The sequence below is a fragment of the Macaca mulatta genome, chromosome 14, assembly GCF_049350105.2.
Source record: "Macaca mulatta isolate MMU2019108-1 chromosome 14, T2T-MMU8v2.0, whole genome shotgun sequence".
In the NCBI taxonomy this organism is placed as follows: domain Eukaryota; kingdom Metazoa; phylum Chordata; class Mammalia; order Primates; family Cercopithecidae; genus Macaca; species Macaca mulatta.
The window spans coordinates 1,239,533-1,361,428 of NC_133419.1; the positions used below are offsets into that span (position 1 = coordinate 1,239,533).

General features: G+C 60.6%; 2 protein-coding genes and 1 long non-coding RNA gene across 27 annotated transcripts; 2 read left to right on the plus strand and 1 right to left on the minus strand.

Annotated features, from left to right (window-relative positions):
• The first annotated feature begins 47,471 nt into the window (after positions 1-47,471).
• LOC114672162 (uncharacterized) lies at positions 47,472-49,476 on the plus strand. Its single transcript, XR_013403397.1, has 2 exons — positions 47,472-48,194; positions 48,575-49,476. It is a non-coding gene; the product is annotated as an uncharacterized LOC114672162 (long non-coding RNA).
• Positions 49,477-54,756: 5,280 nt separating this feature from the next.
• On the plus strand, positions 54,757-121,607 carry BRSK2 (BR serine/threonine kinase 2). Of its 25 annotated transcripts, none has more exons than XR_013403379.1 (22): positions 54,757-55,204; positions 95,760-95,854; positions 97,968-98,053; positions 100,246-100,386; positions 101,092-101,208; positions 101,642-101,675; positions 101,870-101,938; positions 102,021-102,167; positions 103,454-103,485; positions 103,785-103,949; positions 104,087-104,184; positions 104,272-104,422; positions 106,328-106,393; positions 108,289-108,349; positions 108,776-109,349; positions 109,917-109,965; positions 113,408-113,531; positions 115,230-115,410; positions 115,480-115,569; positions 115,837-115,931; positions 118,090-118,137; positions 119,377-121,607. XR_013403379.1 is itself a non-coding variant. In XM_077961645.1 (21 exons), exons 1-21 carry the CDS (start codon positions 55,114-55,116, stop codon positions 119,598-119,600), a joined length of 2,643 nt encoding a protein of 880 aa, XP_077817771.1. In that variant the 5' UTR covers positions 54,757-55,113; the 3' UTR covers positions 119,601-121,607. The 25 variants fall into 25 exon arrangements, 17 of the variants coding, with proteins under 17 accessions (XP_077817771.1, XP_077817773.1, XP_014968796.2 ...); XR_013403378.1 differs by having other exon boundaries at positions 119,864-121,607; XR_001439304.3 differs by having other exon boundaries at positions 109,142-109,349.
• On the minus strand, positions 90,491-92,494 carry LOC114672199 (uncharacterized). Its single transcript, XM_077961664.1, has 4 exons — positions 92,114-92,494; positions 91,921-91,996; positions 91,479-91,647; positions 90,491-90,829 (listed from the first exon to the last, which is right to left on the minus strand). Exons 1-4 carry the CDS (start codon positions 92,374-92,376, stop codon positions 90,621-90,623), a joined length of 717 nt encoding a protein of 238 aa, XP_077817790.1. The 5' UTR covers positions 92,377-92,494; the 3' UTR covers positions 90,491-90,620.
• Positions 121,608-121,896: the final 289 nt, after the last annotated feature.

A 121,896-nucleotide genomic window follows, 5' to 3' on the forward strand; every position in this document is an offset into this window, starting at 1 on the left:
AGAGATTCCATGTGTTCAAAACATGGGGAGATGCAAACTGACCTATCGTGTTAGTCGGTTCTTGCACTGCTATAAAGAAATACCTGAGACTGTGTAATTTATTTAAAAAAAAAAAAAAGACTTAATTGTAGGCTGTACAGGAAACATGGTGGTTTCTGCTTCTGGGGAGGCCTCAGGAAACGCACAATCATGGCGGAAGGCAAAGGGGGACCTGGCAGGTCAGGTCACGTGGCTGGAGCAGGAGCAAGAGAGGGGGTGGGGAGGTGCCACACACTTTTAAACAAGTAGATCTCACGAGAACTCACTATCATGACGACAGCTCCCAGTGGGGACAGTGCTAAACCGTGAGGAGCCACCCCCAAGGTCTAATCACCTCCCACCAGGCCCCACCTCCAGCACTGGGGATAACAATTTGACATGAGAGTTGGGTGGGGACACAGATCCGAACCATTACCACCTGTGAAAACAGAAGCCAGGTCAGTGGGCTGCAGAGAGAGGGTGGAGGGAGAGGGCAGGAGGAAGGTGAGTGGCTCTGGAGGCTTGTGTTGGGGGGGGTCTGTTCATTATCTCGATTGTGGTGATGCTTTTGGTGTCATTTGCAAAAGGCAAAATGTATCAACCGATAACACTTTAGATAAGTGCGGCTTGTATGCAACTCATACTTGAGCTAGCTGCTGAAAGAGAGATGTATATCCACAAAACACCACGCACAGGAGGCCGGGCGCGGTGGCTCACGCCTGTAATCCCAGCACTTTGGAAGGCCGAGGCGGGCGGATCACAAGGTCAGCAGATCGAGACCATGGTGAAACCCCGTCTCTACTAAAAATAGAAAAAATTAGCCAGGCGCAGTGGCGGGCGCCTGTAGTCCCAGCTACTCGGGAGGCTGAGGCCGGAGAATGGCGTGAACCCGGGAGGCGGAGCTTGCAGTGAGCCGAGATTGCGCCACTGCACTCCAGCCTGGGCGACAGAGCGAGACTCCGTCTCAAAAAAAAAAAAAAAAAAAAACAAAACAAAAAAAACACCACGCACAGGAAGATGCCCGCGTAGTTAAGGGACTGGGGCACAAACGTCAGCATTGAACCAGGGGCTGAGTTCTGCAGCCGGAGTGGAGCCCCACAGCGGGAAGCAAGCTGAATACACACAGAGACCATTAGGACCATGCAATGGCACGGTGGCCACAGCCGCCGAGAGCGCCAGACAGGGGCCAGCAGCGCAGCAGGAGCTACACCAAAGGGCTGCCCCGTCCAGGAGAAGTCTAGAAACCACAGCCAAGGACTGGCCCTGAATATCTCATTCTGGAAGCAATTCCAAGGGAAGCCCAGCCTTGGCGGCTCAGCAGAGGTGACTCAGAGCAGTGGTCCATCCTGCCATGCACAGACCAGCAGTCCTCCCTGGGCAGAGGAACTTCAGAATGCACCAAATTCATGCACTTGGTTCAAGCAGTTTCAGAAAGTTGCAGTCTGCTTGCTCTCTCTCCCAGGTGAGCTTTAGGCAAAGATGTTCTTTTGAGGTACCAGATATGTCCTCTCCTTGCTCCCAGTAAAGGTGGCTGAGAGCTGCTGCCAGACACTGAAGCCCTTGACCACGTGGGCACTGCTCATGGGACGTCCTCAGAATTGTCCCTAAAGGACGTCCCTGGAGAGCCACCAGGGAGCCTGTCCACCTCCTAGCTGGCTCGGCCAGCCCCAATTTCAGCACACAGGGTTCCTCCACCTCTCAGCTCTCATGAGTGATGCTGTTGTGAACATGCAACATGGGTATGCAAATATTTCCTTGAGACCCTGCCTTCAATGAGATGTCATTCCTTTTTATGGCCGGATAATACTCGGTTGTGTAGATTCAGCCCATGTTTCATCAGTTGATGGACATGTAGGTTAATTTCACATTGGGATATTATAAATAATGCTGCTAATTTTTGTGGACAGTTTTTTGGGGGACAGGTCTGTGGACAGGTTTTTATGTGGACACACTTTCAGTTCTTTTGGGCATATATGTAGGAGCGGAATTGCTGGGTCATGTGACAACTCCATGCGTAACCTTTGGAACAACTGCCTGACTCTGTTTTCCATGGTGTCCACACCATTTTACATTCCCTCCAGTGATGAATGAAGCTTCCAATTTCTCCAGTCCCCACCAACACTTGCTGTTTTCCAGTTTAAACAAAATTATTAACAGAGATTGTAGCCACCCTAGTGGGTGCATTTCCCTGAAGGCTAGTGATGTGCAGCATGTTTTTGTGTTGATCTGTCATCTGTGCATCTTCTTGGAAAAATGTGTATTCACATGCTTTGCCATTTTTTAATTGAGCTGTCCTTTCATTGTCAAGTTGTAATTGTTCTTTGTGTCATGTGACCCCCTTTATATACGCCAGATACAAGTCTCTTATAGACAAGTGATTTGCAAATATTTTCTCCCATTTTGCAGATTGTTTTTTGGTTTTCTTGATGATGTCCTTTGAAGCACGAATTTTTTTGATTTTGAGGAATTCAGTTTATCTTTTTCTTTTGTTTCTGTGCTTTTTGGATCATATCTAAGAAAACCAAGGTCACAAAGATTCACCCCTGTGTCTTCTCAGTGGTTTACAGTTTGAGTTCCTACGTCTAGGTCTTTAACTCGCTTTGAACTAATTGTTCTATGTGGTGTGAGGCACCTGTCTCTTCCTAGTGACGACTGCACTCCCCCTGTCCCCAAGAATGACTCCTGACTCCACTGCATACGAGTCCCTCTCCCCTACCTTCTGCCTAGAAAACTCCTATTCATCCCATCAAAACCCAGCCCTGGGTAGCTGCTGGGTTATGGCTTTTTTCACACTCCTCGGCAGCTTTAACTGCTGCCTGAGATGTGGGGTCAGGGCCAGTGCCCTGCAGGGCCTGTCATAGCCCTTCTCACCAGCACTGAGACTGGTCACCTCTGAGTCTGGTGGGCCCGGGGCCCCCACGCAGCTGCACACAAGTGTTGCTGCGTGACTGGTGATCATACAGTCGACTTTCGCGGTGACATTCATGCACCGGGGACTTCACAATTCCCCGGACTTGTCATGAGAGCTGCTCAGCCCCATGTTACAAATGGGGAAGCTGAGGCTGGGGGTTGAGTAACTTGCTGAGTTCACACAGTGAGTGGATGGCTGGATGAGTTCCTAAAACGAAGGTCGATTCTGCATGATGAAGCCAAATTGGAGCCCAAAATTCTCTCTTCCAGCCCCCAATAGCATATTATTGGTGCCCTGAAAGGCATATAAAAAGACCAGATGCCCAGGACAGGGGGCGGTGCCCGATAAAACAGCTGCATTAGAGAATGACTTTGCAACTCTGGAGGGAATCCACTGAAACCCAGCGCTCCTATAAATAGCAGCTCTTGCAAAGCAGCGGGTGTGATTTTTCGTGGTGGTGGCGAATTCAGAGATTCAGAAATCCAGAAATCCATGTTCCCGGAGAAGGGAGTGGGGTGGGGAGGGAGGTTGCAAACAATGCCATCTTCAGGAACAAAACTCCTGCGTAACGAAGCGCAGGTTTCTGTGTTTTCGTGGGAGTTCCCAGGCACCTTCGGGCAGGTGGCCCCAGGCGATGTTGTGTGTCTCTCCTGGCCGTGGACGAATGAATGGACGCCTGGGGTGACGCTGGGCCAGGGGCCTGGGGCTTGTGGGTGTCGGCTCCCATCTCTGGATTCTCCCCTGCTCTCCTCCCACCTCCTCAGCCCTTTCCCTCCTCCCACCTCCCTCCTACCTCCTCCCACCTCCCCCGCCCTCTCCCTCCTCCCACCTCCCCCGCCCTCTCCCTCCTCCCACCTCCCCCGCCCTCTCCCTCCTCCCACCTCCCCCACCTCCCACCTCCCCCCACCTCCCACCTCCCCCCACCTCCCACCTCCCACCTCCCCCGCCCTCTCCCACCCGCGTGCACCCCCCTCTCCGCGCTGCTCACCGCCCCCCATTCCCTAGAGGCCACTTGCTCCCCCGTCCTTGGCCCTGAGCCCCCAGTACCGCCCCGTGCCCGCCTCACTTCTCCCCTGGAGGCGCGTCCGTCCGGGAAACGGTCCTAAGGCCGGCCCCACTCGCTCCAGAGCCGCTGCAAATCCGTCATTCAGACGCGAAGACAAAGCGTCCCTGGCGCAGCCTGAGAAGCAGCGGGACGGCGGCGCGTTCCTGAGTTCCCGCCGCGCGGGCGCCTGGCGAGGGCTGGGGGCGAGCGGGGGGCGAGGGGGGCGCTGGGCTCACCCCAGGCCCGCAGGTGTCTCGGGACGGCCCGGGCTCCCCGCGCTCCCGGCGCTTACTCCGGAGCCTCCTCCTGTGCGAAACGCATCCGTGCCCCGGCGCCGGGACCCTGCAGGGCTGTGGGTTCGCGCTGCTGCTGATCCTGCATCTTCCCCCCACGGCCCCGCGTCCAGCCCGCCCCGCCCGCGGTGGGAGACGCGCCCTCCAGGTGCGGGGGAGACGCGCGGACAGCGGGATGGAGACGGTGAGACCCGCCTGACCCCGCCCCGCGCTCCAGCTTCTTCTCCAGGAAGAGGTTTCGCCGCTGTCCGGGGGTCCCCGTCCCTCCCCAGCCCGAACCCCCGAGCCACGGCCCCACCCCCGCCTGGCGCTCCGGGAACGCGCGGCCTCGGACCCCCCAGCCCCGCGCAGCCCCCTGTCCCGGGCTGGGGTCCCTCGGACGCCGCGAGGCTCGGCTCGGCGTGTTCATAAGTCCCCCCAGCTCCCCCGCAGCTTCGAGCCTCAGAAACGCGGGGCAGAGACGCGGAACGGAGCCGCCTGGCGCCGAGACTCCCCCGTGGCTGCGCCGCCTTCCCGGGGGCCCGAGGCGGGGGCGGGGGGCGCGCTCGCTTCTTCCCTCGCGGGGGTCTTCCCAGCCCCCGTTCCAAGCGCGCTTTTCATTCCGCGTCGTCTTATCTGACAAACGTTAAAAAGAGCGAGGATGGGAGGCCCCAAGTCCCGCCCGAGCCCCCGCGGGGCCGCCGCCCCCTGGAAGCCCCCGTGGCCACGTGGCGGCTCCGTGGAGGGCGCGGTCCTGTCCCCGGAGCCACCGCGGGGAGGGACGCCAGGGCCTGGGGGGCGCCTCCGGGGGACAGAGGCGGCCACACAGGGGCTCCCGGGACCCTCGCGAAATTCGGATTCACGGGGCAACCGGCCTCAGACCTCCTCCCTCCCTCCCTCAGCAGAGCGGTTCACCTGCCGGCCCGTGAGTCTCCTCTGCCGATCTCCCTTCTCCTGGTCTCTCTCTCTCTCTCTTCTTTGTCTCTCCGTCTCTCTCTCTCTCTTTTGTCTCTCTCTATTTCTGTGTCTCTGTACCTCTCTCTCTCATCTCTGCCTCTTTCTCTAATCACTCTTCTGTTTCTATCTCTGTCCCTATCTCTGCTTCTCTGTCTCTCTGCCTCTGTCTCTCATGCCTCATCTCTGTGCTCTGTCTCTCTGTTCTCTGTCTCTCTCTGTCTCTCATGCCTCATCTCTGTGCTCTGTCTCTCTGTTCTCTGTCTCTCTCTGTCTCTCATGCCTCATCTCTGTTCTCTGTCTCTCTGTTCTCTCTCTCTGTTCTCTGTCTCATCTCTGTTCTCTGTCTCTCTCTGTCTCTCATGCCTCATCTCTGTTCTCTGTCTCTCTGTTCTCTCTCTCTGTTCTCTGTCTCTCTCTGTTCTCTGCCTCATCTCTGTTCTCTGTCTCCGTTCTGTCTCTCTCTCTCCTCTGTCTCTCTGTCTCCCCTTCCCCTGGGCTTTCTCCCCTGGGCCTGGGTCCCTCCACCCCCTCACTTCTCGCGCTGCTCATCTCTGGCTCTGTTGTCCTTGCCGCGGCCTCCTCCCCAGCTCAGGCCGGCAGGAGGCCCATCTCCTGCACCCCTCCCCGTCCTCCATCCTTTCTGGTCCCCCATCTCCTCCACACCTCTGCATCCTCCATCTTCTGGTCCCCCAGAGACCCCCTTTCAGTTCTTCGCCCCTGTCTCAGTGTGATATGGCTTGGCTCTAGGTCCCCACCCAAATCTCACGTTGAATTGTAATCCCCATAATCCTCCCGTGTCAATCTCGGGGCCAGGTGGCCGTGACTGGATCGTGGGGGCGGGTCCCCCACGCTGTTCTCGTTATAAGGAGTGAGTCTTGCCGCCAGAGCTGATGGTTTTATAAGAAGCTTCTCCCTTCCCTCGCACGCATTCTCTGTCCTGCCGCCCTGTGAAGAGGTGCCTTCCGCGGCCATTGTAAGTTTCCTGAGGCCTTCCCAGCCTTGCAGAACTGCGAGTCAATTAAACCTCTTTTCTTTATAAATTACCCAGTCTCGGGTTTTCTTGATAGCAGCGTGAGAACGGGCTCGAACAAGGGGTGTCCCAGGCTGGAGGTTGTCCGAGTCCCGGAAGCGTCCCCAGCACCAAGACTCCCCGGTGATCGCTGGCCATGAGGCCCGCCGGGGTGGAGGGTCTGGGCCAAGGTGGATGGTTCTGGAGCTGCCCGGCCTCCAGCAGGAAACCTTCCTCTTCTGCACTTGAGTGTCTGCGGAAACTCCCATGACACTTACCGAAAGGAGGAACCTTCTCACTGTGCTGTGCCTGTGCCTGGGAGCAGCTTTGGCACTTCTCAGCCGCTCATCTGTCAGGGCATCCACTGGGACCCGGCACTGCTCCGAGGGTGGGGGATGCAGCTGATGAGATCATATGCATGCATCTGTGAGCGTAAGCATGTGCATGCGTAAGGATGTCACCTCCAGACTGCACGGATGTGGCGTGTGCGTGAGTGTGCGTGTGTGGGCACCATGAAATAAGATTTTGAAATCAATACCCTTGACATTAAGCAAATACCTTTGTAAACAACTTTCTGGTTGGAGAGGAAATGAAAACTTGTTTGCAAGCTGTTTAGAGAAGAAGGGCCTCTTGAGTTCTCCAAGCAAAACCTCCACGAAGTCGCCAAAGGGAGCTCCGAGGGCAACTTAAAGGCCTTGACTATAAAACAGGAAAGATAGAAAACAAGCCAGTTAGGCTGCAGTAAGGCAGCAAAACACACTCCAGGAAAGTGGAGGAAATGAATTATTGAAAGCAAAATAGAAAGTGATAAAATAGAAAAATTAAAAAGCAGACTTGCTCAATAAAACCCAAAGCTAGACTTGGAAAAGAATGAATTTGACCAAGGTAAATAGAAATGAATCAATAGAAAGACAAAACCGGCCAGGTGCAGTGGCTCAAGCCTGTCATCCCAGCACTTCGGGAGGCCAAGGCGGGTGGATCACTTGAGGTCAGGAGTTCGAGACCAGCCTCACCAACATGGCAAAACCCTGTCTCTACTAAAAATACAAAAATTAGCTGGGCATGGTGGCAGGCACCTGTAGTCCCAGCTACTCGGGAGGCTGAGGCAGGAGAATCACTTAAACCTGGGAGGTGGAGGGTGCAATGAGCCAAGATCATGCCATTGTGCTCCATCCTGGGCGACAGAGCAAGACTCCATCTCAAAAAAAGAGAGAGAGAGAGAGAGAGAGAGAAGGAACAACCATGGGAGAGGAAAGGGAGTAAGGATAGATTCTGAAGACGTTTGAAAATTCAGAGAGAAAGCTTCACACACATTGATACCGATACATTTGAAGACCTTGATGAAATGGATCATTTCTAAGGCAACATGGGGAAAACGGACTTCTTTAACTCGTTCATTCCTAGATATTTGGAGGCCTCTCCCAGGAGCCAGGCTGCTGAGACCGCAGGAGACAGACAGACAGGGACCCCTGCCTTTGAGGCGCTGACCTTCTCACAGGATCCAAGCGAGGCAGAAAACCACGATGAGCCACGACCAGGAAGACATAAGATGGTGCCCATACCCCCACCAGCAGCCGGGGGACCTGCAGAGCCAGCCCCGCAAACCTCCAAGAAGCAGGCTTGGTCTGTGTTACGTGAACACAGCGTCCAGGGACTGATGGACAGCTCCCACGGCCGTAGGGCCAGAGCTGGGCACGCCCAGGCCTTCTACTGTGGCCCACCCATGGACAGACATGACACACACAGAGGCAAACACGACACTTGCCCAGAAGTACACGCACACACACAGACACTGAGAGACATAAACACACATACACACTCACCTCGAAATATGACAAACACACACATCGAGACACACAGAGACGCGCTCAGCTAGAAATACACAGAGACACAAATGCATCTAGACACACACAGAGATGCACCTACATCCAGACACACAGATACACTCACCTAGAGATACACACAAACACACACACATCTAGAGACACACAGACGCACTCACCTAGAGATACACACAGACACAAACACATCTAGAGACACACAGACGCACTCACCTAGAGATACACATAGACATGAACACATGTAGACACACACACACGCTCACCTAGAGATACACAGACACAAACACATCCAGACACACACAGACACACTCACACACAGACACAAACACATCCAGACACACACAGACACTCACACACAGACACAAACACATCCAGACACACACACACACTCACCTAGAGATACACATAGACATGAACACATGTAGACACACACACACGCTCACCTAGAGATACACAGACACAAACACATCCAGACACACACAGACACACTCACACACAGACACAAACACATCCAGACACACACAGACACTCACACACAAACACAAACACATCCAGACACACACAGACACACTCACACACAGACACAAGCACATCCAGACACACACACACACTCACCTAGAGATACACACAGATACAACCACATCCAGACACACACAGAGACGCATACCTAGAAATACACACAGACACACCCACATCCAGACACACAGCCACACTCACCTAGAGATACACACAAACACAAACACATCTAGAGACACACAGACGCACTCACCTAGAGATACACATAGACATGAACACATGTAGACACACACACACGCTCACCTAGAGATACACAGACACACCTACATCCAGACACACACAGACACACTCACACACAGACACAAACACATCCAGACACACACACACACTCACCTAGAGATACACACAGACACAACCACATCCAGACACACACAGAGACGCACACCTAGAAATACACACAGACACACCCACATCCAGACACACAGACACACACTCACCTAGAGATACACACAGACACAAACACATCTAGAGACACACAGACGCACTCACCTAGAGATACACACAGACACAAACACATCTAGAGACACACAGACGCACTCACCTAGAGATACACATAGACATGAACACATGTAGACACACACACACGCTCACCTAGAGATACACAGACACACCTACATCCAGACACACACAGACACACTCACACACAGACACAAGCACATCCAGACACACACACACACTCACCTAGAGATACAGATACAACCACATCCAGACACACACAGACACACTCACACACAGACACAAGCACATCCAGACACACACAGACACACTCACACACAGACACAAGCACATCCAGACACACACACACACTCACCTAGAGATACACACAGATACAACCACATCCAGACACACACAGAGACGCACACCTAGAAATACACACAGACACACCCACATCCAGATACACAGCCACACTCACCTAGAGATACACACAGACACAAACACATCCAGACACACACAGAGACGCACACCTAGAAATAGACCCACATCCAGACACACACAGACACACACTCACCTAGAGATACACACAGACCCACATCCAGACACACACAGACACACACTCACCTAGAGATACACACAGACACACATCCAGACACACACAGACACACACTCACCTAGAGATACACACAGACACACATCCAGACACACACAGAGACACACACCTAGAAATACACACAGACACACATCCAGACACACACAGACACACACTCACCTAGAGATACACACAGACACACATCCAGACACACACAGAGACACACACCTAGAAATACACACAGACACACCCACATCCAGACACACACAGAGACAGAGTCACCTGGAAATATAGACACAAACACATCCAGACACACACAGACACCCACAGTAACACACACACACTGACACAGAAAAACACAGGTGCACACACACCCAGTGACACAGACACAGAGACGCAGACACACACACAAATGCACGGAGGCAGACCCCCAGTAATACACATAGACACAGCCAGTAACATACAGCTAGAAAAAAAATGGAAAAGAGAAAACCACAGGACAGTATCACACAAAAATATGGATGCAAACATTCTGTAAATTTCCATTTTATAGTTTTAATTTCACAAGCCACGCACAGACGACCAGCGACACAGATGGTGTCTAGATCCCCCATGGCTGTCCCATGGCCCAGCCCCTTCGCCTCCCCAGAGCTGACGCCGTCTGCCTGGTTTAGGTTGGGGTCTCTGCTGCTTATGGAAACGCACAGTGTGACCGCCGTCCGTATGGTTTAGGGTGGGATCTCTGTTACATACAGAAACACACAGTGTGACCGCCGTCTGCATGGTTTAGGGTGGGGTCTCTGTTACATACAGAAACACACAGTGTGACCGCCGTCTGCATGGTTTAGGGTGGGGTCTCTGTTACATACAGAAACACACAGTGTGACCGCCGTCCGTCTGGTTTAGGGTGGGGTCCTTGCTGCTTATGGAAACACACAGTGTGACCGCCGTCCGTCTGGTTTAGGGTGGGGTCTCTGTTACATACAGAAACACACAGTGTGACCGCCGTCCGTATGGTTTAGGGTGGGATCTCTGCTGCTTATGGAAACACACAGTGTGACCGCCGTCCGTATGGTTTAGGGTGGGGTCCTTGCTGCTTATGGAAACACACAGTGTGACCGCCGTCCGTCTGGTTTAGGGTGGGGTCTCTGTTACATACAGAAACACACAGTGTGACCGCCGTCCGTATGGTTTAGGGTGGGATCTCTGCTGCTTATGGAAACACACAGTGTGACCGCCGTCCGTATGGTTTAGGGTGGGGTCCTTGCTGCTTATGGAAACACACAGTGTGACCGCCGTCCGTCTGGTTTAGGGTGGGGTCTCTGTTACATACAGAAACACACAGTGTGACCGCCGTCCGTATGGTTTAGGGTGGGATCTCTGCTGCTTATGGAAACACACAGTGTGACCGCCGTCTGCATGGTTTAGGGTGGGATCTCTGCTGCTTATGGAAACACACAGTGTGACCACAGTCCACAAGGTTTAGGGTGGGATCTCTGCTGCTTATGGAAACACACAGTGTGACCGCCGTCCGTATGGTTTAGGGTGGGATCTCTGCTGCTTATGGAAACACACAGTGTGACCGCCGTCTGCATGGTTTAGGGTGGGATCTCTGCTGCTTATGGAAACACACAGTGTGACCGCCGTCCGTATGGTTTAGGGTGGGGTCCTTGCTGCTTATGGAAACACACAGTGTGACCGCCGTCCGTATGGTTTAGGGTGGGGTCTCTGCTGCTTATGGAAACACACAGTGTGACCGCCGTCCGTATGGTTTAGGGTGGGATCTCTGCTGCTTATGGAAACACACAGTGTGACCGCTGTCCGTATGGTTTAGGGTGGGATCTCTGCTGCTTATGGAAACACACAGTGTGACCGCCGTCTGCATGGTTTAGGGTGGGATCTCTGCTGCTTATGGAAACACACAGTGTGACCGCCGTCTGCATGGTTTAGGGTGGGATCTCTGCTGCTTATGGAAACACACAGTGTGACCACAGTCCACAAGGTTTAGGGTGGGATCTCTGCTGCTTATGGAAACACACAGTGTGACCGCCGTCCGTATGGTTTAGGGTGGGATCTCTGCTGCTTATGGAAACACACAGTGTGACCGCCGTCTGCATGGTTTAGGGTGGGGTCTCTGCTGCTTATGGAAACACACAGTGTGACTGCCGTCTGTCTGGTTTAGGGTGGGGTCTCTGTTACATACAGAAACACACTGTGTGACCGCTGTCCGTATGGTTTAGGGTGGGGTCTCTGCTGCTTATGGAAACACACAGTGTGACCGCCGTCTGCATGGTTTAGGGTGGGATCTCTGCTGCTTATGGAAACACACAGTGTGACCGCCGTCCGTATGGTTTAGGGTGGGATCTCTGCTGCTTATGGAAACACACAGTGTGACCGCCGTCCGTATGGTTTAGGGTGGGGTCCTTGCTGCTTATGGAAACACACAGTGTGACCGCCGTCCGTATGGTTTAGGGTGGGGTCTCTGCTGCTTATGGAAACACACAGTGTGACCGCCGTCCGAATGGTTTAGGGTGGGGTCTCTGTTACATACAGAAACACACAGTGTGACCGCCGTCCGTCTGGTTTAGGGTGGGATCTCTGCTGCTTATGGAAACACACAGTGTGACCGCCGTCCGTATGGTTTAGGGTGGGGTCTCTGTTGCTTATGGAAACACACAGTGTGACCGCCGTCCGTATGGTTTAGGGTGGGGTCTCTGCTGCTTATGGAAACACACAGTGTGACCGCCGTCCGTATGGTTTAGGGTGGGGTCTCTGTTGCTTATGGAAACACACAGTGTGACCGCCGTCCGTATGGTTTAGGGTGGGGTCTCTGCTGCTTATGGAAACACACAGTGTGACCGCCGTCCGTATGGTTTAGGGTGGGGTCCTTGCTGCTTATGGAAACACACAGTGTGACCGCCGTCCGTATGGTTTAGGGTGGGATCTCTGCTGCTTATGGAAACACACAGTGTGACCGCCGTCTGCATGGTTTAGGGTGGGATCTCTGCTGCTTATGGAAACACACAGTGTGACCACCGTCCGTATGGTTTAGGGTGGGGTCTCTGTTACATACAGAAACACACAGTGTGACCGCCGTCTGCATGGTTTAGGGTGGGGTCCTTGCTGCTTATGGAAACACACAGTGTGACCGCCGTCTGCATGGTTTAGGGTGGGGTCTCTGTTACATACAGAAACACACAGTGTGACCGCCGTCCGTCTGGTTTAGGGTGGGATCTCTGCTACTTATGGAAACACACAGTGTGACCGCCGTCCGTATGGTTTAGGGTGGGGTCCTTGCTGCTTATGGAAACACACAGTGTGACCGCCGTCCGTATGGTTTAGGGTGGGGTCTCTGTTGCTTATGGAAACACACAGTGTGACCGCCGTCCGTCTGGTTTAGGGTGGGGTCCTTGCTGCTTATGGAAACACACAGTGTGACCGCCGTCCGTATGGTTTAGGGTGGGGTCTTGCTGCTTATGGAAACACACAGTGTGACCGCCGTCTGTATGGTTTAGGGTGGGGTCTCTGCTGCTTATGGAAACACACAGTGTGACCGCCGTCCGTATGGTTTAGGGTGGGGTCTTGCTGCTTATGGAAACACACAGTGTGACCGCCGTCCGTATGGTTTAGGGTGGGATCTCTGTTGCTTATGGAAACACACAGTGTGACCGCCGTCCGTCTGGTTTAGGGTGGGGTCCTTGCTGCTTATGGAAACACACAGTGCTGCTTTCTTGCTCGCCTAAATAAAACACAGCAGACAGAAGCCAGCGAGGGATGGAAATAGCACCTCGTCATAGTCAGAAGCGAGTTTAGCTCAGCGTGCGAGGGCGTTCTGACATTAGGGATCTATTAATGCAGTTCAGTACACCCGGAGCTTGGGTGCAGTCTCAGGAAATCGGGACTGGAAAAGCACTTCCTGCATTCCATCCAGGGCATCCACTGAGACACACAGGGGCTGTCCTAGGTGTTCTAAAACCTCAGAGGCCTCCAGGAAACTCTGGAATAAGACGTGGGTGGGGATTTGCAGAGAATTGACATCCCTAACACCACCGAGTCTTCTGATCCCTAAACAGGGTCTATTTTTCCATTTCCAGTGACAATCTTTAATTTCTCTTGAAATGTCGTAATTTCCACTGCCGTGCTCTTCCACATCTTCTGTTAAATTTATTTATAGACACTTGATATTTTGGGTGCTATTATAAATAACAGCTTCCAAATTTGATTTTTAGTGGTTTGTTACTGATATGTAAATTTTTATATATTAATTTCTTTATTATGTTAAAATACACATAACATACAATTTACGGTATTAAACTTTTTTAAAAAATTTGAGACAGGGTGTCACTCTCTCCCAGGCTAAGTGCGGTGGTACAATCACAGCTCACTACAGCCTCCACCTCCTGGGCTCAAGCCATCCTCTGGCCTCAGCCTCCCAAGTAGCTGGGACCACAGGTGCAAACCACCACGCCCGGCTCATTTTTTCATGCTAAATATGTTTCAGTGTGTGGTTTGGCAGCACTGAGCACGTTCCCACTGCTTGATTTTTCCTGTGGGGTATTAAGTAGCTGGTTCGGGCTGCCTTAACAAAGCCCAACAGTTGGTCGGGCGCGGTGGCTCACGCCTGTAATCCCAGCACTTTGGGAGGCCGAGGCAGGCGGACCACTTGAGGTCAGGAGTTCAAGACCAGCCTGGCCAACATATAGTGAAAACCTGTCTGTACTAAAAAACACAAAAATTAGCTGGGCATGGTGGCACACGCCTGTAATCCCAGCTACTTGGGAAGCTGAGGCAGGAGAATCACTTGAACCTGGGAGGCGGAGGTTGCAGTGAGCCGAGATCAGACCACTGCATTCCAGCCTGAGTGACAGAGCAAGACTCCATCTCTAAAAAAAACAAAGCTTCACGGGCGGGCAGCGTGAACAGCAGACAGTTACTCTCACAGTCCTGGAGGCTGGAGCCCAAGATCAAGGTTTCTTCTTGGACCCGCACAGGGCTGGGTCCTTCTGAGGCCTCTCTCCTTGGCTTGTAGACAGTGTCCCCGTCACGCACAGCTCTGTCTTAAGTGTCCTCCTCCTACTAGGACACTGGTCATGATGGATTAGGACCCACCCTGATGGCTTCACTTTAACTTCATTACATCTGCAAGGCCCCATCTCCAAATAAGGTCACCTCTGAGGTCCGGGGTCAGGGCTGTAACATCCAAGTGCAGGGCAGGGGTCTCCTCTGAGGTCCCGGGGTCACGGCTGTAACGTCCGAGTGGAGGGCAGGGGTCTCCTCTGAGGTCCCGGGGTCACGGCTATAACGTCCGAGCGCAGGGCGGGGGTCTCCTCTGAGGTCCGGGGTCAGGGCTGTAACGTCCGAGTGCAGGGCGGGGGCCACAGTTCAGCCCGGGGACATGAGGTTCTTCTGCGTCCTCTACGCACCCAGCCACGTCCTGTGTGACGCCACCACCTTGCTTTCTTCTCTCATCTCTTCCTCCTGGCACTGAAATTCACCCCAGCACCGCACAGCGCAACACCAGGCCCCCAGCTTTGCTCCTGACGTCAGGGACGGCTGCTGTGACTCACCCACAGTCACACTGGGGATGTTTCCGGCTATTCCTGGTCTGCTAGGGTTTCTTGTTGTTTTTTTGAAAACCCATGAATGAATGTTGGATTTTATCAGAAGCGCTTCTGGTGTCTGGAGATGAGTGTGATTTTCTTCCTTCCTTTGCTAGCGTGCTGCATGCACGGATGCCATTGTACGGGCGGCTTGCTCACGGGGTCCTGGGTCGGCGACTCCTCAGGCACGGATTTTCCACCTTGCTGTGGGTGCCATCGCCTAACGACTGTCATCGCACTGCCTGGGACAGCTCACACTGGCACGGTCGGCAGTTCCCATCGGACGGCTCCTCCCTGGGCCAGGCTGGATGGCAGCGGCCCTCGGCAGGCGTCTTGCAAAATGCCATTTCAGGACGATTTGGAGAAGGAACATGAGTCCTGCCCCCGGCTGGAGCATGGCTTAACACCTTTCAGTCAGATTTTTTCTGAAGTGCCAGCATTAGATTTTGCAAAATTGTCAGCAGCTGCTCAGAAGAAAACCCCGGTGGTGTCAGTGGGCCACCGTTTTCAGAAATGCTGAAACGTGTCTAGGGAAAACCTTAAGACCCCTGAAGGAGGCATGAGTGGTCCCGAGCAGATGCACGCGGGGCCAAGCATCGGGCGAGGTCAGTGCAATGCCACAAAGGTCCCCATACCTTTTTTGCAGTTTTATGGAGTTAGACAGGTTGATAGCAAAGTTCTTACAGGAAAGCACTCTGGTAAGAAGAGCTGGGAACACACTAGCAGACAGAACCCTCTGAAACCTCAAAGCAGAAACTGTGGCTGGTGCAGGTGCAGACGCCCCAGGCGTGCAGACAGGAGACCCCAGGACACGAGTGGCTGCAGGTACAGACGCCCCAGGCGTGCAGACAGGAGACCCCAGGACACGGGTAGCTGCACAAGTCACAGAGGCAAGGCTGGAATTTTGAATAAATGGCGCTGGCTAATAACCTAGTAGCCATTTGGACAAAGACTTTGTTCTGCCTCTGCCACCCCTGAGACAGCAAGACCAGCCCCTGCTCCTCCTCCTCAGCCCACTCAATGTGAAGCCGACGCGGATGAGGGCATTGATGATGATCCACTTCACTTAGTGAATATATTTTATCTTCCTAATGAGTTTTTTAATAACATGTTCTTTTTTCCAGCTTACTTGATCGTAAGAATACAGTATGTAACATATATAACATACAAAATATCTGTTTATCAACTGTTTATGTTATTGGGAAGGCTTCTGGTCAACAATAAGCTACTGATAGTTAAGTTTTTGGGAATCAGGCCAGGCGCAGTGGCTCATGCCTGTAATCCCAGCACTTTTGGAGGCCAGGGCAGGAGGACCGCTTAAGCCCAGGAGTTCAAGACCAGCCGGGGCAATGTAAGGAGACCCCATCTCTACAAAACACCATTAGCCGGTGTGGTGGCGTGCACCTGTGGTCCCAGCTACTTGGGAGACTGAGGAGGAAGGATCCCTTGGGCCCAGGATTTCGAGGCTGCAGTGAGCTGAGATTGCACCATTATACTCCAGCCTGGGTGACAGAGTAAGACCCTGTCAAAAAAAAGTTCTGTGTGGGTTTTCTCTGTGCAAGCATCACTGCCCCTCAGCCTGCATTGTTCAAGGGTTAACCACACCCACCGAATGGATGAACGTAACCATATTGCAGAGGAATGACACAGTCACACTGAAGGAAGCCGAGAAGTAAAGGAACACCTGAAGTTACCGCGGGGACAGTGTTGACGGGACGCTGACAGTGAGGCTAAAGACAAGACACACTGTGCCCGGATGCCAGGCTCTGGGTGGTGGGTCTGTCCCTTGCAGGGATGCGCCAGCAAGTCTGGAGCCAGTTCACCCGCAGCTGGGACTAGACAAGCAGGTGAATGTGGGAAAGCCAGGTTTCTTCCGACAAGAGATGCAGCAGGTGAAGCGGTGGACAAGAACAGGCCCATGCTGCTGGGGTGGGCGAGGAGGGGCCCGTGTCGCTGGGGTGGGTGAGGACAGGGCGCGTGCTGCTGGGGTGGGTGAGGAAGGGCGCATGCCGCTGGGGTGGGTGAGGATGGATGTGTGCCCTGGGGTGGGTGAGGACGGGGCATGTGCCTTGGGGTGGGTGCGGACAGGGCGTATGCTGCTGGGGTTTGCGAGGACAGGGCCCATGCCACTGGGGTGTGTGCAGATGGATGTGTGCCCTGGGGTGGGTGAGGATGGGGCACGTGCCCTGGGGTGGATGAGGATGGGGCACGTGCCCTGTAGTAAGGATGGGGCACATGCCCTGGGGTGGGTGAGGAGGGGGCCCATGCCCCTGGGGTGTGCAAGGAGGGGCCCGTGGATGTGTGCTGGGGTGGGCGAGGATGAATGCGTGCCCTAGGGTGGGTGGCACCAGCATGAGCCCACGCCGTCGGTCTACACACATGTGGATGTGTTTGTGTGTGGGGGTTAGTACACAGGCATGCATCTTCTGGCTCTTTCTCCAAGAGGGCCTAGACACCAGGAGGCCCCAGTGCCAAAGGAAGCACAGGTTGCAGGTCTCAGTCCCCGACATCCCCTCCAGTGAGACAACCCTGCAGGCCTCGGGGTCTCGGCTGCTGCCAAGGCCGGGGCAGGGAAAGTCAGGCTGAGCCTGGAGCACTCACAGTCCCGGTACGTGAGGAAATGCATGAACGGGAGCAGGGCTTGTCGGGAGGGGACCTGGGAGTCAAGATGAAAGACCCCAGGGCTGGGTGACAGTTTACTGGATTGTAACCCTCAGAATAAAAAGCCGCGAGTCCACAGTGATGCACACAATTTGATGCGTGAAGAAGTCAGTGTACGTGGAGCTGCCCTTTCTCAGGTTGAAGAAGTTGCTCCCGGCCCTAGTGGGAGAATTTTTATCACAAGTGGGTGATGGGCTTTGTCCAGTGCCTTTCCGTGTCCACCAGGATGGAACAAACGTGACGTTCGTCCGTGGTTCTGTCAGTGTACAGCACGTCACTGATCACTTGCATGTGTGCCCAGAACCGGGGCGGCCACCCAGCCGATACACATGCAGGACCCGGCTTGGCCTCATGGGATGGCAGCTGTGTCTTGGTTTTCATTCGGTTCAGAAGGTGGGTACGGACTGGGCGCGGTGGCTCACGCCTGTCATCCCAGCACTTTGGGAGGCTGAGACAGGTGGATCACTTGAGGTCAGGAGTTTGAGACCAGCCTGGCCAAAACCACCCATCTCTACTAAAAATACAAACATTAGCTGGGTGCGGTGGCGGGCGCCTGTAATCCCAGCTACTCAGGAGGCTGAGACAGGAGAATTGCATGAACCTGGAAGGTGGAGGCTGTGGTGAGCCAAGATCGCACCACTGCACTCCAGCCTGGGTGACAGAGTGAGACTCCGTCTAAAAATAAACAAAACAAAACAAAACAAAACAAAGTAAAACAAAGTAAAATAAAGTAAAATAAAATAAAGTAAAATAAAGTAAACTAAAATAAAGTAAAGTAAAATAAAATAAAACAAAACAAAACAAAATAAAATATTCCTTCAGGTCCTGCATACGATGAAACTGCTGACTCAGCGGGCCCGGAGGACCCCACTGACACCCAGCCTCACAGCAAAGAGACAGTTCCTGGTTTTGAAATACATCTTTGCTGAGTTTTCCGTGCTCAACTGGCACCCCCTTTCTCTTCTGAGTTCCTGGCCTCCTCAGGGGTCTTGTGGCCTCTCCGGGGGTCTTGCGGCCTCCTCAGGGGTCTGGTTAACCCTCCTTAGTTATAGGAAGGGCCTCATTTGAGGAGATTCCCTGGAATAGGAGGGAGAAGCTTGCAGAGCAGGATTCATGAACAATCCGTGTAAGTGCGGGGACGATACCTGGCATGTTACACTCCAGATGCCGCTGTCAGGAGCATGGTCACAGTCACTCAGGTCTGTGGTTCACTTCCCACGCGGGGTCTTCAACCCCATCGACCCCCAGGGCCCCAGACTCTGTAAATGGAACCACCAGCCACCCATTGCTTTAGTAGAAAGAGAGCCAGGAATGATCGTGACTTTCCCCCACCCTCACCTCCACTTCCAAACAACGCTGGGGACCAAGCAGGGGTCCATGGCCCAGGCTCTGTGTTTCCGGCTAATGATTAGTTGGAAGTTCCTTTGGAATAAAACTCCAAGTCCTTGCCCCAGCCGGCAGGAGCGACGTTCTGCAAACCACACCCGCTTCCACGTCACCCTCCCTCAGTCTCCCAGGGCCCCTCTCTGGTCCTCAGACACTGGGGGTGGTGGAGGGACCAACCCCAGCCTCCTCTTCCCTACCCACCTCCTGAACGAAATGAAAAGCAAGACCCTGAAGTGAGCACAGGGGGCCAAGCTGGGTCCTGCATGTGGATCAGGCTGGGCGGCCGACCCCGGTCGTGGGTGTATGGACGCGGCCCCCTGTGGGGTGCTTGGGGAGGGCTGCATCCTTGCACCCGGGAGGGGAGATTAAATCACTCACAGAAAGCACTAGCTGGTGGCGAAGGACATGCTTTATCATATACGGCAAAGCCATGTGGGGACGGAGAACCCAAGGAAATCCCAGTTCCCCAGGGGAAGCGCGTCTGTCCAGCGTGTGGGGGAGGGGCATGTGGTCCTCAGGAAGGCCATGCAGGCCACCCACCCCAAGCTCTCCAGGGACGGCCTCTGCGTGCGGCCTCATGACCTTGTGACCTGGGTCTGGGCTCTCAGGAGCACCAGGCAGGCAGGGAGGGCACGCCCCGGAGAAGCCCTGCCTGTGGCCGAGTTGCCATTAGAATTTCAATGAGGGCCACTCAGCTTGAGGACAACAGACCGATGACTCCTGCCGCCCTGGAGGCCTGAGGCCCCACCTGCTCCGTCTGCTCAGGAGACACCAGTCTTGACTCAGCCTCTGTCCGTTTGTCCTCCCTGCCGGGCCTGGGAGCCCTGCGCTGTGGCTCCGCCCTGCAGGCCAGGGGGCTGGGTGGACATCCCTCAGGAAGAAAAGCCGCTGTCTGGAGCTGCCAGCCAGTGCTGGGGGGGCTTGGAGAGCCCGGGTTGTGGACTTCGGGGCTGCAGATGGCCCAGGCTCTGACCCAAATCCGGTGCTCTCCGGAGTGGGTCTGTGTGTCCCTCCACTGGGCCTCTGGACCGGAACCTTCCGGGGACTCGAGCGTCCCCCTGAGACGTCTCAGCCGACCCAGCCCCTCCTATGCGGCGGCCAGCCTGAGGTCTGGTGGGTAGATTTGCTCCTGCGCCATCTCAGGGCTGGTTCCCCGCGGAGGGAGGGGTGCCGTCTGTCAAGCCTCACTCGTTCCTGGCGAGGGCTCTGGTTTTCCAGCCACGTTACTGCATGGAGAGCAACGCACACAGACAAGGTCTCAGACGCTGCCTGCGCCCGCCCTGGTCCTGCTGGATGACTCCTCCCCCTTCTCAGGCCGTCAAAGCCCCCGACAGGGGACGATGGCCCTGGGGGACATGGTCCCTTTCCCCAGCCGTTCCCAGAGCACAGCTGGCTTCAGCCTGCATGCGGCCACGTCTTACGAGTCCAGCCCGAGTCCGTCCACTTCTGAGGGTCCTGCTGCCCTCCCCCACCTGCCCCATGCTCCGCAGAGCCCTGCAGAATGAGAGGGTCCTGGACCCGGCTCCTCTGCCTCGGAGAATCTGATGGCTGCAGGTCCAATCGGGGCTCTAGGAGAGGCCCTGGCACCCTGACCCCCGGCAGGCAGCGAGGCTGACCTGGGAGGGTGAGGCCACCCCTGCCCTGGCTCTGACAACTCTCTCTGTGCTGCTGCCCAACCCTCTCCCCATGCCTCCTCCGCTTCCCCCGGGGCTGGCACCTGGGAGCCTCCTCCGCTTCCCCCGGGGTTGGCACCTGGGAGCCTCCTCCGCTTCCCCCGGGGTTGGCACCTGGGAGCCGTGCTCTGGGACGACACTCCTTTTTGGCCCTGGGAATTTTTCCTCCCACATGGAGGCCCCCACAGCAGAGGACAACACCCAGCTAGGCCCACCTGACTGGTCAGGCTCAAACCCTCTGGTGCCCGCCCCACTGATAGGACCAGGTGCAAACCGGGCAGCGACACCCCAGACGTGTGGCCTTCATCAACTCCCCTGGGCTCCTCTCCCTCCAGCCCGCCCTTCTCTGCCCAGGAAACGGTTTTCTGAAGAGTTCTCCATTCTTGAGCCTTCCCACTGGGTGGAAGACAGTGGCCACAAGGCTGGAGCCGTAAGAGGCTGGGGAGGGTGGGGCCTGGGATCTCCTGCTCACGGGCTGTGTGACTGTGGGCACGAGACTTCATTTCCTGATTCATAAAGGTGGGGACACGATCAAAGCTACTCCTCGGACCTTTGTGAAGGTTAAATGAGTTAAACGTGGAGCACTCCTGACCCACGGTGAGGATCGTAAAATGCTGGCCACTGAAATTGTTCATTTTCCCCTCGGCATTGTGACAATATATCCCCAATGGCGTAGGATTTTAAGTGAATGTACCATCATCTGCTCAACAATTCTTTCACTGTGGACACTTGAGTGATTTCCAATCATGTTTACTCTCATTTTTTCTTTCTTTCTTTTTTTTTTTTTTTTTTTGAGATAGAGTCTTGCTCTGTTGCCCAGGCTGGAGTGCAGTGGCCCGATCTCAGCTCACTGCACTCTCTGCCTCCCTGGTTCAAGCCATTCTCCCAGCTCAGCCTCCCAAGTAGCTGGGACTACAGGTGCACGCCAACACACACAGCTAATTTTTTTTTAACTTATAGTGGATAAGGGGTTTCGCCATGTTGGCCAGGCTGGTCTCAAACTCCTGACCTCAGGTGATCCGCCCACCTCGGCCTCCCAAAGTGCTGGGATTACAGGTGTGAGCCACCGCACCCCAGCCAGTAACACTGACTCTTAGAGCACTCTAACATGGAAAGGAGAAAACAATTGTTTCTCCTTTGGGATTGTTTCCTTAAAATTTGGCCCAGAAATTATAATCCTGAGTCAAAGGGTGTTGATGTTCTCATTATCCTGGAAGAATCACCCTGACCTTGACTTTAGAAGGTTGAATTACCTCGGACTTGCGAACGGCAACAGGTGTCTCATAGAAGCTGGGCGGGTCCCTCGCGGAAGCTGGGCGGGTCCATCGCGGAAGCTGGGCCGGGTCTCTCCTAGAAGCTGGGCCTCACTGGATTCTGCAGATGTGTTTGTTTTCATTAGTATTTCTGTGTTTTACCGTTGTTCTGGGCTTACTAATTATGTTCTATTTAAATATTCTCTGTCTACTGATCTGCTACGAATGTAATTTGTAATTACCGGGAACACCCTCAGGGTGACATGAGGTCTGATCTCCAACCTCATGCCTCCCTGCCCCCTGAGAAGCAGCAGGTTGTTCCTGACGCCCCCGAAAGGTGGATGGTAAACACTCCGGCCTCCACCGTCTCCCCTCCCAGGCCTCACACCCGGCTCCCCCACTCCCACCCCCACCGACTCCCCTCCCAGGCCTCACACCTGGCCCCCCCACTCCCATCCCCACCCCCCCCGACTCCCCTCCCAGGCCTCACGCCTGGCCCCCACCCCTGCCAACTCCCCTCCCAGGCTTCACACCTGGCCCCCCACCCTTGCCGCTGCCCCTCCCAAGGCTCACACCTGGACCCCCCAATCCCAACTCTTGCCAGCTCCCCTCCCAGGGCTCACACCATTTTAAGTGAATGTCTGTCCCACCCCCTCTTGCCTGTCCCAGTGGCTCCTGGAACATGGAGCCCCTCTAGCAACTCCCTAATTTTCTTCTATTCGTAGCAAATTGTCTCAAAAAATGTGTCTACATGCCTCATCAAAGACCCCCCATCCAAGACCCCCCATCCAAGGCCCCCCTCTCCTCTAGTCCACTGTGTGAACATCACCTCTCTGCATCTCATGTGAGTCTGCAGCCTGCGGAGCCGGCTCCTCCTCTCCGTCCTTCTCACACTGAGGGGCCCCCAGAGAGGTCACCGTGGCCCAAATGTCTGTCCCCGGAAATTCTTCTGTGGAAACCTTCACTCCAAGGTGATGCTGTTGGGAGGAGAGGCCTTTGGGGGGGTCCGGCCATGAGGGTCAGACCATCCTCGTGGACGGCTTAGTACCCAGACAAAAGGGACCTCAGAGAGCACCCTCCATCACGTGTGGACATGGCCAGGAGGCGCTGGCTGTGAACCACAGTCTGCTGGGGCCGGTTGGACTCACAGCATCCAGAGCTGTGAGCCAAATGTCGGTCGCTTGAAGCCGCCACCTGGGGTGTTTTGCTGTGGCAGCCGGAGTGGCGGAGACTGGGGAGATCCTGGCCACAGAAGCGGCAGGGCCTGCCCCTCCAGTTCCTGTCTGAGCCATCACCACAGGTGCATCCTTCACCACCTGCCCGCTGCCCTGCTGGTCCGTTCTCTGCCTTCCAGACATAAACGTGAGTGGGAGGGCGGGGGTGGCCTGTGTGTGCCCGGCGCTGCTCCACACGAGCTCCCGGGTGTGCCAGTGAGCCGGATGCCCGCTGGGTTCCCACGGCAGCCTCTCTGTTCTTCTCCCTGATTGTAGAGACGTGACCCTTGCCTGCTGGCTACAGCTCAGGGAGGCGTGCTGTGTGTCCTTCGCGATGTGCGCTGGGGGCCGGCCCCTGACAGCTGGGGGCCGGTGCTGTGTGTCCTTCGTGGGTGTGCACTGGAGGCCGGTCCTGTGTGTCTGCTCCGTCGGCCCCCTCAGGTGGGTGGCTCAGGCGTCGCCGTGGTGGGAATGTTTACGCCACGGAAACCGGCCAGTGCCTCCAGCCAGGGTTTCGTTTCGCTGCTGAGTTGCTTGTTGCTGAATCAGCACAGCGCAGACTGGCCTTCCTCTTCCCTGCGCTGTTTTGTTATGGGATGTTTCTAACATACGGAAAAGCACAGAGAATGATGTGATAAGTACCATCGGCCCCTCCCAGCTCTAAGACTCCTTAGCATTTGGCTGTGTCTGTGCCGTGATTTTAAGTGGATTCAACCTGTCCAATCCACCCAAAGCGCCCGGGTGCCCTCTGGTGTCATCGCTCTCCCTCCTGGGGCCGATTCCGCATCTGGAGTGTCAGTCTAGGGCACGTTTGTAGACCTCACAGCACACGTGTGACCATCAACACTACACAGCATGGTTTTGTGTGGGGTTTTTTTGGTTTGTTTTGAGACATGGTCTTGCTCCATCACCCAGGCTGGAGTGCAGCGGCACGATCATGGCTCACTGCAGCCTTGACCTCCCAGGCTCAAACCATCCTCCCACCTCAGCCTCCTGAGTAGCTGGGACCACAGGCTCGTGCCACCACGCCCAGCTAATTTTTATTTTTTTATTTTTTTTTTAGAGACGGAGTCTCACTATGTTGTCCAGGCTGGTCTCGAACTCCTGGGCTCAAGCGATCCTCCCACCCGGGCCTCACAAAGTGCTGGGATTACAGGTGTGAGCCACCACAAACAGCCCTTCTCTTCCTTGCCTGGGTTAGGGACTCACTGAGAATAAGACAGGAGAAAAGGCGGATGTGATTTCAGAATAACAACTTTCTACCCAGCCCCAGCCCTGGCCGTCCACCCACGCTGCCCTGCTGTCACCACAGCACTCGGAGCTCCTGGAGCTTTGGCTACTTTATCTTTGTGGCCCTTTTCTGCCTGCTTATCAGCCCCCTTTCCCTGCCTCTGCAAACAATGCTGGCGAAATTTAGACAAGAGTTGCATTGTACACAGATATTACAGAGGCAAGGAATGATACTGTTATAACATTGACTCCAACATCCCATCCTCTCTCTCTCGCTCGCTCTCACTCTCTCTCGTTCTCTTGCCCTATGTCTCTCTCTCTCTGTCTCTCTCGTTCTCTGTCTCTCGCACGCACTCTCTGTCATTCTCTCGCTCTCTTTGTCTCTCTCACTCTTTGTCTCTCTCACTCTCTCTCTCTGTCTCTCTCTCACTCTCTCTTGTTCTCTCGCTCCCTCTTGTTCTCTCGTGCTTTCTGTCTCTCTCTCTCGTTCTCTCTCTCTTGCTCACTCTCTCACTGTCTCGTTCTCTCTGGCTCACTCTCGTTCTCTCTCTCTCTCATTCTTTCATTGTCTCTCTCGTTTCTCGTTCTCTCATTCTCTCGTTCTCTCTCGCTCTCTCTCTGTCTCTCACTCGCTGTCTCTGTCTCTCTGTCTCTCTCACTCTCTCTCTCTCTGTCTCTCTCTTACTCTTGTTCTCTCACTCTCGCTCTCTCTCTCTCACTCTCTCTCTTTCACTCTCGTTCTCTCTCGCTCACTCTCTCGTTCTCACTCTCGTTCTCTCACGCTCTTTCTCTCGTTCTCTCTCTCGCTCTCTTTCTCTTTCTGTCTCTTTCTCTCTCTCGCTCTCTCTGTCTCTCTCACTCTCTCTCCCTCACACTCTCACTCTCTCTCTCACTCTCTCTTTCTCTCTCTCTCGCTCACTCTGTCTCTCTCATTCTCTCTCACTCTCTCTCACACTCTCGCTCTCTCACTCTCTCTCTCTGTCTCTCTGTCTCTCTCTCTGGTCTTCTTTGAAGTCTTTCATTAAACTTTAGTAATTTTCTGCTCACAGATCTTAGATATAGTTTGTTAGGTTTATTCCTAAGTATTTTTTATTTTGGGGTTTGAGTTTTAACATCTGTTTTTGATGCCCATATAGAAAACTGCGAATGACTCTCGAATGTTGATTTCTATATTGGAGCATCTTGTTAAACTATTTTAATTCTCATAATTTGTGGATTGCAATATTTTTTGTAAGTAATCATTTCATCAATACATAGTTTAGTTTCTTTGTTTCCAATTTTTAATATCCATAGTTTCTTTTTAAATTTTTATTTATTTTTTTTTATTTATTATTTTTGAGATGGAGTCTCACTCTGTCCCCCAGACGGGAGTGCAGTGGCGTGATCTTGGCTCACTGCAAGCTCCGCCTCCCAGGTTCACGCTATTCTCCCGCCTCAGCCTCCCGAGTAGCTGGGACTACAGGTGCCTGCCAACATGCCCGGTTAAATTTTTTTTTTTTTTTGTATTTTTAGTAGAGATGGGGTTTCACCGTGTTAGCCAGGTTGGTCTCAATCTCCTGACCTCATGATCCACCTACCTCCCAAAGTGCTGGGATTACAGGCATGAGCCACTGCACCTGGCCTTATTTTATTTATTTTGAGACACAGTCTCATTCTGTCTACCATGCTGGAGTGCAGTGGTGCAATCTTGGCTCACTGCAACCTCCACCTCCCGGGTTCAAGCAATTCTCCTGCCTCACCCTCCCGAGTAACTGGGGCTACAGGCGCCCGCCACCAAGCCCAGCTGATTTTTGTATTTTTAGTAGAGACGTGGTTTTGCCATGTTGGCCAGGCTGGTCTCAAACTCCTGACCTCATGATCCACCTGCCTCGGCCTCCCAAAGTGCTGGGATTACAGGTGTGAGCCGCTGCACCCGGCCCATTGTTGCTTTTTCTTGTCTGGTTTTGAGTGGGTCCCCAAGTTCTTCGTAGGTTAGAGGCAGTGAGGATGAGTTGTCTCATTCCTGATTTTATTTAAAAATGTGTAATTGTGATGGTTGCTGTACTTTACTTTTTTTTTTTTGGCATATTCCTTTTGTAAAGTTAAAAAATTTATTTGATTCCTAGTTTGGTAAGAGTTTTATGTTAAAATACTGTTGGATTTTATCAAATATTTATCTGCATCTATTGACATTAACAGGTGGTTTTTCTTTTTTGCACTGTTTGTGCAGCAAATCACAAGGCTGGGCCGTGGAGTGACTGTCTCCTGGGAGACTCGGGTGGGTGAGCTGGTCATGGCTGAGCTCCACCCAACCCTCCGCACTCCTCAGTCTTCTGATTCCTTCTCCACTTCCTCATGGAACTCAACCGTTGGATCCGTAGGGAGCAAGGAGGTTGAGAGGCTTTCGGGAGACCTGGGACGGTGGGCTCTGGACGGGACAGGCAGGGGAGTTGCTGCCCAGCCCCTGCTTTGTGCAGCACCAGGCACAGGTTCAGAAGACGCTGCCACCACGCTTGGGGCTCCTGGATGCCACGGGCAGAGCCTGACCCAGAACCACTCAGGAAAGACATCCCAGGTGGTGTAGTCCAAGCTTCTCCTGCGCCGTGGGAGGAAAGCATATGAGGGTGGGGGTGTGCAGGGTGGTGACAAACAGGCCCAGCAAACGGGCCAGCACGGCCTATCCCTGGTCACTGGCCATGCCCCCCGATCACTGGCACGCCCACCCTGGTCACTGGCCATGCCCACCCTGGTCGCTGGCCATGCCCCCGGGTCACTGGCCACGCCCACCCTGGTCACTGGTCACGCCCCCGGTCACTGGCCACGCCCCTGGTCACTGGCCACGCCCACTCTGGTCACTGGCCACGCCCACCCTGCTGCAGAGTGAAGACTCCCACCAGGCCAGCCGGCTGCTGCCTCCCGGCGACGGCTCTCCCGTGAGGCCCACCCGCCATCCCCCCGCAAGGGGGAAACAGAGGCCCGGGAGTCGGCCAGGCGAACTGCTTTTCTAGGTCAACGCTGGTCCTCTCTTGCCATCCTGTAAATCAGATACTGAGTTTAAAAGCTGACCACAGAAAACCAAACATCGTATATTCTCACTGATATTTGGGAGCTAAGCTATGCGGAGGCAAAGGCGTAAGAATGATACAGTGGATTTTGGGGACTCGAGGGGAAGAGTGGGAGGGGCGAGGGATAAAAGACAACAAATATGGCACAGTGTGTACTGCTCAGGTGATGAGTGCACGAGGATCTCGCAAATCCGCAGTAAAGAACTCGCTCCTGGCCGGGCTGGTGGCTCACGCCTGTAATCCCAGCACTTTGGGAGGCCGAGGTGGGTGGATCACAAGGTCAGGAGATCGAGACCATCCTGGCTAACACGGTGAAACCCCATCTCTACTAAAAGTACAAAGCATTAGCCGGGCGTGGTGGCGGCGCCTGTAGTCCCAGCTACTCAGGAGGCCGAGGCAGGAGAATGGTGTGAACCCGGGAGGCGGAGCGTGCAGTCAGTGGAGATCGTGCCACTGCACTCCAGCCTGGGCTACAGAGCGAGACTCTGTCTTGGGAAAAAAAAAAGAACTCGCTCCTGTAACCAAATACCACGTGTACCCCAATAACTTATGGAAAAATAAAATAAATATACAAGTAAATAAATTAAATGCTGACCATGCCCCATGTAAAACAGCAGGGAAGGGCCCAGGGAGGGGAAGTGGGGGGAGAAAACGTGCGTGGCTGCCACAGCCCGCCGCCGCCTGTGCATGGCATGGTGTCCTTTCCATGGCTCCATAGCCACTGTGTTCTCAAAGGGGCTGAGCCGTCATTCGTTGTATTCTCTGGGGTTGTTCCAAAGTGCCGTCCACGGCCAGGCGTGGCAGCTCACGCTTGTAATCCCAGGACTTTGGGAGGCTGAGGTGGGAGGATCACCTGAGGTCAGAAGTTTGAGACCATCCTGGCCAACATGGCGAAACCTCATCTCTACTAAAAATACAAACGTGAGCCGGGCGTGGTGGCAGGTGGCTGTAATCCCAGCTACTCGGGAGACTGAGGCAGGAGAATCACCTGAATCCAGGAGGCGGAGGTTGCAGTGAGCCGAGATCACACCACTGCGCTCCAGTCTGGGCAACAGAGTGAGACTCCGTCTCAAAAAATAATAATAATAACAAAACAAAAAAGCAACAAAATGTCATCCATGAATGTTGGCTGCCAGGTGGTCTTGGGGAGACTCCAGGCTCAGCCTCCTCCCGCTGCTCTCGTGAAGGAGCCATCCTGACTCTCCCTGGCCACCTGAGCCCACTGCCCCAGCAGGTCTACTGCTCTGGGGGCACGAGGACCCCCAGGCCCATGGCCGTCCAGGTGTCCCCTTCAGAGGAAGCCTGTGTGTGACCTGAATACTCTGCACGAACTCAGCACCAGCAAAACCCAGACGTGCTGACGTGGGGAGCACAGGCTTAGCTGACGCATCATGGGGGCCGTGCTGTAGGGAACCGCCCTGGGCCTGTGTGTCTCAGCTCTGGGAGAACATCACACATGGACCTGGCCCACCTTGTGGGACTGCACCCCCCAGAGGCCTCGTCCTATCAACAGCTGTCACACATTGTCACTAAAGGAGCCTTCAACAGCCCATGATGTGGGTGACGTGGCCCAGGTAAAGCAAGGGAACCCATGGGTCTGAGCCCTTTCTCTCCCTTTCTTCTGTGGAATGGGACCCTGGGTTGCAGCTAATGCTTTGTGGAGGACTGTGACAGCTGCTCAGGCTCTGCCTGTGGTGTTGGCAGAAGCACCTTGGCCAGGGACAGAAGCTCACGTCTAGAGGAAGCGTCCATTCCAACCAGGACACATGGCTGCACCCCCTCCCCCACCGATGGAGGGGTCCAGTGGAACCAGCGTCCCCCTGTGACCAGCCTGTCCCCAGGGGAACAGTTTCAGGCCCACAGCTCTGGCTCTCTGCTGCTGGTTGCTGGACTTTTGGCCATGGTGGGGGGGGGCCACATCTGAGGTTGGGCACAGCTTCCATGCCTGCTGCTGTGGGCACTGCCCAGGAGCCACTAAGCAAGCCTGGGGTGACTGGTGGCATCCCCAAGACAAGCCTCATCCGTGGACACGCAATATCCCCACGCCCTGTGCCCCTCTGGAAAGGTTTGTCCAGACGCCTCTCCCCAATCTGCTTGTCATTAACCTTCCAAACGGACAGCTTCCAAGTCCTGGACCATCCGGCAAGCCGTGAGCCACATCCCCTGAAGAGGTCTGGCCTGTCCTCCTGTCCAGGCACAGGACACAGCCAGTGAGGCCGCCTCGAGCGCTGCTTGCTAGGACGATGTCACTGTCTTGCCTCCCTCCAGGGCCATCCCCAGATGAGGCTGCAGCATGCCCTGTCCACTCTCAGCTGGTGCCAGTGTTGTCTGGAACTGTCTGGACTTACCTGGAAACTGAGTGTGAGCGTAAGATTCCTCAGTCCACTGGTGGCTGGGAATTGCCCTGGAGGGCCACTGGTGCTTGTGGAGGGAGAAATGGCAATGCCGTGTGTGTAGGTGCTGTGGGCGTGGGTGCTGTGGGCCTGGGTGCCGTGGACGTGGGTACATGGCACAGATGGTTGGCCACCTGAATGAGTGGGAGGGGTGCAGTCCCAGGCTCTCCCAGAGACTGCCATAGCCTCCACCCCCAGTGACGGGGAGGGATGCTGAGAATGGCAAGTTTGATGCTTGGCGAATCTTGCACTGCTTAATTCATGGTCATCCGACACTTCTGTCTCTACGGAGGCCCAGTGGAAAGCCAGGAGCTGGATCTCCAAAGGATAATGGTTACTTTAAGAAGAGGGCATGATTTTTCTCCAAAACACTCGGGGGCTGAGCTGGGATTCTTCTGCAGGGTTTGTTGGAAGCTCCACGTGGCATCCCTGACACGGACCCGTCGTCACAATCTGATTTGCTGAGACACCCGTGCAGAGGTGCCTGATGGCGGCCTGGACCTGCCGCCGAGCCTTCTGCTGCTGCGGGCCCCTTCAAAACTGACAGCCTCCTAAGCTTCCATATGGTCAAAGTGGCTTCAATATGGTGCATGAGCTCTCCCGGGTCTGAAGAACAGTAACTTGGGGCAGGTCTCCTCCTCCTCCTCTTATTCTTCTTCTTCTTCTCCTCTCCTCCTCCTCCTCTTCCTCCTCCCCCCCTTCCCCCTCCCCTCCCCTCCTCCCCCTCCCCTCTTCCTCTTCCTCTTCCTCTTCTTCTCTCCTTCTCCTTCTCCTTCTGACAAGGTCTCACTCTGTTGCCCAGGCTGGAGTGTGGTGGTGCCATCACAGCTCACTGCAGCCTTGAACTCCTGAGCTCAAGCGATCCTCCTGCCTCGGCCTCTCAAAGTGCTAGGATTACAGGTGTGAACCACCATGCCTGGCTGGGGCACATATCTTCATATACCCCAGACCACAGGGTGTCTAGAAATGTCACTGAAATGGCAGAATCCTTAATTTTGTGGGGTGTGTCTCCTACTCTAGAGGCACAAATGGGCCTTACTAAGACAATGAGAGTCTTTTTTTTTTTTTTTTTTTTTTTTGAGACAGAGTCTCGCTCTGTCGCCCAGGCTGGAGTGCAGTGGAGTGATCTCGGCTCACTGCAAGCTCCGCCTCCTGGGTTCACGCCATTCTCCTGCCTCAGCCTCCCGAGTAGCTGGGACTACAGGCGCCCGCCACCACACCCGGCTAATTTTCTTGTATTTTTAGTAGAGACGGGGTTTCACCGTGTCAGCCAGGATGGTCTCAATCTCCTGACCTCGTGATCCACCCGTCTTGGCCTCCCAGAGTGCTGGGATTACAGGCGTGAGTCACCGCACCCGGCGACAATGAAGAGTCTTTACTACCTGCTGCCGCCAGGTCTGATCTCCATCACACCGTCAGTAGAGTGAACTGCACTTTGCCCCGTGGGATGGCCAGGACTGAGATGAGCCAGGGCCCTGAGGTCTATATTTTGACAAAGGGATGGACAATGGGCACAGCTCTAAAAACATGGGCTGGGGTGTATTGCTGTCCCTGCCAGGAAAAGCAGCCTTCCCCTGTGGCTCAGCGCTTGTGTGTGGAGGAAAACGTTGGTCAGGTGAGTTTCCTCATGGAAGCCATGGCCGGGTGTTCCCTTACCTGGATCACATCTGGAAGAGCAGCTGCAATTGGAGTCCCCACCCAGTTGTGTTTGCAGCCATCCACGGTCACTCTCCAAAATCCACCTCTGTCCTTCACAGGTCAAGGAGGTGAAGTAAAAGGATGTAATAAGAATCTGAGATACCAGCCGGGCACGGTAATCTCACACCTGTAATCCCAGCACTTTGGGAGGCTGAGGCGGGTGGATCACCTGAGCTTGGGCGTTTGAGACCAGCCTGGCCAATATGGCGAAACCCCATCTCTACTAAAAATACCAAAATTAGCCGGGCGTGGTGGCACATGCCTGCAGTCACAGCTACTCGGGAGGCTGAGGCAGGAGAATCATCTGAACCTGGGAGGTGGAGATTGCAGTGAGCTGAGATTGCGCCACTGCACTCTGGCCTAGGCGACAGAGTGAGACTCTGTCTCAAAAAAAAAAAAAAAAGGAATCCGGGATACTGTTGCCAGTATGTGCTGTAAATCTTCCTCCTAGACTTCTCTGAAGGAGTCTGCAGCCCTTTGGCAGCGTGGTTGCAGATGGAAGGAAGGAATCAGTTCGCCCTGGAGAATGGTTGGGCAGCACCTCTGAGCCAAGCATCCCACCTGCTCTGATTGGCCCACAATCATGGGGCCACTGGTATCTCAGAGCCCTTCTGTAAGGGGGTCCGGTCCCCCGGTGTTCTGTAAGGGGGTCCAGTCTCCCGGTGTTCTGTAAGGGGGTCCGGTCCCCCGGCGTTCGTCCGGTCCCCCGGCGTTCTGTAAGGAGGTCCGGTCCCCTGGCATTCAGGGGTTCTGAGCTGCTCAGTTCTGGGATTTGGGGAAAAGCCAGGATTCTCCACCATGCTGGCTGGTGCCATTTCTCTGTTCACCAGACCCACAGGGTTTGTCACTTACAGTGATTGCCATGGTCTAAATGTTTGTGTCCCCCTTGAGACATAGTTATTGAAACCTAATCACCAAGGTGATGGTGTGGGGAGGTAGGACCTTCAGGAGGCCATGGGGGCAGAGCCCTCATGAATAGATTGGTGCCCTTATGAAAGGGGCCTCCAGAGCCTTGTTTGCCCCGTGTAGGGGCACAGCCAGAAGTCACTGTCCGAGAGGAAACTGGCCTTCATCAAACACAGCTGGCACCTTGGTCTTGCACTTCCAGCCTCCAGGACTGTGAGACATGTTTCTGTCGTTTATAAGCCACCCAGTTCTTTAACGATATTTTTGTTATGGTGGCCCAAACAGAGACCAGTGAACACTCTGGCAGGCTACTTACATGTTTTAGTCCTGGGGACACTTCGATCAGTTAGACATTCCCAAAGTCCTATGGGGTGAAGGATGCAGGTGCTGCCCTGGCCCTGTCCCCCATTGAGACCAGGATACGCCATTGTGCTGGAGCTGCTACCTGGTTGCCAACACTGAGACAGCCTCTTTAATGAGAGCAACTTCCACCACCGTCTCGGTCCACAGAGCCTCCCAAGATGTGGTGCCCTCCACCAGCATATTGCCCATGCCTTTCTCTCCCAGGAGGCATTGCTGGGGTGGATGAACAGGACCATGGGATCAGTCCTCTAATGTTACCACGCCTGCACTTTTGTCTTCTTTCCTCTCTGTTGTACAGAGGAAGTTTTGACAGCTCACTTGGGTGGTGCGCAAGCTTCTGTCAAACAATGGGACAAACCGTGAGAGCCACTCCCAGCCACTGCTTCTGCACACTTCTCTGCTATGTGAGTCCTCGTTGGCAAATCTACCCTGATCTAACATTCTGTTACCTCCTTGGTGGTCCAACAGCCCGAGAGTCCATGGCCTCAGAGGCCCCTGGGTTTTTGCTGATGTAAATTGGCAAAAACTTGCATTCAGTGCGTATGTGGCTTGTCTTGGGTCTGACTGTGCATTCATCCCTCTGCACCCAACTCTAGTCATGGCTCTGGGAATAATGAGGGTCGGTGGGGGTGGATCTGAAGGGGGATTTGTCATCTTGCGAGGCTGTTTCCTCAGGTGAGGCCATCACAGATCTTTGGGTACAGTTTGACTCACCTCAGACTCTAAGGAAGGGTCAACTTCTGCTTACAGGGAGACTCAGGAAGGTCTAATGTTCAGGGGACTCAGAATCAGAGAAAGACACCCTCTCCAGTTCTCGAGGTCTCATTCTTTCCAAATAAATGCCTTAACTTTGACTTAAGAGATTTGGTAAGACACTGAATTATTCTTTAGTTATTATTCATTAGCCTGCAAGATCAAATTTGTGCTCTGCATTAAAAAAGAAAAAGTTGACTCTGCAGCTACATGAACAAAAAAATTTTTTAAGACAGTCATAGAAGGACTCTGGTTCTGTCTATACATTGAGCTGAGCACTTAAGGCCACAGCTTGTCATTTTCTTTGTCAGTTCCCCAGTATAGTCAGAAGCAGCCGCCCCAGGCCACATCCTCATATGCATGGTTTCTATCCCCATCCTAATGTCCTATTGCAAGCGCCCCCTGGTGTCTGAAACCCAGGCTTGTGATGGGCACTGCATTGCAGAGACCTCAAGGTGACAATTCTATCAGTGACAACGTTCATGGATTATCTGCATCCCGCTTCCCACTCCTCACGTGGTCATCACTGACATCAGATGAAACCTGGTCTGTCCAATTACTAAGCCCAGATTCCCATCTTCAAAGTTCCGCCTTCCTGGAAACGCTGCTGGTACCAGGAATGGTTGGTCAGGACCTCTGAAGTCACTCTAGGCACTTTGGGTAGAAGGAGATTCATTGCAGGGAATTTTAGACTTACACAAATGTTGAGAACTTTGGGGAAGGAAGGTTATTTCCGGAGATCTGGAAGTGCAGGGATAGAAGGGTGGCGTCCACTGCCCCCTGACCACTGTACCTCTGACACGGTTAGAAACCGCCCCAGTGATCCTAGCTGCCTGCAGCACCTCAGGGTGATTCTCAAACTGACTCCAGAAGCCAAGGTACACCTGCCGCCAGTGACTGCAGGGGCCTCTGCAGAACAGACGTTGATGAATGAAAAAAAGTGTGGTCTACCCGTAGCAGGGAATGTCATTCAGCCTTGAAAAGGAAGGAAATCCTGGCCAGGTGCGGTGGCTCATGCCTGTAATCTCAGCACTTTGGGAGGCCGAGGTGGGCAGATGACGAGGTCAGGAGATCGAGACCATCCTGGCTAACACGGTGAAACCCCATCTCTACTAAAAATAGAAAAAATTAGCCGGGTGTGGTGGCGGCACCTGTAGTCCCAGCTACTCGGGAGGCTGAGGCAGGAGAATGGCGGGAACCTGGGAGGCGGAGCTTGCAGTGAGCTAAGATCGCGCCACTGCACTCCAGCCTGGACCACAGGGCAAGACTCAGTCTCCAAAAAAAAAAAAAAAAAAAAAAAGGAAAGAAGGAAATCCTGCAGCTTATGCCTGTCATCCCAGCTCTTTGGGAGGCTGAGGCAGGAGCATGACTTGAGGCCAGGAGTTCGAGACCAGCATGAGCAACATAATGACACCCCGTCTCCACAATAAATAAACAAACAAATTTAAAAAATTCGCTGTAGTCCCCGCTACCTGGGAGACTGAAGCAGGAGGACAGCTTGAGCCCAGGAAGTCGAGGCTGCAGTGAGCTATGATCTCTCTTGTCTCGAAAAAAGAAAAAAAAAAAAAGGAAAGAAATTAATTCTCACACAGGCTACAAAATGGATGAACCTTGAGGACATTATGCTGAATCAAAGAAGCCACTCAGCAAAGGACAAACCCTTAAGGTTCCCCGTATACAAGGAACCCAGAGCAGTGAAATCCCCAGGGACAGGAAGTGGATGGTGGGTGCCAGGGGCTGGCGGAGTGGATGGGGAGTCGGTCTTTCATGGGACAGGGACAGCTTCGGTTTGGGAAGTTGAAGAAGTTCTGGAGATGATGACTGTGGTGACGGCTACACAGCAATGTGAATGTATCTAACGGCACTCAACTGTACACTTTAAAATTGCGTGCACTTATGATGGTAAATTTTCTGTTATGTGCATTCCACTGTAGTGAAAAAGAGTTAACTTCACCTGAAATGAATTCGTGTGGTAACCACTGGTTCTGTGTTAATAGCATGGATTTCGGTTGTTTCTACATAAAGTTGTAAAATATCTTTAATCCACATTGTAAAGGCAATACCATACGGGAAAGAAGCCAGACACAAGGGACGACAACGCACAGTCTGATTTCACTGTTGTGGAATCCAAGAGCCGGCCAAACGGGCCTGGGGTAATGGAAATCGGGGTCGCATTTGCCCATGGAGGGGAGGCTGGAGTGGGTGAGGGGGCTTCGGGGCTCGTGGCGACCACATTCCTGGTTCTCTCGAGGGGCGTTTTGGGCACGTTGGGGTGTGGCCCCCCCACCACAACTCATGCAATCGTATGCACTGAAAACCTTTGCATCTCACTGCCTCTGATGTTTTCCCTCTTGATTTAAGACAAACCCATGAACTAAATGTTGTCAATAAAGCCACACCTGACATCGGAAATCCTTTTTTTTTTTTTTTGAGATGGCGTCTCGCTCTGTCGCCCAGGCTGGAGTGCAGTGGCGCGATCTCGGCTCATTGCAAGCTCCGCCTCCCGGGTTCACGCCATTCTCCTGCCTCAGCCTCCCCAGTAGCTGGGACTACAGGCGCCCGCCACCACGCCTGGCTAATTTTTTGTATTTTTAGTAGAGACGAGGTTTCACCGTGTTAGCCAGGATGGTCTCGATCTCCTGACCTCGTGATCCACCCACCTCGGCCTCCCAAAGTGCTGAGATTACAGGCGTGAGCCACCGCGCCCGGCCTTGTCATTGGGAATCTTAACCCACTTCCTCCGGTAGACAACAAAACAAGAAGGAAAAAGACCAATAACTTGACAGGCGTTCTGGAGCCCGTGATAGACAGACTTGCTCCCAGAAACACCACCTGTGGAACCCCGCCCCCCACTTCTGGGCGTAAATGGAACACGGGAGCCCACGCCGTGTCGTGATCCACAGCACAGATGGCCACATGGTTGAAAAGTTGGCATTGGACAGTGTTCACTGGGCACCCCGGAACCCAGGAGTGGGAGTAACAGGAGATCCCCCCGCACTGGGAGATGGAGACCCCGCTCCCAGCCAGGCTGTGTGCGATGGGCACGTTCCAGCGCTTCTGATGCAGGGCAGGTGAGCCCCAGAGTGGAGCTCGACCCTTGGGGACCCTTGGCTTTGCCCAGGAAAGAACCCAAGGACGAGCAGGCAGAGAGCAGCTGCTCAGGGCAGTTTGCATCACGTTTAGACCCACTTGTAATTACATGCAGTTTAGAGAGCGGTTCATGCAGAAATTTCTAGGGAAGGGGTAGGAACTTCTGGGTCATCAGGTCGTTGCCGTGGAAAGGGTCGGCAAGGCTTGGGTGTTGCCACGGCAACGGTAAATTCACCTGGCACCGCAGAGGGCAGGTCTGACTGGAAAGCCGCTTTCACCCTGCCCTGTTTTACGTAGTCCTCAATCTGGCCCAGTGTCAGAGCCTGGCCTCTGGAGCCAAGTCCCCACCTCAGCTCCATGTGGCGCTCAGGGCTGCACTGGGTCCCCTGCTCGCCCACCCGCAACACCCCTTTCACCCTGCCCCAAACGCCCTGTGTTCTGTCGCCCCAAAGCCACCTGGAGCCTCCTCCACCCTGCTGGAAAGTGGCCTTGGGCCCTGGCAGGACTGGACGCAACCTCTTGCTGTAGGGCCGCCGTGCCCTGCGTCTGCCTCCCTGGCCAGGCCGGCCTCTGGGGCTGCCCTCCAGGCAAGCAGTGCCCGCCTCTCCGTCTCTCCTCCTGCAGCCACGGCCTAGATGCTGAGTGACCCTGAGCCCCATGCCTCTCACCTGTGACCTTGGGGACACCAGGCCCCAGCTCAGGGCTGTTTTGGTGAGTGGAATAATTCGGGCGAACGGGTTTTAGGAAACTCAGAGCTTGGTTCACACACAAATCATCGTTATTAACTTTGCGAATGGCGGAGGAGGTGCCGGGTCCCTGATGTCAACGGGGCTTACAGTCGAGTTGGGGAAGCAGCAGTGACCCACACGAAATCAATTCGACAGACCACGTAATTGCAACATAAATCACGCACGTGCGTCGGGGACGGGAGCTGGGCGAGCAGTCGCCTTCCTGCACCCACGGCCTCCACGTCCACCGGCTGGGCGCTGACGTGGGCTTCAGCGCAACCCAGGGGCCGCCCTCCCGGTGGGAGGTGGGGGTCACTGAGGAGCTCCTGGGCAAGCTCAGTGACTCAGCCCTCAGCGGAGCTGACACTCACTGGGCACGTGCAGCCCCTAGCAGTCCAGGGTGGACATGTGGCCCTGCAGGAGTCCTAGGGGCTTCCCAGAGGAGGGGAGGCCAGGCCCCCTGGCCAGACCTCAGAGGCGTGTGTGGGCACCTTCGTATGCCGGGGAGAAGAGGACGGCGGTGTGTGAGGGCACCTGTGTGTGTGCCAGGGAGGGCAGTGATGTGTGTGAGGGCATGTGTGTGTGCTGGGGAGGTCAGGGAAGGGAAGGGAAGGGAAGGGAAGGGAAGGGAAAGGAAAGGAGAGGAGGCGGTGTCCAGGGAAGGGCTGAATGGGGACCTACTGGCCAGTGGAGTGTGGACCCCAGGGTGGAGAGGACGGGGGAGCCAGGGCACAAGGTCCCAGCCTTCACCCAGGGAACTCAGCAGCAGATCAGGGAGGGGTGAACTGGCTGGAACTTCCCACATCTGCTGCTCTGGTCATTTCATGGAGGACCAGAAGGAGGCAGGAGGCGTCTCAGAGCCGCTGCAGTGAGAGGTTTCTCGGCTCAGGCCCCCGCTGTGTTACCAGGGTCTGGGCACTGCACCCTCTGTGGCTGTAGGAAGGGAGGCAATGGTGGAACGGGGTTGGGGTTGGGGACCCAGCAGTCCAGTGTGGGGTGGCCGGGTGGGTGAGGTGGGACCAGGTTCCAGGAGCTTCCTGCCTGGGGTCCCCAAAGCTATCAGGATGGGAGAAAGCTGGCTGTGCTCAGGACGGGGGTGGGAGACCTGTGGCGAGAAAGGGACTCAAGACAGCCCTGGAAGCAGGTGCGAGGGGAGCCCAGGCCAGCAGGAGATGGTGTTGGTGTGGCCCGTCATGCATTCCCAGAGTGGCCTCAGCGACCCTTCTGGTCCCACCTGCTCCTCCCAGCCCTACCACCTGGCAAGAGGTGGGCCCCCTGCCCCCATCAGCCCCATGGAGGAGCCGCATGTCACCCAAAGCCCAGTCCAGCTAAGTTCTCCAGGGACAAGCAACGAAAGGGAGGAAGAGAAGAAGGAGGAGGAGGAGGAAAAGGAGGAGGGGCGGTGGGGCCCATCCTGGCCGGGGGTCTCCCTTGGCCGCCCTGGGTGTGTGGGGAACTCTGCCAGGCAGGCACTGGGACTTGGTGGGGGGCCCCGACCTCCCATGACCTCTCGCCGCGCCCCCCCCGCCCACTGCCCTCCATGCGGGACGAGGGGTGCTGTAGCATCTTCAAGCCCACAGACACCCGGCAGGGTCCCCTCTGTGCCCAAAGTCCATCCTCCCGTTCGTTTAGGTGGCACAGACATGCGCAGCAGAGGTGGACTTGAATCTGTCCCCGGACCCACACCCAGGGTCCCAGGGCAGCCCATGGGGCAGCAGGGCTGTGCAGGCAGTCGGGAGAGGCCCTGGGTGCGTTAGAGGTGACCACGGGCATGCACCTGTGTCCATGGAAGGCACTGCCGGGGACTGGAGGGAGGCTGGCGGGGGCTGGTGGGGCTGGAGGGGGGGGGACAGCGACCCTCACATCCCCGGCCCCGGGCCCTGGCCTTGCTTGACAGCTGGACCCAGTCTGCCCTGGAGGGTTGTGAGCCTCTGAGGGTGGCCCTGGGCATTCTTACCCTCACTAGACAGCAGCACACCCAGGGCTGGGCAGCGGTGGGAAGGTGCTGAGGGTGCTCTCGCCTGCCCGGGCAGTCGGGGAAGTGGGGACCACAGTGCCACAGGGCTCTCCCAGGGCCTCTCTCGCAGGCCTGCAGACACCACCTCTCCCTGCATCCTCAGGGGGCTGTCCACCTGTGCAGAGGCTCCCCGGGAGGTAGTGGGGGGGAGTGTCCAAGTCTCCTCTTCTTACGGGGACCCCAGCAGACTGGAGCAGGGCCTGCCCTAAAGGCCTCATTTTAACAAAATTCCCCTTCGAAAGGCCCTACCTGCAAATGCAATCGCACGGAGGTCCTGGGGTTCAGGACTATGACGCATGAATCTGGGGGACACGATGTAGCCGATGCAGGATGGCATCAGTGACACCCGCCCGCCGTGCGGTTTGCCTGCATAGTTGGGGCTACCCCTGGCTCTGGTCGTCCTCCCGGGGGGCCCTGCTCTCAGCCTGAGCATTTGTCCCCTGTCCCCTATCACCCCAGCTGTGGTTTCCGTCCCAGAGGGTCCTGAGCAGGGAGACATAAAAGGCCAACGCCGACGCCAAGGAGCCAGTGATGGGGGCTGTTCCCCTCAGCAGGGGCCGGGACCACCGGGCTCACGGGGAGGAACCAGGTGGGGTGGGATCTTACCAAGAACACGTGGACGGACCTCGTGTGGGAAACGGGAGAGGGGAGGGGGCTTCAGACCAGAGACCCCAGAACACCCACGGAGGGGGCCGGGTGGGAGGAGTCATGGGGAGCCGGGGAGGGAGCAAGGGGAAGGGATGGTGGGGGGAGCTGGGGGCCCCGAGCCCGAGGGGAGGCCACGGGACACAGAGCAGGGAGCTCTGTGCACAGGGGCCAAGGGGGCCTCGGGCACCACGGGGGCCCTGGGAGCAGAGGTGCAGCAGGTGTGGGAGAGATGGAGGGAGTGGCCGACCTTGGCGACCTGCAGTGCCCTTAGCCTCCCCTCGGGTCAGGCTGGCCCATCAGGCTCTGCACCCCCCCTGCTGTGGCTCCACACTGGGATGGCGCCGGCTGAGGAACAGAGAAGGAGGACAGGCTCCCAGCCAGGGAGCGCCAGGGAAGGATGGAGGACTCAACCCTTTGAGGGCCAATGGGCCATGGAGGGAGTCTTCCCTGGCGTCACTGGGCTGGGGTGGGCCTTGCTCCTTCCCCTGTGGGAACGGGGCCCTCTAGGATCAGCCCCTCAGGGACCGCTGCCGCCCTGTCCCAGCCACTGCACTGAGGCCCAGCCACGGCCTCCCTCAGCAAAGGGGCCTCCAGGATTTTACATGGGGTCCCAGCGACTGCACCCAACCGTGGGAGGCTTCACCTTCAGGCGACCAGAAAAGAGTGACTAATCCTACCCTGAGCTCACCCTAATCCCAGGCTCCCCCATGGGGTTCCGGCTACAGGGACCTGAGCTCACCCTAATCCCAGGCTCCCCCATGGGGGTCCGGCTACTGGGAGTCTTTGTCCAAAACCTACCCTGAGCTCACCCTAATCCCAGGCTCCCCCATGGGGTCCGGCTACTGGGAGTCTCTGTTCAAATCCTACCCTGAGCTCACCCTAATCCCAGGCTCCCCATGGGGGTCCGGCTATAGGGAGTCTCTGTCCAAAAGTGCCTGGCTTCAGGGCTGCTGCAGAGCTGCCTTTGGGGTGGGGGTGACAGCCAGACCCCGTTCTCCTATAGGGAGGCAGGGACTTTTTGTGGGGCTCATTCACAGGAGGGGCTGGAGACCCAAGGGCCGCGGCTCTTTGGGATGGTAGATGAGACAAGGGTTTCTCCAGGAAGCCAGCACAACGCGCGCCGGAGGGCCACGCCCCCAGCCACAGATGGTCTCACACCAGAGACAGGTCAAGGTCAAGTGATGCAGCCGGGTACGGTGACGCCCGCCCGCAGTCCCAGCACTTTCAGAGGCCGAGGAGAGAGGATCGCTTGAGCCCAGGAGGTCAAGACCAGCCTGGGCAACATATGGAGACCTCATCTCTACGAAAAAAAAAAAACCCAAAATTTAAAAAGTTTAAAAAAATAGGCCGGGCGCGGTGGCTCAAGCCTGTAATCCCAGCACTTTGGGAGGCCGAGGCGGGCGGATCACAAGGTCAGGAGATCGAGACCACAGTGAAACCCCGTCTCTACTAAAAATACAAAAAATTAGCCGGGCGCGGTGGCGGGCGCCTGTAGTCCCAGCTACTCAGGAGGCTGAGGCAGGAGAATGGCGGGAACCTGGGAGGCGGAGCTTGCAGTGAGCCGAGATCGCGCCACTGCACTCCAGCCTGGGCAACAGCGTGAGACTCCGTCTCAAAAAAAATAAAAAATAAAAAAATAAAATAAATAATAATTAGCCAGGCGTGGTGTCATGCACCCGTGGTCCCAGCTGCTTGGGAGGCTGAGGTGGGAGGATGGCTTGAGCCCAGGAAGTCGAGGCTGCAGTGAGCTGAGACTGCACCACGGCACTGCAGCCTGGGTGACAGACAGACCCTGTCTCAGTAAAAGAAGATCAAATGACTAGTCCTGGTATTGAGGAGAACCAAGAGAAAAATCCCTTATGAAATGCAGATTTCGTGAAAACACTAACTTTACAAAACTGGAAATCTGCCAACTATTTAGGCATGAGGAATTGTCATGCAGGGTTGCCTAGCGATGGACAGGCACATTTCAAGAAATACGGGCTCAACCCATCGGGCCATACTATTTTACTTATTACTATTCAATGTAATTATGCGCTATCTTTCTCCTTGCATCCAAGGAAACTCCGCTGCTGTGTGGCGGGGCTGTGTGGCCCTGTTCTGGGAGTGAGAGAATGTTGGAGGTACTGCTCCTAAATCTGAAAAACAAATAATAGTAATGATAAAAAACAAATTGAAATCATAAATAAATGGTCTCATTACAGGCGAGGTGCAGGCTGCTGGGAAGGCGGGGCTGGGGCACCCCTACGGCCACGGTGGCCGTTCCCCGGCGGGGACCTCGCCATGATCTCTAGAGCCACAGTTCATTAAACAAGTAAATACAAAGACAGTCACACTAAAAATTCATGGAATATTAAGCCACAATTCGCCAGACTATAAACATCATTACGTCCTGATTTTCCTGTTATCAATCAGATGGGAGCTCCTCCTGATGCATTTTCTGCTCAATTGTTTTGGACACAGTTTCTTTTTTTTTTTTTTTGAGATGGAGTCTCGCTTTGTTGCCCAGGCTGGAGTGCAGTGGCCAGATCTCAGCTCACTGCAAGCTCCACCTCCCGGGTTCCCGCCATTCTCCTGCCTCAGCCTCCCAAGTAGCTGGGACTACAGGCGCCCGCCACCTCGCCCGGCTGGTTTTTTGTATTTTTTAGTAGAGACGGGGTTTCACCGTGTTAGCCAGGATGGTCTCAATCTCCTGACCTCATGATCTGCCTGTCTCAGCCTCCCAAAGTGCTGGGATTACAGGCTTGAGCCACCGCGCCCAGCCGGACACAGTTTCTTTCTACCTCACTTCTTCGTGGCTGTCTCAGGAAGGGACAGGAGGGAGGAGAGTGGCCTCCCGGGCTCCTGCGGCCTCTGCACGCCCTGCTTTGTCAGTAAGCGTGATGTCAGGCGTGGCCTCCCCACTTTCTTCCTTTGCAGGTGGGGCCCATTGTCCCTCCTCACTCTGCTCCCGTTAACTTCGGGGTGCACCATCATGATGCTGGTTGTGCGGACTCGGCCTATTCCTCTCAAGGAATGGGATTCATGCTCCAAAAGTATCTGGCCTGCGCCTGGGAGCCCCTCGAAGATGACACCCTCCTTCGTGCCCCTCCCACCCTGCACCCAGCACCAGCAGGAGGGAGCCTGGTGCAGCCCCCAGAAGTCCACGGAGGGGAAAGTAGGAAAAGTCCCACTTTTAAGAATGTGGCCCCCGTGCTTTTTCCAGCTTGTTTTTTTTTTTTTTTTTTTTTGAGACAGAGTCTTGCTCTGTCACCCAGGCTGGAGTGCAGTGGCCGGATCTCAGCTCACTGCAAGCTCCGCCTCCTGGGTTTACACCATTCTCCTGCCTCAGCCTCCCGAGTAGCTGGGACTACAGGCGCCCACCACCTCGCCCGGCTAGTTTTTTGTATTTTTTGGTAGAGACGGGGTTTCACCGGGTTAGCCAGGATGGTCTCGATCTCCTGACCTCGTGATCTGCCCATCTCGGCCTCCCAAAGTGTTGGGATTACAGGCTTGAGCCACCGCGCCTGGCCCTTTTTCCAGCTTGTTTAAGCATTTTAAACATCCTTCTGAAATACACATAAAATGTGCCACCTGTGACTCCTCAAGGATCTAGAACTAGAAATACTATTTGACCCAGCCATCCCATGACTGGGTATATACCCAAAGGATTATAAATCATGCTGCTATAAAGACACATGCACATGTATGTTTATCATGGCACTATTCACAATAGCAAACACTTGGAACCAACCCAAATGTCCATCAGTGACAGACTGGATTAAGAAAATGTGGCACATATACACCATGGAATACTATGCAGCCATAAAAAAGGATGAGTTCATGTCCTTTGTACATGGATGAAGCTGGAAACCATCATTCTCAGCAAACTATCGCAAGAATGGAAAACCAAACGCTGCATGTTCTCACTCATAGGTGGGAACTGAACGATGAGAACACTTGTACACAGGAAGGGGAACATCACACACTGGGGCCTGTGGTGGGGTGGGGGGAGGGGGGAGGGATAGCATTAAGAGAAATACGTAATGCAAATGACAAGTTAATGGGTGCAGCAAACCAACACGGCACATGTATACATACGTAACAAACCTACGCGTTGTCCACATATACCCTAGAACTTAAAGTATAATACCGAAAAAAAAAAGTGCCACCTGACACATTCTAAGCGTCTACAGTCTGGGAGCGTTCAGTACATTTGCACTGATAAGGTTTGGCTCTGTGTCCCCACCCAAATCTCAGGTCGAATTGTAACTCCCAGGGTTGGAGGTGGGGCCTGGTGGGAGGCGATTGGGTCTGGGGGACGATTCCTCACAAATGGTTTAGCGCCGTCCCTGGGTGCTGTCTGCCGACCCGGCCTGAGTTCTCTCTAGCTCTGGGTGTTAGTAAGGATGCAGCAGCTCCCGCTCACGCTCTTGCTGCTCCCTCCAGGTAAGACAAGCCTGCTTCCCCTCGCCTTCCGCCACAGCTGAAAGTCTCCTGAGGCCTCACCAGAAGTCAGGTAGGCACCAGCATCAGGCTTCCCCTGCAGCCTGAGGAACTGAGAGCCCGTTCAACCTCTTTTCTGTAGCAAGTACCCAGCCTCGGGTGATTCTTTATAGTGGTGCGAGAACGGACGAATACACGTCCCGCTGTGCCACCCTCCCCCCGCCCCCCACAGCCTGCTCTCGGGCTTTTTATACCCCCACCTCCTCCTTGCTCATGGCTGACGGATACCTAACAAGGCGGGGAGCTGCAGGGCCCACGCTTTTCCTGCTGGGTCATAGGCCGCGGGCCTTCATCCAAAGTCAGGTCTGAAGTTTCCCACGTTCCCAGCCATCTGACCGCTCCACTGCCTCCCACCCATGTACGAAGCCCCACCCAGGCTGGGCTGAGTCTCCTGGGGCCCCAGGATGGTGTGCCCACCTCTGAGTCCCTGGAAGGTCTTTCTGCGTCCTGTGACTGGGTCCTGCCTGCTGGGACTTGGGCCTCAGAGTCACCCAGGAACAAGGCACCCATCTTTCTCCAGCACAGCCTAATGAGAGGCAGACACAGACTCCGATCCCCCTCGCGCTCCTGTTTCCCTCCTCAGCACTTCTCCAGCTGCCCAAAGAGTGGGCAGGAACCATCACCCTTGGGCTATAGAGGCTGAGCCTCCCAACCCAAGCAGACAGAAGTTCTGGGAGCCACCTCAGCACCACCCAGCCAGAGTGGGCAGCGGGGACGGGCCACGGGGTGCTACGCATCTCAGCACCTGCTCCCAGCCCCTGCCACCCCCCTCACCTCTCCTTCCCCCACCCTGAGTCCAGGGGATAGGGTGGGGCCAGCCCAGCTGGGAAGAGAGTGGAGCTTTCACTTGGGGTGCCCCAGGGTGAGCCCGGGGTGTTGAGGGGGTGACACAGGTGGGCAGCTCTTGGCCCTCACAAAGGTTGTCATTTTCATAGCAGAGAGTAAGGCCTGCCAGACACAGCTCTGGAATCTGCTCTGGTCCCCTCGACAGTGTGGTCAATGCTCTGTGGGTGGCCAGTGACCCACCTGGTGAGCCCGGTGGACAGGACAGTGTCCTTGGGGATATGGGACCGGCGCCTCTGAGGCAGGGCCCGGCCTGAGGAGCCTCTGGGGCCTGCTGGGGTCCTTGGCCTCCGTCCACCGTGCACCTCCCATTCCCCCAAGCCTCTCCTCCCACACCCCTCCCTCCTCGCCTCTCAGGGACCCTGTGGCCCCTTCGTAGCACCCCAGCTTATGTGACCTCAGGTTACACAGGCAGCAGCCTGGGGGCACGTCTGGGCTCCTCTGTCAAATCATCAGGAGGACCTGGCGGGCCGCACATAGGCCGACGGTCCATGGAGCCACGGCCGGGACCGGAACAGAACCACTGGGGCCCAGCCCTAGATGCGAATTCAACAGCGAGGAGAGCTCTGACCTGGAGCAACAGCCCGAGGCCCCTGCTGCACTCGAGCTGTAGAGAGGGAGGCCATGAGCTCCGACAACACAGACAGAAGGCCGGGCGCGGTAGCTCACGCCTGGAATCCCAGCACTGTGGGAGGCCGTAGTGGGTGGATTGCCTGAGGTCGGTGGGTCACCTGAGGTCAGGAGTTCAAGACCATCCTGGCCACCATGACGAAACCCCGTCTCTACTAAAAACACAAAAGTTAGCCAAGCATGGTGGCAGACCCCTGTAATCCCAGCTACTTGGGAGGCTGAGGCAGGAGAATCACTTGAACCCAGGAGGCAGAGGTTGCAGAGAGCTGAGATCTCGCCACTGTATTCCAGCCTGGGTGACAGAGTGAGACTCTATCTCAAAAAAATAAAAAATAAAATAAAATAAACACAGATGGGAAAATGTACCCAGCCCCCAAAATACCACAATGAAACCGAAAGCCAAACAAGCTCGGAAAGAAACATTGCTACATGCACGCCACGGAGAATGCTAATATCTTCCATTTACAAAGGGCTCTTATAAACCAGCATTAAAAACCAGAAAGGACATGAACAACTCACAAAAGAAAAAGGCAAATGGCTACTCAATACGTGGGGAAATGCGGAACCTCAGCAGCGAATGAAAACGTGCAGAGTAAGGAGGGTCAGAGTGCGGCCACTGAGGGCCCACTAGGGCGGCTGGTTCACATCCACAGCTGACAAAGGAAGGAACCGGCGTGAGCCCACGGCTGTAAAATCAGTGCAACTCCCAGGGCTTCTTACTGCACCATCCCTCCGCGTCCCACTCCCCACCCTCTGGCCTGTCTTCTCACTGGCAAGCCCTCCTTGGGTGTCTGGTTCCTACGTGGGCAACACTTACCTCTGTGTGCTGGTGACCCGTGGAGCTTCCAGAACAATGTGTGCAGTGCGGAGCTGACCCCCCTGCCACCCCAACAGGGGCTACCTGGGCACTGCACTCCCCAGGCTTCCCTCCTCATCCCTCAGCAGGGGCATCGTGGGGGTGTGAGCACACATGCTCGGCAGGTGCTGGATCTGTGCTGGGCTTCTGAGCATCAGAGGCCCCAATGTGCCCCTCCAGGCTTCCTAGTCACCTCCATTGGGCACAGCAGGAAGCCCCCAGGCTGGGGCAGGGGCAGGAGTTCAGATGGAGACAGGCAGTTCAGCAGCCAAAGTCCCCATTGTAACAGGCGCTGCTTTCCACCAGTGTGTAGCACCTGGTGGTGGGGACACCCAGAGGGGCCTGGGTGGGAGACCCCCACACCTGCTCCCACCTGCTCACTGACCTCCTGCCTGTCCCTATGGGGGTCTCTAGCCACCTGTGTACAACAGAGGGGGAATCAGACTGTGGCCACCCTCTCTAGACCTGCACCCCGTTCCTTTCTGCAGCCGGACGGGCTGGCCAAGAGCAACCGATTGTGGAGGTAAGAGGCCGATAGCTGTCGGGCATGGAGCTGGTGGGCGTGGGGCTGGTGGGCATGGAGCTGGTGGGCGTGGGGCTGGTGGGCATGGAGCTGGTGGGCGTGGGGCTGGTGGGCGTGGGGCTGGCGGGGCCTGGGGCAAGCCTCTGGGAAGGGACTGCTGAGAGAGCAGCGGGGGGAGGACCAGAGGCGATGAAGGGAAGGCAGGACGGGGGTGGGGCGGGGCAGCAGCAACAGAGGCCCTAACCTGAGCCGCCCTGACCCCGCTCTCTGACCCCTGTCCAGGGACAGGTGCGTGCCAGACGTGAGCAGAGAAGACAGACGCAGGTGTGGCTGTGGGCAGGGCGGCCTCTCTAAGGTCCCCAGGAGTAGTGGGGGATCTGTTTGCAAGACAGAGTCATGGGAAGCCTGGGCCAGCCAGGCAGGTCCTGCCAGTGGGGAAGGAGGTGGCTGCTCCCACGGCTGGGCCAGAGGTGTCCCTGATGTCCGTAGATGGTGCTGGGAACCAAGAAAGCGGCTGCTCTTCCTCCTTCACACACGGATCGAGGTGAGGAGGACGGGACGGGTCAGGGATGGGGCGGGCGCAGGAAATCCAGCTCCCAGCTCCTGGGGGCCGTGAGCTTGTCCCGCAGCTCCGGGATGCTGCTCAGCGGGTCGCCTCGTCATTGGTCGTGCGCCTGCTCAGTCTGGGGCAGGGGCTGGGACAGCGTCTTTAATCCCTGCTGCGGGTGCGGGGATTAGGACAACGCGGAGTGAGTGAGTGAAGGGATGGCGCCCTGAGCTCTCAGCGCGGGGAGACCCACGCCTGGCCGAAGCGCCAGGAGCGCGCAGGGGTGGGGAATGGGGGAGCTGGGGGGAGGAGCTGGGGGGAGGAGCTGGGGGGGGAGCAGTTGGGGGGAGAGAAGGTTGATGACGTTAGTGGTTCAGTTCCGCAGCAGCCGGAGGCCGCGGACGTGAGACACCAGCTGACGCCCAGAGCCTCACAACCCCTGGACCCTGGACGCACATTCTCCCAGGGCCGGTGCCTGGAAACAAAGGCCACCCTCGCCAGCCGGAAACTTCTAGGCTGGCAATGGAGATGGAACATCCGATGACCCCCTCTGTATCCTCCTCTCCCCTGGGGTCCTCCAGGAAGACCTGCGTGGTCAATGACCCACTTTGTTTTGTTTTGTTTTTGAGATGGTGTCCTGTTGTGTCTCCCAGGCTGGGGTGCAGTGGTGCGACCTCGCTCCGGGGTTCCAGCGATTCTCCTGCCTCAGCCTCCCAAAGTGCTGGGATTAAGGCGTGAACCACGCACCAGGCCAATTTTTGTATTTTTAATGGAGACAGGGTTTCACCATGTTGGCCAGGCTGGTCTTGAACTCCTGACCTCAGGTGATCCACTTGCCTCAGCCTCCTACAGTGCTGAGATTACAGGCGTGAGCCACTGCACCCGGCTTCAATGACCCACTTGTCCACTGCCCTGCACTTACATCCTCAGGCAGCTGGAGCCACCTTCGGCAGGAAGCCCTCCCCCTACCACCCACTCACCCACAGGCGGGGCTTCCCCTTGGGTTGCCATTGACCTTGTGGTCGGCAGGGCACCCGGTGCTCCCAGGTGTGTCTCCCTGCGTGGCCCATGAGCTCTTCTGCGTGGTGCTCAGAAATGCTGCTGGGCAGTTTTACTGAAGTTTGTACATATATGATTCGATGAGTTTGGCAAACGACCCAGCCGTCAGGATGCTGTGAGAATTCCTACCACTCTGGACCTGCAGCCACCCCTCTGCCTTCTGTAGCTACAGTTTTGCCTTTTCTAGAATGTCATAGAAATAGAATCATATAGCACATGGCTTTCTGAGGCCGGATTCTTTCACTTGGCCTAATGTGTCTGAGATTCGCCCACATCTCGGCCACGCTCCCCGGCCCGCTCTGGTCACGGCTGAGTCGTGTTCCCCGTGTGGGTGCACCACAGCCTGTCTGTCCAGTCAGCACCCAAGGACAAAGGGTTCTTTCCACTTCTTGGGTGCTACAAATGAAGTGGCTATGAACATTTGCATGCAAGTTGTGTGTGGCTGTAAGTTTTCATTTTTCATGGGAAAATACCTGTAAGTGGCATTGTTGGATTGCACAGTAACGGTGTGTTTAATTTTATAAGAAACTGACAGACTGGTTTCCAAAGCATCATTTTGCACTCCCATCTGCAACGTCTGTGCGTTCCAGGTGCTGTGCATCTTCTAAATTTTAGTCATTCTTTTTTTTTGAGGCAGGGTCTCACTCTGTTGCCCAGGCTGGAGGGTAGTGGCTCTATGACAGCTCACTGCAGCCTCCATCTCTCCGGTTCAAGCAATTCTCCCACCTCAGCCTCCCAAGGAGCTGGGACTACCAGTGTGGAGTCCTGGTGGGTAGCCATGCCTGGCTATTTTATTTTTTATAGAGATAGTGTGTTAGGCTGTTCTTGTGTTGCTATAAATACCTGAGACTGGGTAGTTTATTTTAAAAAGAGGTTTAATTGGCTTATGGTTCTACAGGCTGTAAAGGAAGCATGGCATCAGCAGGCTGTAAAGGAAGCGTGGCATCAGGAAGCTTCCAATCATGGCGGAAGGCAAAGGGAGAGCAGGGGTCTCACACGGCAGAAGCAGGAGCAAGAGAGAATGGGAGGGGAGGCACCACACACTTAACCAGATCTCACAAATACTCACCATTACAAGGACAGCACCAAGCCACGAGGAATCCACCCCATGACCAAAACATCTCCCACCAGGCTCCATCTCTAACACTGAAGATTCCATTTCAACATGATGTCTGGGCGGGGACAAATATCCAAACTATATCAGATGGGGTCTTTTTTTTTTTTTTTTTTTTTTTTTTTTTTTGAGACAGAGTCTCGCTCTGTCGCCCAGGCCGGAGTGCAGTGGCACGATCTCGGCTCACTGTAAGCTCCACCTCCTGGGTTCATGCCATTCTCCTGCCTCAGCCTCCCGAGTAGCTGGGACTACAGGCGCCCGCCAACACGCCCAGCTAATTTTTTTGTATTTTTAGTAGAGATGGGATTTCACCCAGATGGGGTCTTGCTATGCTGCCCAGGCTGGTCTCAAATTCCTGGGCTCAAGCTGTCTTCCCGCTTTGGCCTTCCAAAGTGCTGGAAGTAGTAGCATGAGCCACCGCACTTCGCAGCTTGTCAATTTAAAAAAAAAAAATTAAAAGAAAATTTAAAAAATATAATTAAAATTAAACTGATTACTTAGACATTTTAAAGTCTCACTCAATATGTTGAGAGATACATAATAGTTTTCTGTGTACAGGTCTCATGCAAATTCTGTTAAATTTACCCCTAGTATTTTGTGGTTTTTAAATTCTCTTTTTAAGTGGTACTGTTTTCATAATTTCAATTTCTAACTGATTGTTAGTACACAAATAGAACTGACCTTTTTTTGGCTTTGTACCTTGTGGCTTTGGTAAACTTGCTTATTCATTTTAGTACCAGTTTGTAGCTTAGAATTTTCTGCAGACAATAATGTTATCTTCTTGTTTTGAGACAGAGTTTCGCTCTTGTTGCCCAGGCTGGAGTGCAATGGCACGATCTCAGCTAATTGCAACCTCTGCCTCGTGAGTTCAAGCGATTCTCCTGCCTGAGCCTCCTGAGTAGCTGGGATTACAGGTGCCCGTCACCAAGCCCAGCTAATTTTTGTATTTTTAGAAGAGACAGGGTTTCACCAGGTTGGCCAGGCTGGTCTCGAACTCCTGACCTCAGGTGATCTGCCCTCCTCGGCCTCCCAAAGTGCTGGGATTACAGACGTGAGCCACCGTGCCCGGCCATTAATGTCATCTTCTAATAAAGATCACCTAAAATTTCTTTTTCAACTGGTACAAATTTTGTTTTCCTTGCCTCATTACTTGGGCATGTCCTCTGGCACAACACTGAAATAAGCGGTGACAATGGACAACCGTGCCCTGTCCCTGACCCAAGGAAAAGCTTTCAGTTTCTCACCACTAAGCGTGACGTTAGCTGTGGGTTTTTGTAGTTTCCCTTTGTCAGGTTGGGAGTGCAGGAGTAGAACAGATTCGAATCTTCTCCTCCTGGTTTACTGAAAGCTTTTGTCGTGAATGAGTGTTGAATTTTGTAGAATGCTTTCCTCGTGTCTATGGAAATGACCGTGTGGTTTTTCGGTGTCAGTCTGCTAACAGTGAACGACAATTGATTTTGAAATGTTAAACTAACTTTGCATTCCTGGGTAAGCTCCACAAGGTCGTATGTGTCCTCTTTATATATTGCTGGAACTGATTTGACGTTTTGTTAAGGGATTTTTGCGTCTAGGCTCCTGAGTGGACTTTAATTTTCTTGTCATGTCCTCGTCTGGTTTTGGCACCACGGTGATGACGGCTTCACACAGAAGCTGGGAAGTGGCCCGTCTTCCTCTGTGTCCTGGAAGCGTCTATGTAGCAGGGTGCTTTTCCTCCATTAGTGTTTGGTGGGCTCCACTGGTGAGTCTTGGCCTGGACTTCTTTATGAGACTGGGCCCTTTCCTAACTCCGGCAACAGACCTTTGTGCTCAAGAGCCCTGGCTCCCTCGGGGCTCCTGCCCCCACCTTACACGTGACAGAGGGGGACCAAGGGCTGTGGCATCACTGTCCTGAGTGCCTCCTGGCTGGCCACACCCTGGCACACCCCCTCCTGGAGCACCCCAGCACCAGGCCCGCTGGACGGAAGGGCAGTTGTCCTGTTGACCCCCACGAAGATGGGGGCAGGGAGGGCACGGTGTGCCATCGATAAAGCGTTGAGTCTGGGGTTTTGTGCAGCACATTCAAGAGGGGACAGCAGGAGGGCCAAGGGAGGCTGGGAGGGCAATTTGAGGATGGGCACTCAGAGGCTGAAGGCTGAGTAGCCCCTAGTGCCTGGAGGACAGGCAGCGGGCCAGAAGAGAGGCCCCAGACTGAGCCCCAGAGGCCACCAATGGCACAGGTTGCTCAAACACAGACAGGGAAGAAAAGACCTCAGGGCTGCAGCAAGGGGTGGGAGAGGGATGCAAGCTGGCAAGGAAGTGGGAAGGAAGAAAGCAAGAATTTTGGCCACTGGAGCAGCCGGATGCAAATGGTCAATAGAGCAAAATGCTGCTGAGGACACCACAAAGCTGCGTCTGACTCTGCTGCAGGCTGGGAGGCCAGGTGACCGTGGCAGCAGAGAGAAGGCACCTCGGGCCAAGTGCCCCTGCCCTCTGGCTGTGGCCTGACGCCCTCTCCTGGTCTCCTGCACACCCTCGGCCTCTGTTGGCACCTGGACCAGACCACTCCCAGTCAGCCTCCAGCCAGATGTCACTGCTTGACAGTTTCTCCAGCTGGAGGTCCCAAACACTCTAAATTCGGCTAAAAATGCCTGCTGCCCCCCCACACAGCAGCAGCAGCCGGGGCGGGGGAGGGGGGCCCTCTGCCTCTGTCCCATGCTCTCAGCCCCCCTTCCCTGCCCCCACTGGCAGGGCCCTGACTGTTCACGCTCAGGGGCCCCAGGATTAGGCAGGGAGGACCCTTAGCCCACAGCAGTTGAAGGGGAGCAGGGCGGGGGCGTGCCGGCCGAGAGTGGACAGGCACTTTGGGGCCCACTGCCCTTCCCCAGTTGGAAATGCGGACAGCCCAAAGAGCAGGAGGGCGCACCGGGAAGGCCCTGCAGTTTCCTGAGCTCATACAGGCTTCCCAGGGTGGGGAGCGGGCCACGGTCAGCAACAGTGTGTGGCAGAGCCCGCAGGAGAAATGTTGTCGGCAGACCATACACGGGCAAGATCTGAGACCCCCACTCTGCAGGGTTCCGGGTCCCCCTCACATCTCCCCTCCCACCACCTTCTGCAGCACGGGCTTAAGGAAATATCAGTGCCTTTCTGCAAAGAAACAGAGGGTCCGTCCAGGTCTGGCTGCGTCTTCGGCTGCCTGTGTTTAGATCTCCAAAGGCTGCTCCCGGCAGCCCCTGCCCAGCTGCTCAACCTGAAAGAGGGGTCGGCAGCAAGGGCTGGGAGGCGCCAGGGCGCTGCGGCCAGACCCCAGGTGAGTTCCTTGACTCAGCGCCGCGCGGGTCACTGTGGCATAGCTGGGAAAACTGCCGCTTCTCCCTCGGGAGCGGAGGCAGAGGACCACGTCCTTCTTGGGGGTGCAAAATTACTGCTTGGACAACGCCTGCGTGCAGCAGCCCCACAGACTCCCATGCAGTCCCCCCGCCACGGGTGCAGCACCCCCGCCCCGCATGCAACTCCCGCCCCCTCCAGCGCAGCATGTCCCCCACTTGTGCAGCACCCCCAACGTGTGCAGCACCCCTGCTCCGAGTGCAGCACCCCTGCCCCGAGTACAGCACCTCTCCCCAGTACGGCACCCCCGCCCCGCATGCAACACTCGCCCCCCTCCAGCGCAGCATCCCCATCCCCCGCGCGTGCAGCACCCCCTTGAGGGGCAGGAAACTCTTTGGGACACCCGGGGTCACGCCCTGCAGGGTAAAACCCCAGTCCTGAGCAGCCATCTGCAACCCCTCGCCATAGGCCCACCGCCTGCTCCGTCCCGGGATGCGCCTTAAGGGCGGGTCGGGCGGCAGCGGGAGCTCTGCTGCCTGATGGGACCGGACGTGGCAGGCGGCTGGCGGGAAGCTCCCAGGTCCCGGCCTCGCCCTGGCCTCGCCTCGCCCCCTCGAGTCTCCCCGAGCGCTCGCAGCGGCAGGGCGGGGCGGAGAGGCGCTGATTGGCCGGCGCGGGCACCGCTTGCAGCCGCCGCCGCATCCCACTGTGTTCGTACAGGCTCGTGTCGGCTCGGCTCCGCTGCGCGGCCCGGCTCGGCTCGGCTCCCCTCAGCTCCGCTCGACTCGGCTGTTCGGCTCGGCTGTTCGGCTCGGCTACACGGCTCGGCTACGCGGCTCGGCTGTTCGGCTCGGCTACGCGGCTCGGCTGCGCGGCTCGGCTCTGTTCGGCTCGACTCGGCCGCTGGGCTCGGCTGTTCGGCTCGGCTACACGGCTCGTCTGCGCGGCTCGGCTCTGTTCGGCTCGACTCGGCCGCTGGGCTCGGCTGTTCGGCTCAGCTGCGCGGCTCGGCTCGGCTCGGCTCTGTTCGGCTCGGCTCGGCTGCGGGACTCGGCTGTTCGGCTCAGCTGCACGGCTCGGCTCGGCTCGGCTCGGCTGCGCGGCCGCGGACGGGCGTGCGCTGGGGGCGCGGGGCGCGGGGCGCGGGCCTCGGCGGCGGCGGCGGCGGCGGCGGCGGCGGCGGAAGCCAGGTGCCCCCGCCCGCCCTGTCCTCTCGACGAGGCGGAGGCGTCGCAGCGGGCCGGGCCTCGGACTGCCGCGTCGGAGTGGACGCGGGGGGCGGCGGCGCGGGCGGACGCGGGCGGCGCAGAGCAGCGGGGCCCGCGGGGGCGCCCCGGCCCGGTCGGCGCGGACGGCGCTCGGCGGACGCGGGCGGACGCTGGGCGGCCCCTCCCTGCCCGCGCGCCCGGGCGCCCCTGGCCGGCGCCGGGCCCCGGAGCGATGACATCGACGGGGAAGGACGGCGGCGCGCAGCACGCGCAGTATGTGGGGCCCTACCGGCTGGAGAAGACGCTGGGCAAGGGGCAGACAGGTGCGTGCGGCCGGGGCGGGGGCCGGGGCCGGGGAGGCCGCGCTGGCAACGCGCTGGGTGGGGGGCGCCCGAGGGAGGCCCCGGCCGCGAAGCCACAGGCCCGGCCCGAGCCCCGGCCGCGAACAATGGGCGGCCCGTGCGCCCCCGTCCGCTCGTGCGTCCCGGTTCCGCTGCGGACCCCGCAGGCCGCTTGGCTGCGGTCGGCCGGGCGCGGCCCAAGGACACGCGGCGCGGCGCGGGGCGCCCGGGCTGACGGGGGCGCACGGGCCGGGCCGGGCAGGCTCCCCTCGGGCCCCGTTGCAGGTGCGCGGCCCGGGCCGCATTGTGCGCCCCGGCGACCGGGCCCATTGTGCCGCGGGAGGAGGGGGCCGCGCGGGCGCCCATCTGCCGTCTGCCGCGGCCGCGCTAATAGGCGTGCTGCCCGAGCAGCTGCGCCCCCGGCGGGACTCCCACCTCCGCGCGCCGGCCACCGGGGCCACCGGGCAGGCCCGATCTCCCTCCGCGGTGGGGGCGGGAGAGTGCGGGGACCTGCAGAGGGCTGGACAGCGCCTTGCGCTGCTCCGGCTCGGGCTCGGGCGGGCGGAGCGTCTATGACCTGCATTCCCCCGGGGGAGGGAGAGGCCATTGGTGCCGGGACCAGAAGTGCGTGGGACCTGACCCGTGGAGCGGCCCCGCGGCTTGCCGGTGGAGGGGGCTTCCCGGTGGGGCCTGGCTGTCATGCTAGGGAACAGGCGGGGTCCCTGCCTGTTCTAGGGAACCGGCGGAGGCCCAACCCAGGCCAGAGACAAGCCAGGCTACCCTCGCATGTGGCCAACTCTCCCCGGCCCGCTGGGCTTGGCTAGCCCTTCATCTGGTCCGTCAGGCGCGTTCACAGAGTCGCCTTTGTGGAGGCTGGGGCTCAGCCATTTTCTTTCTTCTCCCAGGACCGGCCTGTCTCTTGGTGTCCCTGAGGTCCCAGGGCACTGCTTCTCCCTTCCAATCGGAGAAGTTCCTTAGACCCGGGCAGGCAGGGGTGGAGGGAAGGAGGAGGAGGGCGCTGGTGCAGGGTGGAGGCTCAGCCCCTCACGGCTGCACAGAGGAGGAGCTGGGAGGTGGCGTTGGGGAAGGAAAGTGGGCCAGGCCCAGGCTCTTGGGGGAGGACCGTGGCTGTGATGTAACTAAGGCAGAGCTGCAGGAAGGGGTTTGGGCCGGGGGGTTCAGGGGAGCCCCCTTGCATTGGGTGCACAGCTTTCCCGCACCAACCACGTCACGGAGGGGCCCCTGGCCACAGAGCAGGGTCTGGGCAGTTGGATTGGTGCGGCCTGGGTTGGAGAGGAGATGGCATTCAGCCCATGTCACCTGGGTTCAAAATTCTGGTCTTTCCTGGAAAGAAAAACTAGTTTGTGAAATCCGTGGTGAAGGAAGGGCCCAGGGCAGCAGGATGCAGGAGTCAGTGAGATAATCCAATTAGGGTCCCAATAAAATGTTATTATAAGGAAACATCCGCGTGTAAGTGAAGATACGATGAGTTATGTGCTGTGCGATGAGTTATGTGCTGTGCACGGCCTCGGTGGGTAGGGGCTGGTCTCCAGTCTTCATGGAGTTCTGCTGGCGGCAGTTAATTACGGGAGGTTTCCACTGTAATTAACAGTAATGAATACAAAAGGATGGGCTGTGTGTGTCTACAACGTGCTGAGAGAGATATTTAGAAAACAGCTCGAGGGGGGGCACAGAGCGGCCCCTCTCTCATGAGTTCTGACGGGCAGAGCGTCGCTGGCAGGGCCCTGGCGAAGGCCACCATTTCTGTATGTCTTCCCGTTGCTGCTGCTGACGGCTCACCGGGAGTTGGGTGGATGTGGGGCCCCGAGTGTGTGTGCTGGGCCACTTGGCACCAGATGCCAGGAGAGCTGCCAGGTCCCAAGCTCAAGAGGGAGATAGGCTTCCTGCCAGGAGACCTCCGTGGGAGAACGGGAGGCTGGGCTTCTGGCCACCACCGCCCGAGGACGGTCTGGTCCTGCCGTTGAGAACGCTTCTCCGGGGACCTGGACACAGGGGAGTTGTGGAGGCCTTGCTTGGGGGGCTGTTGGTGTGGACACGACTCCAGCCCCTTCCCTGTGTCTGTGGCTGGCAGTTTTGTTTGGCCCTCTCTGTTCATCTCCTCCCCTCTGTCTGAGTCCTTGGAAGTGGGAGCTGCTCGACTCGAGGTGGCCACTGAGAGGGAGGTGGTCAGTGGCAGTGGCAGTGAGCCTCATGGTACCACGAGAGCCCTTCCACCTAGCTGACCCAAGCTGGGGCCTGTTGGAAGGTGGGCCAAAAATACGCTCCAAAACCTGCCCTTGGGGAGTCTGGCCGTGTGGGGAGGGGAGACCATGCAGCCTCCCTCTGGGGCCTGGAGGACCCCCCTTCTAGGCGCCTCAGGGTCCAGTTGGCTGTCATCTTGTGCCTTTCAACGCGAGTGCTCCATGGTCTCACCTGTACAGCACCTGCCTGGCTTGTTGGGTCTGTGCCTCCTGCAGGGCCGGTGTGGCTGCAGGGTCATCCTTCTGCATGGGGCATCCTCTGCACAGCTCCCCTCGGTGGCCGTGGGGGTCACCTCCGGTGGTCCCACTACTGGAGTCAGGCACCAGGTGAAGCCGTCAGAGCGCGGAGCAGCTGTGTAAGCCTTGCCGGCTGCTTGGTGGTTTCTGGCCGAGACCTGGGGGGATGTAGGCTGGGGTCGGGGTGGGCACCCACCGGCAAAGGTGCTGCCCCAGCTTTTCTCGGGGCCGAGAAAGGCTTGTGTAGCCTCATCTGAGCTTGACCCCTGCAGGGATGCCGAGACACAGTCCCTGCCAGCGAGGGCAACCGTGGAGGTTGGAGGGTGCAGACGCTCCGAGTTGGGGCATGCAGGTCCAGGAGGGTGTGTAGTACAGGCTGGGTGGCCTTCGTCCCTGTGTGCCTTTGTCCCTGTGCCCCATCAGTATGCAGAGGAGGGCACCTTCTTGCCCAAACCTGGGCTCAGCTCCTGAAAGCTGGGGGGCCTGGGAGGGCCTTGTGGGAGGAGCTGGAGAACCTCAGGCCCTTGGAGCTGTTCTTGGGGGCAGGTGGGTGGGCTGCATGGGACGATGAGAGGCCTGCCCTTGGGAATCCTCTGCCTGGGGGACGGGAGAAGGAATGTGGCTGGGATAGGGCCCCCTGGGAGGGAGCAAAGGCGATAGGATGAGGGGCTGCACTGCAGCTCACCTGGCGGTGTTCACCTGCTGTGGCGTGGGGGAGGGCCCTAGGCTGCCAGGGACCTGGGACATCCCCTCCACGTTCTCAATGGCCTTTAGGAGAATTGAGCCCTGGTGGCTGCCAGGGTGGAGAGGGGTCCTGGGGTGGGAGGAGCCAGTGAAGATGGAACAGGTGAGGGGAGGGAGAGCCTGTGCCTGGGAGACCCTGGGGGTGACCGCAAGTCCAGAAGCTGGAGGCAGATGTGGAGGGGCAGGAAGCTGGCCTGAGATGAGGTTGGTTTAGAAAGTTGAACAGGATGGGCAGTGATTGGCTGTGGTGTGCAGGCCCCTGGAGATGGGCCGCCCCTGGAGATGGGCCCTGGAGATGGGCACTGGAGGTGGGCTGTGCAGGGCCGAGCCTGGAGAGCTCTTGGGCAGACAGGACCCGGCAGCCTCCCTAGCTGTGAAAGTGGACTCCGCGTGCGAGACCCTGGGAATTCTGCGGCCCTCTCCGCGTCAGGCCCTGGCCGTCTGACCCCAGCTGTTTTGTTAGAGCGACAGCCGCCTGGGGCTAGGCTGAACCCCTCATCTGCCCTGCACGGGGTTTCCACAAGCTCGGGTCTCAGGACGCTGTTCTCAAGGGCGCCGTGCACAGAGCCCGGGGAGCCGGCATGGCGGGCAGCCCTCCCATCTGAAGTCTCCGTGGACCCCCGAAGTCCCTGGAAAGGCCCATTTGGTGTCGTTGGGCACCGTGCCAGTGACTGCACCAGGGTGGAGGCCTCAAGTTGCTGCCCCTAGAGTCTTCCCACCCTGCATGCCCTCCACAGGGAGCCCCCTTTCCAGCCGAGAGCTGGCCTTGAGTGTCCCTGTCAGGGCCCTTGGCACAGAGGTTCCGGGTGGTGAGGACAGGCAGTTCCCCAGGCAGGGATGGGAGGGTTGTTGGAGGTGGGAGGGTCATTGGAGGCGGGAGCCCTAGGCCCCTGTCCTGTCCCCACCCGCTGTGGCCTTGGGCACCTCAGGTGTGTGTGTGTGTGTCCCTGTTGGCATAGGTTTCCCTGCCTTGTCACTGGCTGGCAATGGCTGAAAAGACACTGGGCAGAGGGCACCGCCTGGCCCTGACCGTGCTGGCCGTGCTGGCCTGGCTCTGCTGAGACGTGTGTACGCCGTGGATTTCCTGGATGTGGAAGCCTCAAGGCCAGGCTGTGCCCCCACCCCCAGCTGTGCCAGGGAGGGCTTTCCAGAGTCACCGCGGCTGGCTGCTGCCCCGCCTGCTCCACCATCTGCCCAAGCAGGGAGTCGTGTCCAGAACCACCGGGGCATGCAGGGCCTGGGCTGTGATGCGAGGTTGGCCCCTAGGCTTCAAGGCGATCTGTTTGTGGCAGATCTCACGCGGGCCCAGCTGGGGCTACTACCAAGGGCTGCGGCTCCTGCCCGCCACCAAAGCTCCAGAGACTGGGTCCCCATCATCGTCGGCTGCCACGGTGGTCAGGGCCCCTTCCTTGCTCTGAGGGTGGCTGGGAATGTCTTAAGGTTGTCGCTGCACCAGGTGTGTGTGGACCCCCACGTCCCCCACTCCTGGTGCCTCTTCCCTTCCAGCCGCCTCGAGGACTGCGTGGGGCCAGCAAGGCCTGTACCCCAGGACACCAGGGTTGCTCAGACTGGCTTCTGGACCTGGGCCTGAGTGACCTCTCCTGGTTCTCACTCCCGGAGTCATCTGCTGAGTGACCCCGGGGCCCTCTCATCATGGCCTCACCCTGCTCTGGTGCTTTGGGAGCCTTGCAGCAGACAGGAGACCCCTCCAGGCTGGCCTGAAGGCAGGTCCGACCCCAGTCCCTGGGAACAGCCTGAGTGGGCTGCGCCTCCCCGTCGGCCGCTGGCTGTACCAGTCTGCCACTGGCACTCAGGAGTAGCCGTGCGGAAGGCCCCTTCGCCATCACCTGGTGGCGCTTGTGTGAGGGCTTCTGTGCCTTCCAGTCCTCACGAGGCACAGACCAACTTCTTTGGGCACCTGGGGAGGGTCAGGGTGTCCCTGAAGTCAGCAGCCCTGCTGGGCGGCTGGCACCACGAGAGGAGGTGGGCTGACCCCTGTGACTGCCGGCCGCCGGCATCCACCTGTGCGGGGCTGTGCCTGGATGGTGGCACTGGGGGGCGTCACCGTGCAGTTCTGGACCCTGCCCTTGGCTCTGGACAGCCCACCTGGACCCTGGCCCCTCGGAAGCAGAGGGACTGGGGCCTCAGGGCCCCTGTGTGTGGAGTGGGGTTTCCCTGAAGCTTGTGCGAGGTTCCAGTGGCTGGAAACACCAGGCCGAGCAGGAGGACGGCAGACCAGCATCTGTCAGGCCCCTTGGGGCTTGCGTGTCTGGTCCTCTGTGCTGCCCTGAGCTCTGCAGGAAGTTAATGGCACCGCACCACCTCCTCTGTGCAGGGCAGCCCCGTTTCCACCTGTCGGGCTGGTGCCTGTGTCAGGCCCAAGCCCCAGGTCCTAGCCCAGGCTGATGGAGCTGCCTGCAGGCCTGCCCAAGGCCTCGTCCCAGGGATGTCTGCCGGGCCAGGCTGCCCTGAGCCAGCTGCCTGGGGCTCTGGACAAGATGGAGGCTGGGCTGGGGCAGAGGCTGCAGGGACAAAGCAGGGATTGTACCAGGCCGGCTGCCTTTCAGGGCCCGGCCCGCCAGGTCCAGGCCTTGTTCCACCGCCTCTGAGGGGCCAGTGTTCTGGGCCCAGCAGCTGAGAGCCAGGCCCCACCCACAGAGCAGTGCTCCCGAAAGTCCCGCTGTTAAAGAGAAACTCCTCGTTTTCCTGGAAGGCTCCAGCTTCCCAGGCTCTTTCTACTTTCAGTCCCGGGGCCCACGGAGGCCGTGGCAGACCTGCACTGCTCTGCCCCAGGGGCCTGGGCTACAGGCTGGGCCTGGCTTCCTCCCCGAACCCTGGAGAGTGACAGCACCACCCCCGGCAGATGGCAAGGTCCCATCGGTTGGCATGCGTCTCTCTGGGCACCGTGCTCCTTGTTGGATGCCATGTCCTTGGGCTGAGCTTGGGTCCTGTCTGCCCTGGGGGTGCCATCCTGTGAGGACAGAGCTGCCTTTCCTGGGTGGCCATGGCAGCCTCGTGGTGCTGGCTGAGGGGAGCGGACACTTCTGTGCTGGGGCTGGGCTGTGTGGGGCTGGGTAGGGCCGGTGGGAGTCCCAGGCACCTTGGCCTGAGGGGGATGGAGGTGCCCAGGGCATTCACGCCATCACTGCCCACTTGGCTTAAGCTGGAGCCCAGGGCCCTGGAGGGCAGGCTGGCCTTCCCCGCCCCGGGCAGAGGCGAGAGGGCGCCTGGATGGACGCCTGCATGGTCCCATGATACAGCGGGGATGGCTGCACACGGTCCTGAGTCTCAGAGCCGTGGGTTGTTTGCGGGGGCACAGGGAGCCTGCTTGGCCAGGAATGTGGCCTCTGTGGGTGGCTTGGCCTGGGAGCCCCCGGGGAACCCGTTGTATGGGAGAAGGGGTCAGGATAGGGAGTGAGGGGCAGTGCTTGGTGGCCCTCCATGCTGAGGGAAAGCCCTTCTGCACAGCTGGCATCAGGCCCGTGTCCTCGGCACCCTGAGTCAGCCGCAGGGCCAGCCGCTGCCTGAGCTGCCTGGTTGGGGCTGGCCTGGGCCCCTGATTGGCTGCTTCCCTGGGCAGGGGTGACGTCACTGCGTTGGGTCCGAGAGTTATCTTGTGCAGACATAGATGACAGGTGTGATGCCTGCCCCAGGAAGGGTGGTGGCCAGGGTGGCCACGTCAGGCACCTTGACCCTACCCCCTGGGGGTGCAGGGGGTGGAGAGGCAGCCCCAAAGCTGGGTTCTCAGAGACCTGGGGTGGCCAGATGGGGGCTCATTCAGCTGCCCCCTGTCCAGCCCGTTGGTGTCATTAACTTCCTGCAGAGCACAGGGCAGCACCGAGGGCCAGCCAGGCCGGGGGGCCAGAGGTTCCCCTCCCACACAGGCCCCGAGGGGTCCAGGCAGGAGGCAGCGGCCCCAGTCCGTAGAGGCCAGGGCAGCCTCTTCCCCAGGGTTAGGCTGCAGGCCCTGCTGGTGTGGCTTCGGGAGCCCTGGTCCCCATGCTCAGGCTCCCTCCTGCTCATCTGTGATGGGGCCTGGGTGTACCCAGGTCCTTGGTAGGCACCAGGAGATGCTTGGGGTCCCCCGGAGCCTGGAGCCCCCCAGCCCCTCCACTTGCTTTTGGTGTTTGGGGTGGAGACTGGCCGTTGGCACCTGCGGCCGTCCCTGGCTTTCATCCTGTGCCGTCCGGGGTCTTGGGGTCCCTCTGCCAGCCCCATGGTGACTTCTTGCAGACAGAGTTTTCAGGGGGCTACGGAATGACTCCGTCCCTTCCACGGCACACGGGCACCTCCAGCCAGAAGAAGCTGGCCAGGCAGCCCCGCCCCACGCCAGAGCCACAGAGCTGTTGTGACTGGGGGTCTCTGGTCAGGACGTTCCTGTGCTGTCTGTTATGGGCAAGGCCCCCAGGGCAGGGCCACCTCCAGGGTATGTGGTTCCAGACACTGGCTGAGTGGTCACTTGTGTCCACACCGCAGTTTCCCTATCTGTGAAGTGGCTTGGACAGGATGGAGGGGTGGTGCCAGGGGGTTGTGCCTGCCGGGACTGAGCCCAGGGCCCGGCCCTGCCGCTGGGGCCAGCGTCACCCTCAGGGCAGAGCCAAGGAGGGGAGATGGCTTGTGGGCCAGGGTGCCTGAGGGTGGGGAGAAGCAGTTCAGATGGCATCAATGTGTGGCTCTCACCCAGCCGACCGGATTTTTGTGGAGCTCTCTCTGCTGAGGACAGCGAGCGGGGAGCCATGAGCTGTGAGCCGTGATAGGGATTGTGGCAAGGCCGGGCCGGTCAGCTGGGCCCAGCTGGGGACGCCAGGGCTGCATGGTCCCTCGGGGCTCAAACTGGCGGCTGGTGAGGAGCTCGTCCTGCTCGTCCCTCTGCTGCCACAGTGACCCCGGACGCCTCCCATGTCGCCTGCTGTGGCCCTGCCTTCTGCTGGGTGGATGTGGGGGATTTGAGGTACAGGGGAAGCAGTGAGTTCTGGGCCTGACCGAATTCCCTGGTGCCATCGGGCCCAGCCTCCCTTGTCCTTGGTACCCTGGGGTGTGGTGGCTGAGCACCAGCTCTGTGGTTCCCGAGGCTTTTCTGGGGTAGAGGCCTCACTCCAGGTCCTGGCGTTTTCACATGGGAGCAGAGGAGAGTGCCCCAAGCCTGGCGAGCACTGCCCCGTAGCCGCCAGCAAACCCCCCACCTGTTATGCAGAAATAGTCCCAGGTACCATTTATGGTAAACATTTGGTGTGCACATATAACAGAGGAACTCTTGAAAACCAAAGGGCCGTTATCACCCTGAGAAATTAGCACTGATTTCTAGAAACCGGCAGGAAGCCAGTCAGATGCTGGGATTTTAACTTTAAAAGACCGTTTCCCAGGCCTGGGCCTCCACCACCAGCCCAGTCTCCCTGCAGGAGGGACTGGGCAGGTGCTGGGCTCGCTTGGAGCTGTGGACTCAGTCTCCCGCCCTCTCCATGGCTGGGGGCTGCTCCCAGGGGCCCTGAGCCTTAGCGTTCCCCGGAGGCCCGGGCATGGGGTGGGCCTGGGCTCCACATCACTCAGGATTTTCCAGATGAAGCTGACACTGGTTGGGGGACCCCACTTAGAGAGCCGGGGTAGCAGTGGCCTCTTTTTCCATAACCCCTGACCCTGGGCGGTGGGCTCCTCCTCCATAACCCCTGACCCTGGGCGGTGGGCTCCTCCTCCGTAATCCCTGACCCTGGGCGGTGGGCTCCTCCTCCGTAACCCCTGACCCTGGGCGGTGGGCTCCTCCTCCGTAACCCCTGACCCTGGGCGGTGGCCACCTCCTCCGTAACCCATGACCCTGGGCGGTGGCCACCTCCTCCGTAACCCCTGACCCTGGGCGGTGGCCACCTCCTCCGTAACCACTGACCCTGGGCGGTGGGCTCCTCCTCCGTAACCCCTGACCCTGGGCGGTGGCTGCCTCCTCCGTAACCCCTGACCCTGGGCGGTGGCCACCTCTTCTGACCCTGGGCGGTGGCCTCCTTCTCCGTAACCCCTGACCCTGGGCAGTGGGCTCCTCCTCCGTAACCCCTCACCTGGGCGGTGGGCTCCTCCTCCGTAACCCCTGACCCTGGGCGGTGGGCTCCTCCTCCGTAACCCCTGACCCTGGGCGGTGGCCACCTCCTCCGTAACCCCTGACCCTGGGCGGTGGCCTCCTCCTCCGTAACCCCTGACCCTGGGCGGTGGCCTCCTCCTCCGTAACTCCTGACCCTGGGCGGTGGCTGCCTCCTCCGTAACCCCTGACCCTGGGCGGTGGCCACCTCTTCTGACCCTGGGCGGTGGCCTCCTTCTCCGTAACCCCTGACCCTGGGCGGTGGCCTCCTCCTCCGTAACCCCTGACCCTGGGCGGTGGCCTCCTCCTCCGTAACTCCTGACCCTGGGCGGTGGCTGCCTCCTCCGTAACCCCTGACCCTGGGCGGTGGCCACCTCTTCTGACCCTGGGCGGTGGCCTCCTTCTCCGTAACCCCTGACCCTGGGCGGTGGGCTCCTCCTCCGTAACCCCTGACCCTGGGCGGTGGGCTCCTCCTCCGTAACCCCTGACCCTGGGCGGTGGGCTCCTCCTCCGTAACCCCTGACCCTGGGCGGTGGCCACCTCCTCCGTAACCGCTGACCCTGGGCGGTGGGCTCCTCCTCCGTAACCCCTGACCCTGGGCGGTGGCCGCCTCCTCCGTAACCCCTGACCCTGGGCGGTGGCCGCCTCCTCCGTAACCCCTGACCCTGGGCGGTGGCCACCTCCTCCGTAACCCCTGACCCTGGGCGGTGGGCTCCTCCTCCGTAACCCCTGACCCTGGGCGGTGGCCTCCTCCTCCGTAACCCCTGACCCTGGGCGGTGGGCTCCTCCTCCGTAACCCCTGACCCTGGGCGGTGGCCTCCTCCTCCGTAACCCCTGACCCTGGGCGGTGGCCTCCTCCTCCGTAACCCCTGACCCTGGGTTGTGGGCTCCTCCTCCGTAACCCCTGACCCTGTATGGCGGCCGCGGGTACCGTCTTCCACCCGTCCACGTCCTTCCTGGGCAGCAAATGCTGCCAGCACCAAGCCAGGCACGGGGCCAGCAGAACGCCCTGGCCCGCCTCGGGACACACATTCTGGAATGTTCACTGTGTGTCCCACACATGCAGGTGGTCTTGGGGGGCAGACGCTACGTGGGAGAAGTGGGGCCCCGTCAGCTCTGTTCTCCGTTGTGGTGGGGGCAGGGAGTGGAGGACCCGCCGGCCCTGCCTGGGCCCTGCGGCTGCCCACCCACGACACTGTGGCCCTGGGAGGCGTGCAGATGAGGAGCTGGCCCAGGGCTGGGGCTTCCCATCTAGCCGTGGCCCTCCCCAGGCTCCTCGTGGTGCTGGGACCCTGCGGCATCTGCTCCTCTGGCCCAGGGACTGCCAGCAACGCGGCTGTGTGACCCTCCCTCCTTCTGTCCCTGCTGGTGCCCGGCTCCCAGCCTGGCCTCAACGTGGGGCATGGAGCTCATTTCATTCAGGCCACATGAGTGTCGGGACAGCCACCGTGGGGCGTTGGGGAGGACCAGCAGACAGAACAGTGGTGGAGCCGGTCACAGAGCTGCAGGGGGCGGGGGACGCCCTGCCCACTCCGCGGGCCTCTAGGCTCCCGTCTTTGCAGAGCTGCCCTGCCGAGGCGCCTGGCCTGTGTCCTCAGCACGTGCCCCTGGTGTCACACCTCACCTGTGAGCAGTTGATGCGCAGCTGCCCTCACGTGTCTGTATTTTGGGATTTCCTGCCTGGTGTCTTGTGAGTCGGTGTTCTCGCCTAGGGTACGGGTGCTCTCCCGGATGTGCCTGCGTCTCATGGTGAGTCTGTCTGCCTGGGATTGTCACAGCCTGGAAGAATAGGTCGCTTTGCCAGCCCCCCACCTTCCTGCACGGTGTTGGGGGCTCAGGAGCCCCTGGGGCCAGGGCCAGCGTACCCGGGAGTATGTTCCTGGAGCAGGGGGACCTCACTCCTGGGCCAGCAGCCCTGCCTCCTCCAGGCTGCTCAGAGCCCCTTCGGGCCCACAGCAGCCGCTGGCGCAGCCCCTGCCCGTCCTCTCTGGTCTCCAGGGAAGGCAGCGGCGGCCGTGGGTGGTATGGAAGCCCCTGCTCTGCTGCGTCGTCCCGTCCAGGAGCGGACTGTGGGGACACAGCAGGGAGCTCGCCGGCTTTGAGGAAGAGGAAGAGACCTTGCGCCCTGTTGCGCAGGCGGGGAGGCCCCAGGGAGCTGTCCAGCACCAGCCGTGCTGAAGTCTGCAGCTTTGGCCTCCTGTGAGGGCGCCTGCCTTGGCGCTGGGTCCTCACAGCCCAGCTGCAGCTGGAGAGAGATGTGTGAGGGTCAGGGGTTTTTTGGCAAGATCCCAAACCTGTCCTCAGCTGTGGGTCTCTGGTTCTGTGCTGAGGAGGGGCAGGAGGAAACCCAATGTGCTCGGTACCTCCTGCTGGCCAGTCCCCCAGCCCTGGGCCCTGAGCAGACCCCCAGGCCCCATCCCTCGTGCCCTGCCAGGGCCTCTCTGTCTTTAACTTGCAGGGGAGAGGGAGGGCCAGGGCCCCGCAGAGCTGAGGGTGCCCCTGTGTGTGGGTGCCGGAGAGCAGGCATGGAGCAGCCTGGGGAAGGCTGGGGGGCCTGGCCTTGCACTCTCCTGAGGCGGTGGGTGTAGGGGCTCCCCGAGGCAGGGCAGGCACCGCAGGCTGTGGTGGGGTCTGGTCCAGGTGCCCTGGAGCTCGCTCCTGGGAGCCCTTTGTGACAAACTCGTTCAAATCACCTTGTTTCAGAGCTCATGTGGCCTGAGGGTAGGTGACTTGCAGGAGGTTGAGAAGGTGGCCTTGGGGGCAGATGGGCGTGGGCAGAGGAGCTACTGCTGCAAACCCAGCTCCAGGCTGCCGCGACCTGAGCCTAGTCCATGCCTGAGCCCTGCCTCCTGGGAGGAGCATTGCAGAGGGTGGGTGGTACTGAGTGTAACCCTCTGGCTGCCCCACCCCCCTCCCGGGACTTGCCCCTAAGGCCAGCCGGGCCAGCCCTCCTGACTTCTCCTGGTGGGTGAGGGGCAGCGTCCCCCTGGAGCTCCCCACACACAGGAGAGGGTCCTCTAGGGCCTCATCTGATCCTGCCTGGGCACTGGTGGAGGGCCAGGACTCAGGAGGCCAGGACAGAAAAGGCCACTCAGGCCCACAGCCCCTCACTCGGGGACAGAGGGTCTCCTGCCAAAGGGAGAGGGAGTGGAGTGGGGGCAGCTGATGCACGGGGAGGGAATGGGCGTTGGGAGCCCAGCCCCCAGCACAGCAGGCGGGAGGGGCGCTGAGCTGGCCAGCGAGGGGCTGTGGTTGCCTCTGAAGAGACAGAGGGCTCAGATCAGCTTGGAGGTTTGTTGACCCTAAACCCCAAATCCCCGGGGATTTGTGACTAATCGAAGTGCACAGATGAGCACCTTCTCCAGCAAAAGCCGGGGCGGCCGAGGGCGTTTGCAGATGGCGTGGGCGGGAGGACAGGTGGGCCCCACTGGGCTTCCACTGGGGGAGGTGTGTGCCTGGCTACAGGCGTGTGCCTGGCCCCTGACCCATGGGGTGCTGAGTCCCCCATCCCACAGCTCGCCTGTGGGGTCAGTTGGCATGGGGCCTCATCCTCAGGGGACATGTGTCCACGCTGCCCTTCCCCTGGGGCATTGCCCTCGTCACTGCCTGCTATGACCGGACCGGCCAGGCTTGCCTGCCGGAGGGAACTTGGCAGTCGTCCCCGAGCCCAGGTTGGAGGCTGCTGTGTGTAGCAGAGCGTGTGAGGTGGCCACCCCTCACCCCAGGCCACAGCGTCACTGGCTCACCGGTCACTGTGGAGTCCTCCCCACCAGGGCTATCCTGCTGGTGCCCCTGCTGGTGCTGGGGGTTGGAGCTGAAGGCTGCTCTCGGGCCCGGGGGCCCTGGGCTCCTGGCCTCAGCCCCCTCTCTGCTCCTTCCACTCAGGGGGCCACAAAACCCTCAGACTCGTGGGGCATGGGCAGGGGCAGCGGAGGAGGGGCCCTGGTGGTTGGAGCTGGCTGGCTGGTGTGAAAAGGGAATAACTGACACCCCACCTCTGACAGTGTGGCCTGAGCTCCCGTCACCCCAGTTGGGTGGTATCCGGCAACACTGTTAGGTCCCTCACCTGCTGGTGCTGGGCGACAGTCCTGTTGTGGCACCTGGTGCACTGATGGTCGCCTGCGGACCCCGTGCTGGTGGGACAGAAGTGGGCTCTGTGCTGGGCTGTGTGGCTCGTGGTGACGTTGGATAGACCAAGCCCCCACAGGGCCTGTGCTGAGAGTGACTTGGGAATGTCCAGGCATATCTCAGGGAAACACATTGAGTGCTTACCCACGTGGGGAGGCGGCCAGGCTCCAGGCCCCACTGCCCAGCTTGGGGTGGTGGCATCGTGGGAGTTGGGATGGGAGGCAGGGGCAGCAGACCTGGTCAGATGGGGCGAACGGGGTGAGCCTGGCCTGGAGTTATACCCAAGCCCCTGCTCCTCTCCTGGGCTTCAGTCACCTGCTGGGAGACCTTCCAGGGCCCTTGGCCTCTTTGGGTCTGTCTGGGCTTTCCTTAGAGGAGCCTGCCTAGCTCCGCTCAGATTCTGGGGCTGTGCTGGGTGTCCCAGCTCCTTCCCGCCCCTCTTCCTACCCCTCCAAGTCAGGTGGCAGCTGCAGGTCAAGGACTGACTCGCTTTGACCAGTCAGTGTGAGCTGACTTCGCATCTGTCTGGGTGAAATCTTCCAGAGCCAGCACCCTCTCCCCTGCCCCACAGAAGCCGGTGTGGGTACACAGTGCCTCCAGCCTGGCCTGAGAGTTTGGAGACTCAGCCCTGTGGCCATTGTGTGGATTGCCCCTGCCGCAGCCGCCTGCAGGTGCAGTGGGATCCAGGCGCGGGGAACTGGCTCCCTGCCCAGGGCCTCACTCCTCTGTTCCCCTCCTGTCTCCGGGCCCTGTGTCCTTGATGCTGCCCCTCTTCCTGACCCTGCTGTCCTGTCACATCCCTTCTTCGGGTAGTGGCCACAGGAGGAGGCCGTCGTCCCAGCCAGTCCTCCCTCTGCCTCAGCCTCCCAGGACGGATGTCCCGTTGGCCGAGTGTTGCACCTGCCTCTGCTCCTTGCCTTGCTCTGCCTTCCCCTCCATCCCTGTCCCGGCACCTGGAGGAGGTTGGGGTGGGGAAGGGTCCCCAGGGGAGACCGTCTGCACGGCGCCTCCCTGGAGGTCAGCCGGAGCATCGGCCTCCGGAGGGCAGAGGGGGCTCCCTGGTTCCTGATACGGCCCCTGCCTCTAAGACCACAAGGCACTCAGGGACAGACGCTGACGTTTGGAGGGCAGCAGCAACGGGCGTGGGCCTGCGGCCCCTGCCTCTCCTCTCTGCCCTTCCTGCAAGCCACCTGCTACCCGCTGTCCGCTAAGCAGCTCTATTCTTACTGCGCCCTGGAGATTACCTCTGCAGCGGCTCCTCTGGGACAGGCAGGCTTGCTGCGTTGGGGGCAGGGCTCAGCACTTCCGCCCTGTGGGAGGGTGACCAAGGGGCCCTGCATGGAGTCCCTCCCCAGCTTTCGCTGCACCTGTGTCCTGGCACAGGGCCCCTGAAGGTGTGGCAGGCAGGCGGGCGTGCAGGCCCCCGCCTCTGGTGGTCTAGGGGGTGGGGGTGTTTCTCTGAGGGGTATGGGCCTTCGTCTCTGATGGTCTAGGGAGTCGTGGGGGGGCTCTCTGGGGGGCCTGAGCAGCCTCCAGCCCCTCCCCAGGGAGGTCAGTCGCCCTGGGAGGAGGCTTGGGAGCGGCCCGGGCCAGGCTGCCTCGTCAACAGCCCTGGGCCAGCTGGTGGGGCAGGGAATATGGACACTGCCCTCCCAGCCCTCTGCTCAGGACCCTCCGCCCCTCCCCACTTGGTACAGGAGCTGATGTTGCTCCTGAAGCCCTGCGTGCCAGCTGGCGTGGGAGGGGTGTGTGTGTGTGTGTGTGTGTGGCGTGTCTGCATGTGCAGGTGTGTGCGTGCGTGCCCACCTGTGTGTGCAGGTGCCAGCCTTGCCCAGCTTTCCCCCGTGGCTCGTGAAGCTCAGGATGGCTGGCGGAGCCGGTGGCGGCCCCACCGTGTGAGAGCTGAGTAGTTGCAATCCTAGGGCTTGCCTGCAGCCAGCACCCCACAGTTACAGGCAGCCACCTGCCAGCCCCAGCCTCTTACTCTAGGAAAACACGCCCTGTCCTGCTCAGGGGTCTGGGATGGGGGACTGACCAGTGGCGCCAGCTCCCCGCAAGGGCGCAGGCTTGGCCGTTGACCTTTGCTCCCCAGCTTTGAGGACCCAGGGTTGAGCCAGGAAGATGGCGTGTGGAGCTTTTGGGCTCAGGGCAGCCTGAAGATTGTGCTCTGTGCCGAGGTGGGGAGGTCCGTCCTTTCCTGGTGTGGCCCCAGCCAGCGACCCGCATCTCCTGCGCCCAGTCCTTCCTGCCTGCCTGCCTGGCAGTGACCCCATCCAGCCGCTGCTCCTTGGCCCCGCAGGCCCCGCACCCCTTGCAGAGTGACTGACCCAGCCCCAGGCGCCCCTCCTGTCCACATCAGACCCTGGTCCGCACCTGTGCCATTCCATCCCCAGCCTTCCCAGATCCCCACAAGGCCCCACAAGCTCCTAAACCCACCCAGGATATGCCCCAGCTCCTCACCCTCTTTGTTGCCTGCACCCCTGCCGAGGTCAGGGTGTCCCTTGGCCAGCGGCTCCTCGTGCCTGCCCTCCTCCTGCCCGGCCTTCCCCTCCCTGCCCGGCCTTCCCCTCCCTGCCTGGCTGCCAGAGGCCACTTAGAAGATAAACTGGGCCCAGCATGGTGGCTCACACCTGGAATCCCAGCACTTTGGGAGGCCGGAGCAGGTGGATCACAAGGTCAGGAGTTCAAGACCAGCTTGGCAGCCAGGTGCGGTGACTCATGCCTGTAATCCCAGCACTTTGAGAGGCTGAGGCGGGCGGATCACGAGGTCAGGAGATCGAGACCATCCTGGCTAACACGGTGAAACCCCGTCTCTACTAAAAATACAAACAAACAAACAAAATTAGCCGGGCATGGTGGTGGGTGCCTGTAGTCCCAGCTACTGGGGAGGCTGAGGCGGGAGAATGGCGTGAACCCAGGAGGCAGAGCTTGCAGTGAACTGAGATTGCACCACTGCACTCCAGCCTGGGTGATAGAGCGAGGCTCTGTCTCAAAAAAAAAAAAAAAAAGATACACTGAGCAATACCTGGGCTGTCCCTGCCACTTAGGACCCCAGAGGGCTCAGCCAATTGCATGGGGGGCGAGCAGAGCTGGTGTTTGGCAACACGGGAGGGCCAGGGCCCCGAACCCCTGCAGAGGATGCCAGCGAGCCCCAGGCTCAGCATGGGCCACACAGAGCTGGCATGAGGAGGCCTGCAGAGGCCAGGACAGCTGTGCCCAGCACTCAGCCCCCTGCCGGCTGTGCTGCTGGAGGGTGCGGGGGTGGGCCTGTCACTGGGCCATCGCAGGGTCTGGGGAGGGGCTGGAGGGTGCGGGGTGGGCCTGTCACTGGGCCGTCGCAGGGCCTGGGGAGGGGCTGGAGGGTGCGGGGGTGGGCCTGTCATTGGGCCGTCGCGGGGCCTGGGGAGGGGCTGGAGGGTGCGGGGGTGGGCCTGTCACTGGGCCGTCGCAGGGTCTGGGGAGGGGCTGGAGGGTGTCAGCCTGCAGCTTGGAAGAGAGGAGCCCAGGTGTCTGCTCCCTCCACGAGGGTGCTGAGGTGCATGCATGTGTGTGCACATCCGTGTGCAGGTGTGTGTGTGCGCGCACATCTGTGTGTGGTGTATTGACATGTGCAGGTGTGTGCGTGTGTGCCTGTATACCTATTAGTGTGTGTCTGTGTGCGTCTGTGTGTGTATGTGCGCGCGTCTGTGTGTGGCGCGTTGACATGTGCGCGTGTGTACGTGTGTGCCTGCCTGTGTGTGCAAACGTGTGTGCGTGTGCATCTGTGTGTGCAGGTCTGTGCATCCTTGTCTGCCTGCACCTGGGATGACAGGCAGAGGCTCCTGGGGTTTTGCAGGGAAGGGGGCCCCAACGTCACCATGGCACCTTGGTAGCCATCCCCTGGGCTACCGAGGATGGGGCCTGGCAGGTGCGGAGCGGAGGGAGCTGCAGGTCCTAGAGGAGGCCGCTGTGGTGGCTGCGGCATCTGCGTGGGCCCCCCACATCTGCTGTCTCTTTCCCATCCCAGCCCTCTCTGAGGCCGGCGTGGGTCACCGGCTCTGACTGGCTCCCGCCGGCCACCTCTGCAGTGTCTACTACAGCCCCACTGCCTGCAGAGGGCCCTGCTGGCCCCTGTGCCCCTCTGGCTATGCCATGGTGTCCACACAGGAAGTGTGTTCCGGCCCCACAGAGTCCACTTGGGGGGCTTCTCATGTCAGACCCTTGGCCACAGCGTCACACTCATCTTCCCTTCAGGGACCTCCTCTCCGAGGCCCTCGTTCCTGCTGTCTGCCCTGCGTGACCTTCAAGGAAATTGCTGACCCCCAGGACACCCCCTCCTTCATGGGATGCCTCAGGCCCCAGCTCTGGGGGTTCTAGACCCTCTGGGGGCCTCCACACAGCCCCTAAACTAGGACGCTAGCTTCAGAGACCGAATCACTGAATAGTTACAGGATTCAGTCAAAATGTTTCATCGGGCTAATCTCACAGTATTGGCTTGTGAAAACCGGTTAATGGAAGTCTAACGTGATCATCTGGCTCCGCTGGGACTGGGTCCCGCCGCCTCCAGGCAGGTGCCGCGTCCAGGAGGGTTTTCCCAGAGTGCGGGCAGGCCCGGCGGGGAGGGGCTGTTTGCTGCTCCATTTGCCCAGTGTGCCCTCAAATCCACAGCCTCAGGGCACCTGTGCCCTCCAGGGAAGGCCGCCTGGGTCTCCTGCCCACCCTGGAGTTGAGCCCACCTGCCCTGCAGCGAGAGGGGGCGGGGGCTGCCCAGGCGCCTCCTCCATCACCTCCTGGTGGAGGGTTCCTGGTCCCAGGTCCTTCCACTCCAGAATCCACCTTTGAGCCCCATGCCGTCCGCAGCCCATCCTCTGGCCTCCCTGGGGCGAACGGTGAGGCTCATGGCGTGGGGAGCACAGGGCGGGCCTGGCCTTGGGCCCCAGCCTCCCTCCACCGCTTCCCAGAGCCCTCAGTTCCACTGCTGGGGCTTTCTTTTGGCCACCTGGCCAGTTGCCCTCCCTGTGCCCGGCAGCCCCCTGCAGCCCCACACTCATGCCCCAGGATCCATCCAGCTCCTGCTGGTCCCTTTCGTAACCCCTGGCTTTGGGGAGGGTGGAGTCCAGGGTCCCAGGTCACCATCCACCTTAGGAGTCCAGCGTCCAGCCCCAGGGCAACAGTCATGGGAGAACTGGGGAGGAGGCTGTGTGGGGTGGGGGTCTTCACACAGTGGCCACCAGGCTGGGGGTATCCTGAGGCCAAAGCCTGTGCCAAGTCCCCCCTGTCTTCCCAGGAGACACCTGAGTGCTGTGGCCACTCCTTGTCAGGTCCAGGGCCTGGACCCTCAAGGACACCCCTGCGGCTGCCATCCTGACAAGTGGAATTCACCACAGACCCTCAGCCTGATGGCACAGGTCAGGGTTCACGTCGGAACCCTTCCCGCTGGTCCCTACTAGATCTGAGAGTGAGTCGGGTGGGGTGTGTGTGTGCACATCTGTGTGTGTGCAGTGGTATGTGTGCACATCTGCCTGTGCAGGTGTGTGTGTGTCTGCCTGTGCAGGTATGTGTGTGTGCATATCTGCCTATGGAGGGGTATGTGTGTGCACGTCTGCCTGTGCAGGGGTGTGTGTGCATGTCTGCCTGTGCAGGGGTGTATGTGTGCACATCTGCCTATACGAGGTGGTGTGTGTCCACCTGTATGGAGATGTATGTGTGTCTGCCTGTGCAGGGGCATGTGTGTGTGTGTGTGTGTGTCTGTACAGGTGTTTTATGCTTATGCAGGGCTGTGTATGCACATTTGCCTGTACAGGGGTGTGTATGTCTGCCTGTGCAGGGGTGTGCGTATGTGTCTGCCTGTGTCTGCCTATGCAGGGATGTATGTGTGTCTGTCTGTGCGGGGATATGTGTGCACATTTGGCTGTGCAGGGGTGTGTGTATGTGTCTGCCTATGTCTGCCTATGCAGGGATGTATGTGTGTCTGCCTGTGCAGGGATATGTGTGCACATTTGGCTGTGCGGGGGTGTGTGTATGTGTCTGCCTGTGTCTGCCTATGTCTGCCTATGCAGGGATGTATGTGTGTCTGCCTGTGCGGGGATATGTGTGCACATTTGGCTGTGCAGGTGTGTGCGTGCCTGTGCAAGAGTGTGTGTACACACGTCTGTGTGTGCCGTCTGACCCCAGAGGCATGGCCTGGCTTTCCTAGGGGCCTGCAGTTCCCACTCTGGTTCTCTGCCCTGCCCCAGCCGTCCCCTTCACCCCTTGCTGCCTGGAGCTGGGGGAGTCGGGGAGAGGCTGGGGCTGCAGATGGGCAGCTGGCCTCCTCATGCTCCCAAGGCCGCCTCGTCTCCCTGTGCTCAGTTGTGCTGCTTGGGCCGTGGGATCGGCGCTCCTTTGCACAGGTGTTCGTCATCTGTGTTTCTTTTCTTTTGAGAATCGTGTTTCCTTGGAGAATTATCTGTCCTTGGCTCATTTAAAACAGTTGGGGTGTTGGTGGTTTTTGTAATGAACTGGTCAGACCACTTTCCACGAGGAGGGCTGTCCCCCCAGTTCGCTGGGGCTGCCCTGCTCAGGGCGTGCTAGGGGTTTTGAGTCACTTCCGTGTCTCCTTGGAGGCTGCGTGGCGTCTGCGGAAGTTGGTGTCTGTGCCGTGTGGTTCTATTTGTGGGTGTTGTAGAGAATGCGCCGTCCAGAGACAGAGCCGCTGCTGTGGTGGGTGGGGGATGCCTGAAGGGCGCAAGGACGCTTTGGGGGTTTCAGGTGTGTTGGCCCCCAGGTCGTGGTTTCACACACGTGTGCTTTAAATGTGTGCTGGCTGTCGTGTGTCCGTCACGCCTCCACAGAGCTTTGGGAACCACCGAGATGGGGAGCCTCCCGGAGATGCAGGTTTTCTGAGCCCACCAGCGGCTCCAAAAGCAGAGGGAATAGCCCTGCGTGCAGATGGGGCGCTCATGACGTCGTCCTCGCAGAGCGGTGATGGACGCAGAGTCGGGGTTCCGGGGATCGTGACGTCGGCCTCCCAGAGCGGCGACAGGCACAGAGTCGGGGTTCTGGGGTTCGTGACCTTGTCCTCGCAGAACGGTGACGGCCCAGAGTCCGCGCCCAGTGCAGTCATGCTGCTGTGTGCGATGGGTGCTGGGCCTGCAGACCTCGGTGCTTCGAAGGCCCCACTGCCAAGCACAAGACGCCCCTTTTGCCCTCGTCAGACTCTCTGGTCCCCGGGAGTGGATTTGGGGCTGCGAGTGCCAGGCACACACTGTGTCCCCGAGGGCTGGTCACCCACCCAGGCACACCCGTGGCCCTGAGCCAGCACAGCCTGACGCCTGCCCTCAGAAGCCCCCACCTGCCTAGGGTGGGGCCATGGGGGAGGCTGGTCCTCCCTTCTCTGGGGCTGGGGGACCCCGCTTCTGGTTGAGAAGGCCACAGGTGCCCCCCCCCCGGCACAGCAGGGCACCACCCAGACCACCGTGGCCTGAGGAGGAGGTTTGGCAGCCACTTGGTAGGAGGGCCTGTGACGGCCCTTTTGTGCAGAAGGTGGGTGTTTCCCCGGTCTCAGAGGCCAGGGCCCTTGCTGGCTGGGGTGGGGACTCCCGCCCAGGGCCCCGCTGAGGGGGGCAGGAGCAGGGGCGGGGAGAGCAGCCGTGCGTCTGCCTTTTCTGCTCCGTCACCATGGCAACAGATGGAGATTTGGCAGGAAGGAGGAGGGGGCGGGCTTTGGAGGAGGCAGCCCAGGTTTGGAGACCAGCTGGGAATCCTCAGCGGCCTGAGCCGGGGGCTGCAGCCTCAGGCTGGCTGGGTTCCTCCTCCCCGGCCACTGAGCCAGCCTTGCTGAGGGGCGAGTGGGCTCTGGATGTGCTCTGAGCTTCCTTCCTCACAGCCTTGCTCCTGGGCCAGAGCAGCAGGAAAGGGGCCGGAGCAGGGGGCCCGGTTCTGCCCTATCTGGCCCTAGTTTGGGCACTAGCCTCACCCTGTGAGCCCTGAGGGCCACCCCAGCCGATGGGCACCTCCCCGCCGGCCCTGCACCCCACCCTTCCTCTGCTCCCCAAGAGAGCCCAGGTCTGGCCCAGCGGTGGGCAGGGGAGGGACTGCCGATCACAGAGTGCCAGCTGGCCACACTCCCGGCCCACAGCTGCTCCAGCCGCGCCACCACAAGGCCAGACCTGGCTCTGCCCGCAGCCCAGCTCAGCAGGTGTGTGCCGTGCTCCCTGGCTGGCCAGGGCCCCTGTGCACTCACACGCGTGCTCAGGGGAGGAGTGTGCTCACACGTGAGGGATGCAGCCCCCATAGCAGGGACGGGGCACCTCGCCAGCACCTGGTGGGCTGCACCTGCTGGGAGGGCCAGCTGTGCGGATTCCCGCGCTGGTGCTGCCTGCCCCCGTGTGTGGAGGCTTCTGTCCACCAGCCTGGCTTGGCATCCCGGCCCTCGTCTCGCCCTCCCCAAAAGAGCTCAGCCCCTGTGCTGTGCTGTCCTGTGGGGAACGTGTCCTCGCTCACGGCCTTAGCAGCAGTGTGGTGGGAGGAGTCTGAGCTCTTTGGTCGGCAGGGCCAAGGGAGCAGGTGCCCTCGGAAAATGGGAAAATGCGGGACAGGGTGGGGCTAGGGGGAGGGGTTCAGTGGTGGGAGGGGCCCAGCGGAGCTGGGGTGTTTATGGGAAAACCTTTCCTGAGCCAGGGACGGTGGCTGGGGGGTCAGATATGCTGACCCCCAGATGGGATCCTCCTGCTTGCTGGGAGTGGGCAGCGGTGCCCCGGCCACCCAGAGCGACTCCGCGTCCCAGGCCCATCGGGTCTCTGCCCCGGCCACCCAGAGCAGCTCCGCGTCCCAGGCCTGTCGGGTCTCTGCCCCGGCCGCGCACGGCAACCCCGCGTCCCAGGCCCGTCGGGTCTCTGCCCGGGCCACTCACAGCAACCCTGCGTCCTAGGCCCATCTGGTCTCTGCCCCGGCCGCGCACGGCAACCGCGCGACCCAGGCCCATCGGGTCTCTGCCCCGGCCATGCACGGCAACCGCGCGACCCAGGCCCATCGGGTCTCTGCCCTGGCCGCACATGGCAACCCCGCGTCCCAGGCCCATCGGGTCTCTGGCCCAGGGCACAGTCTTGGCAGTCACTGCCGGGGGGTGGGACCGCCCATGGCCCCCCACCGTGCACAGCCTCCCTGACTGCTGCAGGCCTGAGGGGTGGACGGGTGGGGCTCACTGCAGGTGCTGCCCCCAGCACCCCAGGCCACCTTCTTCACATGTTAGGAGCCCACGTTCAGCACCGCCATTCCTGGGGCGGATGGGGCTGGGCGGGGGCTGGGGTGGGTCTCTCCCCATCTCATGGCGCCAGCTCAGACCTGAGCCAGGATCTCTGGTTGGAGCCAACCGGAAGTCTAGCGGCCGTGAGCTCCCCTGGGGGCTTCTGCCTCCCACGTGGCCCCTGGGGATGGCCCCTCAGAACAGCCCCTCGGGGTGGTGTGCCCTGACCTCACTGTCCACTGGGGTCAGCCCGGGGGACCCTGCCTCTGGCCCACTTCTCCCACCCTGCAGCCCCTTGCAGGGGCCACTAGGAGACTCGCAGAGGCAGGGCCCCAGGACCATGGAGGGAGACCCATCCCTCTCGGGGGCTTCTACAGGGCCTGAGCTGTCTCTGTCCAGCCCCGAGGGCCCTGGCAGTGGTATCTCTGTGGGAGGAGGGGGCCCTCTGCCCAGGCTGTGCCCTGGCCTTCTGCCCTGGGAGCCCCACAGCCCACATGGGCCTTGGCACCCAGCTCCCCAGCAGGACTTCCCCACGCCAGGAAGGAAGTGGGCATGGGCGTCTGGGGTCTGTGTGCCTGGAGCTGAGCCACGTGGCCTGGGCGCCCTGCACTGCCCACCACCCACTGACCCTGACCACAGGTCCGCAGCAGGCCCTGGGCAGAATGGGGAAACCAAGAAGAGGGGCCTGAACTGAGCCTGGGGTGGTGGGGCCTGGCACCCCCACTCCATCAGCCCCTCCTGCCATCTCTGGGGGCATCAGTGGCCCCAGAGCCAAGGAGCAGCCTGAGGGGCTGAAGCTCAGGCGAGGACAGGTGGGCGGCTGCTGCTCCACAGTGGTGGGCAGCCACAGCGCCCGGCCCTGCCTTCCGCCCCGAGGAGAATGGGCTGCCTCCCACACTGGACACGCGGCGCAGGCCGCTTCCTCACACGCTTTACTGTAGCCAGACTTGGAAACAGTCATGTGATCCCCAGGGATAAATAACTGCATTTTCTCCATCTGTCCTTAGTTTAAAAACAATTGTCTGTTGATTTAAAAGGAAGCGTTTACCTTCAAATATAAAGAGATTCAAATTTTCCTGTATGGACTAAGATTTGTGTTGGTCAAAAATACCACACCCCAAAGTTGCCATTGTTCCATTGTTTAAAATTCTACATGCAAATGGAATATCCAGAGGCCGGGCAGGAGGAGGACGGCCTGGGAGTGACCAGGCTGCTTCTCTGCCTGGACAGCTGTCTCCGTGCCCCGTGGCAGTTGGAGGCTGGGGATGCCACTGCCCCACAGTGTGCTCCGGGGATCTCAGGATGCTGGGAACTTCCCTCTGCAGAGAGTTCGCATCACTGGGATCCCAGGATGAGCTTGTGTGTGGAAAGCAGCGTTCATTAGACGCTAAGGAACCTCAGAGCGTGCTAAGGTGCAGCTTCAAAAGCAGCAATTCTTTGGAACTTAGGCCAAGGAAGATTTGTGTTTTGGAAATGGCAGATATTTTATCACTGACATTGTTTAGTGTAGGGTGATAAAAAGTAGACTGAATTTTTAAAATGAAATTTGCGTAATATAAAATTAATCATATGGAAGTGTACAATTCAGGGACCGTGCATTCACCGTGCTGCGTGGCCACCATTGTCTAGTTCCAGAACATTCCACCCTGCGGGACCCTGCACCATTGTGTCCTCTTGCCCCTCCTCCATCCGTGGGAGCGTGGCCTGCCTTCCGTTTCTGGACACGTCACAGACGTGGGTCCCAGGCTGTGCGTCCGTCTGCGTCTGGCTTCGTTCACGCAGCAGAATGTCCTCAGGGCCATATCTGCTGCCATCCCTGTTGGGGTTTTCTTCCTTTTGAGGCTGAATGCGTTTCCCTGTGTTGACCAGACCACATTGTTCGCCCGTCATCTGCCGTGGATGCGTGGCTGCCTCCACCTCGTGGCTCTCAGGAGTGGTGCGCTGTGGACCTGTGTGTGTGTACCTGCTCGGGTCCCTGAGCTCTGTTCCTGGGAGCCTAGACCTGGGAGTGGTAATTCTGTCTTTACCTTTTTAAAAAAATTAGTTCATTTATTTTTTAGAGACAGGGTCTCACTCTGTTGCCTGGGCTGGAGTGCAGCGATTCAATTCTGGCTCATTGCAGCCTTGGCCTCCTGGGCTCAAGCGATCCTCCCACCAGCTTCCCAACGTGCTAAGATTACAGGCTTGAGCCACTGCACCTGGCTTGTGTTTAACTTTGAGGAGCTGCCAGACTTTCTCATTGGACCTAGTTTTAGTCGGCCTCCTTTTTTTTTTTTTGAAACGGAGTCTCGCTCTGTCGCCCAGGCTGGAGTGCAGTGGCATGATCTCGGCTCACTGCAACCTCTGCCTCCCCGGTTCACGCCATTCTCCTGCCTCAGCCTCCCGAGTAGCTGGGACTACAGGCGCCCGACACCAAACCTGGCTAATTTTTTGTATTTTTAGTAGAGACGGGGTTTCACCGTGTTAGCCAGGATGGTCTTGATCTCCTGACCTCGTGATCCTCCCGCCTTGGCCTCCCAAAGTGCTGGGATTACAGGCGTGAGCCACCGTGCCTGGCCCTTATTTGGATTTTCTAAGGCCCCACAGCAAAGGCAGCCTGGTGCCCACTGGATGGCTGGCACCCCTGCCTGCCTGGGGTATGCCTCGCCCCCTCGGGTCCCTCACTTTGTAGAATGCGTTGGCTTGGAGGAGCCTGTTATCTGCTCGCTGCCCGCAGGGCGGTCCCGGTGGAGGACTTGGAGTGGCTGCCCCTTCTGTTGCACAGGCTCCACCATGGCCTCCTCGGCCACTGTCCCCTGGGAGGGCAGCTGTGGTAAAGGCCGGAGCTCCTAGCTTTGGGCAGGTGAGTGCCCCTGGCAGTTCTGTTCTGTGATGTAGGTTTTTCAGACTGGGAAAAGTTGAGAGTTTCAAGATCCATTGCCAGTGGGAACTGGAACCAGGCAAGCTAAACCATTATTGCTCCCGGCAACCCCAGGGCTCACCTGGTTCATGGGGACCTCTGCAATGGCCAGGGCCTGGGACCACCCGATCTAGGGCAAAGGGAGGGGGAAGGGGAGGGATGTGATTATAAAATTTCTGTTTTAATTTCAAGTACAATAATGTTGGCAGATAAAAACACACAAACCAAAGCACTTTGATTTTGTCAGTAACTATTAAGAGTCTGGAGGGTCCTGAGGCCGGAGGGTCTCACGAGCACAGAGTGTGATGCCCGTGAGGACGTGACCACAGCATTGAGCGTTCTGTTTCCTGGGTGGCACCTCTGCGATGCCATCCACTGTTTGGCAGAGTCAGTCTTCTAGAGATGCTCTTGTAAAAACAGGTTTTTAGGCTCATGTGCTCCCTTCCCGGTGCCCGTCACCCCTGCCTGAGGCTGTGGCCCGGGCTCAGCTCCCTCGGGCTGAAGGGCTTCCCACACGTCGTGTCCAACACGTTCCCCCAGCTTTCCTTCAACTGCCGATGGTGGTATTTAGCCTCGGTTTTGGAGGATACTTTTGCTGGGTATAGAATTCTGGGTTCCTTCAAGTGCTTAGCAGGTGCTACACCATGGTCCTCTGCTGGTGAGAGGCAGCCGCCACCAAGGCCCTGCGTGTGATGCTCGTCTCTGGCTGATTTTGAGGTTTTCTCTTTACCCTTTGGTTTTGTGAGTTTCGCAGTGACCCACCTTGGTGTGTTCCTCCAGGTGTCTGTCCTGCTTGAGGTTCAGTGAGCCCTGTGGATACACAGACTGATGTATTTAGCACATTGGGGGAAATTCTTCATTTTTGTTTAAGTTTGCCCTCTTCAGCCGGGTGTGGTGGCTCATGCCTGTAATCTCAACACTTCGGGAGGTCAGGGAGGGCGGATCATGAGTCAGGAGTTTGAGACCAGCCTGGCCAACGTGGTGAAACCCCATCTCTACTAAAAATACAAAAATTAGCCAGGCGTGGTGGTAGGCACCAGTAATCCCAGCCACTCGGGAGGCTGAGGTGGGAGAATTGCTTGAACCAGGAAGGCGGAAGTTGCGGGAGCCGAGATTGCACCACTGCACTCCAGCCTGGGGGATAAAGCAAGACTCCATTTCAGAAAAAAATAAAAATAAAATGTGTCCTCTTCCCTATTTGCTCTTTCCTGTTTTGAGGGACTCCAGGAACAAGTGTCTTAGACTATAAGATGGACCTGCAGGCACCTGACATGCTGTGAGGTCTCCACCTCCCTCTTTTGCTCTGGTGCTTGTCAGGATAGTTTCTGCTGGCTGGTCATTGAGGTCACTGTTCATATGTGTGGTATTACCTTACCCTTTTGTGAAAATTCTAACATTTGGGTCACCTGTGTCCTGCTTCTGTTGGCTGTTTCTTCTCTTGAGGGTGGGTCACCTGTGTCCTGCTTCTGTTGGCTGTTTCTTCTCTTGAGACTGGGTCACACTGTGTCCTGCTTCTGTTGGCTGCTGCTTCTCTTGAGAGTGGGTCACCTGTGTCCTGCTTCTGTTGGCTGTTTCTTCTCTTGAGACTGGGTCACACTGTGTCCTGCTTCTGTTGGCTGCTGCTTCTCTTGAGGGTGGGTCACCTGTGTCCTGCTTCTGTTGGCTGTTTCTTCTCTTGAAGGTGGGTCACACTGTGTCCTGCTTCTGTTGGCTGTTTCTTCTCTTGAGACTGGGTCACACTGTGTCCTGCTTCTGTCGGCTGTTTCTTCTCTTGAGGGTGGGTCACCTGTGTCCTGCTTCTGTTGGCTGCTGCTTCTCTTGAGGGTGGGTCACCTGTGTCCTGCTTCTGTTGGCTGTTTCTTCTCTTGAGACTGGGTCACACTGTGTCCTGCTTCTGTTGGCTGTTTCTTCTCTTGAGACTGGGTCACACTGTGCCCTGCTTCTGTTGGCTGCTGCTTCTCTTGAGGGTGGGTCACCTGTGTCCTGCTTCTATTGGCTGTTTCTTCTCTTGAGGGTGGGTCACCTGTGTCCTACTTCTGTTGGCTGTTTCTTCTCTTGAGAGGGGTCCCATTTCCCCACTTCTTTGCATACGCCATAACATTTTGTTGGATGCTGTGTGTTGTTTATTTGGAGCAGCAGTTCAGACTGAAGTAGGAGCCATCATCCCAGAGGGGCTCCCTGCTTGTGTTGGGCTTGTGGGGGGCTGTTCAGCCAGATCCAAACAGGACTTCAGCTGGGCTGGGACTGGGGGCCTGCCAGCAAATTTCTGTTCAGCTGTAACACATATCCAAGGGCCTGAATCCCTGGGTAGGGAAGTTGTTTCTTTTTTTTTTTCTGTAGTGCCGTAAGTGCCTGTCACTAATAGAAGCTCAGTGAATACCTGATTGATTGACTGATTGATCGATTGATTGATTGAAAGCAGCAAGTGTCTGGGAGCTCCTCATTACAGGTGTGTGTCAGGTGTGAGTCTGGGCACCGGGAGGCCTTCGCTCAACTGTGTTTGGGCTCTGCAGGTGCATGTCAGGTGTGAGTCTGGGCACCGGGAGGCCTTCGCTCAGCTGTGTTTGGGCTCTGCAGGTGCGTGTCAGGTGTGAGTCTGGGCACCAGGAGGTCTTCGCTCAGCTGTGTTTGGGCTCTGCAGGTGCGTGTCAGGTGTGAGTCTGGGCACCAGGAGGCCTTCGCTCAGCTGTGTTTGTGGGCCCTGGGACATGATTCCCTCTTGGGTGGTGTTTCCAGCTGCTGGCTGCTCAGGCAGCTCCGAGCACTGAGCTGTTGGGTTGGTGGCCTCTCTGTGTCTTTCTGTTATCTTGTTCTGCTCTGCTGGGTATTTTCTCATTTTTTCAGTCCTTAAATAGTTTCTTATTCTAGCAGTTATTATTTTTTATGTCTTAGAGCATTTTTAAGTTGTTTCTTAGTTGTTTTTGTAGACCTTGTTTATAGATGCAATCACTCATTAAATCCTAGCACATTGGTGCAATCAACAGAATTTTTGAAATACTTGTTTTGGCCAGACACGGTGGCTCACGCCTGTTTTCCCAGCACTTTGGGAGGCCAAAGCGGGTGGATCACTTGGGGTCAGGAGTTTGAGATCGTCCTGGCCAACATGGTGAAACCCCGTCTCTACTAAAAATACAAAAATAAGCTGGGTGTGGTGGTGGCACATGCCTGTAATCCCAGCTGCTCAGGAGGCTGAGGCAGGAGAATCACTTGAACCTGGAAGGCGGAGGTTGCAGTGAGCTGAGATTGTGCCACGGCACTCCAACCTGGGCAACAGAATCAGATTCTATCTTGATAAAAACAGAAACAAGAATGTTTGAAATATTCATTTAATGAGGGCCAGTGCTGCTGCTTCAGCTCCAGGCTCCGCACCTTCTCCCACACCCAGGCACGTGGTCATTAGTCTCAAAGGAAGCCTGGTTGAGTGCGGAGCCGCCTCTCTCTTGGTTAAGAGGGAACATTGTCTCGTCTGAGTCTCTGGAAGGCAGGGCCTCTGCCCGGGGGCTTGGTGCCTGTACACGCATGTGAGTGTGCATGTGTGTACCTGTGTGTGTGCGTGTGTGCGCATGTGTGCGTGTGTGTGTGATGGCCTAATGGGCAGGGAGTGGGGCAGCCTTGTCAGGATGAGACAGATTTTGCTGCAGGGCCAGCCCCCACTCTGCTGGGCGTGACCCCGACTATCCCTCCTGTTGGCCCAGAGAGGGGAGAGGCCGGCCGGGGCTGCCCCCGACCTGTGCACACCCTTGGCAGGTGCTCCGGGGTGTCTGCAGCCCACGGCCTGCCCTGCACTCTGGCTGACACAGACACTTTCAGTTTCCCAAGTCCCCTGGAGACAGGCAGGCCCAGGCCCACCCTCCGCCTCCTCTGCCTGCCTGCTTCTAGAAGGTTCTTGAATGTTTTGAGGTTCCCCCGTCATGGCCAGGCTCCCTCTTGTTTAATTCAGGAAGGTTTGACAGGTGAGCATGAGGTCCGCCAGCCTGGGCCTGGGCCCCTCCATGCAGGCCCTGCCTGGACCTGTGGCTCCCCCAAGTCCTGTCTGCACCCCCTTGGTCCCCAGCTCCAGCCTCTTCCTCCACTGCCTGGGCTGTCCCCTGGGGACACACCTCCTCCCTGCAGCCTCCTCGCCGGCTGTCTCCCTCTTCGGGGCCTGCCTGGGGGAGTCCTCCGGTCACTCCTGTCCTCAGCTCTCGGTGAGGCTGGCAGTCCCGGGGGCTCAGCCTCCGTGTGGCGTCCAGCAGGTGCAACTCCCTGCTTTTCTGCCTGACTTTAAGAGCCCGGCTTGAGCCTTTCATGGGGAGGGCGTCTGTGCCCCCCAGGGACCCCCCAGGGCCTCCTCGGCCCTCTGGCTGGGTGCTGACAAGTAGGTCTCAACCCTGGAGCCTGCCTGGGGCCTCCCACCAGCATCTTTCATTTGGGTGCAGAGCAGAGAGGGGTTTGGGACGCTCACGGCAATGTCCTCAGATCTTCAGGGTTCAGATCTTTGGGCTGCCTGTGGGCTCCTGGCTTGGCCGACCCTGGGCCTCTTCCTGGTGCAGCCCGAGGCTGTGCTTTGGAGGGGAGGGACAGTGTAGGGGCTCTCATTTAATCTTCACTTCCCAGGAGGGGGTGTCAGGAGACCCCTGAGGCTGGGCACGCCCAGGGTCACACCAGGGAGGGAGGCAGGCGTCTGCAGTCTGGCCCTGGCTCCAGCCCACCCTTGCCCATCTCGGGCTGCACAGATGCCCGCCTCTGCTTGGAAGGGACCTGGGTCCTGGAACAGCCTAGGGCTGGGAAGCTGCTTCCTTCTCCACTCTCTGGTTTCCAGTGGGAGCCGCATCCCACCTTTTGTTTGGGTGCTGGGTTAAGAGGTGGGAGCCAGGCGGAGGCAGCGGAGCGGCTGCAGTGCGTGTGAAATGCTTCAGGGCGGCATGAGTTTAACTGGAGAGGTTCCTTCCAACGTGAGCAGTTGTCTCCCAAGAGATGCGCCGCCCCTCCCTCTGCGCCTGGCGCTGGTGGGCGGCGGATTCTGTGGGATCTATTGATGTTCTGAGGATGTGCTGAGGGCTTGGCTCCTTCCTGTCCCTGCCCCGGCCCCTGCCCCGGCCCCTGTGTCAGGGCTGTTACCGTGGGCGTGCGGGGTGGGGGTGCATAGAGCCTGGACGCCTCCAGACTGAGGAGGCGAAGGGTCGGGGAGCAGAGACCTGGGCGCTAATGAAGGAACGAGGCTTCAATGTCTGCGGCAACTTCAGAGGCCCCTCTCGGGGCAGGTGGGGGGACCCCCAGCCTGGGGAGCAAACCTGCCGGCCCAGCACCGGGGTCTCTGCCTGAGATGTGAGCACGGTGGCCTGATCAGGGCCCGAGAGAGGATGGGGCAGGTGGGGGCGGGGGCGGGCAGGCTGGGGGTGTCACTGGGCCTGCTGGGGGTCTAGCCTGAGGTTGGGGTGCCAGGTGGGGGGAGGGTGCGCCTCTGCCACATCATCGGGTGTATTCGAGGCGGGGTCAGAGCCAACTGTGTGTCGGGTGAGAGCCCAGCCCAGCCCCAGCTGTGGGTCCCCGATGGGAGCATGCAGATGGGTGATCAGGGGTGAGCCAAGCAGATTGGGGGGCAGGGGTTGGCCAGGCCTCATTGCAGCTCACAGTCCCCAGCCCCCACCTGAGCCATTTGGTGCCCTGTGTGTGCACAGAGTCCCAGGTGGGGCCTGCCCTCCTCCAGCCTCTCCTCCACCCTGTCTGCCGTGTGCCACCCATGGGGTGCTCTGGGGAAGGGTGGGGGTCCCTGTATCGCTGGGGGAGGTGTGCTGGCCACAAGGGGAGCAGCTTATGGGGCCGAGGCTGGCTCAGGGTGCAGGAGGCTCTGTGGTGGGCCCTGGCGAGTGAGGAGCTGTGGGGACGGTGCAGAGGGGCCTGTGCACCTCCTGAGTTTGCAGTTGCTGTGGTGCCCACACCCCCAGGATGCATGGCTGACCGCAGTGCCCCTGGGTGACCTCGACAAGCGTGTGGCCCGGATAGGGCCTCCGAGGTGCTGAAGACCTGCTTGCGAGGACACTCCACTCTGGCAGTCCTGTCCATGGTGCTGGACGAGCTCTGGAGACCCCCACAGGCATGCAGGTCTGACCGCCCAAGGCTCGGCTGCCTGTGGGGAACTGGACACGCTCCCTTCAGAGTCTCCCAGTGCCATGTCCACTCCCCAAGCCAGGACCGGGGGGTGACGGAGATGAAGCTTGTGCTGGCCCCAGGTGGGGGCCACTGCCTGCCCAGGAAGCTCCACAGCCAGTCCCAACCTGGTGATGCGGTGTCAGGAGGATGGAAGGTCTCGCAGACCTGGGTTTCTGAGCTCCTGAGGTGTCTGCGTCCCCTCCTGGGAAAGGGAACAGAGCTTTGCAAGGCTCGAGGGGAGGGCAGTGCAGCTTGGGAGCCTTAGCTTGGCCAGAGAGCAGCCCGGAGGGTCGATGTCCAGGTACCTCCAGGGCCCTGCACCCAGGACCTCCCCAAGGGCTGTACCTCGTGGGGGCGCGGTGCCTCGCGGGGGGACCCGGTGCCTCGTGGGGGGCGCGGTGCCTCGTGGAGGGCGCGGTGGAGATGTTGGGGTCATGGCCGTCCAGGCTTCAGAGACATCAGAACTGGGGACCCTCCCCTGAGTCCTGTCCTTAGTGTCTTGAGATCTTGAGATTGGGGGTTGGTCCGAGACCTCGTAAATGCTTCTGTGCAGAGCCTTCAGTTAGGAGCTGAGGCCTCTGGCCAGGTTCAGGCCCATGGAGAGTGTGCGTGGGAAGTTCCGAGACCGTGAGAGGGGCAGGGGCGTGCTGCGGCCACAGCGGTCCTGGAATTCGAGATGCCTTAGGAGGTTCCTGATGAAGGACTGTGCCCACGGACAGTCGTGTGAGGGCGGGCGGCACTCGCGAGCTCCCCGGGGCTCCACGAACAGCAGACATGTTCTTTCACGTTCTGGAGGCGGGAAGTCCAAGGTCCGGGGTGGGCCGGCTCTTCCGAGACCTCAAGGAAGCCCTGCCCCAAGCCTTCCCTGCTGGGCGATCCCCATGCCCCAAGCTTCCCCCGCTGGGCGTTCCCGGTGCCCCCTGGGCCTGCAGAAGTGCCCCCCACCGTCTTGCTTTCACCCTTACGTGGCCCCCCGCTGTGTCCCCAGCCGCTTTTTCCTCGGTCTTTGATAGGAAGGCTGGTTGTTGGGTCAGCGTCCACCCCAGATCCCCAGCGATGCTATGTTGAGATCCATAACTTAGAAACCTCTGCAGAAGCTGTTTTTCCAAGTCAGGTCACATTCAGGCACCCCAGGCATTGGGACACACATGGGGCCGCCATTCTACCTCCACATTCTCCAGCTGTGATGTGGGACCTGGTGGACCCCTCGGTGTCCCCATGGCCTCCAGAGCTGCTCCGTGAGCCCCAGGGAGCCCCAACATCCCCCTGGAGTGACAGCAGGTCCTGCCGGCCAGGTGGAGGGAAGTCTGCTGGGTGTCCACCTGCCAGGCCCTCACCCGCCACTGCTTCATGCGGGGGGTGCCCCAGCACTGGGTGGGTCTGAGTGTGGGGGCAAGAGGAAGAAGGGCAGGGAGAGCCAGGTGGGGACAAGGTGTCCTGGTGAGGTGGCCCCCACCTGCCTTCATGATCCCTCCAGGCAGACAGTGGGGGCTCTGTAGCCAGTGTGGGAGTTGGGGGTAGGTGAGGGACCCCTTCACTGCGGTGGGCCCAAGTGGCAGGAACTCCCCCAACATTTAAAGGAGAAAGGTCCAGGACCCCTTCACCAGGACCTGGACTGCTTTGCGTCCCGGCAGGACGGGGCAGCTACGCACCTGCTGCCCCGCCCTCCATCTGCGTCCAGCCAACAGGCCGTCCCTCCCACGCTTCACCCTCCATCCTGGCCTGGGAGGCCCAGGCTCAGGACTCGTTGGAACCGCTTGGACAGAGGGAGTCCTGGGGGCCAGGCAGGGCCCTGTGGAGCCTGCTGGGGTTCTGTTCAGACAGATGGGGGCTCTGGACCTGGGCCTCTGCCAGGTGGGCTCCCTGGGACCGGCTGGCCAGGTGGGCTCCCTGGGACTGGCTGGCAGGGTGGCAGGATGCTGGGGGAGAGCAGGACCCCCTGGGCTTCATGCTTCCCCTTCCTGGGGCTCCACACAGCACCTCGTGGGCCCAGAGAGGTGTTCTCCCTGCCTCCATGGACGAAGAATCTGGGGCCTTGTCAGAGACCATGGGGTCGGTGGGATTGGCGCCAAGGCCCTGCTGCTGAGGCCACGTGTTTCCCACTCAGCGAGGCTGTTCCTGCCAGGCGTGGGGACTTGGATCCTGGTCCTGAGCGCCGCCCCGAGGCCTGGGATGGGAAGCCCGACGTCTTCATGGTCCTGCGCTGCGTGGCCGTTTGGTCCCGGCGCTCTCAGCACTTGGAGTCTCAGCTCCCCGGGTCATCAGTCCCAGCCGCTCGGCAGGTGGCTCTGGTGAAGGCGTCACCCAGGGCTGCCCGGTCTGCAGTCTGGGCTGGAAGGGCTACTTCCTGGGGGGTCCCACAGGCTGTGTGGGGGCCTCGGGTCCTCAGCACCTGGACGCCCTGCAGGGCACTGCTGCAGGACATGGCCACTGGGCTCCCCTGAGCTCCCCAGAGTCCAGGAGGAAGCTGTGGTGTCCGTGTGGTCTGTGGATGAGGCCCACTCGGTCCCAGAGGCGCGGGTTGGTGACAGCGATGGGGCAGGTTGTCGCCTGTGCTGGTCTCTGGGAGCCACCTGGGTGGGGTGGGGTCAGGGCAGGCCTGTCCAATGACCCCACTCCTCAGGACTTTTCCTCCCGGCAGCCTGGGCCAGGGGCCGCGTTCAGCACCAAGGACAGCAGCCCATCCCGCGCGCACGCCCTCCCCCACCCCAAAGCTCGTCTCCTGCCCTGCGTCCTCTCCACTGGTCTTTGGGTAGATGAGCTGTCCCCGTCCTTTCTCTTGGAACCCACCCCCTTCTAAGGGTGGGTAACAGACACCCAACGGTGTCCCCAGGTGGTCCTCCAGGCCGTGGCACTGGGTGTGCACTGTGGAGATGGGAGGAGGTGTGGGGTGGGGGAGGGCGTTGGGAGGACACCCCGGGGCTGGTGCCTCAGGCCTCTGGAGAGTGGACTTGGGGCCCCATGGCTGGGGAGGGCTGAAGCAGGGCCAGGGCACGGGTGGGAACGCACACTGGAGAGAAACTGAGTCAGGAAGCTGTCTGGTGAACCCAAGGGGGTAGGGGCTTGAGCACCAGGTCTCCACCGCCCAGCGGGCTCCTGGCAGCCCCAAGCCTCTTCCCTCCATGCCTCGGGGAAGTGAGTGCAGCTGCTCTAGGTCGTTAGGGAAACAGCCGTTTCCTCTGTGCGTGAGGCTTGTGCACGGCACGGCCGGGTCCCCAGTGCATCCCCTCACGTGACACTGAGAGGCAGGCCCCCGACTGCCCGGGTGCAGGGCTTGGATGCTGAGGCTCTGCCGCCCTATGCGGTGCCGTGGTGAGCACACCTCACCTGTCCAGCCTTCCCCCTAAACCCAGCGCTCCAGACGGTGGGCCAGCTCCTGGCTCCTAGCCTGTGTGCATCCATTCAGGAAAGCAAACACCACACACCAGTCCCTGTGAGGCCTCGGGTGCTCTGGGTGCCCAGCTGCGTGGGATGGGCAGGGCCACGTGGCCATCAGGGCCTAGATGGAGGCCTGGCAGGCAGCGGGCACTGGGGATGTGTCGTGGTGGGGTGCGCTCTGCTGGCAGCTGGGCTTGGGTCTGTGAGGTGTGAATACCCGAGACGGCCGTCCCAGGGGAAGGCAGAGGCTTGAACTGTCACTTTATTCCTTTCAGACTCTGCAGGAGAACAGGACACACTGGGGAGGATGCACATAGCCCTCGGGGGGGTGCCCAGTCCTGGCAAGCTTGGTCTCAAGCCTGGGTCTGTCCCAGCAAATCTGGGTTGTGCAGGGAAGGCCCTGGGGTGCCAGGAACTCGCAGAGGCCCTGGGTGAAGGCGCCGCGTGTCTTCTCTGCGTGACTCCCACCGGTGAGGTGTCCCCCCTCCAGGAGGTGGTTGCTGGCAACGGGAATGGGGGCAACGGACGGACCAGCAGCCACGTGGTGGGGAGCAGAGAGGGCCTGGGGGTGCAGATACGGTCAGGATGTGGCAGGGCTGCTGGGAGGGAGCTCAGGATCCCTCAGCCAAGTGCAGGTGGGGAGGGCCTCATGAAACGGGACCCCTCTGCCTGGTGGGAAGCCCCCCGGGTCTGCATGCGGGGGATGGGGGGCAGCACCCCAGGCTGTCCCCGTACCTGCTGTACAACTTCGGTCTGGCGCATGCCGGGGCGGTGAGGGGGCTGCAAAGGGTCCTCCCCCAGTGCCAACACTGCCACCCGCCCCAGGGGCCCTACCCAAACTAAAGAGCAGCCGGTCCAGCCCGAGGCTCGCCTGGCTCCTGGGCCTGCAGCCCCCCATCCCCTCTCCCCACAGCCCCACAGGCTTCCTGGGGGCAGGGCGCTGCCGGCAGAGCTGCAGGACTGAGCCCTCACTGCCCCTCCAGAAAGTGCCAGCCCTCCTGGGTAGCGGAGTGCAGGGGCAGGGGCTGTTTGCTGCCTTGCCTGGCCCAGGCGGGAAAAGGCCCCTCACTTCTTGGACAGCCTGGTCAGAGACCATGTACAGGGTGGTGCCGGGGCTCCCTTTGACTCTCCTGGCTGACTCAGGAGCACCCAAGGGCACCCGTGATAACGCACCAGTCTGCTCCCTGAGGCCCAGCAACCTCATGGCGTACCTGTGGCTTCCCTGGGATGCCCTGGGGCTCCACGTGCCAGGGCCCTTCCCTGTGGGGGGCACAGGGAGACTGGGCACCCGCCAGCGCACGCTCCCACAGAAATGGTTCTGGCGTGAGCTGCTGTCCCCGGCTGCTGCGTGCCGCGCGCCTTCCCTCTCAATGGCCAAGCCTGTTTGTGTAAAGACAGTAATTAGAGCTGGAATCTCAATCGGAAAATAAGCCAGGAGTTCCAGGGGTGAATAATGAAGGGTGGCCCTGGGCTTCCCGTCCCCCATCCTCCAGGCTGCGGCCCAGTCAGGAGGGCCTCTCATGGCACACTCCCCACTCCCTGCCTCCAGAAAGTGGCAAAACTGCTCACAACCCAAACATTCCGCTCAGAGAACCCCGGAGCTGAGGGGGACCAGGACACAGAGGGCTGCCTGGGGACTCAGGGAAGCTTTACCTCGGGGGCCACCTCCGTGCTGGGTTCTGAGGAGCGTGTAGGAGTCTTCAGAGTACAGTAAGGGGCAAAGGACTTTCTAGGCATAGGGGCAGCAAGTGAAAGAGGATGCAGGCAGGAGGAGTAGTCAGAGCTCCAGGACGCAGCTGGGGACGGCTCTCCTGCACCCAGCCTGCTGCGTCCTGGCTGCCTTTACCTGAGCCACGGTGGGACTCCTGAGCACAGGCAGGAGGCTCTCGGTGGCTGTGGCTCCTCTGTGACTCCGTTGCTGTTCGAGAGGCCGCCTGCCACCTGCAGCCCCCAGACCCCAGCCTCACGGACGTGGGCAGGCTCTGTGGGTGCGGCAGGCCCACCCCCGTGGCTCCATCCCCTCCAGAACTTCCTCTGGGAAGGTGGGGGCTTGCCAGGAATGTCTTGTTCCACATGGTCCACTGTCCTCACAGCCCTTCTGAGCCACATGCGCTGGCAGGGAATGGAACCAGTTTCCTCATCTGTGAAATGGGGGTGAAGGGGCCCCCCTCAAAGCAGCGCCTGGAGCAAGGCCAGTGCTCTGAGACATGGCTGTCCTGATTTGTGATGGGCCCAGCAGTGTCCTTTCAATATCGGCTTCTGGGAAGTTGGGCCAGGTGGCTGTCACTCCCTCCCGTTGTCAGTCCCCATTTTCTTTCCTTTTCTGGAGGTCGGACTGTGCTCTCCACACCTTTTGGCTCCTGTCATTCAAGGATGTGTGTGCGCACACTGGGAGTGTGCCTGTTTGTACATGTGTGTGCACAATGGTGTGTGTGTGCGCGAACGACAGGGAGTGTGTGCACTGTGGGTGTGTGTGCATGTGCACTGGGGTGTGTAATCGTGTGTACATGCATGGGTATGTACGGGCGTGTGTACTGTATGTGCACACGGGTTACTGGGGGTGTGTGCACTGGGTGCTTGTGTGCGCTGGGCGTGTGTGCGCATGGGTGTATGTGTCCTGGGTGTGTGCGTGTGTGCACAGGTGTGTGTGCACAGGGTATGTGCACTCGGTGTGTGGGCATGTGCACTGGATGTGGGTGTGTGCACGTGTGTGTGTGTGCACAGGTGTGCACTGGGTGTGTGTGTGCATGCATAGAGGTGCGTGTCTGTGCATGTGGCCACACGTGCTGTCCCTGCCCGGGGCCCTGCTGCTCTGTAAACAGCATCCTGCCGTGCTCAGCGGTGAGCATCTTCTGCGGTCTGATCAGGTCTCGCCACTGTTTAATGGCTGCCCCGTGCCCTTGGTGGCTGTGACCTCATGACTTACCTCCTGTGTGGGGCCATCTTTTGTGAAAATGCAGAACCACGAGGGCCACCCTCCCTGGGAATGCTGTCCCGGCGGCCTTGGGGACTTTGACCACAGCCTCCCTCCTACTTCACCCCGGCCCTCATGATGCCCTGGGGCAGGGTGTGGGCCCTACATCCTTTGGGGTCTCCTGATCACTCCTGAGGGGTCTCTTGAGGGCGCCTTGTGCAGGCACCTCTGGGTCATTTCTTCCCTTCTTTGGGAGCCTCTGTCCTGGCCTCTGCATCCTCACAGGAGTTTGTCCTGGGGGGTTTTAGGAGCTCGATGGCCTTCAGACCAGAGGCTGTTGTCAGGGACCACGCCTTAGCCTTGCAGCCATGTTTGGAGGACATTGAGCTCTTGCTTCTTTCCATATGTGGGGCTGAGTCCTTCCTGCAGGTGCTCCCTGCCCTGGGCCAGCCTCATGCCTGGGGAGGGCTGCGCTGTGGGCACCTCCAGCTGCCCTGGATTATGGGTGAAGGGTGCCAGGCCCTCCTGAGTGCTCCCCTGGCCAAGCGAATCACAGGCCTTGTGCTGGATCAAAGGCCGCCAGGGAGAGGCAGCTCCCCCTCCCTGAGCACACCCTGCGGAGGCCGCCCCCCTCTGTGCCCAGCCTGAGTCCCCGCCCGGCCTGCAGCTCCCCCTGCCTCTGGGGAAGCCCGTGTCTCCGGCAAGGTCCTGGGTCCCCCACCCGGCCTGGGCTCACCCAGATCCGAGCATGATGCCACACAAATGAAACTGACAGAAAGAGCAAAGCTAAAAGCCGATGGGACAGGTGGAGTGGATGCTTAACACGTGAGACGAATGAAGGATTAATTTCCCATAAAAATCAAAGGGCTCTTGCAAATTGGTAAGAAAATGCACACATGTGCATGCACCAGTATGAAAACGGGCACAGGGAGGGAGCCCAGAGCAAACCCACATGGTCAGTAAACACCGGTGACGTCCCGCGGGTCTCCAGAGTGAGGCCGAGTCTGGGTGAAATTTGAGCACAGCACGTGCACGGAAGGATGGCGTCCACTAAAGCCCAGTGGGAATGCCAGCCAGGCTCTGGGTGTCTGGGTGCTCCTAGGAGGTGGTGTCCCCTGTGATAACCTGAGCAGGCTCTGGGTGTCTGGGCGCTCCTAGGAGGTGGCGTCCCCTGTGATAACCTGAGCAGGCTCTGGGTGTCTGGGCGCTCCTAGGAGGTGGCGTCCCCTGTGATAACCTGAGCAGGCTCTGGGTGTCTGGGCGCTCCTAGGAGGTGGCGTCCCCTGTGATAACCTGAGCAGGCTCTGGGTGTCTGGGCGCTCCTAGGAGGTGGCGTCCCCTGTGATAACCTGAGCTGGCTCTGGGTGTCTGGGCGCACCTAGGAGGTGGCGTCCCCTGTGATAACCTGGGCAGGCTCTGGGTGTCTGGGCGCTCCTAGGAGGTGGCGTCCCCTGTGATAACCTGGGCAGGCTCTGGGTGTCTGGGCACACCTAGGAGGTGGCGTCCCCTGTGATAACCTGGGCAGGCTCTGGGTGTCTGGGCGCTCCTAGGAGGTGGCGTCCCCTGTAATAATCTGGGCAGGCTCTGGGTGTCTGGGCGCTCCTAGGAGGTGGCGTCCCCTGTGATAAGCTGAGCAGGCTCTGGGTGTCTGGGCGCACCTGGGAGGTGGGGTCCCCTGTGATAACCTGGGCCCCACATGATTCCAACATGCCCCAACACGGAATGGGCCCGTGAGTGTACCTGGGGACTTTTGATGGTGGGAGAGGGCCCAGGTTGTGGGCGCCCGGGGCGTCTCCAGTGTCAAGACCACAGGTCGGGCCAGGTGGGGCTCAGGGGTGTGGCCGGGCTGTCCTGGGCAGGGGCAAGTACCTGGCTGTGAAAAGAGTGGGGAGAGGAGAAAGGGAGGGTGGGCCGAGGCGGGGAGGGGGACCAGGACCATGTGCCCAGCCGAGGCACATTCCCAGAGCACCCTGCCTGCCTTTTAGGTAGGTCTGGGAAGGAAGGGGCTGCAGGGTCGTGGAGGTCCAGGGCAGTGCTGCCTAGGGAGCCACCTGGGGACCATCCTGGTGTCCTGGGGTGAAGACAGGGCCGGGGCTCAGATGCAGAGCAGTACCTCAGCAGAGGAGGGATGCGGGTGGGGGTCTCAGCAGAGGGCTGCGGTGGGGAGTATCTGCAGAAGGCTGCAGGTGGGGGTCTCAGGGCAGGGTGTGTGGGGGATGGCCTTCTTGGGCCATGCAGGGGCCTCGGGGGTACCCTGGCTCCCAGCTGAGGGTGGTTGAAGGCCAGAGGGAGGGGATTTGGGTGCTCTGGGACAGGGGAGAGGGCGAGGGGGGCCACGGAGACCCGAGAAGCCCAAAGGGCTGGCGTGGAGGGAAGACGCAGCTTTGTGGGGGCAGCACGAGGCCAGCACTGAGCTGTTCCGGACAGCGACCCAGGGGGCGGGGCCGAGTCCGCCCTGGAGTGGGTGGGGCCGCTGCTGTCCAGGATGTGGGAGGAGGCTCCCCACTTGCAGAGTCCAGCCAGGTGCTTGCTGCAGGCTCCCCGGGCGGGTCTGAGCAAGGCGGCTTCTCTCCCGCAGGCCTGGTGAAGCTTGGGGTTCACTGTGTCACCTGCCAGAAGGTGGCCATCAAGATCGTCAACCGTGAGAAGCTGAGCGAGTCTGTGCTGATGAAGGTGGGCGGGGCCGGGGAGGGAGGTGGGGCTGGGGAGGGAGGCGGGGCTGGCGGTGGGGTGGGGCCGGGAAGGGAGGCGGGGCTGGGGAAGGAGGCGGGGCCGGGGGAGGCGGGGCTGGCGGTGGGGTGGGGCCGGGGGAAGGAGGCGGGGCCGGGGAGGGAGGCGGGGCTGGCGGTGGGGTAGGGCGGAGAATAGCACAGGGGGTGGGAGCCAGCGTTGTGGGGACCTGCAGAGCTGAGTGTGGGGGTCCTGCAGGCTCCTGGGCAGCCGCACCCCTGCTGGCCCCCTGACAGGGCACCTCTGCTCTTTCTCCCCTCTGGCCCTGTCTTTCTCCTGCCCCCAAGCAGAGTGGGCACCCCTGAGGGGACTGGCCGAAGCTGGGCAGTTGAGTTGCTGCACTGACCTGCTGTACTAGCGGGCAGAGCCTCAGTGTCCCCAGCTAGAATCCAGAGGAGGCCCCTGCCTCAGAGCAACCCCTTGCCTGCCAGGGCCTAGCTTAGCAGAGGGGAGCCCCGCCTTCCTCCTCCTCGGCTCCATGCGGTGGTGTCTGGTCACCGTGGGGTCCGGGCAGGCCCCCTGGGTGGAGGACTCCTGGGCTCTGACCCACCTCTCAGTGGGGATGGGGCTGTCCTAGCTGCTGGGAAGCCTGACCCTGGGTGTAGAGGCAGAGGCTGTGGCTCCCAGTTGCTCCCAGTCCTGCCCACAGTGGTACCTGGGCTGGCAGTGCGGGACCCTCCCAGCACCGGGGCCAGCTGAGCCCCCTGCCCTCCTTTCCCCTGCATTCACTTCTTTTCGTGCAGGGCTGTGGGTGGGGCAGGACACGGGGACGGGGGCCAGTGGGAGTAGCCTAGAGAGGAGAGGCTTGTGGAAGCTGCTGACAGTTGGGGACCCTGACACGTTGAGCACCCTCAGCTGCTGGGGGTGTGGAGGAATTAACCAGACTAAACTGGGAAGGCCCAGGGACCCCATGGGGAGGTAGGAGCGGTGTTAAGGGCTGCTGAGGGCTGCTTGGATGGGGCTGGCAGGGTCCAACCCTGCCTTGGAGGAGAAACCGAGGCCCTAGGAGTGACGGGGCCAGGACAGCGCCTGGCAGAGAGATCCAGTACAGGGTGTAGCTGGGGAGAGTCCCATGCTGAATTTGGGAGGTGCCTGTGAGCCCCGAGTGAAGGAGGGCCTGGAGATGCGGGGCAGGGGAAGGTGTCCCTGTCACCTGCAAGTGCCGGGCACAGTTGCTCGCCTGGGAGGGAAGGGCTTGGGGACAGGCTGGCCAACTCCCCAGGGCTGGGACCCCATCACAAGACTGACCCCAGTCCCAAAGCTTCGTCCACCCTGGCTCCTGAGTGCTGGGTCCCCCAGGCCGTGGCCTCGGCTGGCCCCACCACTGACACAGCAACTCCTCTGTGCTGGGCGGGGCACCGGGTGCCCGTGGCCGGGCTTGCATGTCTGAGGGAGGAGGCCCTGCCCTCACCTCGGAACAGGACTGGGTATCCTGAGTCAGGTGCCCTCCGGGGTCACTTCTGTCCCTCCCTGGGGCCCTCCCCACTTGGGGACAGTACCAGCTGGGAGCCTGTAGATCGGGGACACGTGCCCTGAGCACGGCCTGCACAACTACTCTATGCCCCACACGCACAGGTCGCCTGCCCCCACCTCGTGCTAGTCCTGAGCCCACAGAAGCCTGTCCCGGCCCCTCCTCCTGTGAGGCCTCCTCCTGTGAGGCCTCCACCGTGAGGAAGGACGGAGCCCAGGCACAGCCTGCCTGGAAGGGCCCTCCATCCGACTGGCTGGGAGCCTGGGAGGCCCCATTCCTGAGGCTGGGTTCACGGAGAGGAGCAGCACCGAGGCCCAGGCTGCCTGCCTTCCTGGGCAGGGTGGGGAGGGACCCTCCTGCTCCAGGGGACCCCAGTCCTCAGCCCTACAGGCTGCTGTCAGCCCTGGGGCCTGGGCTCCCTCCACTGCGGCTCTCCCTGCCCTCTGCCCTCTCCACTAGCCAGGGCCCCAGCTGAGCAGCCCACGTCCCTGCGTCCCCCACAGCTGGCACCAAAGGTGGCGTCTGTGGGGAGAGAAGAGTGCCCCAGCCCTGCGAGCGTGACATGCTCTGGTCTCTCCCATGCAGGTGGAGCGGGAGATCGCGATCCTGAAGCTCATCGAGCACCCCCACGTCCTAAAGCTGCACGACGTTTATGAAAACAAAAAATATTTGTAGGTATTGCTGGGTCTGAAGAGCTGGGGTGGCCGAGGTGGGGGCTGTCGCTGCAGGGGCAGGCGGCTGGGGCTTGGGGAGTGCTGGGGCTGGAGACCAGGGGTGCCTACTGCACCCCAGCAGCCCTGGCCCTGCCAGCATGAACACGGTCTGGGTAGGGTCTCAGCCCAGGCCGCTGTGGTCTCTGCTTCTTGACCAGACCAGAGACCTGCTCTGTGGGGCTTGCAGAGCCACCAGCCTGAGGCCGGCAAGGGGGAACAGGGCCTTCTGGAGGGGGCTTAGGCATTTCAGGGCAAGGGGCCGGAGCACCTGGACCTCCCCACATGGCCACGCTGAGCCTCCTGGCCTCTGCCCGGGACTTCCCCAGCCCCACTGAGCCATGTCTCCATCCCTGAGGCTCCCCAACACGAGGCACAGCCAGCAGGCTCCCGCCCTGCCTGGACCCTGTCACCCCCACAGCCGCCGAGGCCAGCAGAAATCCCCACCCTGTCCCAGGCATGCCTGGCTGTGAACCCCATCGCCCCACACCCAGCCTCAGGGAGCTCCTGGGAGCGGGCACAGCGGTCACACACGGGGCGGTCTCCTCGTGCGCTCTGATGGGCTTTCCCGTGGATGAGGGCTGCTGCCCGAGGGCTGTCTGGCCTTGAGCCCCACCTGACCCTCGCTGGTCCCCGGGCGGCATCCTGACCTGCCAGGTGATGCCAGCCGGGCGTCTCTGAGGAATCAGGCATGGAGGGGGCAGGGAACATAAAGGGCTGGGCTGGGGGCTGCCCTCAGGGTGAGCTGGCTGAGGGTCTGGCAGAACCCAGCCACTCCCCTTCCCCCGGCAGCGACTTCCGCTCCGGCCTGGGTTTCTGCATTCTCGTGGGGAGCATGTGCCGGTGGCCAGCTCGTGTGTAGCTGGGGAGAGGAAACCCGGGGTGGGGTGTGGGGAGCCCGCCTGCCCCACTGTGAGCAGGGACACAGAAACTGTCACCAGAAGCCTGGGGGGCGGGGGCGGTCCTGGCCCTGATGCTGTCGAGGTGGACTGTGACGAGGGCCACGGCTTCCTCGCTGTGACATGGTGCCGGTGTAGTGGGGTCCTGGGGAGGCCTTCTTGGAGGGGAGGGTGGGGGAGTGCGGGGGGGACGGGCACCGCAGGCCAAGGCCCAAGGACAGGAAAGAGCCCAGGAGGTGGGCACGGCTGTGCTTGGGGCTTCTCCTGAGGTCTGGCCCTGGGTGTTGTCCCATGGCCCCCGGACACCGTGTGGCCTATGCTGAGCCTTGGGCCTGGCCACCCCCTGCCCAGAGTCCCCCCCTGTGGCCCCCACCACCTTCCTCTGCCGTGGGAGCTTCACCACCACGACCTCTGCTCCATCCCCACACTGGGCCCCCGACTCCTGCCAAGACCAGCTCCTGGGACAGCCGGTCCCCCCGGTCCCCACTCCGCTCTGAGCGTGTGCCAAGGCCCCACCCCTTTGTCCTGTGCAGCCCCCCGACATCACCACGGCCACACCTGGGGCCACCACCCTCACAGGCCTCCCCCTGGAGCTGGTTCAGCCTGGGCGGAGCGGCCCCCAGGCAGCTGCATCCAGCATCCCACGGGCCTCTCACCAGGAACCAGCCCCTCAGGACCCTCCATGTGGCTGAGACCCCATGTTGGGGGGTGCTGGGAGCCTGCCAGGGTAGGAAGGGGAGGGCAACACCAACCTTTTCCTCACCCCCTCCCCATGGCCTTCACACCTCCTGTCTCCCCCTCACAGTGGCCCAGACGGTCCCTGGGCCCCTGGATGCGGCTCCCTGCTCCTTGCACTGAGGTGCAAGGGAACCCCAGGGTGTGAGGGCCAGAGCAGGCAGGGCAGAGCCCCGAGGCCACTCCATGCACTGCTCCTTGGCCCCAGCACCTGCCCCACTCAGCCTGCGGGTTCCAAACCCTCCCTCGCTGCTCTGCCCCCAGACCCATCCCTTCACCCGCCCCTCTTCCCCCACCCCACTCCAGGCTCCTTGCAGACTCATTTGAGGCCCACCCCAGGAACCCAGATGGTTTGAGATCTGCCGTAGTCAGGGCTCCTCTCAGCTGCCTCCCCAGCCAGTGGGAGAATGGGGGCGGCCTGCAGACAGGCTGGCCAGGAGGTGGCTGTGGGAGGTCCTGGGATGAGGAGGGGCGGCTGGCAGCCACAGCTGGGCGCACTGGTGGCCCCGTCTCCTGCAGGTACCTGGTGCTAGAACACGTGTCAGGTGGTGAGCTTTTTGACTACCTGGTGAAGAAGGGGAGGCTGACGCCTAAGGAGGCTCGGAAGTTCTTCCGGCAGATCATCTCCGCGCTGGACTTCTGCCACAGCCACTCCATATGGTGAGCCCCACCCCTGGTGCCCCCACTCCCCAGGGACCCCAACCCCCAGGGTGCTACCGCAGATGCCCCTGTGCCCCAAGGACTACACCCCCTAGTGTGCTATTCCGAGGTGCACCATCCCCCCCATTAGCTGCCCGTACTCAAACGCACTGTCCCCCCCATTGTCTACCCCTCAAGGGCACCGTCTCCCCCCTTAGCTGCCCCTCAAACGCACCGTGCCACACCAGGTGCTGCCCTTCCCCCCTCCCGAGGAACATCAACCCCTGGCACCCCCCCAGCACCCCCGCTTTCCCCTGAGTGGGCAGTGTGTTGGGAAGGTTTCTGCCTGGCGCCCACCCAAGGGCTCTGGGAGCCCCTCGGCCTTTCCAGGGTCCACTGCTTGCATCCATGCGTGCCTGGGGGCCCTAGGTTGGCCTAGGCTAGAGCAGGTGTGCTAGGGAGCAGGAGGGGGCAGCAAGGAGCCTGCCAGGGGGCAGGAGGGCATGGCAGGAGAAACAGGGATGCCTGACCAAAGGCCAGAGCCAAACGGACCAGGCAGGCGACTTCTGATTGGCTGCCTATGACATCACCAGGCTGGGCTGCCATTGGCCCCTCTGTGTGATTGGCATTTGGAGAGGCAGTGGGCTCTGGGCAGGGGGTCTCCAGGGTGGGGAGGTGCTCAAGGCAGAGACTGGCCCTGTTCAGCCTCACCGCCCTCCTCCCCAGCCACAGGGATCTGAAACCTGAAAACCTCCTGCTGGACGAGAAGAACAACATCCGGATCGCAGACTTTGGCATGGCGTCCCTGCAGGTTGGCGACAGCCTGTTGGAGACCAGCTGTGGGTACGTGGCCCTCTGCCCCTGCTGGCTCTGCACGGGCTGGGCTGGGGGAAGGGGAACCGGTGGGCACCCCACAGGCAGGCCCCCCACAAGTGCCTGAGCCTCCCGGCACCCCACAACCTGGTGGTTTTGGGGAGATAGGCCTCTCGGCACAGTAAGGGTAGGGGTACGGTCCTGGCTCTGGCCCGCCTGGGTGTGAGGCTGGTACCCCCTGGCCCCTGCCTGGCTGAGCGGGCAGACAGCCTTAGGCACAGCAGAGACCCAGCACCCCACCTTGGTCTCCTCCTAAAAGCCCGCCTGCGGATTCAGGGACGTGGGGGCGTCTCGCGCCACAGCCCTGGGAGCCTCCTCGAGGGCCCTGCGGTGCACCATCACCCCGGGGGGAGGGCCTGGCAGCGCCCGGAGCCCTGCCACTGACCTCCGCCCTTGCCCGCAGGTCCCCCCACTACGCCTGCCCCGAGGTGATCCGGGTGAGTCGGCGCCGCCCGTGCAGCTCTGCGGGTCCCAGGGTGGTGGGGACCTGACCCCGGTGGGACCCCAGCCTGCCGCACCCCAAGGTGCTGCTAGGCCGCCTGTCCTGGGGCCGACTCCCTCTGAACCCGGCCCCGCCAAGGCCCCCGCCCTGCCCTGCGCCCCCCAATAGCCCGGGCACTGTTGTCTGCAGGGGGAGAAGTACGACGGCCGGAAGGCAGACGTGTGGAGCTGCGGCGTCATCCTGTTCGCCTTGCTAGTGGTGAGACCCCGGCCCCCTCCACCCCACCCCGGCCTCTCCCCAACCCGCCTGCCCATGCTGACCCCCGCCCGGCTGCCCGCAGGGGGCTCTGCCCTTCGACGATGACAACCTGCGGCAGCTGCTGGAGAAGGTGAAGCGGGGCGTGTTCCACATGCCGCACTTTATTCCGCCCGACTGCCAGAGCCTGCTGCGGGGCATGATCGAAGTGGACGCCGCACGCCGCCTCACGGTGCGTGCCCTCGGAGCGGGGCGGCCCCAGAGCGTGGCGGGGGGGCGCGGGGGTGGGCGTGTGCCCAGATGTGTGGGCACCCAGGTGTGTGAGTAGGTGCCCAGGTTTGTGGATATGTGCACAGGTGTGTGTGGGTGCCCAGGTGTCGGCTTGTGTTCAGGTGTGGGTGCACAAATGTGGGCATATGCCCGTGTGGGTGCCCAGGTGAGTGTTCAGGTGTGCGGGGGTGCCCAGGTGTTGGCTTGTGTTCAGGTGTGTGGGTGCACAGATGTAGGCACATGCCCAGGTGTGTGTTCAAGGGTGTGGGGGTGCCCAGGTGTGGACACATGCCAGGGTTCATGTGGTTGGGTGAGGGCATGTGCACCTGCGGGGAGGTGTGTCCAGGTGCATATGAGCACTTGTACCAGTGTGGGGTGTGCACAGGTAGGTGAGACCTGGCTGTAGGTTACACAGAAGCACTGGTGCTTCCCCATCACAGCCATCCTGCTTGCAGATGCTGCTGGGGCAAGCTCCAGGCAGGGTGAATAGTTCCGCTGAGTGCCCCCCCGGCAGCTGTGGGGGCTGGCAAGAGCCAAAGGTAGCCCCCAGCTGCTGGTCCCGACCTCCTCCAGGGCTGCCTGGTGTGGGGACCGCACATGCCCACTTGACAGAAGCAGGTCACCCTCTGGGCTGGCCCTTCCAGGGTAGCGTTCCCTGTTCCCAAGAGGCCACCGCCTCATACCCCACGAGCTGTCCCTGAGTCAGGGTGGAGAGAAGGGGACGTGTGGCTGGCCGGCCCTCCCAGCCTCCTGCCCGCACCTGCACCCAGCCCCGCCCCGCCACACAGGTGGGCCAGGTTCTCCTGGCTTCAGCTCCCTCTTGGCTGCTCCCTGCTCTCCTGCCTTGGTTCCTTCCTAGATCCATGGAGGGGCCCGGCCCAGGCAGCACAGGCACCTGGGGCGGCCCTGGCTCCAGCTTCCCTCCCTCCCGCTCTTCCTCCACTCCCTGGGCCCCTGCCCCTACCTGGAGCATCCCCCCCAACCCCGGCTCCCCCCCGCCCCGACTTCTCTCCTTCAGGTTTGCGTTTTCTTCTCCACTTGGGAGAGGCAGGGGCAGGGGTGCTGGCCTTGAGCCTCTGGGAACGCAGCCCCCTCCCCATCCTCCTCCCCACATTCCCCCCACTCACTCGCCCTTGCCCTCTCCTGCTCTCTCCGTGCCCCCAGCACCCCCGCCTTCCCCCTCACCTCCTAATGTGGGCTCTTTCCGTCCCTCGTCCGTACTAACTCCCTGTTTCTCTTTCCTTGTAGCTAGAGCACATTCAGAAACACATATGGTATATGTAAGTAGCTTTTCCACCCACTAATCGCCTGCTTTGCCTGTTGCTGTGGCCTGGAGGCCCTGCTAGGAAAGGCGGGGGGAGGGCGCCGGCCCAGCGCAGGCCTTGCCCCGCCTTGGCCCTTGGCCCTCTGTGGCCTGCGCTGGGTGCGGGGTGCGGGCAGGACGCAGGAGGCCTCCCCGGGCTGGGCACAGGGAGAATGGCAGGACGCAGGGTCCCAGGTGAGGGCGGGCCTCCCACCCTCCCAGCCGCCCAGGCCCGGCCGCAGCTGATGACCGGGCGTCCCTGCCCTGTGTCCACAGAGGAGGCAAGAACGAGCCGGAACCAGAGCAGCCCATTCCTCGCAAGGTGCAGATCCGCTCGCTGCCCAGCCTGGAGGACATCGACCCTGACGTGCTGGACAGCATGCACTCCCTGGGCTGCTTCCGAGACCGCAACAAGCTGCTGCAGGACCTGCTATCGGAGGAGTGCGTCCAGGGCGGCTCCTGGGTGGGGCCCTTGCAGTAGGCGGCTGGGAGGGGCACGGGGCCTAGGGTGGAAGCGCTGCGGTGGAGGAGCTGGCGGCCCCGTGTGCCAGCGCATCTCGCCCCCTCGCCCACTGCAGGGAGAATCAGGAGAAGATGATTTACTTCCTCCTCCTGGACCGGAAAGAAAGGTACCCGAGCCAGGAGGACGAGGACCTGCCCCCCCGGAACGAGATAGGTACGGTCCGGGGGTGGCCTCCAGCCCGGCCCGCACTGCCCCACCGGGGTCCAGGGGCTGTCTGGCCTGACCCTCATCTGTACTCAGACCCTCCCCGGAAGCGTGTGGACTCCCCGATGCTGAACCGGCACGGCAAGCGGCGGCCGGAACGCAAGTCCATGGAGGTGCTCAGCGTGACGGACGGCGGCTCCCCGGTGCCTGCGCGGCGGGCCATTGAGATGGCCCAGCACGGCCAGAGGTATGTGTGCCCCGAGGCTGCTGGGCCTCCCTCCCTGGGCTGCGCGGCACTGCCGCCTGGCTCATCACTGCCCATTGGCCTGGGGTCTTGGCTGAGGCCATTGGGTGGGGCTGCATGGGCTGAGCTGGACTGGGCTGAGCTGAGCTGGGCTGGGCTGGGCTGGGCTGGGCTGGGCTGGGCTGGGCTGGGCTGGGCTGAGCTGGGCTGTGCTGTGCTGGGCTGGACTGGGCTAGACTGGCCTGGGCTAGGATAAGCTGGGCTGGGCTGGACTAAACTGGACTAGACAGGACTGAGCTGGGCTGGACTGGTCTAGACTAGGCTGAGCTGGGCTGGTTTGGGCTGGGCTAGACTGGACTCAGTTGAGCTGAGCCGGGCTGTATTGAACTAGACGGCTGGGCAGGTCTGGGCTGAGCTGGACTTGGTTGGGCTAAGCTGGGCTAGGCCGGACTAGGCTGGGCTAGAATGGGCTGAGCTGGACTGGGCAGGGCTGGGCTGAGCTGGGCTGAGCTGGGCTGAACTGGATTTGGCTGAGCTGAGCCAGGCTGGGCAGGGCTGAGCTGGGCAGGGCTGGCTTGACCCAAGCTTGGCTGGGCTGAGCTGTGATATGGTCACACCACGCTCAGAGCCATCAGCCCAGCAAGCCTGTCCCCCTGGCCTGGGCAGTGCTGGGCCCGGCTCTGGGTGGCAAGTATGGTGTGTGTGGCCAGGGACATCACAGAACTCAGCAGTGATGAGCAGACCCGTGGCTGGAGGAAGGGCGCCAGCCCCCGTGGAGCCTCTGCTGGGTGGGGGCAGGGCTGAGCTGCCTGCACGAGGTCCTCAGCAAATCCTTGGAGCCGGTGTGGCCTCTTGGGGATGAGTTCAAACGTCCCTCACCAGGTGGGGGCTTCCAACATTTGGGGACAGCCCTTGGGCCCAGGAGCACACCAGGAGGTCCAGGAGCCTGGGCAGTCTCTGGTCTGCCCTGTGGTCTGGGCCTCAGCACCCCAGGGCCCCCTCCTTGTACTGGGGATTTAGGGGTGGGACAGGCGAGGCCTGTTCTTTGGGAACTTGGGGGAAACTGTGGGGAACTGCAAGGTAGCTTGGCAGCCATCAGGCTAAACCTCTTCCAGCCCCAGCCCTGGCCGGAGTACTGGTGGTCCCAGTTCTGCCAGCTCCCAGGCCATGGTCCCCTGGGAGTCCCAGGCCCTCCCCAGGGTTTCAAGCTGGCCCAGCCTCCCAACTGGGGCCCAGCCCCAGAACCTCCTTCCCAGGGCCCACTCAGCCACAGCCTTGACCCCAGGACTAGGGGGTAGCAAGGGGCCCTCCTATCTACGTTCTACTTCCCTGGCCTTCAGTGGCCTGCATGTCATGGGTACACCCAAACCTGCAGCCCAGGTGCCTGCTTCCTGCCTTTGTGGCCACCTCCCCGGGCTCCCCTGACCCTGCAGGGCAGGCCCCACCACCCCACTGCCTGGCCTCCGGTCAGTGGCGTGGGAGGCCACCCTCTTGGCCTCTGCTGCAGCTCCCAGGCCTGGCTGCCTGGGCCAGGGCGTGGAGCATTTCAGGGCCTCTGGAAGGCCACTAGTCCTGGCATGTCCCAGTCAGACTCTGCTCTTGGCAGGGTCACCTGTGCAGCCAGCAGAGACCCAGCTGCTTGGTGCTGGGCCACACGGGGCTGCTGACTGGGGACGCAGGGGTCCTGGGGGCTGGGGGCCGGGGGCTGGGGTGGGGCCGGCCAGGCCACCCTGCCCAGCAGTCACACGGTGTGGGGTGCGCCGTCTGGCCCAGCCTCCTCTCTCGCCATCTTTGTGCGCCGGCCTCAGAGCCGCGTGTTCTTACCTGGCGTCGCCCGGGCCCTGGGGGCCGACCTGTGCCCGCATGTGGCCGTCAGTAACTGTGTTTTCTCGCTCTGTTCTGCTGTAGTAAAGCAATGTTCAGTAAAAGCCTGGATATCGCTGAGGCCCATCCCCAATTCAGCAAAGAAGACAGGTATACACCCCGACCACCCGTCCCCGCACCTCCCAGCCCCAGACACGCTGTCCTGCCTCAGGCCGGGCAGGCACATGGGCGGGTCTGGTGGCAGGCTGGGCTGCAGGGCCCCTGAGGCAGTGGAGCCGGCCAGCAAGCCAGGGAAGGGCCCGCGGGCTAGGCAGAGGCCAAGGGGTGGGGCTGCCGAGGCGTGGCATGCCTACCCTCGAGGGACCAGGCACTGTGGCTCACAGGGCCTGGGGCTAGAGCCCCGCGTGGCTGCAGGCTGAGCCGCCCCTCCTGCCAGCCTCTGTGTTGTGTCCAGTGGGCCTCAGTGCCCTGCTGCCCCTTGGGCCAGCCAGAGTTGAAGCCCAGCAGCCGTCCTGTGCCCACCTGCAGGAGCTGAGGAGGGCAGGAGGTGCCGCCGTCAGAGGGGCCTCTGCCCGGGGCCAGTCTCGCGAGCCTGGGCAGGTGGCGTCGTCTCCCAAGGCCGCACCACGCTGGCTGCCTGTCGGGCCTCTTTGAGCCCTGGCCCCGCGCCTACCTGTGACCCCCACCGTGGCTGCCCTCAGGGCTGGCGCCATCTCTCCTGCCCCTGCCCCAGCGATTATAGCTCAGTGTCCCAGCGGCTGCCTGGCCAGACAGGACCGGGGCTCAGCCCCTCCACCTCAGGGCTTCCGGGGCCTCTTCTGTCTTCCTCGTGCCGTCACGAGCTCTGGGCGGGCTGGACAGGAACCACAGGTCCAGGCCCTCACTGGTGGCTGCTGCCACTATGAGGCCTGTCCGCAGCTCGCAGCTCAGCCCTGAAAGCTCTGGGTCCAGTCGCAGCCCTGGGTGCCATCCTGACCCACACAGGCTGGGTTGGGCATGGGGTCCCCGCCGCCTCCCTGCCCCTTGGCTGTGTGTGGTGAGGGAGTTGGAGGGTCGTCGCTGGGGGGCCCAGCCCCCGGGTGTCCAGGAGCCAGGTGTGTGGCCAGCGTGGCGCTCTCCATGGTCCAGGGCCTGGGCCGTAGTGTGGACCAGCGAGGCCCCTCGTGGCCGGCTGGCAGTGGGCAGGCCTGGTGGGCAGCACAGGGCGGGCTTTTACTCTTCTCTGTCCTCTTCTCTTCGGCGGCTGCCTCGGCCCCTCCCTGCACTTCCTTCCTCCAAGGATGGCAACTGCCACTGTCCGGGCGTGTGGGCGCCGGCTCGTCCGTGCAGTGTGGTGGAGCGACACACGGCAGTCCTGGTCCCTGCATGGGGGTGGCGGCCGCACACCGGAGTCTCAGCCGGGCACACCGGGCCAGGGCCTCCCTCCTGCTGTCAGGTGTCAGGCCGAGTAGGGCAATGGTGGGACAAGGCCCCACTGTCCCTGCCAGCAGCCGCCCCAGCCTGGCCCTGCCCAGGCCCTCCTGGTTGTGAACAGGGAGGGCTGGCCGCTGACCCAGGCATCCCTCACGGGCATCTAGGGACGTGGAGGACCAGGCTGCAGGCCCTGGGAGAGCTCAGCCGTCGGGGGAGGGGAGGAACTTGGCAGCAGGGGCATGGGAGGCGGGAGCCAGCATGAGGCCTGGAGCAGAAGGGGCCGGATACAGGAAGCTCACAGGAAGCCCCGTCTGTCCCCTCGTCCCTCTGTCCACCCCCACGCCGGATGGTCCCTTGCTGCGGCCGTCTGATGCCACATTCTGTGCTGTGCCTGGGCTGCTGGCATGGGGTGGCCCCCACACGTGGGCTCTGATGGGGGCCCCAGTGGGGCTGGGCACAGGCGCCCTGGGCCCTCCTGGAATTGGCAGGGTGTGCAGCAGGACCCAGGGCCTCGAGGCTCTTGGCCCGGGCTCCAGGCCTCCTGGAGGGTTTACCTGGGGGGAGCAGAGCCCAGTGCCTGCTGCTCCGCTGCCCCCTGGCTGAGCCGTGGCCCTGTACCTTGTGACCTCCAGGTCTCGGTCCATCAGCGGTGCCTCCTCAGGCCTTTCCACCAGCCCACTCAGCAGCCCCCGGGTGAGTGATCCCCCGCCCCCACCCAGCCCGGATCCTCACAGGCCCCAACCCTGCCAGTCAGCGTGTGCCGGGGGGGCAGGCCTCCGCGGACCCTGGGAAGCAGCCCCAGGCACCCCCCACGCCCGAGCTCCTGTGGCGGCTGCTGCTCTGCGGCGCGGGCTGCTCTGCTAACTGCACGCTCTTTTGTTTTTTGTTTTGTTTTGTTTGTTTTCTTGTGTGTCACTTGTTTTCTTTTGTGGCGAACCCCCCTGCCCCTGCCCGCCTGCCTCCCTGCCTGCCTCCCTGCCTGCCTCCCTGCCTGCCTCCCCACCCTCCCGCTCCCGCCCGCTTCTTTCTGGTCCTCCTGTGCTATGTGCCTGTGGGGGACTGGGGTGCACGTGCCGCGCGGCTGCCCCCGCCCCGCTCGCTCCCTGCGCCTCCCTGTAGCCTATTAGGAAGCTTGTCCTGCCCCCACCGCCCCATGAGCTGCCCTTCGTGGCCCGCCCCCTGACCACCTCCACAGAGCCCGAAGCTTGTGGGAGCGCCTCGAGGCCCGGATACGTCCTCCCTCTGCAGGCCGCCCCGCGGCCCGACCCCAAGACCCAGACCTTGCCGTGCAAGGCCAAGCTGACCGACAAGCCTCTGCAGGGCACCAAGTCCAACCCCTTCCCGGCCAGCACCCCGGCCCGGTCTCCGGCCACCGGCCTTTGTCCCCAGCTGGCACCACCCCTGGGCCCGCCTGCCCTGCGGGTGCCCCCCCGGCCCCCACCCACTGGGATTGAACCAAACACCAAATCTGTCCCCATCATACAGGTGACCCCTCACCCCTCACCAAGGGGCAGTCCCCTCCCCACCCCCAAGGGGACGCCTGTCCACACGCCAAAGGAGAGCCCGGCCGGCACGCCCAACCCCACGCCACCGTCCAGCCCCAGCGTCGGAGGGGTGCCCTGGAGGGCGCGGCTCAACTCCATCAAGAACAGCTTTCTGGGCTCACCGCGCTTCCACCGCCGGAAACTGCAAGGTGAGTGTCTGCCCGGAGGTGCCAGAGCAGGGCTGGGAGAGAGCAGAGGCCGCCCCAGGGAGGCCCCCAGCAGTGCCAGACCAGTCCGCAGGGCCTGCAGCTGCACGGGCGGCTTGGGCCTGCCCATGGCTCACTGTCCGGAAAGCATCCAGCCGCAGCCTGTGTCGTACCTGCCGCACAGGCTGGCACCCCTCCAGACATTGTGTTCCCGAGTCTACCCACTCCGTGTCCTGGGGCCAGGCACACAGCAAGGAGAGCTGGCCACCAAGGGGGCACTGCCAGTCAGGAGGCCCCATGTGTGGGCACCAAGGGCCAGCCAGTGCTGCTGGAGCAGGCACAGCCGACTTCAGCACCAGAGGCGGGACAGCTCCCCCTTAGCCCCTGGGCACCACGGCCAGTGGAGCCTCTAAGGTGGCCGGGAGCTGGGCCGGGACCGTACCCCTGGGGGACTGTCCCAGTGTGCGGGGGTGGACTCCTGATGACCCTGACCTCGGCGCAAGGTGGCCGGGGCAGGGGAAGGATGGAGTGGTCACCAGGCCTTCCCTCCTGTTCATCCCGTGTGCACAGTTCCGACGCCAGAGGAGATGTCCAACCTGACCCCAGAGTCGTCTCCAGAGTAAGTGGCCCCTGCTGGAGGCCTCCTGGTACCTGACACTGGGCTGACCGGGTGAGGGGCACAGAACCCTTCCCTTGTGGCCGACGGGGGCTCCTCCACCTGGCTCCACCTCCCACTGCAGGCAGGCCCGTCTCGGCCACTGAGTCTCTGAACTTCGAATACCCAGCAGTGAGGGGAAGGCCAGCCAGGGGAGGAGGCCCCAGCTCTGTTGAGAAGCTTCAGGCCTCAGGAGAGCCTGGGGTTGGCTGGAGGCGAGTGGGGGGGTACGCTGGGCAGAGTCTCCCGAGGGCCTGAGCTTGCCAAGGGCAGAGACTCAGGGTCGGTCCGGTCTCAAGGAGAAAGCAGCCTGTGTTAGGAAGAAAGAGGCAGGCCTGGTGGGAACACGTGTGCAGGGGCAGAGCAGAGCCGCCAAGCTGAGGCCCGGCCCCGCCGCCTTTCTGAGCTGTGAGAGGTGCCACTGCAGACGCTACAGCACCCAGGTGCTGCGATGCCCTGGGGGCCGCTGTGACCGACGTCCAGGCAAAGATGTCCCCAGAGAGACCCCTTCCCAGTGCCCAGGCCCTCTCCCTCTCCTCCACGACGGCCTCAGTCACTGGGCAGTGTCTCCGTGACCAGGCAACTGCTGGCGTGCACATACGAGCCTGCAGCGTGACCCCAGGCCAGGCAGCTGCAGAGAGCGGTGGCCAGGCCTGAGTCACTTCACAGGAGACGCCGGGAAACGAGGTGTGGGCAACTGTGGACTGAGTAAGAGAAGAACCTTCATCCTGCTGCTGGCTTTAAACCAGGGGCCCCTGTAGAAACTGCTCAGTGCTAAGCCCCAGGAGCGGCATCTGCAGTCTGTGCCAGGATCCCGCCCCAGTGGCCTTTCTGCGCCGGTCGGGCGGCCCCTCCAGCCGGGTGCCTGGGTCGGAGGTGTGTAGGCATCATCGCAAGCCCAGAGGCACAGAGCTCAGCAGACTTGGGAACCCTCTGCCTAGGCCCCGACGTTGCCATTTCTGCTGCCACCAAAAGCTTTCATGAACAGACTCATAATTATCTCCCTCAGAGAAGGTGGCTTTGACGCCACTGCAGCTGCCTGCGCTTCTCCCCTCCCCCATCCTGAGACGGCCTGGAGGCCCTGACCCCTCCGGAGGGCCCGGCACGGACGCCTCCCACAGACTGTCTTTGGTGACGACTCGCTTGCTGGGGACCTGAGACAACCGCCGGCCCCATGTCAACCGGGCACCTCAGAGGAACAGAACCAAGGGGCTGTGTGTGCAAGGGAGGCAGTGGCTTCAGGAAGGGGCACGTGCGGTTGTTTGGGACATGCAGGCCTGCAGGCTGGACACTCAGGGCTGATGTCCTTGAGTCTGAAGCCCTGGCTGGAAGCCCAGGCAGTTTCCAGGTTGCAGCCTCGAGGGGCGTTCTTTCTCTAGGAAGACCGAACCTGGTGGATGTACCACCCTGTGAGGAAGGGACCCCCGCCAGACTCAACAGGCGACTGATTTAAGTTCGTCTCATCTAAAAATCGCTTGGCAGTTACACCCAGACTAGCATCCGGCCAGGCTGTGCACTGTCCACCACGTGGGTGCTGGAGTCACAGCACAGGCCCCTCACCTCATCGGCCTGGCCTCCCTGGGCCCTCTGGCGTCTTTCACACATGGGACTAGTTTTGCCAAATGCTGCACCCCCGGGCCTCAAAGCAGAGAGTCACATTTGTGCCATCTTTCCTGTCTTCGTGGGGCAGAACGTTGACCGAAACCCGTCTGTACTTCCGAACTGCCTGGCTGCCCCGGGCGCTTCCTGGCTCCAGGTCCTGGCATAGGGGGAGGGGGTAAGGTCAGGGCCAGAGCTGGCCCTTGGAGCTTTGAACCCACAACAGCCAGCCAGCAAGACCAGCAGGACACTGAGGCGGCGTCGAGGGGCTGAGCGATGGCTGGGCCCGGTCCCCGTGCTTGTCTAGGAAGACTCCTGGGCAGGGACGGCCACAGTGGCCAACGAGGCACCTCCAGGAATGGGCAAGGGAAAGGGGAGTTGAGAGGCCGCTGGGAGGGGCCTCAGAATCAGTCAGGAGAGGGCACCACTGAGCCCCAGCCCTGCGGGCGCCTCCTCCCGGTCCCTGCCTCTGCCTCTCTGTGCACCTGGTTCCACCTCCAGGCAGCAGCCGCATGGGACGCCGGCAGCGCGAGCCACCACCGCGAACAGCCACCCCGGTGCGCTGTGCCTGAGAGTCTCAGGGGCTGTGCTAGAGGCGCCCCTGGCCGTGGTCCTCACGACTGGGCTTCCTGACTCCCTCGCTGGTGGGTGGGGTTCGGGTGCCCTCGAGCTGGAGAGCAGAGGGCCTCTGCACGCTGGGGTGAGCCTGCCAGCAAGACAGCAGCAGCCTTCTGTGGCCTCAGAAGCGCCTCTCCGCTCTCCTGTTGGAAGCGAGTTACAGGCCCCGCCTGCTCCTGGGGGTGGGTGGCACAGGTGACTTCAGGAGCCCAACTTGAGCCACCTCTCACAGGGGCCTTGGTGAGGAGGGCTCACCTGTGGGGGACATTCCCAGACTTGGGAGCAAGTGGCAGGTCGGCAGCCGGGCCAGGGGTAGGGAGGGGTGTGGGGCGGCTAGGCGGGCTGGGCAGGTGGGTGGTGCCAGCCGTTGTTACTGGGCCCTGCGTCCAGCAGAGGAAGTGATGTCAGTCAGGCCTGCCAGTCATGAGGTTAGCAGCACTGCCCTAGCCCGGGGTGGGGACCACCCACCGTGGTGGCATCTGGGAGCCAGGGTCTGCGTGGCTCTGGCAAGCCCTGAACCTTCCCCAGCCAGCCTCGGAGGTCTGGAAGCGATCTGTCCTCTACAGGGTAGGGACCGGCCCTGCCAGGCTGGAGCCACAGGGAAGCCACATGGCCACACGTGCTAAACACAGGAGGATAGCCCCAGGGTGCTGAGGCCGCCCTGTCTGGTGGGAGGGCACGCAGCTCCCGGTGTCTGTGCCGTACCTGTCCTGCCGCTGCCTGCATACAGCTCCCTGGTTTTCCCAGCTCCAGGCTGGGCACCTCAGCCAGGAGGCCACTGGGCACCTGACTAGGGCTCAGCCAGAAACGGAGAAGCAAGGGCAGGGGCCACCCACTCCCTCTCCTTTCCTTCCCAGTGGGGGCTCCAGCGAGTGCTGCCCGGACACAGCTCTTAGGAAACCAAGAGGGGCCAGTTAGGGCCATGGAACCTGGCTGGGCCATGGGCCAGGGTTAGGGCATTAGGGCTTGGATAAAGGTTATGGTCAGGGCTGGCGTTGCTAACGGTGATGGTCAGGGCATACGGGCCAGGGTTAGGGCGCTGGGGTCAGGGCCGTGGGTTCTGCGGAGACGGCCGTGTCCATCACGCAGGAATTGAGGATTCCACTGTTCCAGCCCCAGGTTCGAGGGAGGCAGGGGTGTGGACAGTACCACGCCTCCGTCCTCACAGCCTCTGTCTCCCGCTGCCCAGGCTGGCCAAGAAGTCCTGGTTTGGGAACTTCATCAGCCTGGAGAAGGAGGAGCAGATCTTCGTGGTCATCAAAGACAAACCCCTGAGCTCCATCAAGGCTGACATCGTGCACGCCTTCCTGTCGGTGAGGCCACAGGGCGCCAGGGGAGGCGGGCAGCCCTCCCAACCCCACGCCGCCCAGCCCTGAGAATCAGGCTCCTCACTTAGACGGGACACGTCCACACACACAGCACGGACGTCCACTCAGCTGTGGGCCGGCCTGGCTGCCTTCACTGGACAGGCACTGTCTCCCGCCCAGCCTTCCGAGGGAGGGTCCCTGCCCGTCTGGGGCACTTGGCCTGTAGAGGGAGTCAGGGCCTTGCTCACTGGTCCCCAGCAGCCCTAGGTGTGTGCTGGGCAGGCCTGGGCAGCTGGCACGTGGGGCAGAAGGAAGGCTCCAGCTGGGTGGGTCTCAGAGGGGGACATTTCCATGAGACTTAGGGAGAAGCCCTTGTGAGGCCGTGACCCCAGGGACCCGTGGGGCTCTCACCCCCAGGCCTCAGGTATCTCGGTTTCCCTGGTCTCACCCTGCCCTCGGAGGCCGGGTGGCTCTCCACGGAGTGACCGCGCTCAGGGTCTTGGGTGGGCTTCATTTGTCTCTGCTGGGCGTCTTTGGGTTAGGAGGAGCAGAAAAGCCCCTCAAGCCTCAAATAGAGAAGTTTCACTGCCAGGACTCCAGCACCCAGTCCCATCAGGAGGCCCCTTCCTTGTCGGCCCTGCCCCTCCCTGTACTGCAGCCAGTGCCGAGGCATCACAGGGGCTGCCCCCACCTCCCCCGCCGCCCGCCGCCTGCCTCCCCAGGGCTGCTGTCCTGCTCTGTGCTCACTACGCCCAGGCCCCAGGATCTTGGCAAGATCAGGCTGTGGCTCCCTGCGGCAGCTCTAGCTGGGGGCTGGCCTCCACCCCACCTGACGCTCTGCCCCCAGGCACTCAGGCCGCTGCTGCCCTGGCTGCAGCTGAGGTTCCCTTAGCACCGTGGGGACAGCTCGGAGCCCCTGCAAAAGGCTCCAGGGCCAGGAGAGCCCAGCGCTGGGCAGGCCTTAGGCTGCACTTGGACCCCGGCCTCGGGGACCCTCAGCGTCCCCGTCCCCACAGGCTGCTCACTTCTTTGGTCCTCCTCCCTCACATCTCTTCATGCTGCCCCCAGTTGCCACAGCCAACCTCAGACTCAGCGGTGGCCTCAGCCCCTCCCCATGCCAGCCCCAGTAAGGCGGCCGTGTGCCAGCCTGGGCCCCGTGCGCTGGGTGGCCCTGAGTTCTGCTTCCTGCAGCTGCCCCTCGGTAATGTGGAGCCCACACAGCCAGTGCCCAGCACCGTTAAGTCCTGCAAGCAGTGGGAGTCCCAGGAAGCTCCAGCAGGAGGGCACAGCCCTGCCCTGGCACCTCCCTCTCAGTGACAGCTCCCAGACTCCCCACCTCCCACTCAGCTCCACCTCGGACCCCACCTCAGGCTGCAGGGTCACCTCTCACCTCCATCTTTGCCCGTAAGGCTCCTCTGTGAGGTCCTGGCCGTCCTGTGCTGTGGCTATGTGAGAAAAGTCCACGGCAGGGGTTCAGCCGCCCCCGCTAAGGGGACCAAAGCTTTGGAGGGTGGGGGCTGGAAACGGCCCTCTCCCTGCTCCGACCGTCTCCACCCGCGCTGTGCCCCTCACATGTGGAAGCAGAGGTGCCTGGGCGCTCACAACGTGTGCGCGGGGGGGCTGGCTCGCCCCAGGGCTGCCTCCCCAGAGGGCCAGGGTGGGACCTGCCGGGCCAGCCGTGCTCACACTGCTCCCTCTGCACAGATCCCCAGCCTCAGCCACAGTGTCATCTCCCAGACGAGCTTCCGGGCCGAGTACAAGGCCACGGGGGGGCCAGCCGTGTTCCAGAAGCCTGTCAAGTTCCAGGTGGACATCACCTACACGGAGGGGGGGGAGGCACAGAAGGAGAACGGCATCTACTCCGTCACCTTCACCCTGCTCTCAGGTGAGCCGGCGCCCCCGGGGCGGTTCCGGGCCCAGGCCTGTCCAGGGCGTAACCCCCTGTCTCCCCTAGGCCCCAGCCGCCGCTTCAAGAGGGTGGTGGAGACCATCCAGGCCCAGCTGCTGAGCACACACGACCCCCCCGCGGCCCAGCACTTGTCAGGTGAGGCGGGCTCAGCTCCGGCCAACCTGCAGCCTGCGAGTGGGGCGTGGCCAGCTGGTGCTGCGCGGACGGGAGGCCTGAGAGCCCCGGCGCAGCCTCCTGGCCCCTCTTGACGGATGCCCCCGCCTTCCTGCCCCAAGCTGTGGCTGCACCCCTCAGGGAGCAGGGCCCCCCCCCGGCCCGGCGGGACACCCCGCCTCGCCTCTGCACGCCAGGGACATAGGGCGCGGCCGCACCACACTGAAAGGCGCCTCTTGTCCACTGTAGAACCCCCCCCACCAGCGCCAGGACTAAGCTGGGGTGCTGGGCTTAAGGGCCAGAAGGTGGCCACCAGCTACGAGAGTAGCCTCTGACGCTGGCAGGTAAGGCGCCCGGCCTGTGCTGGGGCGGGGAGGGGCTGCGGGCAGGTCCTCGGCGGAGCCAGGCTGGTCCTGAGCAGGGCCCTCCATGCCCACCCACAGGTCTCGGCCCTGGACAGGCCAAGCATGCCCCGGGCGGCCCATCTGCTAGGGAGCCAGACACAGGGCAGCCCGCACAGGCCCTGGGAGAGCAGTGACAAGGCCCTGCCCTCGAGGCTCCCCGCCATGGCACCCTAGGCGGGCCGCGGGCTGCCTCATGGGCTGTGACTTCTCATCTCTCCATACTTCCTGACAGCCCAGGGCCGTGCCTCCAGCAGGGCAGAGGGGCTTGAGCCCAGCCAGAGCTGGGGCTTCACCACAGCCTCAGGGTCTTGTGCAGGGGAGGGTCGCCCCAGCCTGGAACCACCAGGGGCCAGGAGCCCAAGGGTCCATGCCACTTGGCATCCTGCAGGGAGGGCTCCCCCCGCTCCCCTGGGCCCACGTGTGGTGGGGGCAGGGCGGAGCACTGGGCACATGCATGGGCCTGGTCTGCCAGCAAGGGTGTGTGGGCGCGCCTCTGAACAGCGGTGTGGCGTGGGAGTGCTGGGCGTCATGTGGGGGGAGCACCCGGCTGGACCCTGGGGGGCCCCTCTCCTGGCCTGCATCTCTGCAGCTCTGTGGCGTGCTAGGTCACCTCCTGTGTTTCCGTGTGGGGTCCTGGAGGCCATAGAGGGCCCCCACCCCACCCCCCATCATCCTCATTCCATCCTCATTCCATCACCTGTGGGAGCCCCCCCCAGAGTGTGCTTCACCCCACTGCGGGCTGGGGGCTGAGGTCCCTAACAGCCTTGGCCCTAACCGAAGCCCCAGTGGGTGGGGGAGTTGCCCCCTTCTCCTGATTTTGGGAGCCAGGCTGGCACAGCGGGCAAGGAGGAGCAGGGTTCCAGGTGCTCAGCCCCGCAGATACATGTGGCTCTGCCCTACAGTGGAGGCTGTGCCATCGGCTGGCAGCAGCTTCTGGCTCTCTGAGCCTTGAAAGCCTTCATCTTAGGAAGGGAAACCAAGGCCAGGGAATGACAGGGCAGCCACCAAGGCCAGGGACGGACCGGCTTGTCCAGGAGGGCAAGCAGAAACAGGCCCCGGGTGCTGCCCAGGGTGTCCCTGCACCTGAGCAGCCACATGGATGCCTCAGGCTGCTCCTGCGTGGGCTGTGGGCAGAGCTCCCCCAGCCCGGCCCTGCGAAGTGTGGTCTTGTCTGTCAGCACATGCCACTCCCCACCGAGCCAACTCCCAGCCCCTCTCCATTCCTGCCCTGGACCCTGACCTCAGTGGAGCCCATTGCAGAGGCTCTCGGGGGCCTATTCTGGGCCCCATCTGTCTGCCTTTGGACTTGAGGGGCCCAGCCTGTCCCCATGATCTCGCTACACCCAGCCCTGCCCCCCCCACATTGGACGCTTTTGTCTAGTGAGCCCAGCTCCAAGGACGTGTGGAAGGTGTCTGGCCAGCAGGGGGCCTCCTCAGGCACTGCCCACCCTCCTGGAGACCCCAGCCCGGCCGAGGAGGGGGGCTCAGAGCCCCCAGTGAGCAGGCACACGCAGACCAGGGCATGTGTCCACCCTCTGCAGGTGCCAGAGAGGGCCTCGAGGGAGCAGCTCCTCCCAGGGCCTTGCTCCCACCCCAGTCCTGGCCTGGCAGCACCAACATCCCCAGGCCCAGCAGCAGGGGAGAGGGTTGAGAAAGAGGGTGCCTGCCTTGAGTTGAGGGGCAGCTGGAAGCCACAGGGTCCTGGAGCTGCCGAGTGGCACAGTGAGGATGCATAGTGACCGACGCAGGCCACGGCCAGGGCAGGGTTGTCAGCCCATGGGAGGTTGCCAGGCCCACCCAGGGCACCAGCCATATCCAGGCTCAGGGTGCTGGAGGACCCACTGCTGCCCAGGTGGCTCCGCCTTGTTTCCCACCCCCGCAGCCCCGCCTCACTCCAGGCCCTGCCCCCTGCACTGCCCCTTCTAGGCCCCGCCCCCTCTGGCTCTGGCCCCACCCAATCCCTCCCCCTTTCCTCCGGGGCCCCACCCACTCCTGGCTCTGCCCCCTCCCCATCGAGGCTGTGGGCGTCCAGCCAGTCGGAAGGCGCCGGGCGGCCTTTCACTCACTCCCTCCCTCCTCTCTCCATTCTGTGCTCCAGACACCACTAACTGTATGGAAATGATGACGGGGCGGCTTTCCAAATGTGGTAAGAATCCCCCACGCTCACCTGGCACCTCCGCCTGCCACTCCACCGCTCACCCTCAGCCCGCTCTGGCCAACCCGCCGCCCCGGCTGTCTCGGCTTCCCTGTGTAAGATAGACGTAGGCAACCAGCAGCCCAGATGTCCCGGCCCATCGGCTACCGGGAGCAGCCCAGGTCGCTCCCCTACCACAGTGGGCCCAGGCGGGGCTCCTGGCCAGACCCACCTCTGCCAGGCCCTAGGATCGGGGCAGGCCCAGGAAGGGGCTCCCAAGGCCTGAAGCCAGTGAGGGTCCCACTGGTCCCAGTGGTGCAGGCTGTGGCCTAGGTGCCCATCCCTCTGTCCACTGGAGGCTGTGCCTGGCAGGGAGCTCAGGATTCAGGTGGTGGTTAGGCTTAGGAAGTGGGCTTGATGTGCCTCCATCGGCACACCTGGGCAGTGAGCGCAGGGCCCCAAGAAGGGTGGGCTCCCCATTTCCGCCCCTGTCCTCAGGACTGCCCCCATCCCAGGGACCCGGGACACGACTCTAGCTGCCTGTCCCCAGACCCCCAGCCTGCCTCCCACACCCACCCCCTCCATGCCTGTCCACTCATCTGTCCATCTGTCTGTCTGCTGCTGAACTGTGTCCAAGCTGGTCAGGAGTCGGGCTTCAGGCCTCTCTGGGGAGGTGTGGTGGGCACGCCCTCTCCCTGTCTTCCACTGGGCCTCACACAGTGGGGCCAGCAGCTGCCCCCAGGGTCCTGCGAGGCTGCAGAGCTCCCAGCAGGCCCTTGTCTTGACGCTGTCATCTCCGGAGTGGGGTGGGCTGTCCCTCACGGCTGTGAGGTGGGGAGGCAAGGGGGCGGTGCAAGGCCTTCCGGGCCAGGCCTTGGTGGGGAGGGAGGGAGGGGTCTCACCACCTGCCCCGAGCCTCACTTCGCCAAAGGAGCCCTGAGTCCTGCGCAACAGCTCGGAGGCACTGGGGTCCTAAGCTCCTGGCCCCACGGCGCACAGCTCCCCCACCGCACAGCGCCCCAGCGTGCAGGGCCCCTGCCGGCTGCCACCTGCCCACCCCGCTTGCCGCCCGCCGGCTCCGCTCCGCCCCATCTCAGCCTCATCTCTGGGTTCTCTCCCTCGTCGAGGCCCCTTTGTTCATTTGTTTGTTTGTTCTCTCTCTCCTTCCCTCCCTTCCTCTTTCTCTCCCCCTTTTTTGTTCTTTTTTCTTTTGTTTTTTTTTTTTTTTTTGTCTCTGTTCTGTGTACCCAGGCAGCCCATTGAGTAACTTCTTTGACGTAATTAAACAACTTTTTTCAGACGAGAAGAACGGGCAGGCGGCCCAGGCCCCCAGCACGCCCGCCAAGCGGAGTGCCCACGGCCCACTCGGTGACTCCGCGGCCGCTGGCCCTGGCCCCGGAGGGGACGCCGAGTACCCAACGGGCAAGGACACGGCCAACATGGGCCCGCCCGCCGCCCGCCGCGAGCAGCCTTAGACACACTAGCCTCCCCCCCCCCAGCACAGCACTGACAGCGGCTGCCTCGCCGCCCGCCGCCCGTCCTGCCCCAAGTGGACCCGCGGCCGCGCCGCCCGTCCATCCAGACTGTTCTCAGAGCCTGGGAGGAAAGGAAAGGGGCGCCGGGGCCGGCCTGCGGGCTGTGCCACCCGTGCCCGCTCTTTCCTCTCTCCTGTCTGTCTTTTCTTTCTCCTGTCTCTGTCTGTCTCTGACAGCGTCGCTTGTTTCCACTCTGATACCAGGAATTATCCCGAAAAGTTAACATGTCACCTCCACGAGGCCATCCTCTGTGACCGAAGGCAGCTGCTGCGGACCCGCCCTCCCTCCGCTCCTGCTGTTGCTGCCAGGCAGCGAGGCCCAGCCCAGCGCCCCGTCCACCCCGCGGCAGCTCCTCGCCTCAGCTCCGCACGGCCCGTGGGAGGAGGGCCAGGCTCGGGGGAGCCTCCTCCAGCCCGGCCGACCCGGACTCCCGGTCACCTGACCCCTCAGCAAGAACAGCCTGCCTGGCGGCCTTCTGGGGCCGGGACCCCCGGTGGGCAAAGTAGCCACAGGAACAGACCCCGTCCACCCCGTCCACCGCCTCCACGCCGCACCTGGAGGCCTCCTCGCGCCTCGCGGCCCATGCCCCGCCTCCCTGGCCGTGCCGCCTCCGCCTCTGTGTAGTCTTGGCCTCCTCAGGCTGCCTCCCGTCCTCTCGTCTCACCTGCGCCTCCCTTGCCTCATCTGGGGCGGCTGTGGGCTCTGGCACTCCTCCCCGGCTGAGGTGGAAACAGAGACCCTAGGGCGCCAGAGCCTTCCCAGCAGGCCAGGTCGCTGGGCTGGGATCGGTGTTATTTATTTGCTGTTTTAATTTATGGATTCTCTACACCTCTGTTCAGGGAAGGGCGGCGGCCGCATCCCCTGCCGTCTGCCCGTCTCGGGCGGGGTGGGGTCTGGGGCCAGGGCGCCCTCTGAGGACAGAGCTGGTGGGGCTCGGGGCAGCTGGTGAGCTACTGTAAACTTTAAAGAATTCCTGCAAGATATTTTTATAAACTTTTTTTTCTTGGTGGTTTTTGGAAAAGGGTGTGGGGGTGGGGGCGCCGCTGGGACAGGGCCAGGTTTTGTGTTTCAGTCCCTTGCTCCCGGTTCTTTCTACACACACATCTAAGATGGTGCGGTTCGCTCTGTCATGGGTTCCGTTTCTCTGCGGAGAAGCAGCTCCACCTGTGGGGGCTCGGGGCAGAGGGGCAGCGTCTCGTAGCGGACGGCAGCGCCAGCGCCCCTCTGTCGAGACCCAGGCTGGGGCGATCTTGGTTTTGTGTCCAAGGGTGAAGGGGTAGGAGGAAGGCCCCCAGCTGGCCCTCCCCACACACAGGACGGCAGGGGCACGTGGGGCTTTTCTTATTAAAATTTTAAAAAGTTGAAAAAAAACAAAGGACAGAAAGAGTCGGTGGCGCTCCTCCGCTGGGCGTTCTGTGCAGAGCGAGGCCCAGGGTGTGGCCTGGAGGGGGCTGCAGGCCCCCCTGCCCAGTGCCCACCGCCGTGCTTCACCCCAGCTCCAGCTTCTGCGTTCCCTTCTGCCCACGTGCCCGGCCCTCCCAGGCGGGCACAGCCCGGATGCAGCGGCCATGGGGGGCGGCGGGTCTGATGCATGCCTCTGCCGTGGAGTCTGTCTGCTTCAGTGCCTGCCCTGCCTCCCACCCACCTCGTGTGTACATTTTAACGCTTCTGTTGACATGAGACCTCTGCCACAGGCTGGGATTTCTAGACGTAAGAACAAAAGCAAACGCCTAGGACAGCAAACGCCAGGCGGCCCAGGCGGGAAGGGGCTCTCCACGGAGATCGAGGACACGAAGCACAACGCCTCTTGCTCGCCTTCCCCTCTTGTGCTTCAGACACGCGCGGACTCCAGCAGGCGCCACGGAAATGGGCGAGCCCCCGCAGTGTACCCCTGTCGTAACTGTGAGCGACTGCAGCTCGGAACAATAAATCCCTTCCGCAAAGACAGCGACGCAGGTCTTCCTCCGGGCAGGGCGCGCGCGCAGGGCTCTGGGACAGCCCGGGACAGCTTCCTGTTCCCCACTTGCAGCCCCTGGGCTGCGCCAGTGTGAACGCAGCTACCCTCTGCCCAGCTGAAGAGGGCGAGGGTCCGGGCAGCCCGGGTCAGAGGTCACTTCCGATCCCCGGAGGCTGCCCCAGCCTGAGGCGGGCTCCCGTTGAGGGCCAGGGCCGGGGCGGAGTGCTCTTTACATGGCACCTCTGCCACTACAAGGCCTGCATGGGCCACCCCAGGCCT

Bases quoted from the DNA above. Each gene is read 5' to 3' on its own strand.
- BRSK2 (XM_077961645.1), top strand. From the start codon at position 55,114: ATGACATCGACGGGGAAGGACGGCGGCGCGCAGCACGCGCAGTATGTG. The intron at 103,486-103,784 runs GTAAGTAGCTTT...CTGTGTCCACAG, and splicing joins CAGAAACACATATGGTATAT to AGGAGGCAAGAACGAGCCGG. The intron at 108,350-108,775 runs GTGAGTGATCCC...GCCTCCCTGTAG, and splicing joins GCCCACTCAGCAGCCCCCGG to CCTATTAGGAAGCTTGTCCT.
- LOC114672199 (XM_077961664.1), bottom strand. From the start codon at position 92,376: ATGTGGCTCAGAAGGGCTGTGAGGACAGTGGACCATGTGGAACAAGAC. The intron at 91,648-91,920 runs GTAAAGCTTCCC...TTACACAAACAG, and splicing joins GCACGGAGGTGGCCCCCGAG to GCTTGGCCATTGAGAGGGAA. The intron at 90,830-91,478 runs GTACGCCATGAG...CTGCACCCCCAG, and splicing joins GCATCCCAGGGAAGCCACAG to GCCCTCTCTGCTCCCCACCA.